This window comes from Balaenoptera musculus, chromosome 16 (assembly GCF_009873245.2).
Source record: "Balaenoptera musculus isolate JJ_BM4_2016_0621 chromosome 16, mBalMus1.pri.v3, whole genome shotgun sequence".
Taxonomy (NCBI): domain Eukaryota; kingdom Metazoa; phylum Chordata; class Mammalia; order Artiodactyla; family Balaenopteridae; genus Balaenoptera; species Balaenoptera musculus.
The window spans coordinates 45,800,955-45,920,053 of NC_045800.1; the positions used below are offsets into that span (position 1 = coordinate 45,800,955).

A 119,099-nucleotide genomic window follows, 5' to 3' on the forward strand; every position below is an offset into this window, starting at 1 on the left:
GGTGGCGCAGTGGTTAAGAATCCGCCTGCCAATGCAGGGGACACGGTTCCAGCCCTGGGCCGGGAAGATCCCACATGCCATGGAGCAACTAAGCCTGTGCGCCACAACTACTGAGCCTGCGCTCTAGAGCCTGCAAGCCACAACTACTGAGCCCGTGTGCTGCAACTACTGAAGCCTGAACACCTAGACCCCTGCTCCACAAGAGAAGCCACCCCAGTGAGAAAGAAGCCCACGCACCGCAATGAAGAGTAGCCCCCCACTCACCTCAACTAGAGAAAGCCTGCGCAAGCAGCAATGAAGACCCAACGCTGCCAAAAAAAAAAAAAAAAAAGCATCTATTGTGGTATCATCTCACACATGACTTCCTTACCCTAAAATTATGTCCCCTGCTAAAAGTAGTATAGGAAGGTATTCAGAATTATCTTCTACATAAATAACACAGAGAAATGACTCAACATTGGCAAACTTACTTTGTTAACCTCCCCAAGACAATTTTCTAAAAAGGTCTCCTATTTTTCTGCATGTGGTGAAAAAAAGCAGTTTTAAAATTGCAACGTCTTTCTACAGCAATTTCTACAAATAATTATTAAGCACCTACTGTTTGCCAGGCTGTTAGTAACAAACTGAAACAATTCCTGCCCTTATGGAGTTTATTGACCCCCCCAGCTCTTAGTAAGGGGGAAGGTTGGTGTTACAGACAAGTAATCAGGCCATTATTAATATGACTAGAGATATGAGGGAGATAAGTGTAAGAGCACAAGGGGCAAAAATCCAGGACCAGAGGTCAGGACAAGAGCTGAAGGATGAGTAAATGTTTGAAGGGGAAGAAGAGCCAGCAAGTTTCAAGGCTGGGAGTGATCCACCTTTTCCTCTTCTCTGAGATGGCCTTGACCGGTTCTACTGCTTGTTATATCTGCAGTGTACCTTCCTGTGGCACGATCTCATTAATAGTATTTTTTTTTTCTGGCTTTTAATGTGCAAGGTGAAATCCAGTTGTCATCCCTGACTCATCAGGTGAAAGGACAAAGTCAGGATTAAACCCTAGTAAAAGAGGCCGGCCCTTATTGCTTGAGCCAAAATTTAAAAGATCTTGTATTCAACCTTAATCACTTCACCAGCAAAGCCAAGAAGTCAAATCAACGGTGTTATGTATTGTCACTGCCTAATGAAGAAACACCTGATCTGTACAGAAATGTTTCATGATCTCAGTAGAAATAGTGATGTATTAAATTAAGCTACACCACAAAGTAATTTTGAAGAGGAAGGTTAAGTGGGCATTTATGCCAAAATCATTCTCAGTATTCACTGCCCATCAGTGAGCATGCTGGAAGGTGCCTAACAAAGCAAAGAGCTAAGTGTTACCAAAAGCTCAGCTTCTCTGTACTCCTGTGCTGAAAACCCCAGAGGGTTTGATGAGGGTTTATAACAGTAGTTCAAGGGTGGGGTCTCTGACAATATTAGGGTGTGAGCAGGGCCTTCACTCCTTTAATCTCTTCTCGGGTGGTCATTCTCCTAATCTTTTTTTTTTAATTAATTAATTAATTTATTTATTTATTTATGGCTGTGTTGGGTCTTCGTTTCTGTGCGAGGGCTTTCTCTAGTTGCGGCGAGCGGGGGCCACTCACTATCGCGGCCTCTCCTGTTGCGGAGCACAGGCTCCAGACGCGCAGGCTCAGTAGTTTTGGCTCACGGGCCCAGTTGCTCCGCGGCATGCGGGATCTTCCCAGACCAGGGCTCGCACCCGTGTCCCCTGCATTGGCAGGCAGACTCTCAACCACTGTACCACCAGGGAAGCCCCATTCTCCTAATCTTGATGAGTTTCTCTGACCCCTTTAATCTTGCCTTATGTGGTCTCTTGGTTGCCTCTCCCTTGATTAGCAACTCTTCCAAATCCACCCTTTGGAACTCAGGGAGGGTCATGGAGGCTGGAGTCTTGCCCCACAGGGCCTCGCTCCTTTCATAAGCCCTCTGCCTTTTCCACTGTGTGAACTTGATCAGACCACTTAACCTATTTGAGCCTCTACAAAACAGGGATAATAGGACTATCTCACAGGGCCTTTGTGAAGATGAAATGCATGTGAAGCACTTTACACCATGCTCAACAGCTGGTAGGTGTACTCAATTACTCATTATTGTCCATTATTGTCCAGCTGTTTAACAGTGTATCAGAATGCTGTAGGAATCATTACTATTGCATCTACCATGACCATTTCAATTCAAAGAAACTTTTTCTTGATCAAAAACTATTGTTTGGTCAGAACTATAGTCAACCAACCATAGTTAGTTTATTTGTTTTGTCTTGTTTTTTATTTTTATGTTATTTATTTATTTATTTTGGCTGTGTTGGGTCTTCGTTACTGCACACGGGCTTTCTCTAGTTGAGGCTGCTAGCCTCAAAGCGGGGGCTAGTTTTCGTTGCAGTGCACAGGCTTCTCATTGCGATGGCTTCTCTTGTTGCGGAGCACAGGCCCTAGAGCATGCGGGCTTCAGTAGTTGCGATGCACAGGCTCTAGGGCACTCGGCTTCAGTAGTTGTGGAGCACGGGCTTCAGTAGTTGTGGCTTGCGGGCTCTAGAGCACAGGCTCAGTAGTTGTGGCAGATTCTTAACCACTGCACCACCAGGGAAGTTGCAGAGTTAGTTTTGAGTGTAAGGCTGCTTGGATTGTTACACACTTTGATCAACATCCAGAACAAGAAACTAGAAAAAAAACAGAAGCAATAAACACCACACAAAGATAATGAGATTGGAAATTTAAGCTGAGAGAAGTAACCCAAACATTCCTACATTTTTCTCCTTCCCCTTTTGTCCTTTAGCCTCTTCTATTAATATCTGCTCCGAAGGATGAAAAAGCCTAGGGAGAAATGCAAAGTTCTGAAGATTCCCATGTACTTGTTACAGTGACCACCTGGGGGCGTCCTGGCCACACATTTCTATGGCAAGGTACTAGGTATAGTGGAGCAAAGTCTCTTTTGCAAAAGTTTCTCATTAACATTTAATCAAGATTAGGAAAACTGGAGTATGGGTGACTAATGGGAGTGTACCACTGGATATCAAAGAAGCCTTTTCATCCAGCTAAGTTTTTATTAGTGTCCTAAGAAAAAAAGAGGAGAATGTAAACCCTAAGGGCAGAATCAAACTCCAAATAATAAGCAGATCAAAGCAAGTGGATCTGAGACTGTTCTTTATCAGTAGGCAAAGAAAAATGCACACTTGAAGGGGAAGAGCTTCATGAAAGTCCATGTGTAATATCAAAAAAATTTTCTAATCTCTTATTGCCTTCAAACACATCTTAAATGATAGGAAACATTTAAAATAATACACTTCTCAAGTGAAGCACATTTCTCTAGCCTTAATCTTCTAATGTTCCAAAGAGTAATGAGATTTTTTTTTCTTTCTTGGTAAGAAGGATTCAATATACTCATCATTCTCTGGGAGGATGAAATAAAGAGTCAGCTCTCTCTCTCTGTATTTATATATGTGGTAAATATTTATGTTTTATATGTATCAGCTGCAACTCAAAAAGTCACTTTACAGATAAAAATCAAAATATAAGGTGTACAATTGCAAAAGAAATAATCATGCCTTTGTGGAAGATGTACCAGCCAAAAGTCCAGAGGAATTCAGAAAGGATAAAGGAGCCCTTTGGGTTTCAGTAGTTGGAAAAGACTGTGTGAGAAAGCCAAACATGAACTGAGTCTTAAAATACATACACTAAGGGATAAAAGACCTGTCATAGTCATCTGTTCAACAGCACTAGCACAAATAAACAAATAGCCTCACCACCTCAAAAATGTCTGGACACAGGTAAAGCAATAGAAGAATAGTTCAGTGTGAAATCGAATTTTATTACAACCTTCCTCCTATGCAAATGCCATCAAAGTTTCTTTATCCCCACTAATCACTTGGGCAATCATTTTAACCCAAATGATTTAATAAGAAATCACATCTTCGCTACTGCTATTCCACTTGCATGATATGCCCTCCCTCACTCTTTTTTGTGTATAACATTACTTATACTCAACGTCCAACAAATACTATTTCCTCTGAGAAGTCAAGGACAATCTCCTTTTCTTTTTGCACTCCCAAAACACTAATATGCAGATATTTAGTCATTCAAGGAACAAATATGAAATATCTTAACAGATGCTTTGAATACAAACATGTACTTAAAAATGGCCCTTGACTTTAAAACGATTCCAGCCTAGTTGGAAAACTAATAACAATAACTATAAAACAAAATAATTACAACTAAAATAAAAGTATATGCAGAGTACAGTAGTTCAGTCAATTCAAATTCCATTCTTAAGGGTTACAGAGAGGTTGAGATCATCTTTCCAGAAAAACTGGCATTTGAACTGGTACATGAAGGATAAATGAGATGTTGCCAGTAAGGAAATGAGAAGTAAGAAATTAAACACAACATTGTAAATCAACTATACTTCAATTAAAAAAAAAAAAAAAGATAAACTGAGTCATACTAAAATGCTTAAGAGTTTGTTTAAAAAAAAAAAGGAAGAAGAAGTAAGAAATTATAGACTGCCGTTGGGGGAAACCCACTGAAAACAAAGTGAAGAGGTGTTAGGTTGTGTAGTGTGCCAGTGTCCTAGGAAGTTAAGGATTCAATGTAGTTCTTTGTGACCAAGCCTGACTACCCTCCAGCACCATCATTCAACATTCCCAACTCATGCTCTAGAAATCAGCTATTCCAATCTAATTTAGATCCCATACCAAGCTGGTTTCTCTTCTTGGAATGCCTCCCCACACTTTTTTTTTTTTTTTTTAATAAATACAACTTCTCCAAGAATCAAAGAATCAGTTCAGACACACATTGCATCCTCTGGGAGCCGTCCCTACTCCCTCAGTTAGGATTAGGTGCCCCTTCTTTGCAGCCCACAGAACTCTGCATATTTTCTGTCTGAGTCCTTATTACACTTATTATAAGCCTTTTCACTTAAGCCATGAAGTCTTTTCTGTTTCCCTGCTACCTAACATTTGTTGAATGAGTGAACAAACAAATGAATGCATCGACCCCTGGTAAGTACCAGAAACTCTGGTAGGTGAGGGGAAGGAGAGAGGGATGCTAGGACATAATCCTTGCTCTTAAGGAGTTTACAGTCCAGATAAGTCATAAGTGGTGTTATCAGTGGCTGAGGATAAAGGGAGAAGAGGGAGAGGGCACTGAGTTGTAGGAGCCATTGGCTGATATTGGAGGGAGGAGTCCGGGAGGAAGATTCCTTTTGTGTGTCCCCAGCACCTATTAACACAAAGGACTGGTAGACCCACAGGTGAAAGAGTCACAGGCATGTTTCGTTTGTCCCTTTAAGCTAACATTGAAAAATCAGATTTTATGTAATAAGGTAGTTTTTTGGCTTCATTTAAATAATTTGGTAAAATAGAACTACATTCTCAGAGCTGAGGAATAGCTTCCTGTTTTATAAGACATTCACATTTACCATTTTTTATATTGTAAAAATGTTTTAAAAATATAAAACAAGTTTACTATTATAAACTTATTTCAGTTAAGGAATGTGTCACTTTAAAGAAAAACATAAGGTAAATAACTACAGGCAGTATTTGGATATGTCCTAAAAAGTGAAGGTGGTCCTTAAACGATGATTCAAGGCCATAGAGAGCAATACAGGGGCCTCTGGATTCTCTGCCACTGGTACCGCCCCCCACCCTCACCTGCAATTTCCAACAATTTTGGTCAAATTGTACATATAAGTTGGGCATAACTATCTGTAAGAACTTCATTGTATATTGCACACCCTATAAAGTGTCATCTTTGTAATTGTTTTCCAGAATTTAATCTCATCTGATATTAATATCGGAACCCCTACTTTCTTTTATTTGTATTTTCCTAGAATATCTTTGTTCATCCTTTTCTTTACAAAGTTTCTGAGTAATTTTAATTTAGTACTTTCTCTATGTGCAGAATATACATAGAGAAGTACAGAATGTTCTTTGTTTTATAATTCAGCTGGAGTCTTTTTTTTTTTTTTCTGTATTTTATTTTTACAAGAGATAAATAAACTGACCCCAAGCATTGTAAATGGATGACCACAACAAAAGCAACAATGATTGCAATTACCAAACACGAAACACACTCATGCTATGTCATAATATTGACATTCAGTCCAGTAATCCTCCACTGTAACAGCTCCTTTACTTTGCAGTGAAAATTGATTTGTATATTTTTCGCCTCTGAGTCCTTGTGGGATTTTTTTTTTTATTCAAACATAAAATCACAAAAATTATAATCGTCCTCATCAGTTCACTCAGTCCCACGTAATTAATTTTTTTTTTCATCTTGATCTTTTGTTAGCACTTTTATAAATTCATCAGTTTTCCATTAGAGTTCTGAAAATGCTTATTCATTCAGTTCAGCAGTATAGTCAGTTACCAGAAACCTGTACTTGTCAGAGTCTTTTCCATGAATTCCTTAAAGATAAAACCCTTTTATAGGAACATTTTTGCAAAAGCATCAGAGTACACCCAGAACTGTCTGTAAATGACAAAAGACTTTAAAATGACCACGGTTAAAGATTTGATGAAAGTTCATAATAATGCAATTGACAAGGAAATTTAGTTATTTCTGAGATATACATTTTAAAGTAATAACTAGAATTATGACTTATAACATTATACCAGAACATATAAGATTTTTAGAAATTTCATGTAATGTCTGAAACATTTATATTAACATATTTCCATACAACTAACCCAAAGAAAGTTTAGTATTAGTTGTTTTTTGTTTGTTTGTTTGTTTGTTTATACTGCAGGTTCTTATTAGTCATCAATTTTATACACATCAGTGTATACATGTCCATAATAGATAGGTCTTAACATATTTCCATCTATGGATACAATAGTTAGATGAGTCTTAGTTCTATCATTTTTAAATGATTTCTTTCTTATTTTTAGTTTTTTTTTTTAAATAGATTGTCACTACATGCTCTACGCTTGTTTTGTGTTGGTATGTGTTTTTCATCTGACAATTTTGGGAAGTTCATATTTTTATTTTAGTTGTTACATTTATTATGAAATAGACTTTCTCCTCTATTTCTTTAGATAGTGTCTAACTACTACCTATTCAAGAATTATGACACGAGCATATTTGCACTTCTTTCTCCCTTTCTTCCCTCTCTGCCTCCAACATAAATGGACATCTGAAGGAAGTAAGTTATGGGTGGCGGAACAGCCATTGTAAAGACCTGGAGTAAATTATGCTAAGTGTTTTTTGTTTATGTGTTTGGAGAATAGCAAGGAGGCCCCTGGGGCTGGATCTGAGAGGGAGTGGGAGGTGATGAGGTCAGAGCTTTGTGAGTATTTGTCTTTACTCTGAGTAAGATCAGATGGTACTGGAGGTTTTTGAGCAGGAGGCAGACATCTGATTTACATATAACACAGGCTTCTGTATGGAGACGAACTATAGGGACACCAAGCACAGAAACATGGAAACCATTTGGGAGGCTACTGCAAGAACCCAGATGAAAGAAATGATGTCGGCTTCATGTTGGACAGAATGGTAGTGAATTGGTCAGATTCAGGATATATTTTGAAGATAGAATAAATCAGATTTGCTGATGGACTGAATATAGCATGTAAGAAAAAGAGAAAGGATTACTGCAAGGCTTTTGACCTGAGCATTTACTGAGACATTCTCCAGATTGCTGTAGGAGGATTGCAAAACCTATTATTAAACCCCAAATTAGCAACCTCAGATAGTTAAACCTATTATTAAACTACAGTAATAACTGAAATGGTGTGATAATGGAGCATGAATTTACACACAAACACACAAAATCTATTAAAAGAATAGAAGCTTAGAAATGACATTAAGTCAAATAAGAATTTAAAGTAGAAGTTCTATTTCTAATCATCATCAAAAGGATAAGTAATTCAAAGGATTATGCTGAAACAACTAAATAGCCTGCTGGGAAGAAAGAATCATTTTGGATACTTGCCACTATCTGAAATCTTACATTAATTGCTAATCCTCCTCCAAAATGTAAAGATGGTGAGAGACTACAAAGTTCTGGAATAAAAGACATGACAATAATTTTTCATTCATGAAGTGGGAAAGACTTTTGTAACACAAAACAGAGCCATCATTTTTTACTTCATTTTAAAAAACAAAAAAACTTTGCATGACAAACACCCAATAAATAAGATCAAAAGACAAACAAGAAACTGGGGGTAGGGGTAATGTTTGAACAGACATGTATGATGTTATTTGTCAACTTTTTGTATTAACAAAAAAAAATGCTTTTTAATCTCACAGTAAAAATATTGAGAAGAAAATAGAATTCTACAGAGATTCAGGAATTGGGGTAACTGTGAACAGGGGGGAAGGGGTATGACACTAAAAACAAGAGGATATTTTACACATCTGACTAGGAAGCTATAGACACCCCTCACTAAATTCCCTGCAAGGCTCTTATGGGCAGGTGACTGTTCCTCTTCCCCTCCCCCAACTCTCTGAAAGATGACTTGAGATTTACTCTGAGGAGAGGTTGTCATGAGTGGGCACTGGACTCCAGGATCCTAGACTTGGCAAGGGGCTGGGTTAAAAACAGAAGAGTTAAGTTGAAATCTGTATATTAATGGGGAGACCTGCAGCCCCTTTTCCTGATGGGTTGCTTATAACTCCTTTACATATCCCCTCCCCACCTTATTCAGTTTGGGGTGCTATAACAAGAATAACCATAGACTGGGTGGCTTAAATAGCAATCATTTATTTTCCACAGTACTGGAGGCTAAGATCAAGATCAAGGTGCTCGGCAGATCTGGTGAGAACCCATTTCCTGGTTTGCAGATAAACATCTCCTTATTGTATCTACATATGGTAGAGAGCCAAAAGACAGGACTAACTCTCTTCCTCTTCTTATAAGGACACTCATCCCGTTATGTCTCCATCCTCATGAATGAATTACCTCCCAAAGGCCCCATCTCCAAATGCCATCACGTTAGGGCTCCAACATATGAATTGGGGGGTAGGGGTGGACACAAACATCTGTTTCATAGCACCACCCCAGCTCAGTAGAATAGTTGAGAGAAAATACTGACAATTGTAACTAAATAAATAATCTTAAAGTAATACCCATGGGTCAATAAACCCTGCTTATACACTCAGAGGCTGAAACCAGCCTTTCAGTACCTCCTCTTAAATATGAACCAATAGCCAATGATCACCAGGCCAAACCAACAACAGAGAAATCATTCGGGAGTTAATAGATGTATTATAAACTCTAAGACAAATACATGTGATACAAGAAGAGAAAAAGTTACGTGTGGCCCTACTGTGAATAATATTTATCTGGTTATAATGATTAAACCATTAATTTTGATTTTACCAAAACTGGTGGGAAAGGTCAACCGTTTTCTCTTCAGAACCTTGTTGTACGACTTGACTATTAAAACTATGTTCAGACAAGTCACTGGAAGTCCAAGTCAGTGTGAGAGGAGAGCGGGGAGAAAGGGAAGAGACTAAGATACTTAAAAAAGAGACAAAAGGACTGAAAAGGACAAACACAATTCTAGATGTCACTCTGTAACTTTTAGTCTCAACTGTGACTTTATAATTAGTCTTGACTTTGGGGTACTCATGGTGCCCTAAAGATTGTGGACATGAAAATCTTGTTACAGTTAGCACATTTAAGATCATGTAATGTTGCTGAATACAAGATCTGGATACCAAAATCGATTATATTCTATAAACTAGCAACAAATAATTACAAAAATGCCAAGAAATAAATTTCACAAAAGATGCAAAGATCTTTATGGGAAAAAAGTAAACCAATTTCAGTGAAGAACACATAAGACCTAAGTAAACTGGGACTACAGCATGATCAAGAATGGTAAGAATTGCCATCTCAACAGTATCAATTTCTCCCTCAAACTAATCTTTACATTTAATGCAATTACAGTTGAAATCCCTACAGGGTTTTTCATGGACTTTGATAGGCTGATCCAAAATTTCATATGAAAAAGTAAAGAATAGGCAACATAGTTTTCAAGGCAAATAAGAAAGGGGCAGGAAAGCAAAACTCATTATGAAGCTAGAGTAATCAAAACAGCATGGTTTAGTGTGAAACAAAAATACCAGAAAAAGAATAGATAACCCACACCAGAGCCACGTATAGATGGGCAGGTGACAGAGCAATTGCCTAACCACATGGAGAAAGATAAGACTGGATTTCAGTATCATTCTGTACAAAAACAAAAAACAAAGTCCAGGTAAATTAAAAACTAAATATAAAACGCAAACTTTAAAATGTTTAGAAAAAAATACAGCAGCCTATTTTAGTGATGTTGAGAGAGAGATTTCTTAAACAAGACCCCAAGAGCACAGACTCTGAAGGGGAAGATCTGATTACATAGATCACACAGATATTTGATTACACAGATATTTTAAAACTTCTATTTCAGAAAAGACAACCCACCTAGTATCCAGAATATATAAAGAATTTCTACAAATTCATAAAGAAAGAAAAGATTGAAAAATTGGCAAAAGATGTGAAAAGTCAATTCACAGACGAGGACACCCATATGATCAATAATTAGGTAAAAGATGTTCAATCTCTTGAGTAATTAGGGTAGTGCAGATTTTAAAATAAGTTGACATTTATCAGATTATCAGAAAAGACTGATAATACTAAATGTTGGGAGAGCATGAAGGAGTGTATGTTGGCACCACCAGCTTGGAGATCAGTCAATTTGGCAATATTGAAGATGGCAAGTTGAAGATGCATATACCATTATCCAGCAATTTCACTTTTGGAATTTAACCCAGAAAAACTTTTACTCAATTGTAAGATCCATAGAGCAAAAACTCTCAGTGACACATTATTAGTAATAGTAAAAAATTGAAACAATCTAAATGTCCACTGACATGAACTAATGGATAAATTGTGATATATTTATTTCTAAAATACAGCAATTAAAATTACTTAAGCTCTATATGCAAGAAAATGAATAAAACTCAAAAATATTTTTGTTGAGCAAAGAAAAGAAGTAACATAGTGTGATACCATTAATGTACAACTTGAAGACCCAAACCAATATAGCTAACATTTTAATATCTATAGACACATGAATTGTATATCTAATATTATATAACCAATATTATACATAGCTATGTGTTCATAAATGTCTAATAAAGTTATAAAAGCATGCACTGGGGTCACACAAAACTTCAACAGAGGAGCTACCTCTTCAGAAAGAAGTAGGGGAATGAAATGTCTTTAACTTTACCTGTAATTTAAACACCACAAAATATAAACATTCATTATATCTGGGTGGTGGGAATAGGACTGTGGATCTTTTATATAATTTTGGTATTTTCTGTATGCTTAAAATATATCATAATTTGGGACTTCCCTGGTGGTCCAGTGGTTGAGAATTCGCATTTCCACTGCAGGGGGAGTGGGTTCGATCCCTAGTTGGGGAACTAAGATCCCACATGCCATGTGGTGCGGCCAAAAAGAAAAAAAAAAGTCATAATTTAAAGAGAGAAGCAGAGAAGCTTAACCTAGTACCAAAGCCTTAGTCATCACTAGGAAGGAAAGATTTTAAGTAACACATGATGTTTCTACTCACATTCTTCATTGAGCCAAGTCTCCACTCTCCGCATGGGCTCATGACCATGGGTTGCTGGGGAAAACTGGTGAAGAGAGGGAGAGAGAGAGAGTGTGAAATTCTGTAAATATAAACAGAAAGTACAGTTTCTTTAAAATTCTAGGAGACATAGTGGTGCAGGGCATGGGTGGGCTAATTTTTTTTTAATATACTCTTTCTTTTAAATATTTTATTTTTCATTTTTTAATTTTAATTTTTTTTTTTTTGGCTGCACTGGGTCTTTGTTGCTGCACACGGGCTTTCTCTAACTGTGGTGAGCGAGAGCTACTCTTCATTGCGGTGCATGGGCTTCTCATTGCGGTGGCTTCTTTTTATTGTGGAGCACGGGCTCTAGGCACGCGGGCTTCAGTAGTTGCAGCACACGGGCTTCAGTAGTTGTGGCATGGGGGCTCAGTAGCTGTGGCACACGGGCTTAGTTGCTCCGAGGCATGTGGGATCTTCCCGGACCAGGGATCAAACCGTGTCCTTTGCATTGGCAGGCAGATTCTTAACCACTGAGCCACCAGGGAAGTCCAATGGATGGGCAAATTTTTTTCTCACATTTCTTTTATGATTCCTGGTATGTACTAAGGTTGTGAAAACAGACAGGAGCCTTTGTAATGCAACTCAAGGCCAAGGAGACAGACATCCTTTCAGCACATTGGAGCTATGTTGGCAGGAGGCTAGTTTTAACAGCGCAAAAGGCTAGCTTTTTTTTAATTTGGCTTGCAGGATCTTGGTTCCCCAACCAGGGGTTGAACCCTGGGCCCTGTCAGTGAGTCCTAACCACTGGACCGCCAGGGGCTTCCCAAGGCTAGCCTTCTTTTAGGTACTCCATCTGTCTTCCAGAGCCCAGAGTCGGCCAAGGGAGAGAGGTTTTTGGACAATATGGAGAGATTGGTCATGCAGAATGTTCCCAGAGCTGGGACCTGAGACCATGTCTGAGCACTTTGGACAAGACAGATAAGGATATTTCATACTCTCCTGCACAACACACAGTGCAGCATTAGGACACTGAGGGCTGCAGAGAACACAGTGCCACTTAAGTGCTGTAGGGATCCAAGATATCGGGGGTTCCTTTTGGGAGGTCTAGTGAAAGCAGAGGTAGCAGGGCTCACTGCATATGACAAGTACCCAGTGGAAGCAACTCTCCTGCGGGCACTGAAGGTAACAGCAGGCTGGCACCAAGCCCAGTGACAATACTGGAGTCGGGGATACACAAATTATACATAGTGATAGAGGGTTTCAAATGGAGGACTGTGGAGGATACTTTGGGAGGTGGTGGAGGGATTCTATTCCATGGAGTTGGGTGACGTCCGTGCTCTTGTCTATGCTGAGTCTGTGCTCCTAAAGGAGCACTGGTTGTTTTCCTTTCTTATGCATGGTATGTCTTTGCTTCTGGAGTTTCTAACTTTGGGATGGTCCTTGTGAAATTTTTTTTTTTAATCACTTTATTTTTTATTTTTTCCTTGTGAAACTTTTTTATGGGATGAGCAAACTGTCAAACTGTGGATCAAGATTTATCATACAGTGGATTTCCTTTAAAACCTGTGTGTGTTGTTGTTGTTGTTCTTTGGAAGGAAAAGTAATATAGCGTTTCAGTACTTCTTTTCAGGCAGCTCAAAACTAGAGAAGAAAACTGAAGAGGGGCATTTGGCCCAATGGCTGAGCTACTGGCCCCACTGATCCCAGGAAACTATAGTAAGAACCTGAGGGGGCTCCTGGGCGGGGAAACTGGCAGGGCTGATATTCAGGCCAGGAAGCACCAGGATGGGCATTCCAGATGTTAAAATATTGAAATTCCTCTGAACCAGTTGGCAAATGGCCACTGCCCAGAGGAGACCCCCAAGTGCTGCCCCAGCTTTCCTATATGTTCTCCCAAACTCCTCTTCCACCCAGTTCCCTGTAACCCAGCAATGAAAGGGCCTCCACAATCCTGTTCCAACATTACAGTCCAAAGGAATTAATGACCAGAAAAAAGTCTCTACTATTTCTACTTTCGCATTTGCATCCTTTCCTAAACTTTGTTACACCCTCTCCTATTGGATAAACTTCTTTTTTCCCCTCCCTTTTGTACTTACTATGTAAAAGTAGCTATTACTTACTTTTTCCCTACACTTACCTCCACCGAGCCTGTCTTCTCAAGATAAACTTCATTAGACTAACACCCTAGGAACTGCTGACACCAGCCCTGGGATCTTTTATTTGAGAAATGCCCAGCATGTAGGCTTCATCCTGTTTCTTGGAGGCCTTGGATCAGCTTGTGCAGCTCTTGAGAAGGGTTGAGTAAAAAAAGGAGGGTGAAGTTTCTCGAAAAAAGTGTTCCTCCCAATCCCTTTCCTTCCTGTCCTCTCATTTCTGCCTTATTCTCTTCACCAGGCCTTTTATTCTTCAGTTTCTCTCCACTAGGCAGAAGTTGTAAATACAAGGACTGCCAAGCCCTGGGGTGCAGACTTGAACATGCTGGACACCTGGCCTTTAAAGTGTCCTTTCAAATGACCCAATTTCATTCCTTTTTATGGCTGAGTAATATTCCATTAGATCTAGAGACTGTCATACAGAGTGAAGTAAGTCAGAAAGAGAAAAACAAATATCGTATATTAACACATATATGTGGAACCTAGAAAAATGGTACAGATGAACTGGTTTGCAGGGCAGAAATAGAGACACAGATGTAGAGAACAAACGTATGGACACCAAGGGGGGAAAGTGGCAGGGGGTGGTGGTGTGATGAATTGGGAGATTGGGATTGACATATATATACTAATATGTATAAAATGGATAACTAATAAGAGCCTGCTGTATAAAAAAATAAATAAAATAAAATTCAAAAATTCAAAAAAATAAAAATGAAGTGTCTTTACATCTCCTGTCTCTGTTGGGAGTAGCCTACTTCTGTTTTCTCTTCTCTTTTTAAATAATATAAGGAATGGTTTCTTTTTCCCTAATTTATTCAGCTACTTTCCTCTATAAAATATTTTCTATTTCTAGGACAGGTGAATTTTATAAAATGCATTTTGCCCAAAATAGACACTAGGAATACTCTTTAAATGAATGGTGTGTGTTCTATCAGAGCCTGCTAAAATGGGGTCAAGTCTCTGTTTAAAGGATTATAAAAGTGAAATAAAAGCAAAATTGAAATCTCCCTTTATTTTAATAGATTAAATGAAATATGTAAAGTCTTCCCCATCCCCAAATAAATAAGGAGATTTTCTTATAAGACCTAACCAGGACTTTAATATCTAATGGTATTTTTCCCAGATGATATGAGAGTGAAGGACTCCTTTACAATCAGGACTCCTTTCATATTTGACACTAGTTAACGCTAGCTGGCATTGCTAGAGAGAACCATTAGCTACTGAAGCTGCCGCTGCCCAGCTGAGTACACAGTATTTAGAGGTGCCCTTAGAAGAAGCAGCTTGGCTACAAGGAAATTCCTAAAATTAAAATCTTCCACCCTGGTTCATTATTTTTATACCCATTTTACTGTAAGTGAAGCTCAGAGAGGTTAAATAATATGCCTCAATTCACGTAGCTGTTAAGTAGAGAGGTCAGGATTCAAACCCAAGTCTCTCTCACTCCACAAATCCAAGTGTTCCCACACAATTCCATTTTTCACTCAATCCTAGACAAAGATGCATGCTAAAGTTATTACTTGCTGTATTTAAAGAAGAGAGAGAGCATTCTGGACTAAGACTGGCAGAAAAGTCAGCTTAGTTCTCTAAAAAAGAGAAGAGAGTGAAGAAAGGAGATACTTTAAAACAAAGAAGATAATGAAGAGGAAAAAAAGGAACAGCAAGAGAAAAATGCATAAGGTTATCTCTTATCTATTGCTGCATAACAGTATTATCAGAAATTTAGCAGCTTAAAACAACACACATTTATTATCTCACAGCTTCTGTGGGTCAGGACTCTTTATTTCAGGGTCCCATGAGGCTGAAATCAAGGTATTGGCCTGGCTTTGGTCTCATCTCAAGGTTTGACTGGGCAAGGATCTGTTTCCAACTCAGATGGTCATTAGCAGAAATCAGTTCCTTGTGGCCTGTTGGACTGAGATCTTCAGTTTCTTGCTGTCAGCAGATGCTGTCTTCAGTTCCTGGCTGGTTGCTGGCCAAAGGCCACTCTCAGTTCCTTGCTACGTAGGCCTCCCCAACACGGCCTTTGCTTCATCATGCTATCGAGATGGGCATTATACCTCATATAACATAACTGCAGAAGTGACATGCTGTCACCTTTGCAGTATTCTACTGGTTAGAAGCAAGTAACAGGCCCCACCCACAATAAAGGGGAAGGGATTACACAAATGCATCAATACCAGGAGTTAGGGATCATTGCAGACCATCTTAAAGTCTGTCCACTGCAGGGAGAAAGGAATTTTCGGTCTCCAGACTCTAATTTGCTCTCTATAAGCCCCAAAGAGGGAATTCCCTGGCGGTCCAGTGGTTAGGACTCTGCGCTTTCACTTCCGAGGGCATGCAATCCCTGGTCGGGGAACTAAGATCTTGCAAGCCAGGCGGTGCAGCCAAAAAAAAAAAAAAAAAAAAAAGCCCAAAAGAAACCCCTGAAACCAACACCTCCTAAAATTATTTCCCCACTTCTTCACCTGCCAAATGCATAATCATCCTTCAAAACCTAGATCAAATATTTATTTAATGATGAACTTGGTTGTTTTTTCATGGTACCCCATCCACATGTTCTATTATTCCCTCCTTTGTGGTTCCATAGTGTTTTGTTCAAACCTTTAATAGAGATAGCACTTAACAATTATTATTATTATTTTTTTAAAATAAATTTATTTATTTTATTTATTTTTATTTTTGGCTGTGTTGAGCCCAGGGCTCGGAGCCGTGTCCCCTGCATTGGCAGGTGGATTCTTAACCACTGCGCCACCAGGGAAGCCCCTGGTTTCTTTTTTTTTAAACCTATGCTATCATAAATAAAGATATACTAATGACTTCCTGCAAATTACTCGGTTAGAACCTGGCAGGGCATGACTCACATCTGGTACTCAGATGTGTCAGATGCTAGGACAGGCAGTTTCTCATGTGTTGCTTGAATCAATCAGCCCAACTCCCTGTGGTAGGTTTTATTATTTTCATTTTACATGTGAGGTTTAGAGAGGTTTAGTAAAATAAACAAAGTTACATAGTAACATTTGGTTTCTAACTAGTGGATTTGAATCCAGGTCTACCTCAAATGAGAGGCATTGTGCTGTAGACGTTTACAGCCTAACTGGGAATTCAGAACCCATAAATGAAGATAAAAAGGTAAAATAATATAAATAATCTATGCCAAGTGCCCGTAAAGACCTGACCAAGACCTTTATTGGGTCAAAAAATGGAGCCGTCATTAGGGGGTCTCGCGGTTGAGAAGGCTTTATGGGGAAAAGATTGAGCAGGGCCTGGAAGGGAGTATTTATATACAGAACTATAAAAGAAAGAGGAATCTGCATGAGGAAATGTGAAAAGCTGAAAAGCTGCATCTGTTCCTTGCCTGTCAGGATTCTAAGTGCCGAATTTAATTGATTTAGAGGGACCTGCTTACAGAAGAAAGAAAGTTCACATCCTTTTAGTTTACCTGTATAACTGAGGCAAAATCCTACCAACCATTTCCAGTCTTCTTCAAGTTTGGGCTTGGATTTCAGAAGTTCATGCCACTATATTCAATGTAACAAATATTTCGAGCATAGTAGCCATGGATAAAGCTTTGCACTGATTTTTCTTGAAACTTTATGATTTTTAGTTATATGTATATGCATATCCACACAGATATACACCCACACAAATATACATTTTCACACAAAAGATAGTTATGGATAAAGCATATACATACTCTTCTGCACCCTTTTTTTTGTTTAACTTAACATAAATTGTAGAGTTTCGTATCAGTACATAAAGATCTGCCTTATTTCTTTTTTTTTTTTTTTTTTTTTAAGAATTATTTATTTATTTATTCATGGCTGTGTTGGGTCTTCGTTTCTGTGCGAGGGCTTTCTCTAGTTGTGGCAAGCGGGAGCCACTCTTCATCGCGGTGCGCGGGCCTCTCACTATCGCGGCCTCTCTTGTTGCGGAGCACAGGCTCCAGACGCGCAGGCTCAGTAGTTGTGGCTCACAGGCCTAGTTGCTCCGCGGCATGTGGGATCTTCCCAGACCAGGGTTCGAACCCGTGTCCCCTGCATTGGCAGGCAGATTCTCAACCACTGCGCCACCAGGGAAGCCCAAGATCTGCCTTATTTCTTTTAATGGCAGCATTTTATTTCATTGTCTGAATCCTATCGTCTTTAACCCTTAGGTTGTTTCTTTTGGTTTGCCATTACAAACAGTTCATCATACAACAACTTTTAAAACTATATCCTTTGCTTATGTGTAAGTAAATCTAGGATAAATTCCTAGAAGTAGAGTTTCTGGATCAAATTGTATACGAATTTTTAATTTTTAAAAATAGTGACAAAGTCTCCTTCATAGAGGTTGGCATTAATAGTTTTTAACTTATCTGCAACCAAATTATTTTCTTGTAGAAACAAAAGATTGATCCATTAATGCTTTGTACTGTCTGCTGGGTCCACCAAAGCAGCCTACCATGAAAGTGCATTCAATTCATTTCAGCCCATATTGCTGGAGCCTGTGCTGTGTGCAATGCATAACTTAAAACAATGAGCAAGAGAAAGGACTGAGGGGTAGAAATGGGGACATATTGCAAATACTAGAGAAGAAAAAAAATGCTCCTGCACCAAAACACCCACTTTCACACAGGTGGAAAGTACAGAGAAATCTTGAAAGAAGAGGCCTTTTGTGTTTTTTCCAAGGCCCCTCTCAAAGCCGTGAGAAATCTGGGACAGGCAAGGTTGCGGTCTTGGCTGTCCCAGTCTTCAGACAGGCAGGTGACTCCAGCAACAGAGGTCAAGCTTGGGTAAGTACACTGAGAAAATGAACACAATCAAGGTGATCAGCTAAGAAAAAGTTTGGTGGCTGGCAACAGAGAGGAGAGAGAGGATTTTGGAGGAGAACCAGTGAGGAAGAAGGGCTTCTTGGGGGGCAGAGAGGAAAGCTCATGGGGAGAAGGGCAGTTTAGGGGCCAGGAACGGGGAAGCAGTTTATACAGGAAAAGGTAGGGGGATGGGGTTTGTTGAAAAATGTTCATTATAATCTCTTTCCCGTCATTCTCTCTCAAGTTTTGTCTGTTGAAAACCACTTCAGTGGGTCCCTACCAACCTAGACTCAAGACCTCTCTGTTTTCCTTCCAGTGAGACACAGGTCAAAGCATCTGGTGTCTCGTCTTCCTCTTCTTGCCTCTTTCCTTCTCTGCACCAAATGGTTAGTGCAAACCCAGCCAGATAGTTACCTCATTTGTAAATGGGAATTCTTATCCCTGAACCCATGACCCTCCCCAACAGACAGAATACATAATGTAGCGGGAATCGATCATTTAAAAAAAATTTTTTTATTGGAGTATAGTTGATTTATGAATCTATCATCTGAATGCAGGCGAGAGTTTGCTTTGCTGAAAAAACTCTGAGCTCTTTCTACTTCCAGCTCCTTCATCATGTCCTCCAAGAAAAGATCGCTTTACATATCAAACCCAAGAAGAAAATACAGATGACATGCTAGTTGGAAGCAAAAGCCCAATAACTTTATAAAGTTATGGACTGGAAGTTTGGAAAAGATGTTAAAGGGTCACTTGGTCCCATACTTCAACAACTACAGGAATTCCCAGACCAATGATCTGTAATGACAAGAAACTCTAGTAAGTTTGGAAAAAGATCAGCTCCTGGGGTAGTTTTATCAGTAACACTTCTCTCTTTTTTTTTTAAACTATGTGATGTCTTTTTTTATATATATATAAATTTATTTATTTATTTATTTTTGGCTGCGTTGGGTCTTTGTTGCTGCACGTCGGCTTCCTCTAGTTGCTGTGAGCGGGGGCTACTCTTCGTTGTGGTGCGTGGGCTTCTCATTGCGGTGGCTTCTCTTGTTGCGGAGCACAGGTTCTAGGGGCGCTGGCTTCAGGAGTTGTGGCTCGTGGGCTACAGAGCACAGGCTCAGTAGTTGTGGCGCATGGGCTTAATTGCTCCACGACATATGGGATCTTCCCGGACCAGGGGTTGAACCCGTGTCTCCTGCATTGGCAGGCGAATTCTTAACCACTGCGCCACCAGGGAAGTCCAACACTTCTCTTTATAGTGAGCTTAAACTTGTTTTCCTTGTACTATTCACCCACTGATCCAACTGTAATATCCATAGTTATACGAAATAAATTTAACTTCTCACTCCTCTGAATGTTTATGGTACTTATTGTCTATGTCATTTCTCTAGGACTTATTATAATTTAAGATATTTATTATAGCAATTAATCAGTAAACAACAACTGCCGCTCTACAGTGTAACAGGCACTTGCCTACATTCTGGTATTATTTCAATGAATAGGACGAATCTGGACGAGACATATATAAGACATATATAAGAGACATATAAACAGATAATAATAAATAATTGTTGGGGCTTCCCTGGTGGCGCAGTGGTTAAGAATCCACCTGCCAATGCAGGGGACACGGGTTCAAGCCCTGGGCCAGGAAGATCCCACATGCCGCGGAGCAACTAAGCCCGTGCGCCACAACTACTGAGCCTGTGCTCTACAGCCTGCGACCCACAACTACTGAGCCTGCGTGCTGCAACTACTGAAGCCCGTACACCTAGAGCCTGTGCTCCCACAACAAGAGAAGCCACCGCAATGAGAAGCCTGCGCACCTCAATGAAGAGTAGCCCCCGCTCACTGCAACTAGAGAAAGCCCACGAGCAGCAACGAAGACCCAATGCAGCCAAAAATAAATAAAATAAAACAAATAAATTTTTAAAAATAAATAAAATTTTTTAAAAATTTAAAAAAGAAACCAAACATAAAAGTAATTTTCAGGGACTTCCCTGGTGGCGCAGTGGTTAAGAATCCGCCTGCCAATGCAGGGGACACAGGATCGAGCCCTGGTCTGGGCAGATCCCACATGCCATGGAGCAACTAAGCCCGCGAGCCACAACTACTGAGCCTGCATGCTGCAACTACTGAAGCCCGTGCACCTAGAGCCCGTGCTCCGCAACAAGAGGAGCCACTGCAATAAGAAGCCTGCGCACCGCAACAAAGAGTAGCCCCCGCTCACCGCAACTAGAGAAAGCCTGCGCGCAGCAACAAAGACCCAACGCAGCCAAAAATAAATAAATAAAATAAATAAATTTTTTTTAAAAAAAGTAATTTTCAAAGATGATCAATGTAGTGATCAAATACCTTGCTTATCTGACATCCAGAGCAAATCATTTTATTGTTGTTGCTTTCAAACACCTATGTTACATGACAAAATTAGCTTCAGTAATATTGTAAAAGGGAATAAATAATAATAATGGCCAGAAAAGAATGCAGATGGAGAAAATTTTCTTTTATTTAACTTCATATGTATAAGCATGCTGGTAAAAATTAAAATTTAAATATTTCAATAAAATAAAGAAAAAAAGCATCAAGCTTTTCAGTTACTTTAATGTATTTCTTGAAAGAAAGGAAACATACCTACATATTTGTCTGTGACAGAAATGAGTAACGTTACATCTTCTGTTTTGGGGTGCTGGCTTAGAAAAATTTGTCAATGACTTCATCAAATTGGACCTCCTTCGTATCTTCACATTCAATAGATTTGTGGATCTATCTTCAGAGCAAACAACATGTTTTAATAATTTTAACTTGGAAAAGTTTCTTTCACACAAAGAAACAGACACACAAAGAGTTAGGGAAAGTCTTAAACATGAGGATAAATTTGGAAGAGTCATAAAAATCAGATTTAACAAGAAATTCCAGAAATTGCAATATGCTTCAAGTCTTTGTCTTCAGGAATGATTCTAGAGGCTTTCAAATGTCTCCACAATCAAAAATTTTCTATTAAAATGTTATCTTTACCAGAGATTACTTTTTCTGTAATTTAGTAAAAACTTCCAAAGTTTTGCATCTTATAAAAAAAAAAATCTGAGGAAATGACAGAATAATAGTAAATATTGGCATTTTTTTGATCCATTACTTTAAAATGGGTGTCCAGTGCTTGTAATTGAAACATTGACTTTTGATTTTTTTTCTAGCAATGTAAGAACAGAATCTTCCATTGTTTCTCTTGGCATTCTTTGAACTTCTATTCTTTTTTTAATGTAAATGTCCCATTTCTTTACATTTTGTTGTTGTATAGCCTTCTCCTCAATTTCTATGCACAGATCTTCAGGGAGCAATTTCAAAGCTTAGTGTTTTTTCATCAGATATTCAAGTCTGATTCTCGCTGTTTACAAATATTTTCATATCTGATTAACTTCATCTAAGAATTTCATACCAGAAAAAAGATAACAATAAACATACTTACATCCATCATTGTTTACTTTGAATCTACAGTTTAAATGTAAGAATATGTAAATTACAAGCATTGGAGGCAAAAACTGCCCAATGACCTAAAACAATTCTTGATCATTATGAACTTACTTTCAAAATGAATCCATGTAGCTAAATTCCACTGGGTCAGAAGCCAACAGTATAACTGGAAATTCTCCAAATTAACTTCCATGTAGTATGCAAAGCTATTAAAGAATTAGTAATAAAAATGTGCTAATCAGAATCTTACATATGCATTACTAAAACCCAACAAGTGATGAAAATATTCTAAACTCAGATTGTGGTGATGGCTGCACAACTCTGTGAATATACTAAAAATTATTGAATTATATAAATAGGTGAATTTTATGGTAGGTGGATTATATCACCATAAAGATGTTTTTAAAAACTCAAGAGGAACTGCAGCGATAGTTTAGAACTTACATCAATGAATGATTTTTGAGGGTAGGAGAATTTTATCGATGACATTGTTTAGAATTGCTGGCAGTTTTGTATTATTCTTAAATTCTCTACAATGAGCCCCATATAGTCTGTATCCAGGGTGAACAGCTCCCTTGGCATGCCACTGGATCAATTAATTCATGTGTTTATAATTCTATGTAATGTAATTGTCATTAAATTTTACTCCTTTAGGCTCTAAACTAGGGGCAGCTGTATTATGGCTGCCCAAATGCTAAACCACACAGTAATCCAGGGGATTGTGGAATCTAGCATCAAATGACATTCAGGGATGACTTTGCAGTTTCTCTGCCTCTGATAATGAATTTTCTGTCTTGTGGTTCCTCTGTCTCTCTCTCCCACACTCTCTCTCCCTCCTTTTGCCCTCCCCGGCATTTCGTGTTAAGAAATATCTGAAAATTATTCCAAGAGGCTTAATGTTCTTAAACCTGTCAGTTTTCTGAGACTTTTTAACACCAGCAGAATAAGGTGATTTTCTTTTTTAAGGTATGAAGGCTGCAGCATCTGTATAGCTACAACACCTACATTCACACTAATTCCACCTCCTTTTCTTTCAAAGGCAAAAGAAACTTCAATCCAGACACCAAACGTTTGTTTTGTTTTGGGGTGGGTGGGATGTTAATGTTAAGATGTGACTCAGTTTTTTCCTGTCCCCCACTAGAGTGGTGGGCTGGGGAGACTTAAGAAATTAACCAAATAGCAGACACTTAGGTAAGTGCACCTTTATGGGATGTTTTTGTCAAAACCCAGACACCGTGGCTCTCTTTCCCATTTCTACACAATTGCCCTCCAATTTCCCAACAGGCAAGCATCAAAACAGCACTGTTATCTCCTAGCAAACAAAGGGCCTCTGCCCAAAGTCTCACACTTTTTCTCCTGGTCAAATGTGTTTTGTCTTCACTATTTCCCAGGCAGTTGAACTCTTTTTACTTTTAAGTCTTACAAGGTGGATTGCTCCCTCATTTTCAATCTCTCCTCATTTCTTGCATTTCCTGATCATTTAATGATAGAGTGTGTCCCTTTTCTTCAGGACAACAGTGGATGGAGTTCTCTCACAAATAAAAGCCAGAGAGACAAGTGTGCAAAAGGGACTGGCTCCCAGAGTTGAGTCACCCACCTGCTCTGTCTCTAATAGAAGGGTTGGCAGAGTGAATGCCAAATCCCATCCTCTGAGAGATCAACTGTTCTCAAGAGAGGGGGGTTATTTGTTGGGGGAACATATACATTGAGAAAAAGCATATTATAGTGCAGTGGAAGGCAGTAAAGTGCCACGGCTAACAGCATGGCTATTTGCTCTATTACTTACAGGTTATGCGACATCATGAAATAATTTTTTCTCTTTAAATCTCAGTTTCTATATATGTAAAATTGGGCTAATAAGTATTTCCTTAACTGAGAGGCAGACTTTTTGTATCTTAATGTTTATGATTGGGATATCTGACAATCTGTGCTGTTTTATATTCTGTGTATGCTAGTCTATCTCCTAGGGTTGTTAGGAGGCTGAAAGGTGATTGTGTGTAAAGTGCAGTTCATATATATGGGAATTCTTCCATGATAGACTTTTTTTTAAAAATATTTATTTATTTGCCTGTGCCGGGTCTTAGTTGTGGCACGTGGGTTCTATTTCCCTGACCAGGGATCGAACCCAGATCCCCTGCATTGGGAGCGCAGAGTCTTAGCCACTGGACCACCAGGGAAGTCCCCATGATAGACTTCTAATAAAACTTTATTTATAAAAACAGGCAGCAGTCAGATTTGGTCTACAGGCCATAGTTTGCCAACTTATGAGTTAGAGTATACATTGTCTAGTTAAAGAAAAAAACTGGTCCATAGGCAAACAAAAAAATGAACCATCTAGTTGGGACAGAGCTGTTAAAGAATGAAAAAAAGATAAGAGAGGAAAAGTAAATAGGGAAATTACCATTGGATCCTGATCAGTATATATGTTCAAATGTAAGAAAGACTTACATTTCAATGAGCATACAGCCAACTATAACAACATCCAAACCTAAAGAAGGATACAAGACCACTCTTATCCTAACATAGCCCCATTTAAAAAAAAGTTGCCCACATCCAAAACAGAAGAGCCAAGATGCCTGAATTCCTGTGTCAGAGGGATTATCTAAGGTTGCAATCTCCCACTATAGGAGTCATCGACAATCTAGTGTAGTGGGGAAAACGTGGCGTAGGAGTGAAAAGCCCTCGATTCTAAACCCAGGGATAGAACCAGGAGACGATTTTCCAATCTGTGATCCCAGGCTTCAATGTATAAAGGGGTTAATTTATAGTTTCTTCCAGCTCATTTATGCTATAGTTCTATAGTTTTGATCTGTCTTTCTTCCTCCACAGATCCGCCTGCTTGCACCAGGAACAGCTGATAGCCACAATCTCTTTACTGTGGAAGGAGAATTTTTGCTGGAAGCCCTTACCACACTGCTTACATTTTCCCTCCTGCTGACGCCTGTGTACCCAGTGATGACGCACAAAATTTTCTCTCGGTGATCTTGAGCCCCCTTCCCGAAATGTTGGTTTACATCTGAAATTAATCTTTTCTAGCTGTTCGATGCAGGCGGTGTGGACGACGATCTTACAGACCGCACACTTCCTCCTGAGAGCTGATTTTGCAAATCTGACTTGGCAGTTCTCCTCCCCCAGGTAGCACAGGTCTCCCGAGACGTTGGTCTCCAGCCACAGGTGCTCTCCATTCACGGCATTTTCCAGCTCAATAGGGCCTTCGTCCAATTCTAAATTCTTCAAATTGAATGATTTCCCTACTTCTAAAAATATTCACATACTTCCAGTGGTAAACAGAGAATAGCTGTAGGTTTGGAAACCTAAAAGTTGGGCTGGCAGGCTTCATCCACGCTGGGCCAAGCCGATTGCCCCTGCACACTGGAGACCCTCCACGAGCACTCAGAAGCTTGCTGATAAGGATTCAGGCACGGCAGGACTGCTAGGACGAGCTAACCTCACTCCTGAGTGGGGATCTGATTAGAAAGCCCGACATTAGTGACAGAAGAGGGAAAGAAAAACGTGGAGGCTTCCTGCCACAGTGGATCGAGCACCTAGACTTCTTTCCTTCAAGAAAGTAGGCAGGTTAGAATCTGTGGGAAGATGAAATATTATTTTTATTGTTGGGACATGGGTTTGTGTATGTGTGGGGCTTTATCTTGCTCACAGACCTTCATGTTGGGCAGAGCTCACTGAGACAGGTCATCTTTGCTCCAGGAAACACTTGCCCTGCAGCTTGAATGGGGCTGCAGGATCTACATCCAAGATGGCTCCCCAGATGCAGGGCATGCTGTTGTTTTTTTTTTTTTAGAAATTCACGTTCTTTTATTTATTTATTTATTTATTTATGACTGTGTTGAGTCTTCGTTTCTGTGCGAGGGCTTTCTCTAGTTGCGGCAAGTGGGGACCACTCTTCATCGCGGTGCGCGGGCCTCTCACCATCACGGCCTCTCTTGTTGCGGAGCACAGGCTCCAGACGCGCAGGCTCAGTAATTGTGGCTCACGGGCCCAGTTGCTCCGCGGCATGTGGGATCTTCCCAGACCAGGGCTCGAACCCGTGTCCCCTGCATTGGCAGGCAGATTCTCAACCACTGCGCCACCAGGGAAGCCCCATGCTGTTGTTTTTAATTTTTATCTTTAATATTTATCTTATTGAGGTATACTTTATATACTATATAATTCACCAATTTAAAATGTACATTTCAGGGACTTCCCTGGTGGTGCAGTGGATAAGACTCCTTGCTCCCAATGCAGGGGGCCTGGTTCAATCCCTGGTCAGGGAACTAGATCCCACATGCACGCCGCAACTAAGAGTTCACATGCCACAACCAAGGAGCTCTCGAGCTGCAACTAAGGAGCCCACCTGCCGCAACTAAGACCCGGTGCAGCCAAATAAATATATAAATATTTTTAAAAATTTAAAAATAAAATAAAATAAAATGTACATCTCAGTGATTTTTAGTGAATTTACTGACTACAACCATCACTACCACCCAGTTTTAGAACATTTCTTTCACCCACAAAAGTTCCTTTATGCTTATTGACAGTTCATCTCCACTTACATTCCACAGCCTAGGCAACCACTGATCTGCTTTATTTGGTCTTTATAAATTTACCTTTGTTGGACATTTCATATGAATGGAATCATGCAATATGTAGGTCTTTTGCATATGGCTTTTTTCACTTCACATAATGTTTTTGACGTTTAGCCATTTTGTAGCATGTGTCAGTAGTTTGTTCCTTTTTATTGCCTAATAATATTCCATTGTATGAATCTACCACACTTAATTTATCTATTCACTAGCTGATGGACATTTGAACTGTGTCCATTTTTTTGGCCATTATGAATAATGCTTTTACGTACACGTCTTTTTGGACATACGTTTTCTTTCTCCTGGGTAGATTCCTAAGTGTGAAATTGCTGGGTCATATGGTAAAGTTTATGCTTTTGTTAAGAAACTGCCAATATATTTTTCCAAAGTGGCTGTACCATTTTACGTTCCCACCAGCACTGTATAAGAGTTCCAGTTTGTCCCCACCATCTCTAACACCTGTCTTTTTTAATAAGACTTTTTAAAAAATTGTGGTTAAAAAAACACATAAAACTTATCATCTTAACTATTTCTAAGAGTACAGTTCAGTAGTGTTAAGTATATTCACATCACTGTGCTCTATACTCATTAAACCAGGTGTCCCCAACCTGGTCCGCGGCCTGTTAGGAACTGGGCAAACAGCAGGAGGTGAGTGGCGGGCAAGGGAGCAAAGCTTCATCTGCGGCTCCCCATCGCTCGCATTACAGCCTGAACCATCCCCCGTCCCCTGCCACCGTCTGTGGAAAAGTTGTCTTCCACAAAACCAGTCCCTGGTGCCAAAAAGGTTGGGGACCGCTGCGTTAAACAACAACTCCCCATTCCCCCCGCCTCCTAGGCGCCGTATCCCCAGGAAACCACTATTCTACTTTCTGTTTCTATGAAATTGATACCTCATATAAGTGGAATCACTAGTATTTGTCTTTTTGTGACTGGCTTATTTCACTTAGCATAATGTCCTCAAGATTCTTCCATGTGTCAGGATTTCCTTCTTTTTTAAGGTTGAAGGCATGGATTTTTTTTTTTTTAACATCTTTATTGGAGTATAATTGCTTTACAATGGTGTGTTAGTTTCTGCTTTATAACAAACTGAATCAGCTATACATATACATATATTCCCATATCTCCTCCCTCTCACGTCTCCCTCCCACCCTCCCTATCCCACCCCTCTAGGTGGACACAAAGCACCGAGCTGATCTCCCTGTGCTATGCGGCTGCTTCCCACTAGCTATCTATTTTACATTTGGCAGTCTATATATGTTCAGAAGGCATGGATTTTTAAAGGCTAAGGAGTGCTACATTTATCAACCTTAGGGTTAAGCAAAGTCTCTCTTGCAGTCCTAGGTGCAGGGGAGGGAAGGAAAAAGAGAAGGAAGAGGAAGGAAGATAGGAGAAGTATATTGTGGAGGAAGGTTTCTGAAAAGGAGAAAGAAGCACAGAAAGGAATTAGGAATACACACTTTATCCCGTTTTGCTCAGGGTGAGCCCAACCACCAAACTCCCCTGGGCAGTCAGAAGTAATAGCCTTTCTGCCTTTCGCAAGGCAGAAGCATATATACATATATATATACATATATATATACATATATATATGTATATATATATATACACACACACACATACATATATACATATATATACATACACATATATATATGTATATATATGGTCTTCTTGGACAGACTGATTTTTGGAGTCCCTGCAGCTTTAAATTGATTATGCAGTTGGCTCTGCTTTCACTGCCCATAATTAGATCCTGCTAGGCTTTGCAGAAAAGCACATCCAGCCATGATTCATGGCACTTGGGAATGAGTTTGTTTGTTGAAAGGCTGTATCATGTAGACTTGTTCAACAACTTTTAAAGCATTAACATGCTTAATATTGTTTAAACTGGGGAGCAAAATTACTAACATCCCTCTTTCTCAGTAAATTGTCATATACTGTCCTGGATTACTTAGAGAATTTACAGAGCGGGGTAGTCATTTATTGCCTCTAAAGAATAGTCTTTACTATTACATGGTAATATCAAATGGAAAACGTGCAACTGTTGTAAAATAGAGCAAAAATTCTCAGAGCAATGAAGCATGGGGGTGGAGTTGAAAGGCTCCATCCAGAATATTTATATCATAGCCTAATATGACAAGTCATATCAAAGAATGAAGGAACTAAGTTTCTGAAAATACTTGTGGAGAAGCAAGAGATTTCCTGGCATAGGAGAAAATGGTTAAATGGAATTGAGAAAAAAAAAAAAAGAGATCTGAGAAGGAAGAACTCTGCAAAAGAATAGAACACATCTAATCAGGGAATAAAATTCTCTCTACATATAGCTTTCTGCTCTAGGACTATCACTGCCTTAATCTTTTTTTTTTTTTTTTAAATATTTATTTATTTATTTACTTACTTGGCTGCACCAGCTCTTAGTTGTGGCACCCGGGATCTTTTTAGTTGCAGCATGTGGGATCTAGTTCCCTGACCAGGGATCGAACCGGGGCCCCCTGCATTGGGAGCACGGAGTCTTAGCCGCTGGACCACCAGGGAAGTCCCTGATGTAATCTTTTTTACATTAAAAGTTTGAACCGAGTTGATTAGTGACATTTTCTTTTTTTTTTTTTTAAACATCTTTATTGAAGTATAATTGCCTTACAATGGTGTGTTAGCTTCTGCTTTATAACAAAGTGAATCAGTTATACATATACAATATGTTCCCATATCTCTTCCCTCTTGCATCTCCCTCCCTCCCACCCTCCCCATCCCACCCCTCTAGGTGAACACAAAGCACCGAGCTGATCTCCCTGTGCTATGCGGCTGCTTCCCACTAGCTATCTATTTTACATTTGGTAGTGTATATATGTCCATGACACTCTCTTACCCTGTCACATCTCACCCCACCCCCTCCCCATATCCTCAAGTCCATTCTCTAGTAGGTCTGTGTCTTTATTCCCGTCTTGCCACTAGGTTCTTCATGGCCTTTTTTTTTTTTCCTTAGATTCCGTATATATGTGTTAGCATACTGTATTTGTTTTTCTCTTTCTGACTTACTTCACTCTGTATGACAGACTCTAACTCCATCCACCTCATTACAAATACCTCCATTTCATTTCTTTTTATGGCTGAGTAATATTCCATTGTATATATGTGCCACATCTTCTTTATCCATTCATCTGTCGATGGACATTTAGGTTGCTTCCATGTCCTGGCTATTGTAAATAGAGCTGCAATGAACATTTTGGTACATGACTCTTTTTGAACTATGGTTTTCTCAGGGTATATGCCCAGTAGTGGGATTGCTGGGTCATATGGTAGTTCTATTTGTAGTTTTTTAAGGAACCTCCATACTGTTCTCCATAGTGGCTGTATCAATTTACATTCCCACCAACAGTGCAAGAGTGTTCCCTTTCCTCCACACCCTCTCCAGCATTTATTGTTTCTAGATTTTTTGATGATGGCCATTCTGATCGGTGTGAGATGATATCTCATTGTAGTTTTGATTTGCATTTCTCTAATGATTAATGATGATGAGCATTCTTTCATGTGTCTGTTGGCAATCTGTATATCTTCTTTGGAGAAATGTCTATTTAGGTCTTCTGCCCATTTTTGGATTGGGTTGTTCGTTTTTTTGTTATTGAGCTGCATGAGCTGCTTGTAAATCTTGGAGATTAATCCTTTGACAGTTGCTTCATTTGCAAATATTTTCTCCCATTCTGATGGTTGTCTTTTGGTCTTGTTTATGGTTTCCTTTGCTGTGCAAAAGCTTTTAAGTTTCATCAGGTCCCATTTGTTTATTTGTGTTCTTATTTCCATTTCTCTGGGAGCTGGGTCAAAAAGGATCTTGCTGTGATGTATGTCATAGAGTGTTCTGCCTATGTTTTCCTCTAAGAGTTTGATAGTGAGTGACATTTTCTTATAGAGATATTTTTTTCATTTTAGAGAAGATAACATGAGGGGAGACTGCTGTATTGTCATTGTTGCTTCTTTAAAAAAATTTTATACAAACGAATTCATGTATATTTATATAATTTATCACAACATTTTCTAAATGAGGGCCAAGTCAGTGATTTTCAAGTACTAGAAACCATTCTTCTAACAAACTCTAAAGTAGAATCCAAACAATAGCAGCTAACATTTTTCTGAAAAGCGCCGTGATCCCCTCACTGTGCTAAGCGCATCCGTGCATTACCTCATTTCATTGTATGAGGTAGGTGTTATTAAACCAACTTTTATATGAGGAAACTTACCCAAGTCCACTCAAGACAGTTTAGAAAAACAGATACATACTGAACTGCTCCAATTACTTTTGGGCGTGAGAGGTGCCAGGCCTGGAGCCTCAACCACTCATCTGCCCTCACCCCCTTCTTGTCCTACCTTCCACAATCCCAGTCCAAACTTCTGGGACTTCAGTGAAACACCACTCCGCCTCAGACTGGACTGTCAGGGGCTTGTCTGCTGGGCACTGTGCTAAAGAATGAGGTGACTCAGTTGCTCTGTTTAAGAAGAGTTCTAGCTACCCAGATGTGGTTAATTTTATGTGTCCACTTGACTGGGCTAATGGAGGCCCAGATAGCTGGGTGTGTGTGTGGCAGTGACCACTAGACTGAGTAAAGAAGATCCGCCCTCCCCAGTGTCGGCGGGTGTCATCCAGTCCGTTGAGGGCCCAAATAGAACGAAAAGGCTGAGGAAGGGCAAATTCTCTCCCTCTCTTCTTGAGCTTGGATGTCCATTTTCTCCTGCCCTTGGACATAGGAGGACACAGGAGCCCCGGGTTTGGGGGCCTTGAGACTCCAGGACTTATACCAGCATCCCCCTCTTTCCCTCCTCTTTCTCAGGCCTTTGGCCTCAGACTGGAAGTTACATCATAAGCTTCCCTAGTTTTCAGACCTTCGGACTTGGACTGAATGTCACCACTGGCTTTCCTGGTTCTCCAGCTTGCAGGCGTCATATCATGGCATATTTCAGCCTCCGTAATCATGTAAGCCAATCCTCATAATAATCCCCTCCTACGTATCTATGTACTGTATACCCTATTGGTTCTGTTTCTCTGGAGAGTCCTACCTAATACACCAGGGCTGCTCAAAACTTTATTAAAATAGATTATGACTGGAACCACAGAAGGCGTTTCCTTCTCATACCTCATCAAACAAACAGAAACCAAAAAATGTTCAAACATTCTGCTTGCTGTTCAGTGCTCGAAATTGGTTTTAATTAACCGTTTAAAAAATAGGCTACAAAATAGAAACACTTTTGAAGGAAATGTAGGTCCTAGAAGGGTACACGTAACAGAAAACACCCTTAAAGGAAGTACCTCCTGAAAAGTTTATGGTTGGCTTCACAACCTTTGAGGCTGTCTGCTCTGTGCCCTTCTTTTTTTTTTTTTTTTTTAAATTATTAGCACCTTTAATTATTATTTATTTATTTATTTATTTTGGCTGTGTTGGGTCTTCGTTTCTGTGCGAGGGCTTCGTCTAGTTGCGGCAAGCGGGGGCCACTCTTCATCGCGGTGCGCGGGCCTCTCACTATCGCGGCCTCTCTTGTTGCGGAGCACAGGCTCCAGACGCGCAGGCTCAGTAGTTGTGGCTCACGGGCCCAGTTGCTCCGCGGCATGTGGGATCTTCCCAGACCAGGGCTCGAACCCGTGTCTCCTGCATTGGCAGGCAGATTCTCAACCACTGCGCCACCAGGGAAGCCCCTGTGTCCTTCTTAAACCATGGTTCTGGCCTAGTTTCAAGCAGAAGCTACCTCAACACTGGGTTCTAACCCTATGGAGATTTACTTGGGGACAAGCAAATTCATGCTTCTAACACAGGCCCCAGCCTGGGAATGGTCCCCTTGAATCTTCTGGCCTGTAGCTGGACAGAGTTAGGGGGGGAGGGGGTAAGGTTAGAATCTGTGAGCCAACAAGCCAGACAGCTATTCTGGAAATACTTTAAAAGGAAGAATGCTTGAACTACATGTGTGCCAAACACCTGTTCTGAGCCGTCCCAACTCTCCTGACTGGGTTTCGCCTCCTGGTGATTCTGGTTTTACAGTTATGGGACAATAGAATCAAAGGGGAAAAGGCCCTCCTGTATCTGAAGACCATGGTGGCCTATATGCCCAGAACTGTCCCAGGACAAATGAGAGCTCTCATCAGCCCCAAAAAGCAACCACAGTTCAAAAGAACTGGGAGCATTTGAGTGGGGAGGCCCTCTACGAAGGCTTTTGACAGCACAGCCACAAAGAGGCACAAAGAGAAAACCAAAAGGAGCTCTTATATTTGCAAAGACAAACGTGTGCATAGAGAACAGGTGGAAGAGAAGCAAAACTGGTTATCAGTGACTGTTCCCAGCAGTACCTGAGAAACAGGTAACTTCTGTTCCAGAGAGAGCAGAGCTGGTGGTGGTATTCCTAGCAGGGCGGCCACTCTGCTCTCCTCACTCAGCCAGGGCCAAGTTCAGCCACTACAGACTCCGGAGTCCTGACACATGCCCTGCTCCATCATGCCACACTCACTAGGAATGCCTGAATCTTTTCATCGAACCCTTCCTTTTCACTCTACTCTGAAAATTTCTGGCCAGATTAGTGTGTCAGTTTCTCCAGGGTCTTCATAAACTGCCCAGATGGTTGCTTTGCGTCTGTCAAAGACTCAGCACACTCCACCTGGTCCCAAGAAGCTCTTCAGTCACCTCTTTCACTTGGTCAGCGAACCTCTCCAGAGACTTCTCCAAATGTCTTAATTCCTTAGTTCAACTTCTTCCCCTGGACCATTCTTTTTCCTGAGTAACGTCATCCAGCAACCACTCTGTATTCCAAGTGCTGAGAATGGCTGCTCCATATCCTTAAATATGAGTTTCTGAAAGAAGCGCAGTCCCTCTCATAAAGTCTGTATCATTTGAGTTGGGTTTGTCAGGTGCAGGGTGGGAGGTCGTTCTATGCAGAGAGAATGCATTGTGCAAAGACACGTGACATTAATTAACTATAATGTGTGAGCTAAAGACGGAAAGGAGGCATTTAGGGACAAATTGGGATGGGTATTGTGCAGTAAGCTGAGGCATTGGACTTCCATGATACAAACCAATAGAGGTTTTTAAGCAATGGAGTGATTTGACTACTGCGTCTTTTAGCAGTATGTAGGATAACCTGGAAGAGGGAGAAATTAATGCCAGTGTCCTGGCCTTTTGAATGAAATTGCCCTGATTGTAGCCTCTGCGTAAGTTGTGTGTTTTTGTTATCTACGGAGTGATGATGGACTGTCCTATCAGGACTGTCCACTTAATGACCCTGGAGGTTTTTTCTGGGCTTCCTGGTAATGAGCTACCTGCAGCTAGTGCTTCCCCGTAGTGGGAGCAGCTTAGCATGGCCTCACTTCCTACATGATACTATCCAAATGCTATCAGCTTGGGAATGCAACTCCCCAAAGCAGCTGATGCCCAAGCTCAGACTATTTCTCCCCTATTTACAAGGACACTCTCATGCTTGCCTTATAAAAAGGAAGAGCAATGTTTGGGGTAGGGCCCCACTTTCTGGAGCACAAAGATGGTGCATCAAGCTAGCCCCAATACACCTCTCTACAGGATGATATGACCTTGCTGGTGTGTTTCAGAAACCTCTTTGCCCCAAAGTACTTCAAAATTCCCACAGCTGATTTGACCATGGGTGGCCAACTAACCCAAGTCTATCTATATATACTTTGCTCACTAGCTGAAAATGTATAGCCTGGAGTAAAAAGACGAGTTGTGTCAATGGAATTCTTCCTTTTAGGGAGATAAATAGGGAGTACCAAAAGGCTTGGCCATTTAGCAGCAGAGCAGTTGCTTGAAGAGTGTCAAAAAGTGGGCTAAGGGTGGTGGGAGCTCATGCCTTGTACAAGAGAAGTTAAGGGGGAGCTGGAAAAAGGAGGGCAGGCCAGCATGCAGAGAGAAGCAAGACCTTAGGACAAGGAAAGTAAGAGAGTAGCCAGGCTCCAGACCAGTTTTAGTTTTTATGTTTATTTTGGGTGGGAGGGCGGGGAGGGGGAATGACAGGCTTCTAAGTTAAGTTTCAGATTCCATTAATTATTTCTATCATTCTTTCACGATCCTATTTCCCTAGACATTTTCTTTTAAGTTACATGAATGGATTTTTGCTCCTTGCTCTTTGTAAGCCTTTAGAATGCTATGGTAGCTATTGTTCTGGACTTCCTGAAAAGCTTTCCTCCAACCCTCACCTGGTAACACATTCTGATTCCTGGCCACAGGGGAGGAAGGTGTACATGTCCAGTAGACTTTTGGACATAAAAGGCTGAAACTGGGGTGACAGTTTGGTTGGAAAGACAGATTTTAAAGGCATCATCATATAGATAAAAACAAATAAGGAAATAATTGTTATACAGGACTTTCAGCATATTAGGTACTGTGTTTGGCACATTACATTAATATCAGTTAATTCTTACAATAACATATCTGGAGACTATTATCGCTTTGGACATGAGGAAACTGAGGCTTAGAGAGTTTAAGTAGCTACAGGGTCACACAGTGGTAGGGGTCAGAGTTGGGATTCCATTCCAGGATAGGGGGTCAATCTACAAAGCCCAAGCTCCTCCAGCCATGCTGGGTGGCCTCCCAGGACATGGGAGGACACGAAGTCTACTTTCTAGGAAGATAGTGATGGTGAGAGATCAGGGATTGGAACTCCAGGGCACTCTAACTCTTGAGAAGAGGAGCTGGTAACAGAAAAGGGTAAGTCAGAGAAGCAGAAGAGCCAACCACCCTGGTGCTCCGGAAGCGGGAGGCGGTGAGCGTTTTGAAAAGCGAAAGGGTAGCCAGCAGTCAAATGGGTCAGAAACATCACAGAGGAAAAGGAGTGAATTGGATTCGGGAATTACAAGCTCAAGCTCAACTTTGGTGAAAACCGAATTCTGCTGCTGAAAGCAGAAGGCAAGTTTTAATGAGCACACAAGTTCATAAGAATTGGGGGAGTGAGGAGTGCGCGTAGACTATGTGGATTGAGCAGGTATTGTACTGCCAACGGAAAAGAAGGAGCCAAGACTGAGGACGAAACTCAGAATTCGGAGTTCCAAGGAGGAGCAGACATGCGAGATTAGCATCGGACAGAAGAGGTGCCTTTCGAAACAGGAACTAAGGAGGTAAGTAAGGCATCATAACTGGAGTGAGTCTGTGCATATGTGAGAAATTTAGGCAATTCATATATTTGAGAATAGTGAAATCTGTAAAGGTAAAAATAACAAGACGAGCTGTAGCACATATTCGAATCCGGCACATGTTTTTCGAGCTAATTTGTTATCCTCATTTTACAGATTGGGAACTCCAGGTTCAGTACCTTGATCAAAATCCAATTGCAGGGACCAACTCCAGAGCCGGTAGCTCTGAGCCCAGGCTGTGGGTCGAGGTCAGCGGTGAGTAACCAGCCCGGCCCGGGGCGGCAGCCGAGCAGGGAGCAGAAACTACACTTCCCAATGTGCCCGGCGGGGCGGGGCGGGCGCAGGCTCCTTCCCAGAAGCAAAAGCGGAAACAAAAGAGTCTCGCCGGCGTCCCCGCCCGCACACTCGCGCACACTCGCGCACACTCGCGCTCGGGCGCCCTAGGAGCAGGCACCGGCGCCCGGAGCGAGCCAGAGAGCGGCGAGCCGGGGATCCACCCGGCTGAGCCAGCCGAGGAGCCGGCGAGCCGAGCCCGCGACGACCCCACGCCCCCAAGCCCCGCAGCCGCCCCCAGCCGGCCGGTATCCCCGCCGCCCTCCCTGACCCATGGCGCTGAAGCGGATTCAGAAAGTGAGTGCCGGGGCCAGGCCTGGGGCGGTGGGGCGGTGGGGCGGGGTTCGGCCCCCTGCCCACGCTGACCCCGGCGGTGGCCCCGAGAGACGCGCCGGGAGGGAACGTGAAGGGAGGATGGGCCGGGGCGGGGACCGGGGGCCAGAGACGCCGGCGGGGCCAGCGGGCACTCGACAGGTGAGGTGGGAGCAGCGGCAGGTCCCGTGTGCTGGAGGTGCGTGGAGGCGGGGGGCCCGCTGTGCGCTCGCGCCGGAGCTGAGCCCGGAGCTCGGGCTGGAGAGCCTCCTTGGTCTCCAGACCTTCCCGCAGTCTGTGCTGCTCGGTCACTGCTGGATTTTGCCCTACACCCGGCTAGTTTTGGCCCTTGTCATGCTGCTTTCTCCACGCTGTTTCTTAAGCCCATCCTCTTTATGTGCTTGCCTCCCCGGGCTCCCGGGAGGGCCTGGGCCTGCAGCCTTACTCCGCGGAGCTGTTGGGTTTGTTCTTTCTCTCCTCTGCGGTTGGCTGTTGCTCAGATGCCCGAATGGGGTGGAAAAGCTCTTTTGGGGCCGAGAAACCTCCTGCCCCTTCTATTTTGGTGCCTCTCCTGCTGCCACTTTAGGTCACATAGCTGTAGTGAAAACATAGTTGCTGATACACAACAAGATGACCTCCTGGCTGTGATTCATCGTGAGTCAAGCCAAGCAGGTTTTTTTTACCCTCGTGATAAACTTATATGTAAAGTTTGAGACACAACAGAAACTGCCACAAATTAAATTGTTTGATGCTTTGACACATGGCTATAGAATGAGGAAGAAATGTGTATGTTCATTAAACAAATATTTGTCCATCCCAACTCAGTGTTAGGAATTATCTTCTCTTGCATAATGTTTATTGCTACCGTCTCTAATGTGAACATCTTACAAAACTGAGGTTGGGGCATTTTCTTTCTCTTCACTTTTATTTCTTTTTGGGTTATCTCGTCTGTTCACTGACACAAGTTTTAGGTTTTTACTGTTATGGTTCATGTGGAGAACACTGAGAATTTGTTTTTTTTAATGGGTAGTGCGTTCGGCAAGTTAAGCCAACAAATGGACAGCATGTTTTGCAAAGAATTTCAAAAGAAATCCTACCAAAAATTTGTGTCAACTTTTTCAGGCATGAATCGATAGAGCAGTGATAGAGATGTATACATTGTATTCTCAGTTACCCTTGGTGTCATCTTCTGGTACAGAGGACAGCAACTTTCAGACCCAGCCAGTTTATCGGAGGTGGGGGAAAGGTCAAATACTAAATCTGTGAAATACTGTTATTTTTTTGTGCCTTTTAAGGTTCCTCTCACTACAGTACACATAGTTAATCATCAGCATTTATTGATTAATGTGTTTTCTGATTTGAAGATAATGCAATTACACATTTTTTTCATGTAGATAATTCTAATTTTGAAGCCACACTCAGCATCTTTGCCATGCCTTGTGTACTTATTAATGATGATGTAATGTTGGCTCACATTTGAGGTAAACACACATTTTTCCAAGGAAGTCTTAAGATTCCATTTCCTTCTTCCCTAGTTGTGAGAATTTTTCGCAAGACTTTGCACATCCAGTAGCTTTTAAATAGCATAGAATTTGTCCACAGTAAGTAGGCATTCAAAGAAAATTGACACTATTTGTAAATATACTGGGCAATTATCAATCACCATGCTAAGCCAATATATTTGGCTTATATTTATAATATGGCATATATGCAAATCATATTTTTAGTACCTATTAGTTATTATTAGTTTATAACAGAGTTATCTGTAAAAAAAAAAAAAAAAAAGAAATTTGGGATCACATAATATCTCATCTCTGTATATCAATCTTTGGGTTTTCTTCTCTGTTATCAGAAAAGTTGACTTGTAAAAATCTCTTTTCCAGCCATTCTTTCAACTTCAGGAGGTATTTTATTTGATTCCCCACTTTTCCTCTTTCTTTACCTACCTCCTTGACTAGAAGCAAATTCCAGGGGAGCTGTGCTGTTTGCCATATGAACAGTTAAGTTACACAGCTGTCTTTGATATCATCAGTTTACAGATTCTTTTTGAATCTTGCATGCTTCAACAAAAGAATACGCGTTATTAACTTTTGGCCTTTCTTTTAAAATGTATTAAAGTAACACTGTCAGGTACCTTCCAGGTCATTGGGTTGTGACTTTCCTATACCTACAGTGGCAAGCTTTAGAACTGTGCAGAACCTTAAAGAACTCTGCAGGAGTGGAGTGGGGTAGAGGGCAGGGGAATAGCTTACAGGCAGTGGTACCCAACCTTTTTGGCACCAGGGACCGGTTTCGTGGAAGACAATTTTTCCATGGGGGGGTGGTAATGCGAGCGATGGGGGGGATGGTTCAGGCTGTAATGTGAGCGATGGGGAGCGGCAGATGAAGCTTCGCTCGCTGGCCCACTGCTCACCTCCTGCTGTGCGGCCTGGTTCTTAACAGGCCACAGACCAGTATCCGGTCCGCGCCTGGGGGCTGGGGACTCCTGTTATAAGGTAGTGTATCAGAATCACCTGTGGGACATTTTCAGACTGTCCCCACTGCTGTAAATGGAGAGATGTTGAATCCCTCAGATGCGCTGGGGTAGAAAGAAGGTTGTGAACCACTGACTGACATTCTAGTCTACTCTCCTTATTAGAGAAGGAGCTTGAGGTTTGGAGTGGAGTGCTTTGTCCAGGTTAATCTCTTAGGAAGTGATTTGACATGTTTTTAAAAGTTCATAACTTCACTTCATCTGAAAAGATTAAAGATAGTTGAATTAAAATTGTATGAATATACAAAGCATGTGGATATGAGTGCTCAAAATATATTTTTATGCTAGAGTATGCTTAATGATTTAATACTCTGATTTAGACATCCAATGCCAGTTTTGCATTTCGGCTCATAAATTTACACACCCATGCCCTATTTTTAGACACAATGGAAGATGTTGTCACAGTCACCTGAATCACTAAAGGGAAAAAATTTGAACAAAGTCTGAGGAAAGATCCCTAAAACATGTCTGAAAAAAGAGGGCAGTTTTTCAGCTGGACATTTATTATTTTCTAGAATTAATTTTGAAGTGTTTATTCTATGAATACTATTTTCATACCTTGGTAAACTTTTTTTGGAAATCATTTTTTTTTTAATTAATTTATTTATTTTTGGCTGCATTGGCTCTTCATTGCTGCGCGCGGGCTTTCTCTAGTTGCGGGGAGCGGGGGCTACTCTTTGTTGGGTGTGCGGCCTTCTCATTGTAGTGGCTTCTCTTGTTGTGGAGCATTTGCTCTAGGCTCATGGGCTTAAGTAGTCGTGGCTCGCAGGCTCTAGAGCGCAGGCTCAGTAGTTGTGGCACACGGGCTTAGTTGCTCCGTGGCATGTGGGATCTTCCCGGACCAGGGCTCAAACCCATGTCCCCTGCGTTGGCAGGCAGATTCTTAACCACTGCGCCATCAGGGAAGTCCCTGGAAATAATTTTTTTAAATTATAAATGTTATATCACAATACTGAATGTCTTGAAAACCAGAAAGGGAAAAAAAAAAAAAAAAGGAAATTCTAACACAGTTATCATCTTAGTATATTTCCCTCTAGATTTTTGTTTTGCAAATATAGCAACACAGATGACTATTCCTCAGTGTATAGTTCTGCCGCCAAAATGGAATATTTGTATTTTTAATAGTCAATTTAACTTAAAATGTATATATAACTATAAATTAAAATACTTTATAAGTATTCTGAACTGTTGAATTTTTGATTTGTACACTTCCGCATTAAACTGTTTTATGTCAGTCTAGAAAACCTTAGGATACTTCAAAAAAACAAACAGAAAAAAACCCCCAGCCCTTTGTGGATGGAGCATCAAATGGGAGAAGAAGCTCTGGTTTCTGTTCCTGGCTCTGTGACTTACCAGCTTGTTTCCCTATCCATACAATGATGCTGCTGATAAGTACAACCAGCATGTATAATATATAATGGTTCCTCTGTGCTAGATACTGTATTAAGTGCTTGACATATATTAATTGATTTAATCATTAGTGGGCCCAAGAGGTAGAAACGATTATTATCCCCATTTTACAGATGATAAAACTAAGGCATAAAGATGTTGAGTAATGTACTCAGAATCACATTCTGTAATTGTAAGTGGCAGCACTAAGAGTCCAAACCAGACAGTTGGCTCCAGAGTCCCTGCTTTTAACTATTTCAGTATATGCAGGTGGACTCACATCTTCTATCTATTGTACTTAAACTGAAGGACATAGAGTCAAATGAGCTTATGGATGTAAATGTTTTGCAAACTGGAATATTCTGTACAAATGTAATGTGGTATTATAATTAAGACCTTGGCATATTTAATCATTTTCACTGATGCATCACTCAGCTTGTTGATTATGCATAAGTTTTTGCTCTGAGGTAATGTGCACTAGACCGGTTAACATGGTAAAAGAATAATATAACTTTGTTCATCTTTATTCCATCACTTAAAATGTTTCTCCTCCAAAAGGATTTAGAAAAATTGGTGTAATTCATAAATATTCTGTCAAAAGTATCATTTCATTGTGAGGTTTTCATTTGAGAAAATGGTTTACGAATTGATGTAGCTATTTAGTTCCTATAATGGCTTTGAATAGTAGTCAGCAGTTCAGATTACACAGATATATTAGAAAGACTTTCAGATTACAAGATTAAGTCTAAGACTCCAGGTTCCTTCAGTAAAAAAGGATATGACTTCTAAAAAAATTTTAAAAAGAAAGAACACACTATTCATGCTTCTTGGTAGATAAATGGTTTGCCTTGAGATGAAAGGAAGAAAGTGTTCTTTTTCTAAAAAGCCACTGTATGCATTTTTCTGCTTTTAAATCTTTGTAATTAAGTTCAATCTTCCTTTTGCCGCCAGGATCATATATTTTCTTCCTTTATCACAACAAAGGTGTAAAAAGATTAGATAACCTATCCTAGTTTAAAAGTTCTGAGGTTCCTTCTCTGTGGAAATAAATAGCATAGATCTAATAAGTCTGTTTATGCCTGTTTTAGGAAGCCAGGCACATGTTATAAAAACCAAACCTAGCAGGATGTGGGATCGCTTCCAGCAAAGCAGAATAGCATCTTTATTCATTTTAGTTCCCTGAAATACATGTAGGAAACATATTTAATGAGCACCGCTAATCAAAATGATCAGCCTAATACTTTCCATCAAACTGAGTTAATGGTTGTCTGTAATGTATTAGCTCCCCCCACCCCTTTTTTAAAAAGTGGGTAAACTGATGCTATGTGTAATTAAAAAATTAAGTATTGAGATACTTGTCCTCTCTGTTCTTAACCCTGTATGCTGGATTTAAAAATACTGGAATATATAATATAACCCAGATTTGCAGGGTTTCAGGATTGGAGGGGTCCGCAGATCACCTCAGAACAAATGAAGGCCAAACAGTTTCTGATACTGGCCTGTTTTGGTCTAGATGGCCTCTGAGAAGCTGAGGGTTTTTTTCTGCATTTAATTTGGTCTTGGGATGAACCTGTGAAGGTTCAGTTACATACATCAGACAGTAGTAAGAGGCTCCTATGTTCCAGGAGTTGTCCGTAGTATGGGGAGGAAACCATCCTGAAAAACTCCATCTAGCACTGCCTGTTGGATCACACCATGCTCTGCAGCTTCCTGTCTTTCCTCTTTCTGCATGTTTCCCCCACTGTTCTCTATATTCATATTATCCTGTTTGCGTGGCTCTTCTTCTTCACTGACAGCAGATTGCTTATTAGATTCCTAGTCTTCTTTCAGATTTAGGAAAGCCTTTCTAACTGGGGTGAGGTGGGGGGTTTGTTCCTTCACCTTAAACTTCATTAGCAGTAAAATTAACCTGATGGTTCTCACTCCAGGTGGCCACCCTCCTTTTGTGAGCAGTTTGGATTGCTCTAGAGGTAACCCAGCAGACTCGGTGGCCTGGGCTCATTGTTCTTCTCTAAACCATATATTTTTAAAAATATATGTTGATTACACTATTTTTTAAAATTAATTAATTAATTAATTTTTGGCTGAGTCGGGTCTTCATTGCTGTGTGTGGGCTTTCTCTAGTTGCGGCGAGCTGGGGTTACTCTTCATTGCGGTGCACAGGCTTCTTATTGCGGTGGCTTCTCCTGTTGCGGCACACGGACCCTAGAGCACACGGGCCCTAGAGCACGCGGGCTTCAGTAGTTGCAGCACACGGGCTCAGTAGTTGTGGGTCACGGGCTCTAGAGCACAGGCTCAGTAGTTGTGGCACACGGGCTTAGTTGCTCCGCGGCATGTGGTATCTTCCTGGACCAGGGCTTGAACCTGTGTCCCCTGCATTGGCAGGCGGATTCTTAACCACTGCGCCACCAGGGAAGTCCCATAAACTAGTAAAACTCTTGCTGGTGTTTTTTGCTTCCCCCAAGTTTTGATGTGTTGTATTTTCATTTTCATTTAGTAAAAAATATTTTCTAATTTCCCTTTTGTTTTCTTTTTCGATTCTTGAGTTATTTAAAAATATTTATTTCCTAAATAATTGGGATTTTACAGAGCTTTCTGTTATTGATTTCTAATTTAATTCCATTGTGATCAGAATATCTGTTATTATTTGACTCCTTTAGAATTTTTGAGGCTTGTTTTATGGCCCAGAATGTGGTCTCTATTTTTTACTTACACAATGATAACGTCCTTCCGGTGTTCAGCAGAGCTTTTCAATGAACAATGTTCAATAATTTCTAGTCTTCATTTTGCCAGTGTCTGTTTGGTGTCTGTAGAGCCTAGGCTATGTTTAAGGAATGAATGCCAAACTAAGACATTTACACCTTGCCAATGTCTTAGTGTCTTCTCACACTTTTATGAGCTTTCAGAGCAGGGGTGACAAAATCAGTTTGGGGGGACACAAACTGCATTTTAAAAAATGGAATAGAAAACATTAGTGCTTTGGGTATAGTAATGGTGTTGTTTCATGAAATCTTTGTTTTAGTTATGTATATGTATTCCTGTGCATGTATGTGTTATGTGTACTAGGTTGTGGTATATAATGTTTTTCTTATTATGACTTGCTGTAAGGAAAGTTTGAAAATCGCTGTCCCATAGCATAAGATCTTTAGGTAAAATCACTATTGTCAAAAATACATGTCATATACATATATGTGTACATATGTATATAGAGAGAAAACAAATGAACCTATATACATACATACAAGCACACATACACAGATATAGATTCACACACATTGTAAAATGTTCTAGTCCTGGAACGTTTCTGTTTGATACAAACTGTCAATGCTCATTGTTTTCTACTACAAGTAGCAGCATTTTATAGTCACTGATGTACAACTGCAGTATTCAAGAATAGTGCTGGGTGATACGAAGAGAGATTAATTACTTTATTATGAAAATACTTTTTAAGTACCTACTATGTGCCAGTTATTAGGGATAGAAATGTAAGAAGGTAAATATTTGGTACATATTGGTAGATGGGTTTGTGTTTTAAGTGGGTTTTGAGAAATAGGCTGCTACCTTTTTTCTTTTTCCCTGAAGCACCATCTTTCTTGGTTACTATGAAATAAATAGTAACTTTTGATAATGTAGCATTTAAAATGTTCTGTGTTGCATGTTCCATCGTGTGTCAAAATTCTATTATGTATGTAATTTCCTATCATGTTTTTCTCGCCTTTCAGAGTGTCCTTGAACACAGACCCTCTCAAAGCTTATGAAGGAGTGTTCATTTCTAACCATTTATAAGAAAGAAGGCTCCTGGGAAAAGATAATAAGAATTCCTTTTCATTTCTTCATTTGTCACACTTTTGTTTCTCTTGAGCATGACTGAAAATGTGCAAATGGCCTTCATTCAGTACTGGAGTATTGTTGGCTCCAATGTCGATTGAAAATAATGTGCTCTAGTTATTACAGCCTTGAGGTGAGTACTGTTTTGGAGTGGGAGGAGTGCTGGAGTGGAAGTCAGATGGTCTGAGCCTGTGCCCTGGCTTTGGCTTTGTGACCTTGGCCAAGAAACTCATAGTCTTTATTTTCTTTATCTAGAAATACAATGAGTTGAACTAGATAACTTCTGTGGTCTTTTCTGACTTACAATTTTAAGCACACCTAAATAATGTTATTTGCTGTTTTCCTTTTGTCCAGCAAACAGCAAAAATGGTCACAGAAATAAATATTGAGCAGTGACACTGTGCTGTACTGCTGCATGAAAGTTGAGTTAAAATTATATTTATTTTAAATTGTCAGAATTGAAATAAATGTGGGCATCTTAATGTGTAATATAAGATGAATGAGTCTCTAAAGGTATATTACTTTTTGATTAAAGAGCATTTATTTGAGATGCAAATAAGATGTATTTCTGTTTCTGTATGGGTAACATAATGTGCTTTTCTAATTCCATTTAGCATCCATCTGTTTCAAAGGTATCTTTTGTACTTAAAAGACTATTTTATCCACATATTTAGACAACTGCCTTACACAACTGCTTTACATGTAGTAGATTTTTTAGATTCAAGTTAATGCACTTATGGAGCACCTTATGTATATAAGGCATATACAAAATGTGATAAGGAGATATATGGAAAAGTAAGGTATAACTAACATTATCTAAGAAATTTTAAACTAGTAAGGATATGAGATGTACCATAACAACTAGGTAGACTTAGGAAAGTACCATAAGGAAAATACAACATTTGAGCAGGAGGAGAGTCAAAGGTGGGAGAGGCCAAATTTATTTGGGGGAAATTAGGAAAAATTCTACGGAAAAGGTGGAATTGGATATAGGTTTGGAAGAATGGGTAGCATTTTTTAAGACAGGGAAGCTAGGTTCATAGAGGAAGCTACAGAAATGAAGGCACTGGAAAGTACATGGCTTATTTGGAAAGGAACAGATAATCGTGCTTTTGGGAAGCATTCAGAAAATAGTAGACCATAAAAGTTCATACTGTGGAGGGCCTTGAAGACCCATGCTGACAAATGTGTACTTAATGCAGGAGTTGGGGGATGCCATTGAAGATTTTTGGGTAAGGAAGAAACATTCTTAATCCTATTGCTAGGTATACATTCTTGCCCTCATAGAACACAAGATTCTTTACTGTTTGTAATTATAGATTTGTAGTACATCACGAAAAGGGAAGTACAAGAGTGCCATGGGAATATAGCAGGGACCCTTTGGAGGGTTCAAGGAAAGCCGCCCTAAGGAAATGATGTTTAAGATGAGACATGAAAGTGAAAGTTGGGGGGTGATTAGGAGTCTTCTATCTAGAAGGAAATCTTGTTTGAAACTAGAGGCAAGACAGCATTTGGGGGAATTGAAAGTCACTATGACTGGTGCAGAGAATGTTGGGGGAAAGTGTGGGGCTAGAGAGCAGTCAGATCCTGGAAACCATTTTAAGGATTTATAAATCTTCTATTAAGGCTAATGAAAAAACATTGAAAGGGTTTGACATGGTACTTCAAGAAGATGATTTTGACCACAGTGTGTTGGTAGAGAAGTAGGAGGACAACAGGTCAGTTAAGACAGCATTACACTTGTTCAAGTGAGGTCCAGGAGGGTCTGAGCCAGCCTGGTGGGAGAGGGCATTTGGAAAAGGGGGTATGTGAGGAAAATTGTGGGTGTTTGTACCACCTGGCCTTTTTGAATTGGTCTGACCCACCGTACCTCCACCTGCTTGGCCTTTCAAGTCAAATCTCTAAGGCTCAGTAATCTGGGCAGTCTCTTCAGACTCCTCTGTCTACTGACCAGACTCATCCATCTACTGACCAGTTCTTTAATAGTGTCTCCCCGGTTCAAACCTTTGGCTTCTTATCCTGAAATGTCTCTCCTCTGGCTTTTCTCCAACTCTTCTGCCCTTTGGACCTCAGTTTTTCTATAGGATGGACCTCCTTCTGGGACCCTTTCAGTGGGAGGATCTGGACTAAAGGAGAATCTAAACAACTTGGTACTGATTCGTATAGACGATGGGGCATGAAGGGAAGAAGGAATCATGGTGATCTCAAGGTTTAGAGTTTGGGTTCCTGGAATAAGTGCATTTTTACCATAATACTTCATAAAGTAGATTCAAATACAATTTTTTACTGGGATACCTTGGATTTGTCTAAAATATATTTTTATTTATGTAATTCCTATGATGGAAACATTACATATAAAGGGAGGTTATTGAGTCTTCCCTTTAAAAGGAAGCCATGTTTTAAATTACAGGCAAGATAGCATTTTGGGAAATTGAAAGTCATATTATGGCTGCTCTAGAGAGCATTGGGGGAAAGTGGTTTCAGATCTGAGACATTGGGTAGATAATGTCCCTAACCTGACCTCAAACATTTATTCTAAATTGTGCTCTTTATAGTTCAGATTCAATAAATTTTACTTTGATGTGGCAAAGTCAATAGTGTCATTTCTTTCTTCATCATCTTCCTTTTGTGTAGAATTTGGCTGCATTATCATCATTATTTTTAATAAACAGCCTTTGCCAGAGATACCTGATCCAAAGAGACAGCGAAGCAGCCAGGACCAGTTTATTGAAGTGAATTTGGTTCCTATAACTTAATTAATTGGATGTCATCAGCATTTTGAAGTCTTCCGGAAAGAATCTTCACAGTTTAAAATAAAGATTTTTTAATTCAAGGGTTTAGAGAGGTTCTGTATTCAGAGACATTTCTGAGAATTGTTTGACATCTCCCTATTGAAATAGCTCTAGTCAATTGGATAAGGAGATCAGAGTCTGAATTATAAGCCCATGAAGTGTTTATTTACAGACAAACCAATTATAGCTCATATGTCCCTTTAGAGACAACATCAAAAATGCAATCCAGTAAGAATCACTGTCTTGTTTTAGAAGTTTTGATATAAAGATGGTTGTGTCACGTTAATTAATTGCCTGTTGAGCCAGGCTTTTTGAAATAATGCTTTCATGTGCTTTGGATTCAGTAATTTAGATTTTGGACTGTAAATCAGTCACTATGCATGGGCTGTTTAATGTCCTTTACACACACCCAGTGGGGTATATATTACATCTATTATGGAGATTTAGACTTTCTGAATGTTGAAACTAGAGAACAACAAAGCATTTTCAGTCTGGTCAGCACAATTTTTTAGAGACTATTTACTGCATAGTGTCATATTAAGTATGATGGTAAATAAGGAAACTCTGACTTGTTAGCTTTTCTTCTCCACTGTTCAGATTGGCCTGTTACCCTTCGGGGAGCTGAGAGATTAATGCAGGCCTCTCTTCTCTTACATTCCCTTCTTTGTTTCCTTTTATTTGTTTACTTTCTTTGAATTAGGCTGCCTCATCTACTTTTAGATTTTAAGTCCCCTAGAGGCAGGGACTGTGTCTAGGTTGGTTTTATGGAGAACACTCAGCATATTGTGGGGATGTTATAAACATGCCATCTGTGCCAATTTAAAATTCAGTTTCAGGCCTCTCAGTACTTTTCTTTGTGTCTAGTTCGATATAGAAATCTGAACTAGACTAGAGGTGCTTAGCCATGTAAGGCTATATAAATTCCTTAAGTACATGTTTTTGTGGACTCATAGTGCCAGTCTAGGGACACTATCTAGATAGGGACAATATCTTGTAATCTGCTTTTCATTATTGTATCTTGTATTTTTATTTTGAAATTTAATTAGTTTTTTTATGAGTGTCAGATTGGAATAGAAAACTGCTTCATTGATACAGACTATCTGGGGGCATACTTTCACCATATTGATGATATTTATTGCATGGTCTATGTTTAAGTATAAGATTGGTTTGTTTTAAGCTTATTTTGTCTAAAAGGAGAAGACAGAAGTTAAAACTATGTATTTCAATTTTCAATTTAAAAAGCCACCGGAAATGAAATTGAAAGATACACAAAATACATGTATACACAAAGCGTGTTTACTATAATGAGTTCTTTTCATATATGGAGTTATAGCTAGTCTCATTATTTGATAGCCATCTTTTACATTATATGATTTCCCTCTATGTAACTGGCAGTAGAATTGCTGGGTCATGTTCACCTTTAATGATTACTGTCAGAGTTTTCCTCTTCCACCAGTGACATATGAGAGTTACAGTAGCTTCACATCTTTGTCAACATTTGTACTTTTCTCCTTTTTTTATTTTCACCATCCTTTGGGGGTTGTAATGACATAGTATTTTGGTTTTAACTTGCATTTCCTTGATGACTAATGAAGCTGAGCCCCTTCCCATATGCTTGTTGGCCATTTGGATACCTTCTTTTGTAAAGTGCTTATTCAAGTCTATCTTTGAAAAATTGATCTATAGGAATTTTTTTTTAACATATTCTGGATGTGAGCAAAAAAAAAAAAAGTTCATTTTTTTGTATAGTTTGAGGTGGGGGATGTCAAGGTTCTTTTCTTTTTTTTTAATAAATTTATTTATTTATTTTTGGCTGCGTTGGGTCTTTGTCTAGTTGCGGCGAGTGGGGGCTACTCTTCGTTGGCGTGCACGGGCTTCTCATTGCAGTGGCTTCTCTTGTGGAGCACAGGCTCTAGGCATGTGGGCTTCAGTAGTTGTGGCACATGGGCTCAGTAGTTGTGGCTCGTGGGCTCTAGAGCGCAGGCTCAGTAGTTATGGCGCACAGGCTTAGTTGCTCCGCAGCATGTGGGATCTTCCCAGACCAGGGCTCGACCCATGTTCCCTGCATTGGCAGGTGAATTCTTAACCACTGCACCACCAGGGAAGTCCCTTTTTTTTCTTTTTCTATCTGGATACCCAGTTGACCTAGCACCACCTATTGAAAAAATTTTTCCTTTTCCCTCCACTAGAATGTCACTGTGTTCACTTTTAATTTTTGAATTCCAAGTTTGCTATTTTCTTTCCATTTTCAGCACATTGATGAAGTTAATTAAAATAAGTGCTCATGGTACCACTCAGATGTCAAACACCATCACTTTTGCGTCTACATCAAAAGTGCTATTTGTTTATTCAAAACAGTGATAATATCCTAAATTGGGTTTAAATGATATGCTGTCCATTTTTAAAATGTGCAGCTTTCTGTAATGGAGCTTTGTAGAGCCCCAGGGAGCACCACTCACATTGAAATCTATGTGAATGGCGCACCTTGGAGTTGGCGCACATGGCCTGTGGGGCAAATGCAGCAGCCCTGAGTGCTGCTTGTAATACCTGGCAAATTATAAAAAAAACAAAAACAAAAACATGATCTTGGGACTTCCCTGGTGGCACAGTGGTTAAGAATCCGCCTGCCAATGCAGGGGACATGGGTTCGAGCCCTGGTCCGGGAAGATCCCACATGCCATGGAGCAGCTAAGTCCGTGCGCCACAACTACTGAGCCTGGGCTCTAGAGCCCGCGAGCCACAACTAATGAGCCCGTGTGCCACAACTACTGAAGCCCGCGTGCCTAGAGCCCGTGCTCCGCAACAAGAGAAGCCACTGCAATGAGAAGCCCGCGCACGCCAACGAAGAGTAGCCCCCGCTCTCCGCAACTCGAGAAAGTCCGCGTGCGCCTAGCAATGAAGACCCAATGCAGCCAAAAATAAATGAATAAATAAATTAATTAAAATAAATAAATAAATAAAACATGATCTTTTTCTATGCTCCAGCAATCCACGTTTTAACAAACGAGGGTTATTTGTGTTTGAATACTGTGGTGTGCCACAATTTTAAAGGGGTGGAGTAAGAAAGAAACTCTGAGGCAATCCATGTGGCTTTTCAGAATTTCCCAGCTCTTACAACCTTTTAATGTTTCATATTTGAGTTTATTTTTTATTTAGAAAGTAGTTTATTAATTTAACAAAAAAGAAAGAAAGTAGTTTGTGTCAGTCAAGATATTTTATACCAGTTCCTTCCTAGATCACACTTCTGTCCTAGGAGAAACTTTCTTTCTAGGACTCCCTTGAGTGATCTAAACTTTAATGAACACATTCAGAAGGTGACCCTTGAGGCTCGTAGCTACTCTTATATGTATTTTCTTGGAGGCACAACAACTTGTAAGTTTCTAAGGATCCAGAGGACCTCTTTCCTATATCTTTTAAACTATTGGGTTGGCCAAAAAGTTCATTCAGTTTTAAGTAAAAATAAAAGGCACGTTTTTCATTTTCATGAAGAACTTTATTGAACAAGGTATTCACTAACCAAACGAACTTTTTGGCCAACCCAATATATCTTATAAAGTTACTTTTTTCCACAAACAAGTTCTCCTTGAACTTCATGCCCAGTTCAGTCATCAACAAATGTGCCTGACCAATGACTTGTGAGGATTTTTATTACTATCATAATCTTATACCATTAAAATAAATGTTTAAAACATTGGAGTTGGGACGAGAGTATAATATCAGTCATGATCCCTATTAGAAAGGATGTGGAAGTGCTTAATAAACTCCTGCTATAATTAGTTCAGCTGGTTAAATTGAGCTTGGAACAAGTAAGAAAAAAAAAACTCAGTCCATGCCACAGACTGCAGCTCTGAGTATGCGTAGCTCTGTCACCAAGGATTGCCAGTGTTTGGAAGACAGCTTAACTTTGAGACTAGGTCAGCTCAGCACAAACCCCTAACTCCTCTTGGAAAAGCAGCCCAAAGCTATGTCCTGAAAGTAGGTCAGCAGCATCTTAAATAAACAATAAGGATGGCATATTTAGAGTTTTGAGGTCTTCTAAATCAGAAGAACCACAACAAAAAAGACTCCCAAGAATTTTGTGTGGCTTTGGACACTTTGCTAGAATATCATACATTCTGTAAATTGAAAATAGTTGTGGCGGTGGCACGTGTTTTTTGTTTTTTTTATAAATTTATTTATTTTTGGCTGTGTTGGGTCTTCGTTGCTGGGTGCGGGCTTTCTCTAGTTGCAGCGAGCGGGGGCTACTCTCCATTGCGGTGCGCGGGCTTCTCAGTGCGGTGGCTTCTCTTGTTGCGGAGCACGGGCTCTAGGCACGCGGGCTTCAGTAGTTGTGGCTCGCGGGCTCTAGAGCGCAGGCTCAGTAGTTGTGGCGCACGGGCTTAGTTGCTCCGCGGCATGTGGGATCTTCCTGGACCAGGGCTCGAACACGTGTCCCCCGCATTGGCAGGTGGATTCTTAACCACTGTGCCACCAAGGAAGCCCTGGCATGTGTTTTTGATACCTTGATAATTACTATTCTTTTGAGGTTCATTTCTAGATGTTATTATATGTTATTTAAAAGGCCACCCCAGTCTTTTTTAAGTGACCTGCACTATTCTCTCTTAACACCTGTTATTAAGATTTTTTTTATTATATGCAGTCCGCATATCTACATAGGGGAGTAATTAATTCTGATTCTATTCCAAATCTAATCATTTGCATTTTTTAAAATAAATTTATTTTATTTATTTATTTTTGGCTGCATTGGTCTTCGTTGCTGCGCGTGGGCTTTCTTTAGTTGCGGCGAGCAAGGGCTACTGTTCGTTGTGGTGCATGGGCTTCATTAGGTATGGCGCGCAGGCTCAGTAGTTGTGGCACACGGGCTCAGTAGTTATGGCTCACAAGCTCTAGAGCACAGACTCAGTAGTTGTGGCGCACGGCCTTAGTTGCTCCGCGGCATGTGGGATCTTCCCGGACCAGGGTTCGAACCCGTGTCCCCCGCATTGGCAGGCAGATTCTCAACCACTGTGCTACCAGGGAAGCCCCTGCATTTCTAAAAAATAGAAATTTGAGATATCTATGCTCTGCTGATCACGCTATTCCTTTTTTTTTTTTTTTAATTGGAGTACAGTTGCTTTACAATGTTGTGTTAGTTTCTGCTGTACAGCAAAGTGAATCAGCTATATGTATACATATATCCCCTCTTTGTTGGATTTCCTTCCCATTTATGTCACCATAGAGCACTGAGTAGAGTTCCCTGTGCTATATAGTCGGTTCTCATTAGTTATTTATTTCATACATAATAGTGTATATATGTCAATCCCAATCTCCCAATCCATCCCACCCTGCCTTCTCCCCTTGGTATTCATATGTTTGTTCTCTACACCTGTGTCTCTATTTCTGTTTTGCAAGTAAGTTCACCTGTACCATTTTTCTAGATTCCACTTATGTGCATTAATATAGGATATTTGTTTTTCTCTTTCTGACTTACTTCACTCTGTATGACAGTCTCTAGGTCCATCCACATCTCTGCAAATGGCACAGTTTCATCCCTTTTTATGGCTGAGTAATATTCCATTGTATGTATATACCACATCTTCTTTATCCATTTGTCTGTTGATGGACATTTAGGTTGCTTCCATGTCCTGGCTATTGTAAATAGAGCTGCAGTGAACACTGTGGTACATGACTCTTTTTGAATTATGGTTTCTCTGGATATATGCCCAGGAATGGGATTGCTGGATCATATGGTAGTTCTATTTTTAGTTTTTTAAGGAATCTCCATACTGTTCTCCATAGGGGTTGTATCAAGCTATTCCTTAAATTATATTGTTTAACTCAAACAATATCAAGCACCTTATATGAAAGGCATTGTTCTAAGTATTGTGGAGGAATTCATGAATAAAATGCAAAAAAATCTTAGTTTTAAAATAATATTCTGGTAGAAGAGGAAAGGGAAGGAAGAAATTAGTATTTTTTGAGCATCTATTATACATGCCAGGTATTAAGCTAGTTACTTCACTTATGTGTTTTCATTTAATTCTCAGTATAGTTCTTCCAGTGATGTTCCCATATGAGGCACTTGAGCAAGAGGTTAAGTGAGTTGCCCAAGGTCACATAGCTAGTAAGGGTCAGTAGCAAGGCCAGGTCTGACTCCAAAACTCATATTTTTAAAGTGGTCATTGAGAAGACAGCCACTGTTGAGGAGAATGGATAAAATTTGGGCACAGGGAGTTAGAAGGAAGGTTATTTTCAGAGAAGGAAAATGATGAAGGTCAGAAAACTTTAGCCATGTATAGGGAACATCCAAGTAAGCAGGCTAGACCTGACTAGATGGTTCTCAAACTTTTTGGTCTCGGGACCCCCTTATATTAAAAGTATTGAGTGCCTCAAAGAGCTTTTGTTTGTATAGGCTATATGTATTAATATTTACTATATGAGAAATTAAAACAGAAATTTAAAAATATTTAGTAACTTAAAAATAACAATAAACCCATTGCCTATTAACATAATAACATTTTTATTAAAGATAACTGTATATTCCAAAACAAAAAAAAGTAGAGTGTCATTGTTTTATACGTGTTCAGATCTCATTATAGTCAGGCTTATAAATGACAGTTGAATTCTCACATCTGCTCATGCATTCAGTCTGTTACAGTATCAAATATTCTTAAACTGGAGAACTCCACTGTATACCCATGAGATAATTGAGAGTGAAAAAGGCAAATATCTTAGTTTTATTATGAAATTAATTTTGACCTCACAGACCTCCTGAAAGTGTTTTAGAAAACCCAGGGGCATTCTTTGGAGAATTACTGGGCATGTTTGTGAAGGGGGAACCCAATTGAAAGTGTAGGGTTAGGACTAGATAATGAAAAGAGTTGGCTGAGTTTGGTCTTAAAGAAGCAATGGGGAGCCACTGACATTTTCTAAGCAGAAAAATGAAATAAACCGAGCTGTGCTTTTAGAAGATTGTTATGCAAGTAATTCATAGAGTATTGGGAAGCAATTATAGTTGAACTGTAATAGATTTTTGAGGTAATGTAATAGGTATTAAGGTAGAATATATTATACTCTTCCTCTGACAAGATGAACCAGAGAAAGGGGAGTCAAAATAAGCCTGGTGACTAGGAGACTAATAATCCCATTAATAAATATAGGGAACACAGAAAAAGAAGCAAGCTTGGGAAGGAAAATAGTGAATTAAGTTTTGGAATATGTAAAAAAAAGTTTTACATTATTTTTTATTCTGAAATAATTTTAGTCTTACAGAAAATTTGCAAAAATAATACAGAAAGGTCTCATATATCTTTCACCTAATTTCCCCTAATTTTTACAATGTATATAACCATTGTACAGTTATCAAAATGAGGAAAGTAACAGTGATACAGTACTGTAAGCTAAACTACAGACCTAATTTAGATTTTACTAGTTTTTCCACTGTTGTTTTGCTGTCCAAGGATCCAATCTGGGATCCCACATTGGATTTAGTTGTTGTGTCTCCTTAGTATATATATATGTCCTCTAATCTGTGACAGTTCCTCAGTCTTCCCTTGTCTTGCAAAAATTTTTAATAAAAAAGAGAGAAGATGCTTATAATATATGTAGTGGGGAAAAAACAGTGTCATTTCATCTCTCTTAAAATGCATAAGAACCTGAGTAAAACCATTATTTTTTATTTAAAAAGTCGAAAAAAATTATTGTAAAAAATTGAAACAATGTAAAAGACATAAATAAAAAGTGACAGCCCATTGCCAGATATAACTACTGTTAATAGTTTGGTGAGTATTCTTTTATTTTCTATGCATGTATAGTATTATGGGATCTATTGAGCATACTTCTGCCACATACATTTTTCACTCAAAAACTATATTATTGGGCTTCCCTCGTGGCGCAGTGGTTGAGAATCTGCCTGCTAATGCAGGGGACACGGGTTCGAGTCCTGGTCTGGGAAGATCCCACATGCCGCGGAGCAACTAGGCCCGTGAGCCACAACTACTGAGCCTGCGTGTCTGGAGCCTGTGCTCCGCAACAAGAGAGGCTGCGATAGTGAGAGGCCCGCGCATCGCGATGAAGAGTGGCCCCCGCTTGCCACAACTAGAGAAAGCCCTCGCACAGAAACGAAGACCCAACACAGCCAAAAATAAATAAATAAATCTTTAAAAAAAAACCATATTATTTTTATACAACGTTCTTTGATGTCAGTATATACATATCTCATTCTTTTTAGTGGCTGTAGTATCTCATAGTATGGTTATATCATAGAACCATTCCCTTATTGATGGGCCTTTAGGTTATCCTCAGTCTTTCATAATTATACAAAATGCCTCACTAAACATCCTTATATATATATCTTTGTCTGTTTGGATGATTATTACTAGGAGGTGAAATTCCTGCATCAGAGATCATATGCATTTTCCACTTTCACAATTATTGCCAAATTTCCCTCCAAAAGGTTCTATCTCAACTAACACTCCCTCCAACAGCAAGTGACATGCTTATTTCCCGCCAAAGCCATGGATGGAGGTATTCTAATACGGTGGCAGTGGTTTGGTTTGGGTAATGGCCTTATGGGTGTTTGACTATTTATACATTGCTCTCTCTTGTTTTTCCCTACAAAGCACTGTTTTGCTTTGTTTTGCTTTTGTAATACACACACACAATACTTAATTAAAAATGAATGGTTTTAGAAAGAGAAAAACAAATACCGTATACTAACGCATATATATGGAATCTAAAAAATCGGTACTGATGAACCTAGTGGCAGCGCAGGAATAAAGACGCAGACAAAGAGAATGGACTTGAGGACACAGAAGGGGAAGGGGAAGCCTGGGACGAAGAGAGAGAGTAGCATTGACATACATACACTACCAAATGTAGAATGGAATGCTAGCGGGAAGCTGCTGCAGAGCACAGGGAGATCAGTTTGATGCCTTGTGATGACTTAGAGGGGTGGGATAGGGAGGGTGGGAGGGAGGCTCAAGAGGGAGGGGATATGGGGATATATGTATCCATATAGCTGATTCACTTTGTTGTACAACAGAAACTAACACAACATTGTAAAGCAATTATACTCCAATAAAGATGTGAAAAAAAAATGAATGGTTTTAAATGCTTTGTCTTTGAGACCTTTAACTGTTAATCAGCATGGGATAAATTGGATCTTATGAGGATCCTATGGACTTGAGCAACTTGTATAATTCAGTGTTAATTCTTAAAGAGTGGAGAGAAGAGCAAAGGAGAGATTACTGATCCTAGCATTTCCTTTTGAAATAACATAAGAATCATTAAATTATTTTTAGTACTCCATTTGTGGCTGTGATGCTAGAAGTAGATAAATAAGAATGCCAGTTATGGTAGAGAAAGCATAAATCAGGTAATTGGGTGATTTCTGAAAAACTTTGAGTAAACTAAATCAGAAGGGAGAAGTATAAGTGGTCCTTGATTTCTTGTGTTTGTCTAAAAGTATACTAGCTTCTGAATAGACTAAGAGCAAAAAGGTGGGGTTTTGATTTGTTTGGTTATAGTTTTTGTTTGTTTTATATTTTCACCTCCTTAGCACAACTCAGAATTTTTCATTTTTCAAATTTAAGGTCTCTATTTTTGTAGGCAGGGGAGGGTGTGTATTGTGTCTTTTGTTTTCTGTTGGTCATTCTGTCTGTGCATACGCACCATAGTTTCAGTTGCATATTTCCAAACAGTGTAATAGGGCATATTTCCAGACATATTTTTTTTTACTTTTTATTTTATATTGAGGTTTGGCGATTATCAGTGTTGTGATAGTTTCAGGTACACAGCAAAGCGACTCAGCTATACATACACGTGTATCCATTTCTCCACCAAACTGCCATGCAGGCTGCCACATAACGTTGAGCAGAGTTCCCTGTGCTGTACAGTAGGTCCTTGTTGGTTATCCATCTTAAATATAGCAGCAGACACATATTTTGATAAAAAGAACATTAGAAATTTAGACCCTCCTAAAAAAGTCTAGGATGCGTAAGTTTCCTCACCAAAGCACTTGTGTCAGTATTAGTAGTAATTTAATGATTGATGTGACTATTAAGAATGTCTGATGTACCATCAGCTGCCTCTTTCCTATAAGTGAGCTTTAAATAGACAACTTAAGAACCTGGCCTTGGCTTCACAGAGAACATGGTCCTGAGAAAAGGAGAAAGGCTGTGTGAGTTCACTGCCCAGAGCCCAGGCACGGAGCCTAGCAGGTCCAGCTCTGTGCTCCCAGGTCTTCACTTTTTCTACCCACCTGCCTTCCTTCTAAAAATTAACACAAAGCTTTTAAATTCTGATTATGATGTATATGTATAATCTATAACATATGATATAATGTATGTTCACTCTAAAACAAGTAATAAAGTATTGAAAGTGATAAATGACAAAGTAAAGGCAACTGTAATCCTCAGGAAAAAAAAAAAAAGAACCTGGCCTTGGGACTTCCCTGGTGGTCCAGGGGTAAAGAATCCACCTTCCGGGCTTCCCTGGTGGCACAGTGGTTGAGAATCCGCCTGCCAATACAGGGGACATGGGTTCGAGCCCAGGTCCGGGGAGATCCCGCATGCCGCGGAGCAGCTAAGCCTGTGCGTCACAACTACTGAGCCTGCGCTCTAGAGCCCGCGAGCCACAACTACTGAGCCCGCATGCCACAACTACTGAAGCCCCTGCTCCTAGAGCCCGTGCTCTGCAACAAGAGAAGCCACGACAATGAGAAGCCTGCACACCGCAACAAAGAATAGCCCCCGCTTGCCGCAACTAGAAAAAGCCCTTGTGCAGCAACGAAGACCCAGTGCAGCCAAAAATTTAAAAATTAATTAATTAATTAATTAATTTTAAAAAAAATGAATCCCCCTTCCAATGCAGGGAACATGGGTTCGATCCCTGGTCGGGGAACTAAGATCCCACATGCCGTGGGGCAACTAAGCCCATGCGCCACAACTACTGAGCCCGTGTGCCTCAACTTGAGAGCCTGTGTGCCACAGAACTACAGAGCCCACATGCTGTGGAGCCCATGCACCACAGCTAGAGAGAGAAAACCCACACGCGAAAACTAGAGAGCAGCCCCGCATGCCACAACGAAAGATCTCGCATACCGCAACGAAGATCCTGCATACCGCAGCTAAGACCCACGCAGCCAAAAAAATAATAATAATAAAATTAATTAATTAATTATTTTTAAAAAAAGAACCTGGCCTTTGCAGGAGTTCAGTTGTTAGATTTTATCTTTCTCATCCTTAGGTCTAACTTCTATCAAGAGGTAAAATCAGGGCACAGAAATATAAGAACATGATAATGAGTATTTTTCTATACTATTTTGAAGGGATTTGAAAGAACAGTCTGACATTTGAAATTTGAACACAATTCAGGGCTATTTCATGGAAAACATGGTTTTGGTTTTTTTTATTAGTAAACAAAATAAATTTGTATGTATTTATGTATGATTTACTCACATATACATTACTCCGTAAAATATATACATGCAAATCATTACAGTTTTTTAACCACAATTAGAGATTATTTTCTTTTTCTTAAATTATATTTAATTGAAGTGTAGTTGATTTACAATGTTGTGTTAATTACTGCTATACAACAAAGTGATTCAGTTATACATATATATACATATAGATATATACACACTTTTTTTTAAATAAATTTATTTATTTATTTATTTATGGCTGTGTTGGGTCTTCATTGCTGCGCGCGGACTTTCTCTAGTTGTGGTGAGTGGGGGCTACTCTTCATTGCTGTGCGTGGGCTTCTCACTGCGGTGGCCTCTCCTGTTGCGGAGCACGGGCTCTAGGCGCGTGGGCTCAGTAGTTGTAGCTCATGGGCTCTAGAGCGCAGGCTCAGTAGTTGTGGCGCACGGGCTTAGTTTCTCCGCGGCATGTGGGATCCTCCCCGACAAAGGATCGAACCCATGTCCCCTGCACTGGCAGGTGGATTCCCAACCACTGTGCCACCAGGGAAGTCTCTACACACACATTCTTATATATATATATTCTTTTCCATTATGGTTTATCATAGGATCCTGAATATAGTTCTCTGTGCTGTACAGTAGGACCTTGTTGTTTATCCATTCTATATATAAAAGCTTATATCTGGGGCTTCCCTGGTGGCACAGTGGTTAAGAATCCACCTGCCAATGCAGGGGACATGGGTTTGAGCCCTGGTCCGGGAAGATCCCACGTGCCGCGGAGCAACTAAGCCCGTGCGCCACAACTACGGAGCCTGCGCTCTAGAGCCCATGAGCCACAGCTACTGAGCCCACACGCTACAACTACCGAAGCCTGCGCGCCTAGAGCCCATGCTCCGCAACAAGAGAAGCCACTGCAATGAGAATCCCGCACACTGCAGTGAAGAGTAGCCCCCGCTCTCTGCAACTAGAGAAAGCCTGCGCACAGCAACGAAGACCCAATGCAGCCAAAAATTAATTAATTAATTAAATAAATTAAAAAAAAAAAAGCTTACATCTGCTAACCCCAACCTCTCACTCCACCCCTCCCCCAACTCCCTGCCCCTTGGCAACCACCAATCTATTCTCTATGTCTGTGATTCTGTTTCTGTTTCATAGGAGACTATCATTTTCTTATTAACTAGTTTTCTAGTTAAAGTAAGGGCCAAGAGGGACTTCCCTGGTGGTCCAGTGCTTAAGACTCCGTGCTCCCAATGCAGGGGACCCGGGTTCGATTCCTGGTCGGGGAACTAAGATCCCACATACCACGACTAAGCCTGCATGCTGCAACTAGAGAAGTCCACACGCCACAACTAGACAAGCCCATATGCCACAACGAAGACCCAGCACAGCCAAAATAAATAAATAAAAAATTTTTTAAATTATCTCTTAGAAAAATAAAAATAAAATAAAATAAGGCCCAAGAAGTTCCATTTACCCATTTACACTAATGTTTAGAAAACTCAACATGATGAATCTTTTCAAAAGCAATTTCCTAAAAGACCGAATTAGAAAACAGTTAAGTAAAGCACAGTCATTCTAAAATGGGGCTATGGGGAATTCCCTGGTGGTCCAGTGGTTAGGACTCTGTGCTTCCACTGCAGGGGGCCCAGGTTCGATCCTTGGTGGGGGAACTAAGACCCCACAGCCACCTGGTGAGGCCAAAAATAAATAAATAAATAAAATGGGGTTATGACTTGGGAACTGCTCCTCCCCCAATCATTTAAACTGGTTCAATAATTGTATTCAACTACTGGAGAATTGGATGGTTGTTAGGAATCCTGTATTAACTTTACATTTATTTGAATGCCTACTGTGTGCCAGAGACTGCTGTATGCTTCATATGTATCATTTTACTTGTTTGTCATAGAAACTGTGGATGAAAGTCATAATATCACTTTGCATTAAAGAAAACTGAGGCTTATAGAGGAGGAAAAAAAAAGTTTTGCCCAAGATCATGAGGCAGATGAGTGATGGCACCTGGACTTGAGCTTCAAAGCCTTGCTTTTTAAGCACTATCACTGAAATCTTCCTCTTTATTGTTTAACTAACTATACCGGGACCAAAGAAGCTGCTAACTCTGTTTAGTTAATTCTTGTCAGGAAGAGAAGGACAGCAGGAACTGTGGGGAAAAAACACCAAAAAAAAAACAGTACTGAGGTATACTGGAAAAGACCCGAAGACTTGGAAGGAGACTTGAGTTTGCGCTTGGCTCGGTTACTTAGCTCATATATCACTTTCTTAGGAAAGCCTTTCCCTATTCCTTGTTTGTCTCTATTAGGACACTGAACTGATTGCAGTGATTCTAAGGTGTACATCTTTTTCATTTTAACATTTCTAAAATCTGGACATGTCTTATAATTGTTGGTGTCTTAAAATTAATTGACAGTGTTTCTCCTTAATTATTAGTACATAAAATAAGGATGTGATTTACCATTGATGGCATCTTAGATTTGATGAGTGCAGTATTTGTTTACATGTGTTCCCATGAAAATGTTTACAGCATTCCCACAGTTTTTAAATAACAGGTATATACAGTGATTTTTCTGATTTCTAGTCTAATTCTCTTTTAAGCTCTAGCCCTGTATGTTGAATAAATTTTCCTTTGATTTCACAAGGATCACAGATTCAGTGTATCTGCTTTCCAAATCAACATGTCTTCTAGTATATTCCCACATCTCAGTAAATGGTATCTACACCTGTAGAAGCTGAAAAGCTAGAAGTCCCACTGCCAGGGTTTGAATACCAGTTCCACCCTATACTAGTTCTGTGAGCACACAGTGAAGCGTGTCACCTTTATTCTTCATTTGTAAAATGGGAAGCATAATAACACCTACCTCTCAGGATTATTAAGATGGTAAAACATCGAGTAAATATTAGCTGCTGCTAGTCTTCGACATATATATTTGTGACCTTTCTCCTTCCTCTGTACATGTAATTCATCGTCAGTCCTGTTATAAGTAGGCCTTTCACAATATCCCAGATCCATCCTCTTTTTTATCTGCCGCTTCTCCAGTCCAAGCCCCTGTTATAGCCTGTAATAACTAATCTGGTAGCTTCTCCTCTTTCCCATCTGTGATCCATTCAATACATAGACCAGTCAGAGCCATCTTTTAAATCAGATTATGCTACTTCTTAAAACCCCTCCCAATGCACTTGGTATAAAACCCCCAATCCTTAATATGGTGTATATTGTTCTCAGTTTTCTGCCTGGACTCTGCCTACTCTTTCATCTTCATCTTATGCCACTCTGCCTCACGTTACTCATTTCTCCCAAAACTGACTCCCACTCATCCTTTTGATTTCAGCTGAAATGTCACTTTCTCAAAGACATTCCCTTATCTTTGTAACTAAATTAGGTTCTTCAGTTCTAATATATAGTCTTTTATATTGAATTTACACCTTTCATAGTTGGTGGTGATCTTTTCCTTCCCAACTGAAGGTAAATTATTTCCCCAAAGTCATAGAGCTAGTTATGGTAGGATTGGAATGCCAGCCTAGGACTGGCCAACTAAAGCTGTGCCATTTCCATGATCCTTCCTTTGCTTCCTTGAGAGCAGAAAAGAGCATATGAATCAATGTGCTAGCCTTTAAAATATGGCCCAACTGCTCTCCTTTCTTTCCATTTAACCTTCATGTTGATCCTTAAATATCCATCTCTCTGTGAGCCTTCACTCTCCCAAATTAGATTATAAACTGGTTGAAGTAGGATCTGTTTTTTATATATTATACACCTAGCATTTACATAAGTTACCCTGCATATAATAGATACTCAAAAATAGTTTGTCTTAGGGATGCTAAAGAAAAAAATTTTTAATCCATTTAATTTTTTCAGGGTTTGGAGCTGTCTCATGAAGGAATTTAATACCTCATTCCATATTCTTCTACCCATCAGTGACAGAGTATAGTTTATGTGTCCATATTGTGAATAGAACTGCCTAAAATGATTTTTAAATGAGTAGTTTGTGTCTTCATGGATTATTATGCTTGTTTCACTGGAAAAGAATTAACCTTAAGTATTTTTGCCTTGCTTCAGGAATTGAGTGATCTACAGCGCGACCCACCTGCTCACTGTTCGGCTGGACCTGTGGGAGATGACTGTAAGCTTTGCTCTCTTGCTAGGATTTTGCTACCATTAATAATACAGGTTTGAACACTTGTTAATGACTCCAAAACTCCTTTGTTTGTTTCAGTGTTCCACTGGCAAGCAACTATTATGGGGCCTGTAAGTATGATTCATTTGTGTGAAATTAATCCCCTCAGCCATCCTTCATTCTTGGCATTTCACCTTTGATCAGATGTTTGTGGCTAGGGTTGAATTTTCTTGTACTCTGAATCACTCAGAAAGCAAAATATGAGTAAAGGATTTAAGATGATTTTCTAGAGCCCTGATGGCAAATACTTGCTGGGAACACATTTACAATACTTTGCCAAATCCTTGATCATTATGCATAATAATGAATCACCCACAATTTGCAACCAGGCTGCGTGTTTATCTTTTTTTAAACACAGGAAGTCAGTTGTTCAGAACTAAGCGTAATTACTCTCACATCAACATTTTAGTAGGTTAGAAATAAGTCTAATTAACCCAGTAATGGAATTCCTACAAGTAACAAGTACCAATTTGCAATAAGTTTCATCACTGTTCCTGTGTGTGAGAGGAACGGATAAAATATTGCAATGGCTCTATTGTTGCCACATCATGAATTTGCCTCTTTTGTTGCATTGTCCTGAACTCAGAATTACCTGCTATTCTATGACTGGCTTCTCTTAATACTTATTACCTTTGTTAAGATTATTTCTTTCTACACGTGAGAAGCAGTTATTATGCCTTTTCTTTCTGTGGGCAAAAATCTGATTGCATAAGAATGGGCACTGACAGCTCAAATCTACTTTCTGGGTAAAGACTGCATTAGTAACATGTTTCCGTTAACATCATTCTCTCCTCCCTCACTTGAAAGATCTTTATCTAGTAAGCCATAACGTTTTTAATCATGTTGCCTCATGCTTAACTTTAAAAAAATACAACAGTTATTGAATTTTCAGAGCAGGAGTCCTGAGCAAGTGTCTTAAATTACTAAATTGTTTTATTAAGTTAGTTTTTTAAAGGGTGAAGTGCAACATATTTATTTAACAACTTTTAATGAGAATCTAGTTATTTGATTTTCATTGCTTACCAAGAACCTTCAAAATAATATCAAGTCTCACCCTTACCATTTGAATTATAGCCCATCACAAATATTTCTCAGGTGAATCACATGTAGCAAATGGTTACAGTTATGTTACTCATACCCTCTTTATTGTAGTAATGTAAATATGCCACTCAATAATATAATTTGAACATCTAAGAAGACCATATCTGTTGATTGTAATTAACTTACATTTTCTACATTCCTTATAATTTTTGATGAACTAGAATTAAACTACGTGTATAGTAAGAATAATTATACGGTACAGTCCTCTAATGTATATGTAGAAACTTAAGGAGGAAGTAATGATAGTCTTGCTATTATTACCAAAATGTTAATATACATGATACTTTTAATTAAATATAAATGAATGAAAATAGAATTTAAGATATTTTTGCTACTTTTTCCCCCTTTTCCCTTTTTTTAATCATGCTTTTTTTTCTTGCTTGTAACATTATAAGTATTTCCTAATTGCTATAAAGAGATATGGCCAAGCTTAAATTCCTCTTGTAAATTTGATTCCTAATTCGATAATTCTATGAAACTGAATTTATCTAGTTTTGTTTGGGGCTTTTTTGCATTTCCCACGTTGTTTTGTAAACTGTTACTAAGTGAAGATTTGAGCTCTAAATTATGTAACAGTGTCACTTAGCCTTTTCTTTTCATAAGTTGGTCCTTTCAGTTCATCTCTATTCTTGCCCCTTAAAGGACCATGAGAACTTAAGTTTTATAATTAAGAAGAAAAACACTAGCCCCAACCCTTTTCTTTTATACTGATTACTGCTACAGAAAATTATTCTTTTCTCACAGCAGTCTTGTGTGTTTACTGATCTTTAACAGTCTATACTCATAAACAGATTTGTTTGGGCAAGTCACACCACTCCACTGTGTATGTCCTATTTTTGTTTGTTTTAAACTATGATGTTGGCATGATTGTTGGAAAGTCCGCCTTCATGCCTGCAAAGAGAAACCTGTTTTTAAGGTAAATGATTTGAACTTATGACAAAATGATGGCATTTTTTTCAAACTGGTATATTTGGAGGGAATCATCTTGGGTTACTAATAATAAATATAGTAATCAAACACTGATGTGATTATTTTGTAATTTCAGCCTGATAGCGCGTATCAAGGTGGAGTCTTCTTTCTCACTGTACATTTTCCGACAGACTATCCTTTTAAACCACCAAAGGTATTTTTATTTTTATGATTGACGTGACTCCTGTGTCAGGGGTTTTACTCTCTATCCAGAGATATTTTCATGAAAAGACCGTGGGTAGGTTGGCATGTTCAAACTGTTCTGTAAAACCAGTGAATCTAAAATATGCTTTCTTACTCAAATATTATGTCTGTAAACAGAAGGCAGTATCTGTTAGGCTAGAAATTAGCTTTCCTACCTGTCTTTCCCTCTGCATTAGATATGTGTAGTTTGGGAAGTTTTTATGGTCAAGAGTTAGACTCTTCCATTCAGGGGATTATCTTTCCTAGGTTGACCCTTCTTTCTCAGTTTTTAAGTGTTCAACAAACATTTATTGAGCACCTACCATGTTCTGTTGCATTGGAGAATACAAAAGTAAATATGACATAGTCCTTTTATTTAGTGTAGGAAAGATTAAAACACATTCTTATTAAATTTAGCTTAGATCTAAAGAGGAAGCCAACAAATGATGTCAGTGAGGGAGAAAATCATTAACAAATTCTGTCACTGAGGAAATAATTACTTTAGATTTTTAAAAACACCTAATTAACATTACATATGAAACGATGTAAAAACTCTCCTGGAAGATTAGAATTCTTGGTGGATTTGTTAGGGCAGGTAATAAGCTGGGGCCCCTCAACTTTCCTCTGGAATAAGGTCAGCAGCCTATTTCTAGATCCAGATGTCAGTTGATGATCAAATTAAGAAAAGGATTGCTTTGAGGGTTGATGAAAGCCATGGTTAATTACTTCAGGTGCTACTCAACCAGTCATACCACCTATTACAGACTTATTTATCACACTTTCCAAAATACTCCTCAATTCCTTGGGGTTGGGGAGAGCAGGAAACTGACTTTGCTTTCACATTATCAGTAGCTAAAGCTACGTGCACATAAAGTAGATGCTCATCCAGTTTGTGTTGAATACATTTCTCCTCTAAGATCACATAAAATTGAGGACATTTTACCCTAGAGCAAATTGGTTCTGTTTGCTTTCATAGTTCATGGATTGTCACAGTTTTGTTTTGTTTTGTTTTGTTTTATGTTTAGATTGCTTTCACAACAAAAATTTACCATCCAAACATAAACAGTAATGGAAGTATTTGTCTTGATATCCTGAGGTCACAATGGTCACCAGCTCTGACTGTATCAAAAGGTAATTTCATTTATCAGATTTGTAACAGTTGATAACAGTGAGACAGGAAAAATACAGCAGAAATATCTTAGGGACCAAAGTTTAAAAAAACCAATCTACTGTGTTTTCTTCTGCTTTGCTTTTGCTTTCCTTTCATGGCTTTTATATTACTCTTGCTTGGGGGGTTGATGGGCAGATCTAAATGAAATGAGAGAAATTTAAAATGTTAGAACTAGGAATTTGGGGATAAGACTGTTGACATTTCACCCCTTTAGTTTGGGCTTTATCTTTAAAAAGAGACAGGGACAGAGAGAGAGACACACAGAAGTAAAAATAAGATTTTAGGACCAGATGTCCCATTCATTAAATGGAATTATTTATTGACATGATGAGTAAAGCTTTACATCTCCTTTACTTCATCTCAGAGGAAATGTCAGATTGGCAGATAAAGTAAATGATTTAAAATGAAAGACAGGAATTCCCTGGCAGTCCAGTAGTTAGGACTCCATGCTTTCACTGCCGAGGGCCCAGCTTCAATCCCTTGTCGGGGAACTAAGATCCCACAAGCTGCATGGTGTGGCCAAAAAAAATGAAAGACATATTTCACACTTTAGAATAATGTAGTATATATAGCATGTTAGTCTAAACTTCAAATAATCAGTAGCATCATTGTAAGGACTGATACATAATCCATGCAGATTCTCAACTTTCACAGTTGCATAGCATTATTCTTTGCTAAATTATGAGATGTGTATATAGGGCATCTGAAGCCGTTTGTTTCACTAGCTAATGTTATTTGCTTTGCCAGCCTCTTAATTTTGTCTTGTTTCTCTAACAGAAGAGAGCCCGAGTTACTGTTTTGAGTTAGAGCCATCTACCCCTGGAAGTAACTTGGTAGTTTCCCCTTTTTATAAAATTTAAGAAAACTGTTTCTCTTGAAGGATTTGGGGGAGGAATCCATGATTATTAAAAAAAATTTTTTTAAATAAATGCTACCTGAATATATAACTTGTTTTAAAAATTGATAAGGTTTAGAGGAAGCAGTGTCCATAGCCATGATTATTTCAAGTATTAGATAAGTAACAGCCCTTCAGATCAGTTAGTTATTCATGAATGGCAAATTTTCTGATCTAACATATCCCTATAAAATGTTCATGTAGATTCTAGTGTCCTTTTAAAAATCTTTCACATAATATAACTGTTACACACTAGATATAGGAAAGATACTGTGTCATAGGGTTTTTCAAATTAATATTCTCTTTCCTGGAATAGGATCACAAAATGAAATTCATTTAGCATATGCAGCTAAATACTTAGAGAGCGCAGACTGCCAGATGTTGAACACTTACCTTCTGCCATTGGTAGCTTTTTATAAAAAATAGTTTTGTTAGCTTCTAGAAACTGTCCTTTAAGAACAGTTTCAAACAGGATTTTGAAACTGGGGATTATAATAGTATTACCACATATGGTTACTATGCAACTAGCACATAGTAAGCATTCAAATGAATGTTATATATTGTTATCTTTTTCCTTATCTGAAAACATTTGATTTGTGTGCATAATAGTGAAATCAGGACACAGGGCTCTTGGCAGCAAGAGTGGGGAGATGAGGAACTTCCCTCTTGCCTATTTTATAAAGTAGCTTATATTTTCTTTATTTGTACATTTTTCACTTTTTAATATTTTCAATGTCTTATTTTGCTTTTTATCATGAGTTTAGTTTGGAAACTTTCTGGAGGTGTGAGCCCAGATAACTTCCCCAGTTGGTTTAATATACAGACTTGAAATTCCATTGGGCAGATGAAAGATTAAAAAGATGAATTAAATATTAGTTTTTGTTAGCCCGTAGCACCCCCTTTCCAAGTCATTTAAGAATCAACTCTGCCTTCCTTATAAATTCACCTTTGGATTTGTAAGAGTAGGAAAAGATAAAGGAACATAGTAGAGGAAGGTGAAGATGGAATGTTGTTCCAAAGATTCCACGTATCCCCTCAGAAGTGGTGGCATGGAAGCAGACAAATGAGGAACCAGTGTCCTTGTTCCCTTCTTTTTCAGATAATTAGTTGTTTGTTTTTTCAAGTGTAGCTATTTGCATTAGTATTTTGATACAACATGCAAGAAACAACTACTATAATTTATCAATTTTCATTTATATTTAAAAATATACAAGTTATGTAATGATAGCTGTGCCTATTATTTTTAAATGCATTTGCTACAAATAATGTACATGGAATAAAAAAAATTCATTGAAAATTATCTTACAAATCTTCCTTCTTTAGCTCTAAGCCCAAGTAAAACAGTGCATGAGCTCCATCTCCCAAAGCGGTTTGAACTGTTAACTGTAATTTGATTGCTTTACCTTGAACTGTTTAGGACACAGATTTTCTGCATTAAAGTAGAATAAAAAGTGGACAGTTTTCTTATTAAAGTAAAAAAGTATCTCTAAGAAACATCTAAAGTTAGGATGCTATTCTAATATTTTTCCAACTATGTACCATCCGGGGTATATGTGTGTTACCTAAAAAATATTTTTGTAGAGAACTCTTGAGTTTAAAAGTTAATAGCTACTTTGGAGATTCACATTTTTAAAATAAATAGAAATTCAAATAGAATTTAAAATTGCAAAAGTGATAATAATTTTGTATTATATACACTGTATGGTAATTTTGTAATTTAAAAAATTAAAGATATTTGCTGCCAACCAAAATTAATCTCAAATGTAATTTAATGTGTTCATTTTGTTTTTTTCTTTATAAGTTTATTGTCTATTCAGTAAAATTATTTTCACATGTGTAATTCATATAGAGTAGAAAGCTCATTACTTAATATGATGTTCTCTTTTAAATCTAGTTTTATTGTCCATATGTTCTCTGCTTTGTGACCCTAATCCAGATGACCCCTTAGTACCAGATATTGCACAAATCTATAAATCAGACAAAGAAAAGTAAGTGTTTGCTTATATTAGTTTCTATTTGGGTGCATTTCTATGTAGTCTGCCAAAACATAAGTATTATCAATGTATTGAAGTACATTTAGTTATGCTTATTGTGTTTATGTTAAGTTTGTTTATCTTTCCAGTGGAGTAAACCTTTCTTTTTAAATTCTGTTACTCCTTTTACAAAAAATCTCATCCCTTCCCACTTGTTGTTTCATCCTTTACTATTTAATAGTACTTGTTCTGCATTTACATAGTATGCATGTTTTTTGATAGTAACTATCAAACTATCTATAATTCTAAGTAGTAAATTTAAAATTTAAAAAGTTGATAATTGGAAATTACTGAATATCATATTCCTTACCTTCTCCCAGGAAAAGTTATCCTTAACTACCCCTAAACTGACCTGATTTTCAAGGTGCTACATCTTGCTGGCACCATTGATTCATTTGCATTTTACAGATAATGACCATTCAGGGTTGGCATTTACAGATTTGTATTAGAAATTGATTTCTTTATTTCGTTGTGTATAACTTAGGTACGTTTTCATATAGGTTGTAAAGAGATCCATTAGTTTAAAAAATCGCTCATGTTTTCTGTTTTATTTATGCATGAACCTAAGTCACATTGACCCAATAATTGGTATATGTATGATTATTGCAGTTAAGCATAAAAAAGGTATACAGTTTTACATAGACAGATCTTCTAAAAGATTTAATTTGTATGTTTTTACTGTATCCCTTTTGTATGTCTACAGATACAACAGACACGCAAGAGAATGGACTCAGAAATATGCAATGTAAAATCAAAAAAAATTTCATATATACCAGAGTACTGTAAAATCTAGGTTTTTTTCAACATTAGCAGTAAATCGAGCACTGTTTACTGTTTCATTGTACCATGAAATCCTTTGATTTTTACCCATTTTAAATGTATTTCTGAAGCAAGACAAAACAAACTTCCAAAAATATTCTTGAGACTGTGATGAGAGCATTTATCATTTTGTATGCATTGAGAAAGACATTTATTATGGTTTTTAAGATACTTGGACATCTGCATCTTCAGCTTACAAGATCTACAATGCATCTGAAAAGCAACCAAATTATTTTTTGCTGAAACTAGATGTTTTTACATGAAAAATACTGTATGTGTTGTCTAAGATGTCGTCAGTTATATAAATCTGTATTCAGATTTCATTCTTTGTTAGCTCACTTTATAATTTGTATTTTTTTACTGTATAGACTAAATATATTCTATTTACATGTATGTCAACTCGTTACTTTTTTCCTGTGAACAGTATTGAAAAAACCCAACAGCTGATAATGAAATGAATTAACTGTCCGTCTCCCTTGTCTTAGGGTATTCTGTAGATTGATTGCAGATTTCTTAAACCTGAAATGATCTTTACACTGTAATTCTCAGTATACTGATTATGGAGAAACACTTGTTTTGATTTTGTTATACTTGACTTAACTTTATTACAATGTGAATTAATTGCACTGCTAAGTAGGAAGACGTGTAACTTTTATTTGTTGCTATTCACATCTGAATTTTTTTCTGTATAGGCAATATTATATTGACACCTTTTACAGATCTTAATGTAGCTTTTTCCATTTAAATAAAATGCTTTTTCTAATACTTGTCTTGATTACTTAAAAAGATAAAAAATTACTTTATAAGTAAGGATCAATACTCTATATAAAATTTTGCATGGAAATTAATTCCAAATTGTAAGGATGAAGTCTGTTGTATTTGGCACTAATCACCATTAATTATATAAATTTTATTGCTTTAGGTTTCTATTGATATCTGTTTACTAAATTGTCAATCTAGAGGATGATATATATACACTGGTCCCTTGTTATTGAAGAGAATTTAGGATATGTTGGCATTTGTCTTGGATCACATCTAAAATGAATTATTTTCTAAGGTACTGAGATGAATGTAAGACAGTGTCACCTACATTGAAGAAAAGTCTTTATAGACCTGAAGAATAATTAGGTTAATTCATTAAAATGCCCCTCTAGATATAACTGACGTTGTATTTCTTAACATTTTAAAATCTAGAATTTCTAAAACAGAATTTTAGTGCCATCACAGTTTGAAAGAGGACATCCATTTTTTTACCGTAGAAGTTATACAGAAAATTCTAAAATGACACTTTCCCTCTGTTTTATAAATTGTCAGTTAAAATGATTTAAATGAGCAGGTTATCTTTGCAGATTTTAAAGAAAGCTAGAAAGTTCTAATGTTTTAACTTGGAAAAAAAATGTCTCTAATTATTAGCATGCTTACCAAACTTGAGTGTCATTTTAAAGAAGAGTTGTAGCTCTTCTGATTATTTCAGTAGCTGTTTAAGTGTGCAAAAATCTGTTATGGGTGTAGTCATTAGCAAAGAATGTAAATCACTTAAGTATTTTACCATGGGTCATTATTATTAAAGCACAAAATAACCCATTGTTAAAAAATGTGTTTTTATAAGTGAATGTAAAATAATTAAATGAATTGTGAGATGGATATTTAAGAAAATATAGGTTTAAAAAGTAACTATATTAAGTGATGTCTTGAAACAGCCATATCATGAAGAATACGACTATGTTATTATAAGCTACATTGGCCCAGAATTTGAACACTCAACATCATTAGATTTAAGTATTTAGTATATTTTGATAATAAGGGGTTTTGTTTCTTGAATATCTTTCACTTTTTTAAAAACTTTTGTGTGGCATTTATTTTTGGAAATGTCTTTTTTTTTCTGTATTAAAGTTTTGAAACTTACCTAACACTCTAACTCTGTTTGCCTTTGCTTACATCTGAATTGTACAACCACTCTCTTGAGTGAGCACAAGTTCTCATAATTAATTAAAAAATCTTAGAAGTTCAGCAATGGCATAATGATCAGCCAGATCAGTATTTTGGGTTTGTTGTTTTGTTTAATTCTAACAAAGGTTACATCAGTTACCTAACTGTAAATCCGAAGCCAAGGACCTTCCTCCGTAGATCAACCATTAATTTAAGGACCTCCTGGGAGTGAGGAAAATGGATAGTCTTTTGGAGTTTTACGGTCCTACCTCTTGAAGTCTTGGATTCTGAACACTCGTAACTGCCACATACAATAAATCCATGATACAGGCTGTAAGGGGTAACCTCACCCTCATCCCCCCAACTCTCTCTAATTCCTGAACAAGCTTTACACATGCATATGTAAATCATATACAATTATTCATTTTTGCTTTACGTTATACCCCCACCCCTCCATGAACTCTGTTAGGGAAAATTTTAAATTTACTTTGTCAATTAAGCAATTTCAAAGGATCAAAAGGTATTAGGTGAGGAACACAAACACAGAGCACCAGGGCAACCCTAAGAGTTAATATTCAGAAGAGTAACTTTTGGGGCTTCCCTGGTGGTGCAGTGGTTAAGAATCCTCCTGCCATTGCTGGGGACATGGGTTTGAGCCCTGGTCCGGGAAGATCCCACGTGCCGCGGAGCAGCTAAGCCCGTGCACCACAACTACTGAGCCTGCGCTCTAGAGCCCGCGAGCCACAACTACTGAGCCCACGTGCTACAACTACTGAAGCCTGTGCGCCTAGAGCCCGTGCTCCGCAACAAGAGAAGCCACCACAATGAGAAGCCTGTGCACCGCAATGAAGAGTAGCCCCTGCTCACCGCAACTAGAGAAAGTCCGTGCGCAGCAACGAAGACCCAATGCAGCCCAAAATAAATAAGAGTAACTTTTTTTTAAACTTAATGATAAAAACAATACCACATGTAGTTTTTCATTTCTCATTATTTTATCACAATGATATGTTTATCTTCTTTGTACATGATTCCAGTCATTGATGTTTCACAGAATCCTGCTCTCTAACAGTTCTGTATTTTTAAGGTGGAAAGATTGGGGAAATGAATTTTCCTCTCGGATTAAGAGAGATTCTTGGTGAAGCTATTTATATCCTGTCTAGTTGTTGGTAGTCAATTTGAACTGGATTCAGAGTCCAGTCCAGTCCAATGTTTTAAAATTTGAGTTCTGCAGTAGAATCATTGGTCCTGTTACTCATTTTTATTAGGACTAGCCATGGAAAATGTGATTAATACTCTAGCCACGGCCATATAGCTTCAGTGTATTCAAATTGTTGACTTTGGTCTGTTAAGATACAGCACTTATCTTTTTAGTTGACTTTGGTCTGTTAAGATACAGCACTTATCTTTTTAGTTTAAATCTTTTGTGATTATTAATATAATAAAATAACAAACATGAATTTTAAAAGTATACTTCTAGCACTCTATCAATGTAAACTATGACTGCCGAAAATTTTCTTTAAAGCAGAAGTTTAATTGCAGTTTAATAGCCCTAAAATGTAATTCAGATTATTTGTGAAAGTTCTGATTTTTTACAGTGCTTCTCTTTGACTATTCCGACAGTTGTGTTGTACAAACAGGGCAGCAGGTAGAGATTCATCTAATTTCACTTGTAAAAATTCATCTGTATAGATAACTAGTCATTTCTAAAAAAAAATTTTTTTGTACTTACATCTGCAAACTCCTAAACTGTATATTGATACACTTTGACCAGGAGTTTTTTCAGTAGTAGTGATAACTGAAAATTTGTGGACAGCTGACGTTTTGGGTAATAGAAATAATTTGTAACACAATAGTGTATTGGTGATAACCTAATAGTGTTTTATCACTTATTTGTATCATGTTACATTTAAATTTCTGCTCTCATTATCCTGTTATATATGTAAGAATGTGGTTTTAAATTGTAAATGAACTGAACTAATAGGAAGAGGGAATATTCACCTAAAAGTTCTAGCATTTGGAGGCATTTTTGTATAATAAGATACATTTTTTAAAAAACTTAGCGCTCTCTTAGGTTCTACTGTTGTAGAGGGAGGGATGTGCCTTTCTTACCCCAGGAGGAAGTTGCTTTTATTATGATGGCACATGTACAAGTTCTGAGCTATGCTTCCTCATATCATTTGCTTGCTTTTGTTAAAATCCTTTTAGTGCAAAAGATCACTATGAGTTGCATGTAAGATTTTATTGTAAACTTAATATACATATTGTGGGGAACAGTTGTGACACCACTTGTGTAAGCACTCCTGGTACACCGGTTTAGGTGGTCCAGTGACCACCCACACATTCAGTGTGTCAATAGAAGAATTCACCAGACTAAGCATATGTTCATACTCACAGCTAAGATTTATTATAGCGACACAGCAAAGATATACAGCTCCCTCAGTAGGGGGAAAAGACAGATCATGAAGGAAATCATGAAGCTCTCTCTGAAGGGGCCACACAGAGCTCACTCTCCCTCCAACAGTGAAATGCAGGAACACAGGCACAGTGTTTCTGCCCAGGGAAGCCTGTTTGAAATGCAAAGTTCAGGGGTTTTAATAGGGGCTAAACCATGTAGGCACCCTTTGCCCACCAAAACTCCAGGCTCCCAGAAGGTAAGCAGGTGTTCACTGAAATCACATTGTTTATTTAAAAAGTCTAGTCAGGCTAGCATAGCAGATAGAACCTTATGTCACATAGGGAAAGCTTTAAAAGCCATATTCCTTGATGCCAGCTGAAGGCCAACCTGGTAAGCCCTTCTAAAAATCAGACCTGCACTATTCATTGAAAAGACTGTTCTTTCCCCTTGAAAAGGTCTCTGTACCCTTGTCGAAAATCAACTGACCCTAGAGGTTTTTTATGGACTCTGAATTCTGTTCTAATGACCTATATGTCTTATGCTAACACCACACTACATTGATGACTGTAGCTGCATAGTAACTTTTGAAATCAAGAAGTGTGGATTTTCCAACTTTGTTCTTTTACAATATTGTTCTGACTATTCACATCCCTCGTGATTCAAAATGCATTTTAGGATCAGCTTCTCCATTTCTTCTGCTGAGATTTTCATTGGGATTTTATTGGATCTCTAGGGCAGTTTTGGTAAAGTTGGCATTTTTGTCCTGGTTATCTATTGCTGAATGACAAACCACCCTCAAATAAGTGGTATAAAAGAACAGTTCTTGCTCATAAATTCTGTTGGGTCAGGAATTGGAATGGGGCACAGTAGGGAGGGCTTGTCTATTCCATGTACTTAGGGCCTCAGCTCAGGTGATTCAAATGGCTGGAGGTGGAAATCATTGGGAGGCTTCTGAGATGTTGGCACCTGGATGAGCACTGTCTACTAGAGCACTTATTAAAAGCCTTCCTAGGACTTCCCTGGTGGCGCAGTGGTTAAGAGTCTGCCTGCCAATGCAGGGGACACGGGTTCGATCCCTGGTCCGGGAAGATCCCGCATGCCACGGAGCAACTAAGCCCCTGCGCCACAACTACTGAGCTTGCATTCTAGAGCCCACGAGCCACAACTGCTGAGCCCGCCTGCCACAACTACTGAAGCCCGCGTGCCTAGAGCCCGTCCTCTGCAACAAGAGAAGCCACCGCAACGAGAAGCCTGTGCACCGCAATGAAGAGTAGCCCCCACTCTCTGCAACTAGAGAAAGCCCGTGCACAGCAACGAAGACCCAATGCAGCCAAAAATATATAATAAATAAATAAATAAATAAAAGCCTTTCTGTGTGGCTTGAACTTCTCACAACATAGCAGCTCAGTGCCAACAGGCAGCATCTGGAGAGCAGGTCTACCAAGAGAAGGAGGAGAAAGTCCTATGACCTTTTATGATCTAGCTTTTGAAGTCACATAGTGTCACTTCTTGTGTGAAGCAGTAACAAACCCTCTCAAATTCAAGGGAAGGGAACATAGACTCCCACTTCTCCATGAGAAGGAATTTGGGGTCACCATCACATCTTACTGGATCTTCCATGAATATATAGATCACTCAGTGATCTATAATTAATTTCTGACTGTTTTGTAGTTGGCTGTGCAGAGGTCTTGTACATTTTTCATTGGAGTTATCCCTTGGTACCTTATTTTTTAAACCTTGCTTTCAGACCCAGAATGTGGTAAATTTTGATAAATGGTCCATTTGTGTTTGAATATAATACGAACCTGTTACTAGGTACAGAGTTTATATATGTGCCAATTCGATCAAGTTTGTTAATTGTGCTCACAATATTTGCTTTTTCTCACAGCCATAATGGGTGATGTGTGCAAGTTTCCCGTTTATGATTGTGAAATTGTCTATTTATTAGTTTATATTTGCTGTAAAGATTTTGAAGTCATATTATTGGATACACACACACACGCACAATACACTCATGAAATCGTGATGTTTTACTGGCAGAATGATCCCTTTCTCATTAAGAAATGTCTTTATTTATCTCTAATAATGCTTTTGGCTTAAAGTCTACTTTAATATTAATATAGCTTTCTTTTTGGCTAGTATTTGCAGTGTATATCTCTCTGTTCTTTAACTTTGGACCTTTCTGTGTCTTTTTAAAAATGTCTCTTGCACTCATTATAGTGAGTTTAATAAAACCATTATTTGGTTTTATTTGATTTGGTTTTTATCCAATATGACAATTTTAGTATTTTAATTGGAGTATTTAGTCCTTTGCATTTAATGGAATTACTGATGTTGGTTGGGTTTCTACCTACTACGTTCCTGATTTATTTATTTATTTACTTGGCCACGCTGCATGGCTTGAGATATCTTAGTTCCCTGACCAGGGATTGAACCCAGGCCACAACAGTGAAAGCGCCGTGTCCTAACCACTGGATTGCCAGGGAGTTCCTGTGCTGATTTTTTTTAAACCATGTTTTATTTTTTCCTCCTTTCTTGCCCTCTTTTGGATTAATCAATTTTTATAATAGTCCCATTTTTTCCCTGTAATAACTTGTTAGGGAACTTCCTTGGTGGCGCAGTGGTTAAGAATCCGCCTGCCAATGCAGGGGACATGGGTTCGAGCCCTGGTCCGGGAAGATCCCACGTGGGAGAGAGCAACTAAGCTCGTGAGCCTAGAGCCCGTGCTCGGAAACAAGGAGAAGGCACCGTAATGAGAAGCCCGCGCACCGCAACGAAGAGTAGCCCCCCACTCACCACAACTGGAGAAAGCCCGTGCACAGCAACAAAGATCCAACGCAGCCAAAAATAAACAAATAAGTTTATTTTAAAAAATAACTTGTTAGTTCCACATCCTTTTATTTTTTTAGGTGTGTGATTACCCTGAATTAAAAGATCCATCTGTCTTATTAAGTTTAATATGAATTATTACTTATACCATTTTCCCAGTAATGTAAGAACCTTAAACTATTTGGGCCTTGTTACTCCTTTCCCACTTTTTGCATTATCATTATGAAGTTTGATTCTACATGTATGTTGAATTCCACAAGACATTAATATTCTTATTTTGTATGTTATTGCCAGTATACTGACCTCCATATATACTTTTCCAGTGGTCTTCATTGCTTCTTGAATTTTCATGTTTCTATCTGAGATCATTTGCCTTCTGACTAAAGAACTTCATTTAGTATTTCTTTTAGTGCAAGTCTTCTGGTGACAAATACTTTTTTTTTTTCTTGAAATGGTTTTATCTTGCTATCATCTGTATAGGATATTTTCTCTGGGAATAGAAGTTAGCTTATTTTCTTTCAGCACTTTAAAGATATCATTCCATTGTCTTTGGATTCCACAATTCTGTTGAGAAATCACCTGTTTTTTATTGTTGCATCTTTAAAAAGTGTCTATTTTCTCTACTTTTAAGATTATATACTTTTATTTTTAAATTTTAATACTTTTACTATGATGTTACAAGGTATAATTTTCTTTGTCTATATCCTGCTTGAGGTTCACAGAGCTTCTTGATCTGTAGGCTGATACATTTTCATGAGTTTTGGAAAATCTCAGCCCTTGTTTCATCAAATATTGCCTCTGCCCCATTCTATTTTTCCCCTTTAGGACTCCAGTATAAAATGTATTAGACCTGTTTCCTAACCTATTTTCTGTGTTTTTCTTTTTCTTTTCTCCTCTGTGCTTCTGTTTGGAAATTTTGTATTCATCTTTTTCCAGTTCACTAATCCTGTCGTCTGCATGTTCAATCTGCTCTTAAACCCATCCCCTCAATTTCAGATACTGTAGTTAATTTCAGATTGTCTTTCTCAGTTCTAGAACTATCATTTGATTTTTTTTTACATATTTTAGTTTTCTATTATGTTCCAAAATTGTTTATTTTGTCTGTTTTTTTTCTATTTTTTGAAGTACTTCATCACGGTTATTTTAAAGCCTTTGTTAACTTCAAGGAACTGAATCACCTGTGTGTGTGCTTTTACACTTTTATTGAAAGCTGGACATTGTGTATAAAAAGTGTAGAGTCTCTTGGACTTCCCCGGTGGCGCAGTGGTTAAGAATCCGCCTGCCAATGCAGGGGACACGGGTTCAAGCCCTGGTCCAGGAAGATCCCACATGCCACGGAGCAAATAAGCCCATGTGCCACAACTACTGAGCCTGCGCTCTACAGCCCGTGAGCCACAACTACTGAGCCCATGTGCTGCAACTACTGAAGCCCGTGCGCCTAGAGCCCGTGCTCTGCAACAAGAGAAGCCACCGCGATGAGAAGCCCCCGCGATGAGAAGCCTATGCACCGCCACAATGAGTAGCTCCCGCTCGCCACAACTAGAGAAAGCCCACGTGCAGCAACAAAGACCCAATGCAGCCAAAAAAAAAAAGAAAAAAAACAAAAAACTGTAGTCTCTAGATGATGTTCTCTTCCACAAGAGAGGGCTCACCCTCTCCTCTGCTAGACAAATAGTGTGCAGAGATGATCGCCTTAAGGCAATCAGGGTCTGTGCTTAGTTGAGGCTGGTTGGAGTTTCATCAGATTTCAATCTATGTCTGGTTTACCCTTGTTCATAGCACACAGCCCTCTAGGGTTGTCTTTGTTTTCTCAGACCAGAGAGACTGCAGGAAATTCCACTCTGCTTTTAAATAGTATTTTTGATTCACAGTTTTAGCTTCTTTCTTCTTAGAGCTGCAGAATTTGGCAAACATCCTGAGGGGGCAATAACCATATGTTTGAAGTCTTTCAAATCCACCATTTTGTCACTTCTGATCTGTGCAACCACCACAAGTACTATTATTTTTTCTGTCATGAATAGCCGCTCTCTGTCAGAGATCAAGCCTGAATTCTCAGCCTTACACCCCATCCAAATCAAGTGCCCCAGGTAAAAGGGGGACTGTAGATCATTAGTGTCAGTTCTCCACTTCAGTCTTACTGTGTTCTTTGGGGACCCTGTCCTCTGGCAGGCCTTTGTCTTAACAATGCTACAAGACTGCAGAAAATTATACCATGTTTTCAAAAGTTTAGTTCTGTAGCTTCTTTACCAATATAGCTTAAGATTCTGGTACATATCTTGAGAAAACAAGTTGCATGTTGAGGTCCTTTAAGTTTCCAGTTTTGTCACTCTAGCACTGTGCAACCACAGAAAGCTCTGTTAGTTTGTCTGACCCAGCAGTGGCCTGCTGCCTGTGCTAAGCCCAAATTCTCAGCTCTAGCCTGTACTCCAGGAGAAGAATGACTGCAAATAGTCGGAGCTGATCTTTGATATATTTCATCCAGTTCTGATTTTCAGTAGGACCACCTATCTGGAAACAGATATCCCTAACCTCTTCATTCTTTGAATGCAGTGCTACTACAACCTCCTATCTTTTTCCCTACCCTCAGACTGCCCTCAAATTAATCATCCTCAGAAATGTCAAAGTATTCCATCTAACTGAAATTTGATCTTGTGGGTTATCATTCAAAAATATTCAGAATGTTTAGGAACTTCCCTGGAGGTCCAGTGGTTAAGACTCCGCGCTTCCACCGCAGGGGGCGCGGGTTTGATCCCTGTGGGGGAAATAAGATCACGCATGGCATGGCCAAAAAAAAAGGTTTAATATTTCCCCACAGCCTCAATAGTGGTTTTGCAGAGGAGTCTGGGAAAGAAAATGGAGATGCTGGGAAAGAAAATGGAGATGCTGGGAAAGAAAATGAAGTAGAAGTGAATCATACATTTCTACTTCAATCAGTGATGCTCATTTTTATCGGATTTATATATGTGTCCTATGGTTCACAGGTTCATTTCCTTGGTTTAAATCATCAACCAGAAGAATAAAGTACTAAGTCCTTAAGACTCTCGTGATCAGATATGGCTTGCGTCTCCAGACTCATTTTCCACTCTCTGCCTCCCACCAAAATTCCTGCAGTTCCCATTGGCTCCCAACTTCTTCCACTTCCAGTAGAGAGTGGTGCTTCTCAATCTCAGACTTTGGTCAAACTGTTCATGGTGCCTAAAATGCCCTCTTCAATCCTTTAACTATCTCTCCCAGTGCTGATATCTTCCCTTTTGTTTTCCCAAAGGTGGTGCTAAAGCTCAAGTTTGGCATTTTTCTCTGGCCTGCAGATTCTGGCTGGCTTTCTGTGTGTGCTCACTAGCCACATGCCAAAACCGGCTCTCATTGTTGCCAAAAACTCAGCCTCTGTTCACCGGTGCCGAATAGGTTCTTATTAGAAACGCAGAGAGAGAACTCTGGAGGAGTAGAAAAGAGTAGCTTTATTACTTTGCCAGGCAAAGGGGGACATAGCAGACTCCTGCCTTGAAAAACTGTGTGTCCCAACCCAGGAGGATTTGATGAAGAGTTTTATAACAGTACTTCCCAAGAGTGGGTTTGCTGACAAGATTAGGGTGTGTGCAGGGTCTCAGGTGGTCTCCTCATCTTGAGGAGCTTCTCTGGTCCCTTTAATCTGGCCTCAGGTGGTCTCTTGGCTGCTCCTCCCTTGATTAGCAACTGTTCAAATCTGCCCTTTGGAACTCAGGGAAGGTCACGGAGGCTGGAGTCTTGCCTACAAGAAATGAGGGACAAAAAGAGGCCTCAGGGCCCGGGAGCCCCACAGGGCCCCACTCGGTTTCATCACTACTGTTGTCAGAAATGCACGCAGGGTGCTGGACACGGAGGAGGGGGTGCGGGGGGGGGGCATGTGCGTGTGCACGAGTTGTGCCAGGAACTGGGGGTGCTCGTGGACCAGTTGGGGGGACCATGGGTGATGTGTCCCCAGCAGCTATGATTTCTTGATGGAGTCCACAACATACTGTGAGCCGTGTCCCATTAATGCCCTCCAAGAATTCTACCCCAGCCTCTTCCCACTCCCCAGTCCTGAAGTTCATGATTCAGTATTCTGGATGTGCTGAGAGAGAAATGAGCTCCTTTCTGTGTTCCCCACAGTTGGGGAGGCCAGGTGGTCACGCACACACTCTCACTTTCCCTTGTTAGAGATATCACAGGCTCAGATGATCTCTCTTGGCCCTAAGCTGTGCTGTCTTGGGGGAGGGCTGATGGCAGTAAAGTCAAACTATTTCTTTTACCTTCTCCAATGTGTCCAAACTTGTATTTGTTTTTTGTTTTTTTGCTTCAACATTGTCCTGGAAGTTCTCTGCTGGAAACCTGGACTTCCACAATGGCTCTTTCATCCATAAGTGATTGTCTAAGACAGTGTTTTGCAGGAGTTCCTGGGCTGTGGCTGTGAGGGGCTGGAACCAGTTCATGGGCCACTGCAGGGTCCACAGCCAGGACCAGGACCACGTTCTGTATGTCTATTACCCAACACACAGGTGGGCAAGATTCCTCCCAGATCCCTTGGCAGAGATGCTCACAGCTCTCACAAAGGCACTTCTGTCCATGGATAGATGCCAAATTTTTCTTGGGGGCAGGGCACAAGCAAGGGTCAACTTATTCAGCCATAGTGCTGACATCACTCTGCCCCCAGTGTGTATCTTTATAAGTGCCCTTACCATGCTGTATTATCAGTATCACTAACCATGAGATCCTTAGTGTTTATCATTTTTGACTCCCTGGGACCTAGCACAGTATCTGGCCCACAAGAGCTCAAATATTTATTGAATAAATAAATGAATGAACTGGGCCTCAGATGATACTTAGGATTTTAAATGGCATATTTAAGTGGGGAAGGCATTCATTCAAGTAAGAGAAACCAAAGATAATAAAGTAAAAATAAGTGAAAATGGCCTTGGTCTGTGTGCAGTTAATGAGAGAAAAGATTAGGTGGAGAAGGCAGATTAATTAGATGTGAAACCTTGATTTGATGGCCTGTAAGAAATCAGTGTAAGTTTTTTTTTTTTTAATTCTATTTTTTTTTTATACAGCAGGTTCTTATTAGTTACCTATTTTATAAATATTAGTATATGTATGTCAATCCCAATCTCCCAATTCATCACACCACCACCCCACCCCCCTGCCACTTTCCCCCCTTGGTGTCCATACGTTTGTTCTCTACATCTGTGTCTCTATTTCTGCCCTGCAAACCGGTTCATCTGTACCATTTTTCTAGGTTCCAGATCAGTGTAAGTTTTTAATCAACAAAATGATGTAATAAAAGCATGCGTTTGGGGCTATTTATTTAGCAGAGTGTAGAATTGGAATTGGAATAATTTGTCATACTAGAATCCTCGGAATCATTCTTGGCTTCCACCTGTGAATGAAATCCTGCTGATTGTACTTAGAAATGCCTTTGGCATATGAGCCATGGCAGAATCTTAGTTCAGAATCTCAACCTCTTTCTTGGATCATAGCAATAACCTAATTTACCTCCTTCGTTACAGTCTCCTCACTTCCATCACTCTCAGTGCTCCTACCAAAGAGGTTTTTCTAAAAATGAGTTTAAGCTGCCTAAAAAGTTATTTGTCCATCTTTTGCTAACAAGCTCCTCAGCATATTACACACAGCCCTTCACAACCTAATGCCACCAACCTCTTTAGACTTGTCTCATACTATGCCTTTTCACATATATTTTGTCTTCTTAAGGACACTATGCCCTCATGCATATCTGCGACTTGCACATACTGTTTCCCTTTTCTGGAAAGCACCTCCACCCTTCCTCACTTGAAAAAAACAGTTCAAATGTCACCTACTCTGTGAAGCCATTCCCTAGTCTCCCAGCAGATTTAAACAGATGGATCATGCCTTAGTCACCTTTGTATTTTTAGAACTTATTGCATTTTCTAGCATAGTACTGGCTTCTACTAGGAATGGAGGTTTTTTTTTTTATATATATTTAAAATGATAAATATTACCGTTGTATTTTGGAAAAAATGTAAAACAATACAGATCTATATAAAGTAAAAATTGAGTACCATCTACTCATTCCTGCAATACTAAGGTATAATCACCATTAAACCCAATTTTGTGTGTATAATTTTGCACACTTTTTATGCATGCACACACATGCATATGTGTGTGTATAGTTTTAAAAAATTCAAGCCTGAATGACTGAATGAATGAGGAAATAAAGGAATGTCAGATGTTATTTTTAGCAACCCACAAATTAGTTAAATAAGTCAAGAAAGTCTTTTTTTTTTTAACTGTTTTTTAAAAAATATTTATTTATTTATTTGGCTGCGCCGGGTCTTTGCTGCAGCATGTGGGATCTTCATTGCGTTATGTGGGATCTTTCAGTTGTGGCATTTGAACTCTTAAGTTGCGGCATGTGGGATGTAGTTCCCCGACCAGGGGTCGAACCCAGGCCCCCTGCATTGGTAGCATGGAGTCTTTCTTAACCACTGGACCATGGGGGAAGTCCCAAGAAGGTGTCTTTACAAGGATAGAAAAGAAACAATAAAATGTAAGGGAATATTAAAAAAAACAAACTGGGAATTCCCTGGCAGTCCAGTGGTTAGGACTCCAGGCTTACACTGCAGGGCTGCACAGGTTCGATCCCTGGTCAGGGAACTAAGATCCTGCAAGCCGAACAGTGCAGCCAGAAAAAACAAACAAACAAAAACTATTGCAACCTCATGACTGAATTGCCTATTTTACGCTTACATAGAGTCAAATATAATTTCAAAGCTGCAAACTGTGGATTCATAGGTGGAGATTTTTAACAAGATGCAACAAGGAAGATAATCCTTCCTATATATCTCTCTCTGAATACTAGTTTTCATACCTGTACAATACAAATAATTCTACTTTGTAGGATTTATGAAAGGATTAGAAGCAAAATATATTAACATGCTTGCCATGTAGTTGAGTGATAAATTATAATTATTACCATTTGTATTGATCCGGTGTTTTACAGTGTGAGGGCAGACAATGTAGGTTATCTTGTTTATTAATAGCATTATTCCCTCAATATAATTGAATTTCATTCTGAATTTCTTCCACTCTTTAAGTTGGTTTTCAGGAATATCCAGCAATATGAATTTGGGTTTTATAATTTGCATAAAATTATAGTTATCCTTTTTACTTGTCCTTCCTCCTGCTGACTCATAGAATCAGCTTTAAAATAGAAAACCTATATTTATTTTGCATAATACTGCTATAGCAATGGCTAAAAATAACTCTGATACCTTCTTAGTAATTAAGGTTGCATACCTTATTCTAATTGAGAAGTAATTCATAAACTAATTTAGATATCTGGGAACTATTAACATGCAATAGATCTTTCTTTAGAATTTTTCTCTCCTTTCCATCCTTTTGTAAACTGTTGGGGTTTTTTTGTTTTGTTTTGTTTTTGTTTTTGTTTTGTTTTTTATGTTTTGGCTGCACTGCGCGGCATGTGTACTGTTTTAAAAGGCAAACTGCTGTGAGGTGATAATAGACCCTAAGTGAATGAAAATGGTTTGAAGGAAAAAATTATACATGTAGTTTTCTTCACATACTTTATTAAAATCTTGATTTACAGGAAAGATAAGCTAGGAGATATTCAGATTATATATTTTTTCTTATATTGCTGCAAAGAATTGTTATACTTTTATAATTTGTGTGTGTTTATACTTTATTTCCCCAAAGTGTAAACTTGTTGAAACAGGAACGATGTCTTATCCTTTTTGTACCACTTCCAATGCCTATCACAGTGCTATTTAATTGCTGATGAGTACATTGTCTTTAGATGTGGTGTTTACAGTATAATCTTATTTCTAGAAATATATTTTACTTATGAGTTCAGAATTAAGTCTATTCCTCATGCTAAACCTACTGGGTGATTTTTCCTATTGTAGCTGGATTATTTGTCCATTATAATTACAAAAGCAAGACTGGTTTCTCTTAGGAATATTTTTTTCTTCAAGTGATAACTATGGATCTAACTCTTATTCACCAGGGAATTATCGTGGTCTCTGACTGCTGCTGCTGCTATTTTATTGGTGCTACTTTCAGCTTTACTAGTGTGCAATATCAATAAACCATGATCATTGCTTTCATATATATGTTCCCAAATTTTACATTGTTCCCATCTACACACATAACTGTCCTTTCTATTGGCAAATGACACTTCTAACAAGTAGTTGCTGTTTTCTGTGGTGCCAAATTTGTATATAAATAATTTGTGCAAAACTAATCTTTTTACATTTTTTAATCTCCCTCTCTCTCTTTCTCTCCCTCCCTCCCTCCATCCATCCGTCATGCTCAGTGTACTATGCTAGTATTACAGGGGACAGAAAGAAGCATAAGACTTAGTCTTGTCCTCAAGTATAGCTTACCATCTATTGAGGAAAAACATATGTACACATAAAAAAAGATTAACAACCAGAGTGCTATATGATATGTCACAAGTAAATAATATGAGTTCACATAGTCTAGAAGATCCAAGGAAGATATTTGGGGCTGGAATGATGTGATGTGTTGACTGAGTCTGAGGGATAGTCTGATATAATGGGAAAAGTGCAAGACAATGAATTGGAAGAACCAGGTGTTCATTTCCACATCTTATTAACTGTTGTAACATTGTGACGTGGGCTTTCTGAACTTAATTTCTCTCATTTGTAAATTGGGAACCATGATCATGATAATACCTGCTCTGTCTACTTCTTCAATTCGTGAATCATATAATCAAATACAGTTATATAAAGATGTTCTGAAAACATTAAAGAACAATTCCAACCTAAGTGTGTGTTGTTTTAATTTTTCATCACCTACCATAGTGTTTATGCTCAAAACATCACTAATAATTAAGAAGTGTTAAAAGTTCAATAGGAAGAGAGGAGCAATGCTGGTATATAATTCGTATGTTATTTAATCGGGAGAGGAAATGACAAAATAAAAGACAGGGCTGTGATGCAAATATGACTTTTTTGTTTGGATACAATCCATACTACACCTATAATTATTTAGAAGCTAATAATAATTGTTATGAATAATGTAAGGATAATGATAACCACTGTTGGGACTTCCCTGGCAGTCTATGGTTAAGACTCTGTGCTCCCAACGCAGGAGGCACAGGTTCCATGCCTGGTCAGGGAACTAGATCCCACACGCCACATGGCACGGCCAAAAAAAAAAAAGATAGCTATTATTTATTGAGCTTTTACTCTGTGCCAGGGACTGTAGTAAGAACTTTTTATACACTCTCTAATCTTCATAACAATCCTAAGAATCAACTATCACTATTCCCATTTCACAGAGGGGAAAACTCTGGGACAGAGAGATTGTCATTTAGCAAGGTCACACAGGTAGTAACAAGCAAGGGATTTGAACTTAGATCTGTCTAACTTCTAAGTCTGTATGCTTATCCAGTAATTTCCATAACTTTGGCATATCACACAAAATGCAACGGTAAACTCAGAGCCAAATTGAAGTCCTTTGATGTATTTATTAACAGACAAGAAATGGATATTTAAATAATAAACTATTTCAAGCAAAGGTGAAGTGAGGAATGAAGCTTTAGAGGGAGGAGAAAGGCCAGTTCATGGAGGACTTGTATGTCATATATGAGAATTTAAACTTGATTCTGTGGGTAATCATGAACCATTGAAGGTTTCAAGTACAGAAATGTGATCATTGCCTGCCTGGCACAGAGTTGCTGCTCCATTCATACTTCATGAACAAATGAATGAATGGGATTTGCCTTTTAGAAGGACTGACCTGGTGACAGTGTGAAATACAGTTTGGAGGGAAGTAAGACTGAAAGTAGGCAAACTGGGGACTTCCCTGGCAGTCCAGTGGTTAAGAGTCCGCGCTTCCACTGCAGGGGCCATGGGTTCAATCCCTGGTCCAGGAACTAAGATCCCACATGCTGCATAACGCAGCCAAAAAAAAAAAAAAGAAAGAAAGTAGGAAAACTACTGTAAGATTTTGGGAAAAGATAGCAGAGCCGTTGTGAACCAGTGGCATACAGGAGCTGACTGGTACTGGCTTGAAAAGCCAATTATGTATATCTCTTCCCAACTTCAGGTTCAGTGACATTCAGTTGGTGGTTTGAAATCAGCCATGCGAGTATTTATTTACACCACAGATCTCAGCAAACACTACAACTTAGGGCTCTCTTTTCGGAGAGCTGATTTACCAACACACTACTGGCCTGATCAAAAGCTATAGCAATGTGATGGAAGAGGAGGAAATACTTACTAGAGGGGCTAATGAAATAGAATCAGCAATACTTATCATTAGTTGGTTGATGGGTGAGGAGTGTGAATGAGGGAGATTATATAATAGTTTATCAAGTTATTGGCTTCCATGATTCCAACGGGATACTGGTGCCTCTTACCAAGAGAAGGAGTTCAAGATAGGGGAAAGATAGTGAATTCTGTTCAGGGAAAACTGAGGTATCTGTGAAACATGATGGTAAAGATGCCAGTGGCTATATATTGGGGTTGGCCAAAAAGTTCGTCCGGGTTTGCCGTAAGATTTTACAGCTACGGAAAAACTCGAACGAACTTTTTGGCCAACCCAATAGATGTGAGCGTAAAAGGAGAGGTCTGGATTCAATATGAAATAGGGAACCATGAGGATGTAACTGATAGTTGAAGTCAGTTGGGACTGAAACACTGGGAGCAGAGGAAATTTTAAAACAAAATAAAGGGATAGAACCCTGGAAAAGTCTGGAAAAGTCTTCAAGTTTTATAAAGTAAATATACATGAAGCCATATGCCTTTTTGTTCAAAGACAGTGTGAGTAAGTAGGTAGAATTATATTTTCTGTGTAAATGCTGAGTTTGGAATAAAATTATCACTGCAATGTATATGAGTTTTATAGAATATTGGAATCTGATGAAAACAGAAATGTTATAGATCAGATTTATAAGAACTTTTTATAGCAAGATTTATGAAAATGACACTTTAAAACAACAAAAAGCTTTTTAAATATCCAAAAGAAGTTTAACTTTATATCAAACATCTGAAAGAATAAAAACACTCTAGAAAAATATAAAGAAAAATTATTTCAGAAATTAGCTAAAATGTAATTATAAGGAATTCTAGCCTATACTTACCTCTATCTTGACACTGTACTGCAACTCTTCTTTTCTTTGCCTCTGCCACTAGTTTTCACTGCAGGTGGGGAGAATGCTGTGTCTATCTTTGTTTGGGGCCTTGTACATAGTATGTACTCAGAAAAAAACAAACAATAAAACCCAGTCCTGTTTCTTCCATGACAGGGTGAGAGGTTTGAACAGATGACCTGGAAGGTCCCTTTCAATCCTGAGAGCCTGTGAAAAGGAAGTGGTGATAGTTGCTTACCACTTAAAAGAAGAAGTGGGCTTAATCTTTTATGGCACCGAAGGACCAATGTTTCAAAGCTACAGACTCTCAGCTCAATATTACACTGGTAAGAATTTTCTAACAAAGCTATCCAACAGAGGAAAGGCTGTTTCAGGAGGTGGCTATCTTTGAAATAAATGGAATGTGAGAGCTAGAAGGACCCTTCCATAGCTTTAGTTTAGGTCTTTCCAACTTCTTCATGCCATTGTCCACATGGAAAATGGTTGTACAGCACATCTATCAATATCTCAAGGCAGGACTTCCCTGGTGGCACAGTGGTTAAGAATCCGCCTGCCAATGCAGGGGACAAGGGTTCGAGCCCTGGTCCGGGAAGATCCCACATGCCGCAGAGCAACTAAGCCCGTGCGTCACAACCACTGAGCCTGCTCTCCAGAAGCCGTGAGCCACAACCACTGAGCCGGCGTGCCACAGCTACTGAAGCCCACGCGCTCTAGGGCCTGTGCTTCGCAACAAGAGAAGCCACCGCAATGAGAAGCACGCGCACCGCAACGAAGAGTAACCCCCGCTCACCACTAGAGAAAGCCCACGTGCAGCAACGAAGACCCAACACAGCCAAAAGTAAATAAATAAATTTATTAAAAAAAGAAAAAATCTCAAGGCATACTTGTCACACGTTCTCAGGGCTTTGGTTGGGAAAACGCTGACCTAGTCCAGCGTCCTCAGCTGCAGTGGGGGAATTAAATCTTAGAGAGGGGATGCGACATTCCCGGATCAAGACGTTAATGCTGAGGCTAGAACTCTAGTCTCTGGGCAACTAACTAGCCAAAGTCTCCTCCCCACAAATTAAGCAGGGGTTGGATGTCAAGCTTGAAGACTGCGTCAGTGGTAGTCACAGTGGATGGGGTGATGGTCCGGATCGGTATTGCTTTAATGTGGTCCCATTACCACTGGCATTAGAACTTGTTAAACCTTGAGGAACCTGGGACCCACACAGACATACTGAATCTGGCTCTGCTGCAAGGCCTGGGAATCTGCATTTTAAGGTTTGCAACCATGCCCCACCCCCCCTCCTCGGCAGTAATTTTGGACTCTGAGCTCCAGCTCCTGCTTGAACTGAGGGACTCTGCTGGGCGCGTAGCACCCAGCAACCTGACCTCAGAGAAGCGTGGGCGGCACAGCTACACTGTGGTAAAATTGTCTGTTACGTACTAGTCCTTCCAGTCATCACAGGCCAGCCAGTACCGTGTCCGGGTGAGGCCACCGCCGTGCCTCCGTCAGCCTCCTGGGCCAGCGGCTGAACAGGCTGCGGAGGGCGGGCTGCGGATGGGGGTAGAAGCTGCTCAGCAGTGCCCCCTCGAGGCACTGCTGAGCCGGGCGGCGGTTTCCCTTCTCCGCCCCCGAGTTCCTCCTACTTCTTCGTAGTCCCGCCCACCAAGGAACCCACTACAGCGCCTGCGCCTTCTTCCTTGCCCCGCCCCCACCTAAACCGGATGTTAACCGACGTCCCATAGTGCCTTGCGAGTGGCGGGCCTGATAGCAAAATTGGGGGGTAGCTACGGGTTCAAGTCGTTTTTGTTGGGGTTGTTTTATTGTGCCCGGGCGCTGTACGAGATTGGGGCCTGGTCAGTGCTTCGTCTGCGGATGCAATGGCGCTTCTCCGGGGCGTGTGGGGCGTGCTGAGTGCTCTGGGAAAGTCAGGAGCGGACCTCTGCGCGGGATGTGGCAGTCGACTGCGCTCTCCTCTCAGGTAGGACTGCTCGCCTGCGCCTCCGGAGGCGACAGGGCTCAGGACACCCTGGGGTTGGAATGTAGACGCTTTTCTGCGCTTTCTGCCCCTCCTAAAAGGTCAGGGCCGAGTTGGCCTTCTGATTCAGACCTCGACCTTGCCACGGGGATGGTGGCTTTGAGACCAGGCCTTACTGCATCAGTACCCCGTGCCTTGCTTCCGGCTACCTTTCCCCTCCTCCCCGCCCCTTTTTACTGTCTAACCTTGGAGCACCCCGTTCTGCTTTCCCTACGAAGTCGCTCCTAGAGTCTCCTGCCTTCATCTAGGCATTAAGGAGGCGGGGCCCGGGAGCTGGAGTGTACACGCTTTCCTCCACTGTCTGCCCTTCCTAGGAGGTAAGGGCTTTGAGACTTAAGTTTTGGAAGCTTTTGCTTCTGGATAGGACAGGATTTTAAATGTCATTATCTTTCTTGTCGAAGGTGTCAGATATATAGCATTTTGATGACATCTTGTTTGGCATCTCTGTTCAGATCCTTACGAATATGGGCACTTAAATGCTTAACATTGGTTATTTTCTTTTTATTTGTATGTAGTTTTGCGAATGTACCAAGATGGTTTTCATCTAACTTCATTGGTTATCCAAAGAAGCCTATGACTTCATACGTTCGATTTTCTAAAGAACAGCTACCCATATTTAAAGCTCAGAACCCAGGTGAGGAGTTTGGGCTATATACTCTTCTTTGATGTAATAAAGAGGCCACTAAGCAGTTAAATTGGAAACTTGATTTTCACTACCAAAGCATCCAGTGAATGCAGAAACATAACCATTCTGTTTGATGTTCTGTAAAATAGGAGGTATAACATATTTTTTACCAAATAAAAATGCTTTAAATGTAATTGACATCTAGCGAAAGGTATTTTTAAAATAGCATGCAAAGTGGAAAGCACCCAGGGAAGAGGATGAAAAAGCTGAATTTTGGGCCTTTTTGCCATTGGCCCAGAGGACCATTGATGAATCATTTTAGCTTTTGCTTAGCTCCTGCTTCTGCCACTGGGAATTATTAATAAAGTTACAATGAAATAACCTATGTGGACATGTTATGTAAACTTTAAAGCTCTACACAAATTACTGTTAATTTCAGGAGCTTTTTCACTGAAAGTCAGTTCTTGAGTTCCTGAAAGATTTCCAGTTAGGAGGTTTGTTGACTCCCTAGAAAGGGTGTGGGTCTTTATTTAGGTTACAGTGTAAAGATAATGACTAAGTTAGTAATTGCTGACCTTTGCTTATGATTTCAAAAGCCTTTTCACATGCAGTACATCACAGGGCACTTGTGAAAATCAAATGAGCTGTTAATAGTCTTACATTATAAAGAACTGGTTTAAGAGACATGCTTCAGTACTCATATCTTTTAAAATGTAGGAGTTGAAACTAACAAGTGGTTTGTTAAATCATTTTTACCCTGTCATTCCAGTTAAGATGAGGAAGGCAATGGGGAATAATGAATTGGTTTTAGTATAATTTAGTTTGTTAGCAAATGGTATTTCTGTAATTGATATACAAGGTGGTGTTACATGAATCAAGACTATATTTTGTTGTTTAGTCAGGTTTAATGAACTTGATAATTCCTGAAAGACTTGAAAAAAATGTTTTGATTGAAATGTGAAGTAAAAAATTTGTAGACACTGATTACGCAATGACTTAAACTAGTAATCAATTTCTGAGGACCATTTTGGTGGTAAGTGATAATCCCTAATTATTAGATAACAGACTTTAACAATGTTAGAAAATATTAAATTATTTATCGTATTTAAGTTAGTTGGTTAGAGAAAAGCTAAATCATTGTATTAAGTTGTGTGTGGTATAGAGGTATCTGTAAAAATACTTAATTTTAGAGCTAATGGATTATGCTTTCCTGGAAGTCTTTAGAAATTGATCCTGAGACATAAAATTGTGACATCAATTTTTGCTTTATTTCATTTCATAGATGCGAAAAATTCAGAACTAATTAAAAAAATCGCTGAGCTATGGAGGGAACTTCCTGATGCAGAGAAAAAGGTAAGCATATAAGTTTTCAACATTGCTGACCAGTTATTCTGTAGTTAAGAATAATTGTCATGTCCTTTAAGGAACCAGATGACCCAGAGTTTTTTTTTTTAACATCCATTATCTACAAAGGAACTTCATACCGTCTGATCCACATAAATGATGAGAATATGGATGTATGGGAGTGGTGATGAAGGGTTGGCAGCAATTTGAAGTTGAAGGCTAATTACTGGACTCTCCCCTCGGTAATCATGTATATGAAAAATACGTGACTTATGAATGTGATCCGAGAGCACATTTTTCACTTGGTGATTCAGTCTGTCTTTACCTGAAGTCATGCAGTTGTCTTTCCCTGACAGGTGTGCTATGTTTAATTAGTCAACAACAGTTTATTGACTTCTTATATGAGTTTTCTATTTATAGATATATGAAGATGCTTACAGGACAGACTGGCAGGCATACAAAGAAGAGATAAACAGAATTCAAGAACAACTAACTCCAAGTCAAATTGTATCTTTGGAAAAAGAAATCATGCAGAAACGTTTAAAAAAGAAAGCGTTAATAAAAAAGAGAGTGAGTATCATTGAAATATTCTTTTCCTTTGGCAAATAACTGAAATATATATATCTATGAGTATAGGTGTTTTTGTCTTATTTTGATGATATGGTAGAATGTCATCAAGTGTACTCTAGTTAGGAAAAAATAGGATAGTTCCCTTCTGCCACTAGAACCACTTGCCTTTGAGTCTGTTTTGGAAACCCTTTTTGCTACTTCTGGATGCATCTGAATTTAAGATATATAGTTAGGACTGGCATGAAAGCTGTAGGAACAGAGTTATAAAACAGCCAAATCACGAATAGCAAGAATCTTGCTTCTGGGTCTTGTCTAGAATAACCTACTGATTTGAATTGTTCTATAGGTAATGGTGAATTTGATTCTGAATATTGCTTAATAGACTGAATTAATTAACAATGTTTAAAAAGTGCCTATTGTATCTTATCAAATAAGAAGTGCCTTTAGGATGAAATCCTGTTTTTCCTCATTAAAAACCCCACATGTTTCAAAATTAGTGGTTTCCAGCTTAAGGTATTAATCCATATAAATTCCATTGTTTGATAGTTAGACTACATCTTTCTGTAGTATTAGGTGTGAGGTGGAGAACTTGCTGGTCCAGCACATATACAGTAGAAAAGGGTCATCAGAGTTAAAACTATTTCTCTGGAAAAGCAGATTCTAGCCTTTAATGTGAGGTGCTAGGATCTCTCTCCCTAACCCTAATGTCTTAAGCCCTCCTAGCACTCGGGTGAGGACTCACCCAATTTCATTTCAATGATAGTAATCTGAGACTGCTGATCCAATTAGTAAAAGGAAGCCAGAAAAGATACTAAGAGTGAGAAATAAGAGTCTCTGCATAGGGATGGTATTTGGAGTGTTGAGAACTAGGGTTTACTCTCCCTTTTTTGCTCTCCCTTTCTACTTAATGCACCCAAACCAGTACTTAGAGTGGGGAGGACCAGAAATGAGGATTGGGCAGATATAAGGGGTTTCCTAGTCAAATATTTCTTCTGTTCCTTTCTCTGTTCTCCTCATATTCCCATTACATGTGTGTTATACCTATTGTAGTTGTCCCATAATTGTTGGATATTCTGTTATCTTTTCTTTTCTTTTCAGTCTTTGTTCTCTTTGCTTTTGGGTTTTCGAGGATTCTTTTTGTTTTTTTTGGCTGCGCCATGCAGCTTGTTCCCTGACCAGGGATCAAACCCGTGCCCCCTGAAGTGGAAGCTCGGAGTCCTAACCACTGGACTGCCAGGGAATTCCCTCTGTTAGTGTTTTTTATCTCTAGCACTTCTTTTTTTTAAAAAAATGATTGTGCACTTATTTTATTTTATTTATTTATTTTTGGCTGCATTGGGTCTTCGTTGCTGTGCGCAGGCTTTCTCTAGTTGCGGCGAGTGGGGGCTACCTTCGTTGTGGTGCGCGGGCTTCTCACTGCGGTGGCTTCTCTTGTTGCGGAGCACAGGCTCTAGGTGCGCGGGCTTCAGTAGTTGTGGCACGCGGGCTCTAGAGCGCAGGCTCAGTAGTTGTGGCTCACGGGCTTAGTTGCTCCACGGCATTTGGGATCTTCCCGGACCAGGGATCGAACCTGTGTCTCCTGCATTGGCAGGTGGATTCTTAACCACTGCGCCACCAGGGAAGTCCCTCTAGCACTTCTCTTTGGTTCTTATGAGTTCCATCTCTGCTTACAATGCCCATCTGTTCTTGCAAGCTGTCTAGAATCCTTAGCATATTAATCACAGTTGTTTTAAAATTCTGGTCTGATAATTACAGCATCCCTGCCATATCTAGTTCTGAGGATTGCTTTGTCTCTTCAAATTAGGTTTTTTGCCTTTTAGTATGCCTTGAAATTTTTTCTTGATAGCTGGACATGATGTGCTGGGTAAAAGGAAATGCTGTATATAGGCCTTAGTAATGTGGTAAGGCATGGGGACAAGGGAAGCATTCTACAGTCCTGTGATTACGTCTTGGTCTTTTAATGAGTCTGTGCCTTGGCACTGTGAAGTTCACAAGTGTTTCTCAGTTTTTTCTCCCCTTTGTAGGTGGAACAGGATGGCTAGAATAAGCTGTAGTCAGGTATTTCCTTTCATTGAAGTCAGTTAGGCTCTGATAGTATACCAGCAGGTTAGGTTCTGATTAACTAGTTTCCCCTGAGGGCAGGCCTTGTTAAGAATAATAAAATGCTCAGGCATTTCAAAGTGTTTCCTTTTCTTCTCATCCTGCTGAAAGCAAGAGGGGATTTTTCTTGATATTTACTGTTGGAATCTGGTCAGGTTCCTGGGGATAAACCTCACAATGTGAGGTCCTTCCTATGACTGGGTAACTCTCAGAGTTGTCCGCATGGAGCCTCCAGCAGTTTGTTAACTGCAGTTCAGTTTCCTCCCCGGCACTGGTTTCCATTCCTGAGTCTCTGCTCTGGTAAGCCTAGACTCCCTGTGTTCACTTGTCTGTGTCTGTCTCTTCAGTCTTGGGGGCAGCAGTTTGCCATGTGTCCTCTCTTCTGTGCATCCAAGAGGATTTGTTGATTTTCCAGTCTGTTCAGCTTTATACTTGTTATGATGGAGTGGTGACTTCCAGACTTCTTACATGTGGAACCGGAAACCTGAAGTCTGAGTGTTTCTGTTCTTTCTCTCTGTTGGAATTTTTCTTTCCATTAGATTCCCAGTTCCAACTGGTTAGAGAGTAGGTGAGAAGTGTGGGAACCAGGAAGTTGGAGGTGAAGCACCTAGGAGAGAAATCCCTAGCAGTAGCTCTAGAAACAAAAGGGGAAATGCATAGTTAAGTTGTAAAATGCCTAGTTTCCTGACTGAGAGGTTCAGGGCCATGAAAGTGATCTCTACATGTAAATCAGAGAAGCCCTACTTTTACTTATGAATGAAAGTTGGGTTTGTTATTGACTGTAACCAAATTGCCATTAAAAGCTCCATCATTTTACAAATTACTATCAAATTCAGCAACTAAATAAGTTAAGATGATGCAATATCTTTCATTAGATAATGCACCCCCCTGACCCCTTTTGATACCTAGTAAAAATAATTGAAATTAACATATCTGTTGAGGGTTAAAGGTTGAGAGACATGCAGGGAAGGAAATGAAATGAGAGATTTTTAAACAGATACTCTAATGTTCTTGAGTTGTGGTGGAGACATGTAGTGCTTTGGCCAAGGAGATGGTAGTGTACAAAAAGATTTTGTACATATGTGCTCAGTTATTCAGTTCATGGAGACCATGAAAATAATATGTAAAGGAAATGTTTTTGTATGAAAAATAACTCACAAAATCTATTAGAATTTTCAAAACAGTACTATAAAAATTCTGACCCCAAGAGGGAACAATCACATACTTTATATAAGAATCATAGGGCTTCCCTGGTGGCGCAGTGGTTGAGAATCTGCCTGCCAATGCAGGGGACATGGGTTCGAGCCTTGGTCTGGGAAGATCCCACATGCCGCGGAGCAATTAAGCCCGTGAGCCACAACTACTGAGCCTGCGCGTCTGGAGCCTGTGCTCCGCAACAAGAGAGGCCGGGATAGTGAGAGGCCAGTGCACCGCGATGAAGAGTGGCCCCCACTTGCCACAGCTAGAGAAAGCCCTCGCACAGAAACGAAGACCCAACACAGCCATAAATAAATAAATAAATAAATAAAGGAGTTCCTTAAAAAAAAAAAAAAAAGTCTGTTTATAAAAAAAAAAAAAAAAAAAAGAATCATAATGTTCACTTTAAAGAACATTCTGTAATGCATAGTAGTGAATAAAGTTTTTCTGTAGGTGAAATTAAGTCTCATAGAGGTTGAAACTTTATCTCACTGTTCCATTTTTATTACTTAGGAGTTAACAATGCTTGGAAAACCGAAAAGACCTCGCTCAGCTTATAACATTTTTATAGCTGAACGCTTTCAGGAAGCTAAGGATGGTACATCACAGGTAAAACAGAACTGTTTATTTTGAAAATTTTTGTTTATTCTAAGTTTTAAAATACCTAGACAGGAAATTTTAGGGGTGCCACATGTCAAATGATGAAGAAAAGTGGTAAATTACTATAAACAAATATTATATACAAATAAGGCCCTCTTTCTTGTATCTCTTTTAAAGATGAATCCTTTTTCTTACCACATACAATTAATTTGAATATGTAGTTGCCTATATATAGAGAGAGAGAGAGTCAACTTTTAAAATTCAAAAAACATATAAAATTTTCAGCTTTATAGGGTTGTTAAAGTTCTGGAGACTTCTTATCCAGCAGTTCTTAACTGTTTTACAGTCACTGGGAAAGTAGGGTTGAGGTGTAATATTTTGTACTGGGATTTGAGTGTAACCTATGGCTTCATGTTATATCCTTTAATAAAATTTTAGTTTTGCCCACAGGAATGTATTACACATGTGAATGTCATATGAATGTGCAGAAAAAAAAAAAAGCTTGTTGTTCCTGCTGTGGCTTAGTGTTTCGTTTATTTCCTTCTTAGAGGCTCCAAATTGACAATTCTATTTTTCCTTTTATAATAAGCCATGGTAAGAGAAGTTGTCTGTTCAGATTCCTAATTCTTGTCAATCTGAGATATAGGTTTTTTGCCACTCTGCTTCTTTGGGTTACTTAGATCATTTTACAAATCCTGTTGAACATATGATTAAATAATGTATATATGTGATGTACTTTTTCCTGGCTATATACTTTTACTGATTTACTCCCCTTGGGATTTTAAATTTAGTTTCCATGGCCCTGCATTACTAAAAAAGCAAGCCTATTTATTTTTTTAGTTGGAATTTGCTCAGTCACTAACTTACCTTGGATTTATTGATAGTTTTCTTATTAGTATAAGAAGGTTATATGCTTGAGAATCCTGAATCAGTGGTTCTCAACTCTGACTGCATCTTGGAATCACTTCAGAAGCTTCATGGCTGGGCCTTATCCCTGGAAATTAAAATTAACTCAATTATTTATCATTTTTATTCATGTAAAAAATACACCCTCATAGTTTAAAGAATCAAAATAAGGCTTGTTATGAAAGATACTAGTTTTACCGTGTATTCCTTACTCCAGAGTTAATACATTCTGTTTTAGTCGATTCTTGTGGTATTTACCTCCATATTTCTAAATAATGTTCTGTATCGTTACTTCCTGATTTTTTTTTTAAATTCTAAGCATTACATATATTTTAGGCATTACCTCTCACTATTTGATGAACATTTAACTCTTTCTTATTCCACTGTTCACATTTCCATCATCCTACCTCCCAATATAGTTATCATAATTTTGTTTAGATCAACATTGAGTACTTAACATTATTATGATAATGTAAACCATATTCATAGCTGAGGTGTTCCATTTGCTATGATTATTTTTCCTTTCTTGCAAAACTTTCACTGAAATTGATTATGTCTTGTTTTTGTATTTGCTTAGTTTTTTATGTACTATCCATAATTCCACCCAAATTCTTCAATATTCACTAGCTTGAGTACATTAGAGTACATTAGATGCATTAAATATTCTGTCAGTTCCATTAAATATTCTGTTTGTTCCAGTTTGGTTGTTGCCTTCTATGCTTAGTGCATAGCTGACATCCTGGATCTTCATCATCATCCTTGTGGTGCTTTTGCTTCTTCTGTTGTCTTTCTTGGTTTACTGATTCTATTACAGCATCTCCCCCAGTAAGAGTACATGGGAGATTAATTTTTTGAGTTCTTGCATGTCTAAAAATGTCTACATTTGTTTGATAGTTTGACTTGACATAGAATTCTAGGAAATCATGTTCTTTGAAAAATTTAAAAATATTGCTCCTTTCTCTGGTAGCTTTTAAAATTGCTTTTGAGAAGTGTAAAGCCGTTTTGATTGTTGGTCTTTTGACAGTGATCCGTTTTCTTTTTTCTCCCCTTCTCTTTTTTCTTTGTTCTGACTCTCTGGAACTCTTGTTATTTGTTTATGCATCTTCTGAACTGGTCCTCTAGTTTTATTAGCTTTTCTGTATTGTTTTCTCTTGGCCTTTTTTGCTTTTCTTTCTGGGATATACATTTTCACTAAATCTCCCTGTTTTCAGCATGTTACCATTGCCCCAACTGTACTGGGTATCCACAGAGTAACTATTTTACCCTTTTAAGAGGATGAATATCATAGAATCTGCCCATGATGGGGATTTAACCTCTGTTTTAAACAGACTTTCAGTCGATCCTCATGTTTTAGCCTGACCTTCACCTCTATTTTATACCTGTCTGGTGCTGCATTGTAAATCAATTTGCCTTTTACTTTTTTGGGTTTAGGTATCATTTCTCCACCTGCTTTTCAGCTTCCAAAATGCTGTGTTAGTACTGCCCTCTCCTGTTGTCTTTGTCCATGTGGTTTTTATGCCTTAAGAAATTTTAGTTTAATTTTAAAAAAATAAACCACAGAAATTTATTGCTTACAGTTCTGGAGGTTAGGAAATACAAGATCAAGGCACCATCATGGTGAGGGCCCTTTTCTGGTTCATAGCTGGCACCTTCTCACTGTGTCCTCACATGGTGGAAGGGCTCATTTAATGGGGTTTTAGGAAGCAACAAAAGCAAATATCTTTCCATCCCTTTAATTTTTTTTCATGATTTATTTTTTTAGTTGAAAGATTATTCATGCAACTTCATAAATTATTGTTTAATGCATTGAGTGTGAAACTTTATGGATTAAATATATTTTTTGAATTTATTTATTTTATTATTTATTTTTGGCTATGTTGGGTCTTCGTTGCTGCACATGGGCTTTCTCTAGATGTGGTGAGTGGGGGTTACTCTTTGTTGCAGTGTGCTGGCTTCTCATTGCAGTGGCTTCTCTTGTTGTGAGCACGGGCTCTAGGCGCGTGGGCTTCAGTAGTTGTGGAGCACGGGCTTAGTTGCTCTGTGGCATTTGGGATCTTCCCGGAGCAGGGATCAAACCCGTGTCTCCTGCATTGGCAGGCGGATTCTTAACCACTGCGTCACCAGGGAAGTCCCTATGGATTAAATATAAGCAAAAAGATATGTTATGAAAGAATTGAGAGCATTAAAGCAATTTAAAAAAAAATTAATTTATTTATTTTATTTATTTTTGGCTGTGTTGGGTCTTTGTTGCTGTGCGTGGGCTTTCTCTAGCTGCAGCGAGCGGGGGCTACTCTTCGTTGTGGTGCGTGGGCTTCTCATTGCGGTGGCTTCTCTTGTTGTGGAGCACGGGCTCTAGATGTGCGGGTTTCAGTAGTTGTGGCTTGTGGGCTCTAGAGCGCAGGCTCAGTAGTTGTGGCTCGTGAGCTTAGCTGCTCCGCAGCATGTGGGATCTTCCTGGACCAGGGCTCGAACCCGTGTCCCCTGCATTGGCAGGTGGATTCTTAACTACTGCGCCACCAGGGAAGCCCAAAGCAATTCTTTCCAAAGCTAAGAGAACAGTTATTTAGTAACTGTCCCTGGATATACTAAATGTGTTTATAAAAGGTAAGTTTAAAATATTCAAAACATAGGCTCGGATACCATCTGGTACCTCATTTTTTCTTAATAGGAAAATAAAATTCAGTCAAAGTTCTGGTCAGAATAGTAAAGTTCATTGTTTTAACTCCACTTCTCCTTAAAATCACTGATGATATTCTCCTAGCTTTAAACAGGTACTTTTCAAACCATATCCCTCTTTCCCTCACATTCTCCTTCTCCTGTCCCTCTGTCTCTTCTCTGCCCCTTGTTCTCCACCCACCCATTTTTCCCTTCAGTCTTTGCTCTCTGGTAGCAACAGCACAAGCTGTGTGAAGTGTACTCACTCTCCTCTCTGCCTCTCCTCCCGCTATGGGATCCCTGCATCCCTTTAGTTTTATAGATGAAGAACCAAGCCTAAGGGAGGTAATACGACTTTTTCCAAGTCACATAGTTAAGTTCAGCTAAGTAGAATAAGAACTGGTGTTGTATTTTTCCTATGACTACACCTAAACATGTTGGCACAAGTTTTAGAAGAAAACATTAAGCTACAGAGAGGAAATAAGACACTTAGTCTTTGAAGTTAGTCTATGACAGAATGTAGTTTATACTTGAATATTAATGTTTCTGAATCCAAAAAGATAAATATCTGCACGGGAAAAGGAACCATCAACAAAATGAAAAGTCATCCTATCAAATGGGAGAAGATATTTGCAAATGATTTAAAGAGTTCATACAACTCAGCAAAAAAAAAAAAAAAAAAATCTGATTAAAAAATGGGCAAAGGATCTGAATAGACATTTTTCCAAAGAAAGACATAGAGATGGCTAACAAGTACCTGAAAAGGTGCTCAACATCACTAACAGGGAAATGTAAATCAGAACTACAATGAGATATCAGCTCATACCTGTTAGAATGGCTATTATCAAAAAAACCCAGGAAATAACAAGTGTTGGTAAGGATGTGGTAGAAAGAACCCTTGTGCTAAAACACTAACTCAAAAAGGTATATACACCCCCATGTTCACTGAAGTATTATTTACAGTAGCCAAGACATGGAAGCAATCTTAAGTGTCTATTGATGGATGAATGGATAAAGAAAATGTGTATATGCAGTGAAATATTATTCAGCCATCATAAATAAGGGAGTCTTGCCATCTGTGACAACATGAATGGTCCTTGAGAGTATTATGCTAAGTGAAAAAAAATCAGAGAAAGACAACGTATAATCTCATTTATATGTGGAATCTTAAAAAAAGAGCTCATAGACACATATAACAGATTGGTGTTTGCTAGAGTTGGTGGGTGGGGGTGGGGGTCAAAATGGGTGAAGGAGGTCAAAAGGTACAAACTTCCAGTTATAAATAAATAAGTCCTGGCAATGTACAATATGGTGACTGTAGTAAATACTGTACTGCACATTTGAAAGTTGCTAAGAGAGTAGATCCTAAAAGTTCTCATCACACACAAAAATTTGTAACCATGTAAGGTGATGGATGTTAACTAGACTTACTCTGAGCATTCTGCAATATATACAAATACCTAATCATTATGTTGTACACCTGAAACTAATGTTATATGTCAATTATATCTCAGATTTTAAAAAGATACCTTTTTAAATACCTTCATACCATTAATTTTTGTACATTTTAACAGTTTAATAATTTTTACTTAGAAAAGATGTTAAGAATTGATGAATCTTTGCTTGTGATTCTTGATATCTGAGTGTTTGTTATTGGAATGAATAATAAAAAAAATTTTTCTTTAATCGTTGAAATCCCTATATCTGGTACTTAAAGATATGTTGTTTTACAGGTAAAGCTGAAAGCTGTAAATGAAAGCTGGAAAAATCTCTCTAGTTCTCAAAAGCAAGTAAGTAGTATGGTTTTAGTCTCAAGTGTCTAGTTAGAATATCTATGAGAATATGTTAGAGCAAGGCTTGATTCATGTGATATACTTATATTACACAAAGTATTTTAAAATTATTTTCATATTCTTGGAACCAGTTTGGCTTTTCTCTTTTGGTAGTTTATTTTTAATTGGCTTCATTTTATTTTATTTTAAAAAATATTTATTTATTTATTTATTATTTTTGGCTGCGTTGCGGCACACGGGATCTTTCGTTGCGGCATGGGCTCTTCATTGCAGTGCACAGGCTTCTCTCTACTTGTGGCGTGCTGGCTTCTCTCTAGTTGTGGCACGTGGGCTTAGTTGCACCACGGCAGGCATGTGGGATCTTAGTTCCCCAACCATGGATTGAACCCACGTCCCCTGCATTGGAAGGCAGATTCTTTTATTTATTTATATATAAATAAATAAGTAAATACATACATACATACATACATAAATTTAGGCTGCATTGGGTCTTCGTTGCTGCTCGTGGGCTTTCTCTAGTTGCGGTGAGCAGGGGCTACTCTTCATTGTGGTGCACAGGCTTCTCATTGTGGTGGCTTCTCTTGCTGCGGAGCACGGGCTCTAGGCACGTGGGCTTCAGTAGTGTGGCGCACAGGCTCAGTAGTTGTGGCTCGTGGGTTCCAGAGTGCAGGCTCAGTAGTTGTGGCACACGGGCTTAGTTGCTCCGCGGCATGTGGGATCTTCCCGGACCTGGGATGGAACCCGTGTCCCCTGCATTGGCAGGTGGATTCTTAACCACTGCACCACCAGGGAAGCCCCCTGGTAGCTTTTGACTGCAAATAAAATTGGTATTTAAAACAGTGTCACTCATAACTTAGTGTCACTGTATCCAGTGATGGTCACACCCTGCCCCTGTTCCTTTTCCATACTCCAAGCCCTGAAATTGTAACAACTTCATTAATATTTAAAATCTTTATCTCTTACCTTTCTTCATCTAATTTTTATCTCACAAAAACATTCGTTTCCAATCCCCCCTTATATATGTAGAATAGTAAGGTAATTTCTAGAGTATATATAGGAAAGCATTCCAGAAATTAATTGCAAAGATTCCTCTAAAGAAGTCATTTTAACGATTACACTTTTTCTCAGGTATATATTCAACTTGCTAAAGATGATAAAGTTCGTTATTATAACGAAATGAAATCTTGGGAAGAACAGATGGTTGAAGTTGGACGAGATGATCTTGTACGACGTTCAGTGAAATACACAGCAAAATAGTGACCCTGAGAAGTCTTAAAATAGAAGATTGAATTATGTTCATAATGGATAGACACAAGAAACCAATTAGGTCTCAATACCCAAAGCTGTTTAAAATTAAAATGGATAAAAGTTGGTAAACATTTATATTTAATTTCTTTTCTTTAGCCCATTGACTTCTGCCAGCCAATTCAATACATTTTGTATTGGTGTCTTGCTTTGGAAAACCCAAACAGATAAGAGTTCATGCGGAATGTATTTTGTGTTTAGGAACCACTGAGCAGCAAAATAATCCATGAAATGTAACCGTGAATCATTTTACCTTTGATAAAGGTAAATCAGACTGTGAAGTTTTTTTATACTCTATGACTATGGAAAGAATATTCTTGTTTCCTTATATTACGGAGGCAGGCATTTCCTTTTCAGAAGTGTCTCAAAGTTTGTAGAAGCCATAATGTTCTGTGATATAATTGTTCGTTTTTAATAGAGCATCCAGAACTCATGTTGGCAAATTCCAAATCCTAGGTATAATTCATATTGTAGTCAGAGTTGATGGTTGTACATGCAAGAGATTTCTGGTGTCAGTTGCAACTTTTATAAAAGGGATAGAGAAATTTATATATCTTTTCCTCATTGTCTTTTTTCCTAAATTAAAAACTAAAAAATTATGTACCATATCTATGCATATTGTTTTATATTGCATAGAGTAAAAATTTAAGTGTTTCCTAATTATATGTTTTAAGGTGAGACATTCATTTTACAGCTTTCTGGGGGGTTTTTTTTGTTTGTTTTTTTAAAGTAGGAATTTGTGTTCTGAATTATTTTTTCTCTTATGTGAGTATATTTATCCAGAAAGTAGAGAACTTATTTGGTATAAGTTTTAAAATGAGAGATCTAAAAAAACATAAGTCTCCTGTCTCTAGATTTGGAGCCTGTAATTTTTAAACATTTTGCGTAACATATAAAAGCCTTTGTACGGGACCCAGCTCTGGCCTGTTGGCGAAATCCAGCCCCACTGCCTGCTTTTCATGGCCTTGTGAGGTAAGAATTGTGTTTACAATTTTAAATGGTTAAAAAAAAAGAATATTTCAAGGCACATGAAAATTAATATGAAATTCAGTGTCCATAAATAATGTTTTATTGGAACACAGCCATACTCATTCTTATTGTTTATGGCTGCTTTTGTGCAACAGTGACAGAGTTGACTAGTTGTTACAGAGATGGATAGCCTGCAAGGACTGACCCGTACAGTGTGGAATGAGATGCTCTTAAATTATTTGCTATGGCTCAGTAAAATAAACCTTAAGAATTTGCCAGTTAGCATATAAACCTTACCATCCTTTAGCATTTGTTTATCCTCTTAGGAGAGTCAAGCAAAGGTTTTCAAAATCCTCACCAGCATTTTGAGCAAAGTATTCAACTGTCATCATCAGTTCACAGGAATAAGATAACTCAAAATTTATATTATACAAAATATTATGCCAAAAAATTGTGTATTCTAGATCTCCAGAAACAAATGAAGATTTTTGTAGTTTGTGGATAGAAAATAAGTTAAAAGTCATGAAAAAATGACTTTTTACACACCGAATTTGGCAAAGGTAGGGACTGTAGAGAAAAATATAGCTTAAGAGAAGCCTAAGATTTAAATATATGAAGCTGAGTGTATTCAAACAACTTTCCCCTGTGGATAGGAATACAGGACAAAGTCTGCCATTAGGTAGATAGGCACCATGGGTCTGAGGCTAGAGTATTTTGGGGAGTAAGGGTTAGGGAAGAAAAGGACGTGTGCTAGTGTCTATCACAAGCTTTTCTCAATTAGGTTTCCAGGAGAGAATTAAGCCCTAATTCCCTATGGCATCTAGAATGGTACTGATTTTGTATCATCCTCAGGAGAATGGAGAAAATAATCACTCAAATAATTTACTGTGTTCTGTGCTTCAGATGAGCCTAGGGAGCAGATAGGAGTCAGTGTTTGTAATGAATATTATAGAATGGGTGAGGTAGAGAAATGACTTACGTAAACACCTGCAGGACAAGTGTAGTATAAAACACATCTTTGCAATTACTTTCTGAGCTCTTTTAGCATTTAACTACCTATATCATTTTATACCAAACACATTCAAATCTTACCTTCCCGAATATACTGGGAAGTTCAGTGTCTGGTAAGTTCTTAAATATTTACATCTTAATGTAGGGAAGAAAAGTATGAAACAGTGAAAGGAGCTAGAGCAAAACCATTTTATGATAATATCATTTTATTGGTTTTTCTTTGTTTCTAAAAGAATGTCATCATTAATACTTTAAATATTAGGATAATCTGATTTCACACCTTTCTTAATAAACTTCAGTACATGTTGAAGACTGGCATGCCATATATCAAATGCCATCCAGTTTAACAATATACACAAATATTCTATTGTTATAAAGAATAAGAGCTTATATCAATAACCAGTGGCCAGTCATATAACACCTTACTTTTTAGACTTTTCTTAAATTGACCCAACAAAGTAATTGCTGTAAGAGCTAAAGAATAGTGCCAGGGAAAAGATGCTGAGGAAATGAAAGCAGTGTTTATGCTTTTCTGAGCAGTTGGTCATAAAGAGATGTTTATACTTTTGTTCATTAGAGTACCAGTATTAGATTTTTTGAAATAAATTGATGATGGGTATGTGTGTAATTATTTTACTTTCTGATGTTTAAGGGATATTAATGTGCAGATTCAGCCTACTGTAATCATGTAATTTTGCTGTTGCTTTTGGCTAACTCCTTTTTTGGAAATGCCACTTTCTTTTTTTAAATAGTTGGCTATGAATGTGTATATTTAAATTTCTGAATTAAAATGATATTACTACAAGTAGAGTTAAAGTAACTAGAAAACTTTATTGATTTTTCTGACATTTACTGTACCTAAAATTAATCACCACCAGGTTGTGCTAAAGCAGCAGGAAGTTCTTATATAGTTAAGTAATAAATACCCATTATTTCTCTTAATTTTATCAATCTTTTTACTATAAGAATTCTCTCAAGAATACTCTCTTACTTTCCTCTCCTCACAGCCACTCTCCCTCCTTCTTTTCAAAGCTCCAAGCTCTTACAGACAAATTTGAAAATGTTATAAGCACAGACTGTATGTTTTGAAATTTTAAAGCAGTAATACTTTTTTTTTTTAAATACTTTTTTTTAAAATTGAACCTTTGGGAAGAATAAGAAATGAACATATTTATTACTTTGAACTTGTAAAACCTTCCAAACAGAAAGTAAAACTATACAAAGCTAGTATCATCAGTCTCTCACATTGTTCACAAATAAAGTACTTTTGGTAATTGATTAAATAATTGATTATATTTAATGGAAAATACATGAAACATGAAACTATTTTCTAGCACATTAAAAAATACTAAAAAAATTTTTTTTTTTACTGGCTAAGAAGCTACATACTTAAAATTGACCCTAAACAAGAATTTTAAATAAGCTAAACATTTAAAAATCACCCTAATGTCATTTAAATCATCGTTACATAATGGTGTCTGATTTACATGTGATGTGCAAGAAAATATTGAATTTACTTTTTTGCCTATATTAATTTAAGATTTATCCAATTTCATTTCTCCACCCCCACAAGTCATGTATAAGAGGAGAATAAGGAAGGCAGTATAGTTGACCTTTGAACAGTGCAGGAGTTAGGGATGTGGTCAAAAATCCATGTATAACTTATAGTTGGCCCTCTGTATACACGGTTCCTCTATATACGCAGTTCTGCATCTGTGGATTCAGCCAACTGTTGATTATGTAGTACTGTAGTATTTACTGTTGAAAAAAATCTGCATATAAGTTAGACTCACACAGTTCAAACCCATTATGTTCAGGGTCAATTATACAGTTCTGACACAGTGACTTTTTACTATAGAGACTACCAACCATCAGCCTTCACATTAAAAAGTTGATTGGTTATACCCAACTCTAAGATTCTATTTAAATAATTTGTTTGATCTGGAGACAGGGTGGGATCAAGATGGAGTAGGAAAACCTTGAACTCACCTAGCCCAATCAACACATCAAAAATACAACTATGTATAGAGCAATTCTTCATGAAGGAGATCTGAAGACTAGCAGAACAGCTCTTGTACAACCAAGGCTGTTGTACACAGAGTCTGGTAGGGAGGAGAAGCATCCTAGCCAGGATCCACATCCCTAGCAGGTGATCCAGAAGATTGGGATGTCACAGGCTTGGGATCCTTTCTAAGAAGCAAGGAATTCACACCCCATATGAAGCATCCCAGTCCTGGGGTCTGGCACTAGGAAGACAGCCCTCTTAGTTGGTTTGAAGACCACTGGGGCTTACTGGAGGGCTGTAAGAAACTGAGACTCCACTCTGAAGAGCACACACATATTTGCTCCCAGTCCCAGCACAGACCAGCAGATTGAAAACTGGTGCTCTGGCCAGCCTGCCAGGACACCCCAGGGTACACTCCAGTCTGCACCAGGATCCCACTCCAGTCCCACCTGAACTGGCACCATTCCCCATTAAGGTGGAGACTGCCATTGCCAAAACACATGTATGCACTGGGAAAAAAGGAGAGCCAGCTCAGAGGTGAAATTCCAACACCTTGGCCGCAACCTCACCTCTGACCAAGGCAAAGACTGCCACCACAATTGCACGTGTGCGAATGTACTAGCGAAAGAGCAAGCCAGCCTAGAGGTGGGGTTCTAACCCCTTGGGCCCTGACCCCACCTCTGACCAAGGTGGAGCCTGCCATTGCCATCACGCATGTGTGCGTGCACTGGAGAAGAAGCAAAGCCAGCTCAGAAGTGCTGTTCCAACCCCTCAGCCCCAACACCACCCCTAAGCAAGGCAGAGACTGCCATCATGCCAGGAAGAAACTTGACTCCCTTAGGGCTCCTGCTCCAGCCCCTTGGACTTGGTCCCGCTTCCCAATAGGGTGACAACCACCACTGAGCCTGGGACAAGTCCCAGCTCACATCTGACTCCAGCTCTATTCCCCTGGACACTAGCCATACCTCCCATCAAAGCAGCTGCCATCAGCACACACCAGGAGAAGACACGGCCTGTGCTCACTTCAGATCTAGCTCCCACCAAAGCCACTGGGCTAACAGACTGCATAAGGATGCTCCCACAGAAGGACATGCCTACAAGACTATAATAGGTAACAGTTTCACCTAATTTCATAGAGACAAATAGAGGAAGTCAAAATGAGAAGACAGAGGAATATATTTCAAATGAACGGGGGGGGGGGAACCCCAGGGGGGGGGAAATGAAACATAATTTACCTGATAAAGAGTTCAAAGCAATAGTAAAACAAAAAACAACAATAAAACACACACACACACACACACACAAAACAGAAAACACAAAAAACAAAAACAACTTGGGAAAAGAATAGAGGAACACAGTGAGAAATTCAAAGAACTATGAAACATGAAAAAGAACCAGTCAGAGAACTGAAGAATAACTGAAACAAAAATACATTAGAAGGAATTAACAGGAGATTAAGTGATAAAAAATAATGCATAAGCAATCTGGAAGATAGAATACAGGAAATCAAATCAGAACAGCAAAAAGAAAAACTTAAAATTATTTATTTATTTTTTGGCTGTGTTGGGTTTTCATTTCTGTGCAAGGGCTTTCTCTAGTTGCGGCAAGCGGGGGCCTCCATCGCAGTGCGTGGGCCTCTCACTATTGCGGCCTCTCTTGTTGCGGAGCACAGGCTCCAGACGCGCAGGCTCAGTAGTTGTGGCTCATGGGCCTAGTTGCTCCGCGGCATGTGGGATCTTCCCAGACCAGGGCTTGAACCCGTGTCCCCTGCATTGGCAGGCAGATTCTCAACCACTGTGCCACCAGGGAAGCCCAGAAAAACTTTTTAAAATGAGGATATTTCAAGAGACCTCTGGGACAACATCAAGAATACAAACATTCACATTATAGGGGTCACAGAAGGAGAAGAGAAAGGGGTTGAAAATGTATTTGATGAAATTATGGCTGAAAACTTCCCAAACCTGAGGAAGGAAAAAATGTCCAGGTACAGGAATCACAGAGTCACAAACAAGATGAATCCAAAGAGACCCACACCAAGACATCATAATTGAAATGACAAAAGTTAAAGAGAGAATCCTAAAGACAGTGAGAGTAAAACAAAGAGTCACATACAAGGGAACCCCCACAAGGCTATCAGCTGATTTTTCTGAAGAAACTTTGCAGGCCAGAAGGGAGTGGCATGATATATTTAAAGTGCTGAAAGGGAAAACCTACAACCTAGGATACTCTACCCAGCAAGACTGTCATTCAGAATTGAAGGAGAGAGAATTTCTCAGATAAGCAAAAACTAAAAGAGTTCATCAGTACTAAACTAAGTCTAAAAGAAATGTTAAAGGGTCTTCTCTAAATGGAAAAGAAGATGCTACAACAAGAATTTATAGGAAAGGATAAATCCCACTAGTAAAGGCAAAATACAGTAAAGATTGAGGATCAAGCTAGTATGAATAAACTAGTATGAAGATTAAAAAACAAAAATTGTAAAATCAACTATAACTACAGTAAACATGAAGGGATAAACATGAAGATGTAAAATATGACATCCAAAACCAAATGTGGGGACTTCCCTGGCAGTTCAGTGGTTAAGACTCCATGCTTCCACTGCAGGGGACGCAGGTTTGATCCCTAGTCAGGGAACTAAGATCCCACATGCTGCATGGTGCAGCCAAAAACAAAACAAAACAAAAAAACCGAAAACTAATTTGGGGGAGGGGTGTAAAATGTAGATCTTTTAGAATGTCTTTGAACTTAAATAACTATCAGTTTAAAAGCAAGTAGATATAGGACTTCCCCGGTGGTGCAGTGTATAAGAATCTGCCTGCCAATGCAGGGGACATGGGTTCAATCCCTGGTCTGGGAAGATCCCACATGCCGCAGAGCAACTAAGCCCATGTGCACAACTACTGAGCCTGTGCTCTAGAGCCCGAGAGCTGCAACTACTGAAGCCCACACACCTAGAGCCTGTGCTCCGCAACAAGAGAAGCCACTGCAAGGAGAAGCCTGTGCAACCTCAACGAAGAGTAGCCCCCACTCACTGCAACTAGAGAAAGCCTGCACACAGCAAAGAAAACCCAACAGCGAAAAATAAATAAATTAAATCTTAAAAAAAAATTCTTAAAAAAAAAAAGCAAGTAGATATACTTCAACATATATGAATCCCACGGTAACCACAAATCAAAAACCTACAATAGATACAAAAAAAACTGGAAACGAACACAAGCATATCCCTGAAGAAAATCATCAAACCACAGGGGAAGGAACTAGAAGAAGAAGAAAAGAACAAAGAAGAACTACAAAAACAACCAGAAAACAAGTAACAAAATGACAATAAGTACATACCTATCAATAATCACTTTATCTATCTATCTATCTATCATCTATCTATCTATCTATTTTGGCCGTGCCACGAGGCATGTGAGATCTGAGTTCCCTGAACAGCGATCGAACCAATGCCCCCTGCAGTGGAAGTGCAGAGTCCTAACTACAGGACCACCAGGGAATTCCCTCAATAATCACTTTAAATGTCAATGGACTAAAGCTCCAATCAAAAGACATAAGGTGGGGACTTCCCTGGTGGTCCAGTGGGTAAGACTCTGTGCTCCCAATGCAGGCAGCCCGGGTTCGATCCCTGGTCAGGGAACTAGATCCTGCATTCATGCTGCAACTAAGAAGTCCACATGCCACAACAAAGACCTGGTGCAGCCAACAACAACAAAAAAAAGACAGAGGGTGGCTGATTGGATTAAAAAAACAAGACCCATCTATATGCTGCTTACAAGAGACTTACTTTCAGAGCTAAAGATGTACACAGACTGAAAGTAAAGTTATGGAAAAAGATATTTCTTGCAAATGCAAATGACAAGAAAGCTGGGGTGGCAATACTCATATCAGACAAAGTAGACTTTAACACAAGGTCTATAACAAAAGACAAAGAAGGGCATTATATAATGATAAAGGGATCAATACAAGAAGAGCTGTGACACACATTAACATACATGCACCTAATATAGGAGCACCTAAATATATAAAGCAAATGTTAACAGACATAAAGGGAGAAATTGACACTAATACAATAATAGTAGGAGACTTTAACACCCCACTTACATCAATGGACAGATCATCCAGACAGAGAATCAACGAGGAAACAGTATTCTTAAATGACACGTTAGATCAGTTGGACTTAATAGATATCTATAGGACATTCTGCAGACATTCTGCAAAACAGCAGAATACACATTCTCCTCAAGGGCACATGGAGCGTTTTCCAGGATAGATCATATGCTAGAACACACACACACACAAAAGCCTCAACCAATTTAAGAAGGTAGAAATTATATAACCATTTTTTCCAACCATGACTATATAGAAACAGAAATCAATTACAGTAAGAAAAATGGGAAAAACAAACACACGGAGACTAAACAATATGCTACTAAAAAAAACGGGTCAATAAAGAAACCAAAGAGGAAATCAGAAAATACCTGAAGACAAATGAAAATAAAAACGCAACTTTCCAAAACCTATGGGACTCATCAAAAGCAGTACTAAGAGGGAAGTTTACAGCAATAAAGCTCTACCTCAAGAAACATGAAAAATCTCAAACAACCCAACCTACCATTTAAAGGAATTAGAAAAAGAAGAACAAACAAAGCCCAAAGTCAGCATAAGGAAGGAAATAATAAAGATCAGAGAGAAAATAAATAAAATGGAAAACAAAAATCAGTAGAAAAGATCAATGAAATTAAGAGTTGGTATTTTGAAAAGATAAACAAAATTGATAAACATTTCACCAGATTCATTATTGACAACAAAAGAGAGAGGGCCCAAATAAAATTAGAAATGAAAGAGGAGAATTTACAATTGATATCACAGAAATACAAACAATCATAAGAGAATACTACAAACAATTATATGCCAACAGAGTGGACAAATGGATAAATTCCTAGAAACATACAATATTCCAAGACTGAATCAGGAAGAAATAGAAAATCTGAACAGACCAATTACTAGTCTGAAATTGAATCAGTAATCAAAAAACTCTCAACAAGCAAAAGTCCAGAACTGGATGGCTTCACAGGGGAATTCTACCAAACAATTTTAAAAAGTAATACCTATCTTTCTCAAACTATTCCCACCCGCCCAAAAAGAACAAAAAACAAAAATCTGAAGAGTAAACACTTCCAAACTCATTCTATGAGGCTAGCATAAATCTGATACCAAAACAGACAAAGACGCTACAGAAAAAGAAAATTACAGGCCAATATCCTTGATGAATATAGATGCAAAAATCCTCAACAAAATATTAGCAAACTGAATTTAACAATACATGAAAAGAATAATATATCATGGTCAAGTGGGATTTATACCAGGGATGCAAAGATGATTCAACATCTACAAGTTGATCAATGTGATACACCATGTTAACAAAAGATAAAAATCATATGATCCTCTCAGTAGATCCAGAAAAAATATTTGACAAAATCCAACATCCATTCATGATAAAACCTCTCAACAAAGCTGATATAGAGGGAACATACCTCAACATAATAATAAAGGCCATTTATGACAAACCTACAGCTAAACATACTCAATGATGAAAAGCTGAAAGCTTTTCCTTCTCTAATATTAAGAACAAGTCAAGGGTGCCCACTTTTGCCATTTCTATTTAACATAGTATTGGAAGTCCTAGCCACAACAATCAGATAAGAAAAAAAAAAAAGGCATCCAAACTGGAAGGGAAGAAGTAAAACTGTCTCTATTTACAGATGACATGATACTGTATATAGAAAACCCTGAAGTCTCCACCAAAAACTGTTAGAACTAATAAATGAATTCAGTAAAGTTGCAGGATACAAGATTGATATACAGAAATTTGTTGAATTTCTATACACTAATAATCAAATATCAGAAAGAGAAATCAAGAAAACAATCCTATTTACAATCACATCAAAAAGACTAAAATACCTAGGAATAAATTTAACCAAGGAGGTGAAAGACCTATACTCTGAAAACTATGAGATACTGATGAAGGAAATTGAAGACGATACAAATAAATGGAAAGATATTCCATGTTCATGGATTAGAAGAATTACTATTGTTAAAATATCCATACTACCCAAAGCAATCTACAGATTAAATCAAACCCATAACATTTTCCAAAGAACCTGAACAAATGACTCTAAATTTTGTATGGAACCACAAAAGACTCCAAATAGCCAAAGCCATCTTGAGAAAAAAAGAACAAAGCAAGAGGTATCACGCACCCTGACTTCAGACTATACTACAAAGCTCCAGTAATCAAAACAGTATGGTACTGGCACAAAATCAGAAACATAGATCCATGGAACAGAATAGAAAACCCATAAATAAACCCAAACACATATTGCAAATTAAACTATGACAAAGGATGGAAGAATATACAATGGGTAAAATACAGTCTCTTCAATAAATTGTGCTGGAAAAATTGGAGAGCTACATGTAAAAGAATGAAATTTGAACACTTTCTCACACCATATACAAAACTAAACTCAAAATGGATTAAAGACCAGTGTAAGACTTGAAACCATAAAACTCCCAGAAGAAGACATAGGCAGTATGCTCTTTTACATAGGTCATAGCAATATTTTTTGGATCTGTCTCCTCAGGCAAGGGAAACAAAAGCAAAAATAAACAAATGGGACGTTATCAAACTTAAAAGCTTTTGCACAGCAAAGGAAACCATCAACGAAATGAGAGGGCAATCTACTGATAGGGAGGAGATATTTGCAAATGATATGTGTCATAAAGGGTTAACATCCAAAATATCAATATATACTCAGACAACTCCATATCAAAAAAAAAAAAAACAAACAACCTGATTAAAAGATGGGCAGAGAAACTGAATAGGTATTTTTCCAAAGAAGACATACTGTTGAACAACAGACACATGAAAAGATGCTCAAAATCACTAATCATCAGGGAAATGCAAATCAAAACCACAATGAGGTATTACCTCACACCTGTTAGAATGGCCATCATTCAAAAGACAAGAAATAATAAGTGTTGGTGAGGGTGTGGAGAAAAGGGAACCCTAATATATGGTTGGTGAGAATGTAAATTGGCACAGCTACTAAGGAAGATGGTGGAGGTTCCTTAAAAAACTAAAAATAGAACTACCACATGACCCAGCAATTCCATTCCTGGATATATATCCAAGAAAAGGAAAACACTATTTCGAAAAGATATAGGCACACCAATGTTCATTGCAGCATTATTGACAATAGCCAAGATACGGAAGCAACCTAAGGATCCATCAACAGAGGAATGGATAAAGAAGACATGGTATATATATACAATGTAATACTATTCAGCCATAGAAAGAATAAAATTTAGCCATTGCTTAGTTAAATAAGTCACAGAAAGACAAATATTGTATGTTTTCACTTATATGTGGAATCTGAAAAATAAAACAAACTAATGAATATTACAAAACAGAAACAGACTCACAGATACAGAGGAACAAACTAGTGGTTACCAGAGGGGAGAGGGGTGGGAGGAGGGGCATGATAGGTGAAGGGGATTAAGAGGTAAAAACTACTAGGTACAAAATAAGTTACAAGGATGTAACTTGCAGCACAGAAAATATAGCCAACATTTTATTGTTGGCTATATTTTCTGTGCTGTAAGTTACATCCTTATTGAATCACTATGTTGTACACCAGAAAGTAATATAATACTGCAAGTTAAGTATACAGAGGAAAGATTCATAATTTTAAGTCCTTTTTAGTAAATACAGGGGACTATCATTAGGTGTATGGTGGAAGTAACAGTAAATTCTGGCATCGTTTTTTTCAGGCAGGCATTTTAATTGTGTGTGTGTGTTGGGGCAGGGGTGGCAGGGTTGTCAGGAATTTCATCCTAGGGACACTGCCTTATGCTGCTAGAAGCCTTGCTAGAGTTTGGTTGTCTCTCTGCAGAGGCCTGGATGGAGTCATTACATACAGGAAGTTTTGCAGTTCATAGTAACCACAACAGTTCATCACCGGGAGACAAAGGGCCCATGCAACTACAACTCTTGCTGTTTCTGCCTGAATCGAATAACAGATTTGCAGTGACCAGTCACCAACAGACTTTGAAAGAAATGATGTGACTGGTCACTCACCGATCATGGTGTGCATCCATTATTAATGTAGTGGTTTGTAGACTGAAGAGCTAGCAGGCAAGTTTGTAGTACTTTATGGGATTTCTCACAATTAATGTAAAGTAGGAACTGAAATTTGAATTGTGTTATTGGGGAGTGGTGTTTAACCAAACCATGTTGGATGAAATTCATGCATATCTGAGCCCTCCAAAGGGTTGCCTGTTGAGTACAGTGCTGCCACATTTTATGGGAATGTAAATTGTGCAAATTTAAAATAATATGAATAAATATTTGAAAGTTGTATGTTATGTACAACATTTAAAATAGTGCAGTTCTCTTAAAATTAAAAAAAATGGTTGGGAGTCACAGAATTTCAAAACTCTTGAACAGCAAATTGAGGGCAGTGTTTGTTATTACTATATGTAGTCGCCTTTAACACACAAAATTTAACTCTATCCTGTGTCAGTCTCCTATAAATGTTGTGAATATGCCTTGAAAGTTTTGTAAAGGATCTGCTGACTTGTACTGCTATTTTAATATTCAGTGTTGTTAAAATTCCAAATCTCTTTTTTAACCAACTAACCCAAATATTCATTAAGGAGTAGTGTTAATGCTTGTGCTGTAAAACATGCCTGAAAATTGATAACTCTGGAACATAATTATGTTTTTAATAAAATTTGATTTTGATGCACTGTGCAGTTGGATGGTAGATAATAGTCTGGAATACTCAGAAAATATGAAGCAGAATTAAAACAAAATTTCTCTATCCTATTTGTAGATTTATGCTTTTTGAGAATGCCCTCTTTACACTTTTTTCCAATGGGAAAATTAGTACTTGATTATCTAGTGATTAAGTGAATCTTGCCATGTCTACACTTACACATTCCTCACATCACTACTACGTGGGTTTTGTTGAATCCTGGATTTAAAAAGACAGCGTCAAAAACTTAACAAAACTTCTGTAACAGACACTCTCAGGACGAGAAATTTGAATATGGACTTGATATTAGATGCTTTTTTTTTTTTGGCTGCGTTGGGTCTTTATTGTTGCGCGCAGGCTTTCTCTAGTTGCAGCGAGCGGGGGCTACTCTTCATTGTGGTGCACAGGCTTCTCATTGCGGTGGCTTCTCTTGTTGCGGAGCATGGGCTCTAGGTGCGTGGGCTTCAGTAGTTGTGGCATGTGCGCTCAGTAGTTGCAGCACATGGGCTCAGTAGTTGCGGTGCACAGGTTCTAGGGTGCACAGGCTTCAGTAGTTGTGGCGCACGGGCTTAGTTGCTCCGCGGCATGTGGGATCTTCCCAAACCAGGGCTCGTGTCCCTTGCATTGGCAGGCAGATTCTTAACCACTGCGCCACCAGGCAAGTCCATGGACTTGAATATTAGATGCTTTTTATGGTTAAATTTTATAGGTGTGATAATGGTATTGTGATTATGTAGGAGAATGTCCTTACTCTTAGAAGATACATGATGACACACTTAGGGTTGAAGTTTCATCACAAGTAAAGACACATCTAGATAAAGCAAATATGGCAAAATCAGCTATTGACTCTAGATGAGATATGTCTGCTCACTGAATCTTTCAAATTTTCTATTTGTTTGAAATTTTCGATAAGGAAGAACTGGGAAATATATTGACCAAGAAAATGTTTATATCGTTTACTGAAATAGTTATGGCTTGAATATCCCATTTGTGTAAAACGTCAAATAGTTGTGCATGTTATCTAAGGGAGATGAGGCTGTGTGTGATAACCTGTTTTTTTCAGTTTGTATTTTTACTCATCTAACAATTTTGTGTATTGCAAATGTCAACTGAAAAAGAATGCACAACCTAAAAGTTGGGAGTTATGTTTTATGAGGCTGACATTCTTAGGACTTCAAGCCGGGGAGGCAGCATCTCAAGTAACCCTGAGAAAACTGCTCTGAGGAGGCAAGGGGGAAGCCAGGATATATAGGAGTTTTGCCTCAAAGGGCAGGTAGTCGGAACAAAAGATTACCGTTAATAAAAAACAAAAAAAACCTAGGTATCTCAAGTTAAGGAATTTAGCGCTTTTCTACGTATGGGAAGATGCAAGAGTCTGGGCTCACTGAAACCATTCCTTTGATACGCACCTCAGCGATCTGGGGCCAGTATCCTGTGTTTTCTCATCCCGAGTTTCCTCAGGTCTCACTGTGGGGAGTGGCTGCAATCCGATGGCTGCTAGATGGCAGGTATTCTTTGTTTCCTTTCTAAGTTCCCTCAGGGCTCACCGGCTCACCCTCGGAGGTGGCTGCAATTGTTGATGACTATGACCGTTGATGACTATGACACCCTTTGTTTACTGACATGGCAGGCAATATTCCATTTCTCACAAGTAATTTTGAGAAGCTGGCATCATCACAGTTTATCATGATTACTACTACCGCCAACACCACCAGCACTGGGCTGCTGTGCCTTCCTGGGAGAAGCCCTGCTACCACCAGGTTTGTTTTCAAAGTTTGCACTGCGTGTCTCTTCTCTGGTCTTCTCTTCCACCCGCGTCAGCGTCTGGGCTAGCGCAGCAACCGCCTCACACCCGCTCCCTGGCTGCGATCAAAGTGGCTCAGGTCCCACCCCCAGCTCCGGGGCGGGGCTCCAGCCGCGAGGCCGGTCGGGGGTAACACCTTCGGGGTCGACAGGCGCTCTGGCGCATGCGCCGCCCCGCGCGCAGCCTCAGTCGGGGTGCGGCGGGCACTGGAGCGCGGTTGGGGCTTGGGCGGTGCGAAAAGCGGCAGAGCTTGAGGGAGGGGCGGGGTTCAGGCCCCTATCCCGGCCAGCGGCAGCTGCTGCGGTGGCTTGTTTGAATCTGGTCCTTGTGCGCCTACCGGCGCCTGCGGGTCCCCAGAGAGGCCGCTGTAGTGTTGGCGGCCACTGTTGTGAGGCCGCCGCGCACTCGGTGAGGACGGCAGGGAGTCCTCGCCCTCCCACTGTATTAGGCCCGGAAACTGACTCAGAGTGGCTAGCGAGTGCCTCAAGACCGCAGAGCCGGCGGAGGAGGCACATCCACATCTGCTTCCTCCCTAAAAAACAATTCTGCCTAAACGTTGTGCCTGTCCCTGCACTGAGCCAAAGGACATCGCTGTCAAGTATAACGTGGACTCTTTTCTCATGGGGCACTTGTATTTCTGGGATTCTTGGTGTCTCTTCGGGAGTCTGGGATCATAGTTCATAATGGTTAGTTCTGGGGCTGGTGTGAACTGTCCAGCCTGTGTGTTTTCAGTGGTTCTGATTTGAGTTTACTGAAGGACCCACCCAAGATTTGGGGGCATAGGGTGTTCCAAGATTTGGGGCGCTCATATAGGTTCCAACTAAAATGATTTTGTCCCTTAGGTTCAGGTCCTGATTCCTAGGGACAAAGCCGATCTTGTGAGGTAAAGAGGAATCCCACCTGGAAGATGGCTCATATGAGTGGAGACCTTCCACCAGGGCTGCAGAACAGAGGAGGATCAAGGCCAAGAAAGAGCAGGCCCTAGATTTGCACAGCCGATTGCACTATGTGATCCTTGTGCTCCGCAAGCCACCCGTCAGACTGTGAGAAGTCAGACTGTGAGAACGTGTGGTGTGAGCCAGGTTTCAGGAGAGGGAGCTGGGCTAAGGCAAGGGGCAAGTCTGCCCAGGAAATTATACTTCTGAGAGAGCGTAGTCTGGGGGAAAGAAATACTACCTACCACTAAGAAAACTTATCTCAGACCTTCCTGACAGCCTTTGACTTCTTTCAGATTCTCTATTCTTTCCAGTGCCTGAGGGGGCCTCACCCTATGCCCTTTATCACACGTGACATTGAGAGACGTGGGTGCTTCCTCCAGCCTGACTTCACAGACACAGGAAGTAGTGAAGGAAAGAGCTTCCTGGACTACTTGTTTCTGCCTAGGATGAAAGACGAAAACCACTGAGCCCAAGAGGATGAATGACCAGGTCATCCCATTCGT

The 119,099-nt window shown here is 39.1% G+C and overlaps 2 protein-coding genes across 5 annotated transcripts; both read left to right on the forward strand.

Moving 5' to 3' along the window:
* The first annotated feature begins 36,045 nt into the window (after window positions 1–36,045).
* On the forward strand, window positions 36,046–70,415 carry UBE2D1 (ubiquitin conjugating enzyme E2 D1). Of its 3 annotated transcripts, XM_036828531.1 has the most exons (7): window positions 36,046–36,328; window positions 62,362–62,425; window positions 62,519–62,550; window positions 64,626–64,703; window positions 65,758–65,863; window positions 68,693–68,786; window positions 69,535–70,415. In XM_036828531.1, exons 1-7 carry the CDS (start codon window positions 36,305–36,307, stop codon window positions 69,578–69,580), a joined length of 444 nt encoding a protein of 147 aa, XP_036684426.1. In that variant the 5' UTR covers window positions 36,046–36,304; the 3' UTR covers window positions 69,581–70,415. The 3 variants fall into 3 exon arrangements, with proteins under 3 accessions (XP_036684426.1, XP_036684427.1, XP_036684429.1); XM_036828532.1 differs by lacking the exon at window positions 64,626–64,703 and having other exon boundaries at window positions 36,071–36,328; XM_036828534.1 differs by lacking the exon at window positions 62,519–62,550 and having other exon boundaries at window positions 36,078–36,328.
* Window positions 70,416–89,494: 19,079 nt separating this feature from the next.
* TFAM (transcription factor A, mitochondrial) lies at window positions 89,495–105,843 on the forward strand. 2 transcript variants are annotated; one of them, XM_036829280.1, is made up of 7 exons: window positions 89,495–89,901; window positions 90,474–90,592; window positions 91,866–91,936; window positions 92,348–92,497; window positions 96,308–96,403; window positions 101,689–101,745; window positions 102,877–105,843. In XM_036829280.1, exons 1-7 carry the CDS (start codon window positions 89,801–89,803, stop codon window positions 103,003–103,005), a joined length of 723 nt encoding a protein of 240 aa, XP_036685175.1. In that variant the 5' UTR covers window positions 89,495–89,800; the 3' UTR covers window positions 103,006–105,843. The 2 variants fall into 2 exon arrangements, with proteins under 2 accessions (XP_036685175.1, XP_036685176.1); XM_036829281.1 differs by lacking the exon at window positions 96,308–96,403 and having other exon boundaries at window positions 89,659–89,901.
* Window positions 105,844–119,099: the final 13,256 nt, after the last annotated feature.

Coding starts and splice junctions, on each gene's coding strand:
- UBE2D1 (XM_036828531.1), top strand. CDS start 36,305: ATGGCGCTGAAGCGGATTCAGAAA. Junction 36,329..62,361: donor CGCTGAAGCGGATTCAGAAA/GTGAGTGCCGGG, acceptor GCCTTGCTTCAG/GAATTGAGTGATCTACAGCG. Junction 65,864..68,692: donor AGCTCTGACTGTATCAAAAG/GTAATTTCATTT, acceptor TTTTAAATCTAG/TTTTATTGTCCATATGTTCT.
- TFAM (XM_036829280.1), top strand. CDS start 89,801: ATGGCGCTTCTCCGGGGCGTGTGGGGCGTGCTGAGTGCTCTGGGAAAG. Junction 91,937..92,347: donor TTCCTGATGCAGAGAAAAAG/GTAAGCATATAA, acceptor TTCTATTTATAG/ATATATGAAGATGCTTACAG. Junction 101,746..102,876: donor TCTCTAGTTCTCAAAAGCAA/GTAAGTAGTATG, acceptor ACTTTTTCTCAG/GTATATATTCAACTTGCTAA.